At 34.3% G+C, this 138,426-nt stretch overlaps 17 protein-coding genes, 1 long non-coding RNA gene, 10 other non-coding genes and 1 pseudogene across 60 annotated transcripts in view; 9 read left to right on the top strand and 20 right to left on the bottom strand.

The window, feature by feature from the left end:
• LOC111017764 (uncharacterized) overlaps positions 1-12,198 on the top strand; it is a 15,368-nt gene extending 3,170 nt beyond the window's left edge. For 2 of the 25 annotated variants that reach the window (XR_015788339.1, XR_015788338.1), the window contains exons 3-10: positions 2,678-6,085; positions 6,582-6,661; positions 6,745-8,101; positions 8,555-8,636; positions 9,124-9,197; positions 9,281-9,364; positions 11,335-11,397; positions 11,812-12,198. This is a non-coding gene — a long non-coding RNA (uncharacterized LOC111017764). Of the gene's footprint in view, positions 1-2,677; positions 6,086-6,581; positions 6,662-6,744; positions 8,102-8,554; positions 8,637-9,118; positions 9,198-9,280; positions 9,365-9,630; positions 11,047-11,334; positions 11,398-11,811 lie in introns of all 25 variants that reach the window. The other 23 variants (XR_015788353.1, XR_015788354.1, XR_015788347.1 and 20 more) reach the window with 23 other exon arrangements.
• TRNAP-UGG (transfer RNA proline (anticodon UGG)) lies at positions 2,901-2,972 on the bottom strand. The gene has a single exon. It is a non-coding gene; the product is annotated as a tRNA-Pro (tRNA).
• Positions 3,486-3,558, bottom strand: TRNAP-AGG (transfer RNA proline (anticodon AGG)). Its single transcript has one exon. It is a non-coding gene; the product is annotated as a tRNA-Pro (tRNA).
• TRNAP-UGG (transfer RNA proline (anticodon UGG)) lies at positions 4,367-4,438 on the bottom strand. Its single transcript has one exon. It is a non-coding gene; the product is annotated as a tRNA-Pro (tRNA).
• TRNAP-UGG (transfer RNA proline (anticodon UGG)) lies at positions 6,221-6,292 on the bottom strand. Its single transcript has one exon. It is a non-coding gene; the product is annotated as a tRNA-Pro (tRNA).
• TRNAP-UGG (transfer RNA proline (anticodon UGG)) lies at positions 7,887-7,958 on the bottom strand. Its single transcript has one exon. It is a non-coding gene; the product is annotated as a tRNA-Pro (tRNA).
• TRNAP-AGG (transfer RNA proline (anticodon AGG)) lies at positions 9,511-9,582 on the bottom strand. Its single transcript has one exon. It is a non-coding gene; the product is annotated as a tRNA-Pro (tRNA).
• On the bottom strand, positions 10,371-10,442 carry TRNAP-UGG (transfer RNA proline (anticodon UGG)). The gene has a single exon. It is a non-coding gene; the product is annotated as a tRNA-Pro (tRNA).
• Positions 11,996-12,067, bottom strand: TRNAP-CGG (transfer RNA proline (anticodon CGG)). Its single transcript has one exon. It is a non-coding gene; the product is annotated as a tRNA-Pro (tRNA).
• Positions 12,199-12,224: 26 nt separating the features above from the next.
• Positions 12,225-12,296, bottom strand: TRNAP-CGG (transfer RNA proline (anticodon CGG)). Its single transcript has one exon. It is a non-coding gene; the product is annotated as a tRNA-Pro (tRNA).
• Positions 12,297-12,453: 157 nt separating this feature from the next.
• On the bottom strand, positions 12,454-12,525 carry TRNAP-CGG (transfer RNA proline (anticodon CGG)). The gene has a single exon. It is a non-coding gene; the product is annotated as a tRNA-Pro (tRNA).
• Positions 12,526-13,790: 1,265 nt separating this feature from the next.
• On the bottom strand, positions 13,791-18,372 carry TRB1 (telomere repeat binding factor 1). Of its 3 annotated transcripts, none has more exons than XM_088118779.1 (7): positions 18,011-18,372; positions 17,132-17,263; positions 16,798-17,012; positions 16,009-16,093; positions 15,247-15,330; positions 14,408-14,752; positions 13,791-14,203 (listed from the first exon to the last, which is right to left on the bottom strand). In XM_088118779.1, the coding sequence occupies exons 3-7, from the start codon at positions 16,995-16,997 to the stop codon at positions 14,186-14,188; spliced, it is 732 nt and encodes a 243-aa protein (XP_087974905.1). In that variant the 5' UTR covers positions 16,998-17,012; positions 17,132-17,263; positions 18,011-18,372; the 3' UTR covers positions 13,791-14,185. The 3 variants fall into 3 exon arrangements, with proteins under 3 accessions (XP_087974905.1, XP_087974904.1, XP_022149240.1); XM_088118778.1 differs by having other exon boundaries at positions 17,132-17,318; positions 18,011-18,366; XM_022293548.2 differs by having other exon boundaries at positions 13,791-14,200; positions 17,132-17,318; positions 18,011-18,341.
• A 1,151-nt stretch (positions 18,373-19,523) lies between these two features.
• On the bottom strand, positions 19,524-20,810 carry LOC111017767 (uncharacterized). The gene is made up of 4 exons (XM_022293637.2): positions 20,653-20,810; positions 20,375-20,575; positions 20,092-20,281; positions 19,524-19,801 (listed from the first exon to the last, which is right to left on the bottom strand). Exons 2-4 carry the CDS (start codon positions 20,424-20,426, stop codon positions 19,756-19,758), a joined length of 288 nt encoding a protein of 95 aa, XP_022149329.1. The 5' UTR covers positions 20,427-20,575; positions 20,653-20,810; the 3' UTR covers positions 19,524-19,755.
• A 7,366-nt stretch (positions 20,811-28,176) lies between these two features.
• LOC148208394 (uncharacterized) lies at positions 28,177-30,120 on the bottom strand (annotated as a pseudogene).
• Positions 30,121-34,478: 4,358 nt separating this feature from the next.
• On the top strand, positions 34,479-41,299 carry LOC111017619 (Xanthine/uracil permease family protein). Its single transcript, XM_022293432.2, has 14 exons — positions 34,479-34,815; positions 35,442-35,539; positions 35,634-35,810; positions 35,946-36,046; positions 36,137-36,212; positions 36,457-36,516; positions 36,609-36,793; positions 37,182-37,278; positions 37,404-37,490; positions 37,602-37,660; positions 38,731-38,822; positions 39,019-39,096; positions 40,567-40,727; positions 40,833-41,299. Exons 1-14 carry the CDS (start codon positions 34,704-34,706, stop codon positions 41,049-41,051), a joined length of 1,602 nt encoding a protein of 533 aa, XP_022149124.1. The 5' UTR covers positions 34,479-34,703; the 3' UTR covers positions 41,052-41,299.
• A 4,095-nt stretch (positions 41,300-45,394) lies between these two features.
• Positions 45,395-48,127, top strand: LOC111017715 (cyclin-D2-1). 2 transcript variants are annotated; one of them, XM_088117880.1, is made up of 5 exons: positions 45,395-45,915; positions 46,009-46,095; positions 46,181-46,523; positions 46,599-46,717; positions 47,377-48,127. In XM_088117880.1, the coding sequence occupies exons 1-5, from the start codon at positions 45,694-45,696 to the stop codon at positions 47,614-47,616; spliced, it is 1,011 nt and encodes a 336-aa protein (XP_087974006.1). In that variant the 5' UTR covers positions 45,395-45,693; the 3' UTR covers positions 47,617-48,127. The 2 variants fall into 2 exon arrangements, with proteins under 2 accessions (XP_087974006.1, XP_022149248.2); XM_022293556.2 differs by having other exon boundaries at positions 45,406-45,915; positions 46,196-46,523.
• Positions 48,128-64,050: 15,923 nt separating this feature from the next.
• Positions 64,051-65,922, top strand: LOC111017634 (protein SOB FIVE-LIKE 5). The gene is made up of 4 exons (XM_022293449.2): positions 64,051-65,116; positions 65,222-65,287; positions 65,442-65,515; positions 65,609-65,922. The coding sequence occupies exons 1-4, from the start codon at positions 64,721-64,723 to the stop codon at positions 65,640-65,642; spliced, it is 570 nt and encodes a 189-aa protein (XP_022149141.2). The 5' UTR covers positions 64,051-64,720; the 3' UTR covers positions 65,643-65,922.
• A 2,777-nt stretch (positions 65,923-68,699) lies between these two features.
• Positions 68,700-70,360, bottom strand: LOC111017632 (uncharacterized). 2 transcript variants are annotated; one of them, XM_088119194.1, is made up of 2 exons: positions 70,121-70,360; positions 68,700-69,178 (listed from the first exon to the last, which is right to left on the bottom strand). In XM_088119194.1, exon 1 carries the CDS (start codon positions 70,358-70,360, stop codon positions 70,166-70,168), a length of 195 nt encoding a protein of 64 aa, XP_087975320.1. In that variant the 3' UTR covers positions 68,700-69,178; positions 70,121-70,165. The 2 variants fall into 2 exon arrangements, with proteins under 2 accessions (XP_087975320.1, XP_022149140.1); XM_022293448.2 differs by lacking the exon at positions 68,700-69,178 and adding an exon at positions 69,903-70,030.
• A 1,243-nt stretch (positions 70,361-71,603) lies between these two features.
• Positions 71,604-74,231, bottom strand: LOC148208393 (thymocyte nuclear-like protein). Its single transcript, XM_088119190.1, has 2 exons — positions 74,095-74,231; positions 71,604-72,444 (listed from the first exon to the last, which is right to left on the bottom strand). The coding sequence occupies exon 2, from the start codon at positions 72,296-72,298 to the stop codon at positions 71,828-71,830; it is 471 nt and encodes a 156-aa protein (XP_087975316.1). The 5' UTR covers positions 72,299-72,444; positions 74,095-74,231; the 3' UTR covers positions 71,604-71,827.
• On the bottom strand, positions 73,856-77,268 carry LOC111017778 (phytosulfokines). 3 transcript variants are annotated; one of them, XM_088119192.1, is made up of 4 exons: positions 77,141-77,218; positions 75,284-75,345; positions 74,486-74,638; positions 73,856-74,394 (listed from the first exon to the last, which is right to left on the bottom strand). In XM_088119192.1, exons 3-4 carry the CDS (start codon positions 74,624-74,626, stop codon positions 74,269-74,271), a joined length of 267 nt encoding a protein of 88 aa, XP_087975318.1. In that variant the 5' UTR covers positions 74,627-74,638; positions 75,284-75,345; positions 77,141-77,218; the 3' UTR covers positions 73,856-74,268. The 3 variants fall into 3 exon arrangements, with proteins under 3 accessions (XP_087975318.1, XP_087975317.1, XP_022149343.1); XM_088119191.1 differs by having other exon boundaries at positions 77,137-77,215; XM_022293651.2 differs by lacking the exon at positions 75,284-75,345 and having other exon boundaries at positions 77,137-77,268.
• Positions 76,995-92,528, bottom strand: LOC111017775 (pre-mRNA-processing protein 40A). Of its 3 annotated transcripts, none has more exons than XM_022293648.2 (29): positions 92,372-92,528; positions 90,319-90,382; positions 89,654-89,722; positions 89,205-89,555; positions 88,783-88,959; positions 88,609-88,685; positions 88,209-88,278; positions 85,258-85,310; positions 85,099-85,156; positions 84,674-84,990; positions 84,277-84,349; positions 84,102-84,194; positions 83,923-83,991; positions 83,770-83,847; positions 83,534-83,620; positions 83,417-83,451; positions 83,202-83,310; positions 82,331-82,411; positions 82,135-82,227; positions 80,995-81,048; positions 80,795-80,911; positions 80,478-80,576; positions 79,878-79,925; positions 79,706-79,798; positions 79,010-79,117; positions 78,793-78,857; positions 78,198-78,300; positions 77,412-77,693; positions 76,995-77,270 (listed from the first exon to the last, which is right to left on the bottom strand). In XM_022293648.2, exons 2-29 carry the CDS (start codon positions 90,349-90,351, stop codon positions 77,133-77,135), a joined length of 3,030 nt encoding a protein of 1,009 aa, XP_022149340.2. In that variant the 5' UTR covers positions 90,352-90,382; positions 92,372-92,528; the 3' UTR covers positions 76,995-77,132. The 3 variants fall into 3 exon arrangements, with proteins under 3 accessions (XP_022149340.2, XP_022149341.2, XP_087975315.1); XM_022293649.2 differs by having other exon boundaries at positions 83,202-83,307; XM_088119189.1 differs by having other exon boundaries at positions 83,202-83,307; positions 89,205-89,552.
• Positions 92,529-94,708: 2,180 nt separating this feature from the next.
• EGY3 (ethylene-dependent gravitropism-deficient and yellow-green-like 3) lies at positions 94,709-99,360 on the top strand. Its single transcript, XM_022293650.2, has 6 exons — positions 94,709-95,569; positions 96,573-96,770; positions 97,028-97,252; positions 97,887-98,125; positions 98,606-98,760; positions 98,855-99,360. Exons 1-6 carry the CDS (start codon positions 95,021-95,023, stop codon positions 99,208-99,210), a joined length of 1,722 nt encoding a protein of 573 aa, XP_022149342.1. The 5' UTR covers positions 94,709-95,020; the 3' UTR covers positions 99,211-99,360.
• A 296-nt stretch (positions 99,361-99,656) lies between these two features.
• On the top strand, positions 99,657-101,708 carry LOC111017746 (F-box protein SKIP22). The gene has a single exon (XM_022293605.2). The coding sequence runs from the start codon at positions 99,837-99,839 to the stop codon at positions 101,367-101,369; it is 1,533 nt and encodes a 510-aa protein (XP_022149297.1). The 5' UTR covers positions 99,657-99,836; the 3' UTR covers positions 101,370-101,708.
• A 1,435-nt stretch (positions 101,709-103,143) lies between these two features.
• LOC111017762 (tubulin alpha chain) lies at positions 103,144-105,800 on the top strand. The gene is made up of 4 exons (XM_022293627.2): positions 103,144-103,358; positions 104,179-104,413; positions 104,494-104,864; positions 104,951-105,800. Exons 1-4 carry the CDS (start codon positions 103,266-103,268, stop codon positions 105,602-105,604), a joined length of 1,353 nt encoding a protein of 450 aa, XP_022149319.1. The 5' UTR covers positions 103,144-103,265; the 3' UTR covers positions 105,605-105,800.
• On the bottom strand, positions 104,962-110,972 carry LOC111017763 (tubulin alpha-6 chain). Its single transcript, XM_022293628.2, has 4 exons — positions 110,661-110,972; positions 108,527-108,750; positions 106,882-106,989; positions 104,962-106,767 (listed from the first exon to the last, which is right to left on the bottom strand). The coding sequence occupies exons 1-4, from the start codon at positions 110,872-110,874 to the stop codon at positions 106,648-106,650; spliced, it is 666 nt and encodes a 221-aa protein (XP_022149320.1). The 5' UTR covers positions 110,875-110,972; the 3' UTR covers positions 104,962-106,647.
• Positions 110,973-112,176: 1,204 nt separating this feature from the next.
• On the bottom strand, positions 112,177-116,234 carry LOC111017694 (pyruvate kinase isozyme A, chloroplastic-like). The gene is made up of 7 exons (XM_088119088.1): positions 115,457-116,234; positions 115,240-115,327; positions 114,913-115,103; positions 113,958-114,076; positions 113,550-113,793; positions 113,201-113,435; positions 112,177-112,871 (listed from the first exon to the last, which is right to left on the bottom strand). Exons 1-7 carry the CDS (start codon positions 115,985-115,987, stop codon positions 112,543-112,545), a joined length of 1,737 nt encoding a protein of 578 aa, XP_087975214.1. The 5' UTR covers positions 115,988-116,234; the 3' UTR covers positions 112,177-112,542.
• Positions 116,235-118,592: 2,358 nt separating this feature from the next.
• LOC111017725 (uncharacterized) lies at positions 118,593-122,434 on the bottom strand. Its single transcript, XM_022293568.2, has 3 exons — positions 122,098-122,434; positions 119,250-121,702; positions 118,593-118,830 (listed from the first exon to the last, which is right to left on the bottom strand). The coding sequence occupies exons 1-3, from the start codon at positions 122,282-122,284 to the stop codon at positions 118,756-118,758; spliced, it is 2,715 nt and encodes a 904-aa protein (XP_022149260.2). The 5' UTR covers positions 122,285-122,434; the 3' UTR covers positions 118,593-118,755.
• Positions 122,435-124,377: 1,943 nt separating this feature from the next.
• LOC111017747 (tRNA synthetase class II (D, K and N) family protein) lies at positions 124,378-132,077 on the top strand. Its single transcript, XM_022293606.2, has 15 exons — positions 124,378-124,870; positions 124,980-125,123; positions 125,233-125,342; positions 125,416-125,527; positions 125,690-125,761; positions 126,311-126,402; positions 126,735-126,855; positions 127,362-127,484; positions 128,437-128,632; positions 128,738-128,925; positions 129,009-129,080; positions 129,188-129,286; positions 129,624-129,704; positions 130,536-130,593; positions 131,692-132,077. Exons 1-15 carry the CDS (start codon positions 124,493-124,495, stop codon positions 131,859-131,861), a joined length of 2,016 nt encoding a protein of 671 aa, XP_022149298.1. The 5' UTR covers positions 124,378-124,492; the 3' UTR covers positions 131,862-132,077.
• A 1,663-nt stretch (positions 132,078-133,740) lies between these two features.
• LOC111017745 (agamous-like MADS-box protein AGL62) lies at positions 133,741-134,826 on the top strand. The gene is made up of 2 exons (XM_022293603.2): positions 133,741-134,219; positions 134,394-134,826. Exons 1-2 carry the CDS (start codon positions 133,836-133,838, stop codon positions 134,667-134,669), a joined length of 660 nt encoding a protein of 219 aa, XP_022149295.1. The 5' UTR covers positions 133,741-133,835; the 3' UTR covers positions 134,670-134,826.
• The last annotated feature ends 3,600 nt before the right edge of the window (positions 134,827-138,426 follow it).

The following is a 138,426-nucleotide window of genomic DNA, read 5'->3' as shown; positions in this document are numbered from 1 at the left end:
ATAAAGATGCAACACAAGAGCTTCTCATTAGATCCACTAGAGAAGGAGCAGATAGCTTTCAAGTGTCAAGTGAATGACACTGAGTTAAGGCACAAAAGATTGGGACATTTTCATCAAAAGGGGTTGCAGTATCGGCAGGAAAATGAGATGACAATAGGAGTACCAATTCTGGAGGAGCGAGATGACAATAGGAGTACCAATTCTGGAGGAGCTTAAAACAAACTGCGGAGTTTGTTTGCAGAAGTCAATCTAGAAAGAAGCTGAGAAACTGCAGCTCAGCCACACTGAATTATTTAGACCTCAACCAACTCTCTCACTGAATAGTAGCCGATGGATTGAAAATCAAAATGGTTGTAATGTCCAGGTGGTGAGGATTGATAATGGGACAGAATATACGTCGCAAAGATTCAATTCTTTCTGTGACGAAGATGGGATAGAGCATCAACTCACTGCTCCATATTCTCCACAGCAAAATGGAGTTAGTGAGAGGAAGAATAGGATATTATGGAGATGACAAGATGCTTCTTGCATGAGAAGAATTTGCCAAAGGAGTTTTGGGCTGAAACAGCAAACACAATCGTCTCTCTATTGAGTAGACAACCTACAAGGGTCTTGGAGAAGAAGACAACCTATGAAGTTTGGTTTGATACGAAACCAAAGCTGGCCAATTTGAAGGTGTTTGTAGCATTTGAGTCAGAAGGAGAATGTTAGTTAACTCAAAGCTACAAATACAAAGTTTGAATGTTAGTTTTGAATTCGTTTGGTCAAAGACCTAGTTTTTAGGAAGTTGTTGATATTCCTCTTTTGGTTGTAGTCAAGTCTAAGTTGCTATTCTTATGGGTTAGTTGAGTAGCTAATTATGTGGAGATAGTTATGTTTATTTTTAGCATCATAGTATGTATTTATATGGAGCACTAATGAATGAAATTATTAATTCCCCCACTTTCTTATTTCTCTCTCAATAAGTACATCAACAGACATGCTTCTTGAACTCGAAAATCTAAATTCTGGGATTAAAAATTAGGGCATTTTGCTTTGAATTTTGAAGAATATTGTGATATACAAACTCTATATGTGGTCTTCTAGCTTACTGGTCGGATATAGCTGCTAGTTTGTGCGTTTCACTTGTGATGATTTGATATAAATGCATGAATATACCAAATCTTGTATTTAGTTTGGTAAGTTAAATCATTCTCTTTAACTATAAAAGTAGTACCAATAACTGGGTGGTACTGAAGCTAGAAAAGGGACATTTCAAGAATGGAACTTGGGATCTCCTTGACTCAAAGCAGACTCATACCAGTAGATAAAATGCACAACCTGACTTCAAGAAATTTGATATTTTAGAATGCTTATTTAGTTTGGTAAGTTAAATCACTCTGTTTAACTATAAAAGTAGTACCAATAACTGGTTGGTACTGAAGCTAGAAAAGGGACACTTCAAGAATGGAACTTGAGATCTCCTTGACTCAAAGCAGACTCATACCAGTAGATAAAATGCGCAACCTGACTTCAAGAAATTTGTTATTTTAGAATGTTAATTAGCATTTGACAAAGGGAAGATTCTTTCCTAGTGCTGCATCTATGGGCGACGTACCCAAAAGTGTTGTTTTTCTATGATAGGCAAACTTATCAGCCGAAACCTTAATTTTACTACCTATTACTTGTTTCTTTGCAACATTTTTCTGAAGATTCGTGAGATATAAAATTATGCATGGTGGGTGAGCTAGGTAGGATTCTAGCTGGTAGATCCATCTTTCATGCTCGAATGTTATCTTACAGAAATCAATAATACTCACCCAAAGCCAGAATTATACTATTAGACCAAATGGCTAGTGTACTCGGATGAGTTGCTTTTGCTTGGGAATAAGTAGGATTATAGCTGCCTCTGATTTATTATTATCTAGTGCTTGCCCTGTGTGTGGTAGCGAATTTTGATGTTAGATGGATCCTAAAATGGTGGTTTGAGGTATAATTCAGAAATATTTTTTGTATATATTTCAAAACCTGGGATTTTTGCTGCATAAGTATTTTTGTTAGAATGTTTATGCACTACGCATGAAGACCATCAAGTACACCCATTACCTGAAAAAAAGTTCTTATTGATGTTGGTATACTTACAAGTGATCTTTCCCCCATTGATCACTTTAGGAATGTGTGCCTTTCTGATTCACCTCCCCTGAAGTAGTCTGGACTCTGGAGCACTAATACATTAAGGAAGTTAATCATAAATACATATCTGCATGACAGATGAGCTTGCATGTGGAATACGAATACTATTAGTTGTATTGAGGTTGTCTACTCACATTTTTTTTAAACCATAAAAAGTATCAATAATTGGATGCCAAGAAATTGGAGCATTTTTAAAATCGAACTTATGACTTCCCACACCCAAAGTGACAATCATTAGACTAGCTCATATTCTTTTTTGTAATCTAAGTTATATCATCTCGATGGTGGATCTGTGGTTCAATTGACTGATGTGTAGTTGGTGGATCTGCTTTTTCCTTAGTGGTTGGTCAATCTTGAGTTGTATACACATCAATGACTAAGTAAGTGTACATAGCAAAGTTGCTTTTGAATGGTTGATTAGATGAGGTAGGTTTAGCTACCTCCCTTGATTTATTATTATCTTGTGCTTGTAATTATGAAACTCATTATCAAATTTTCTTATCAGAAATATAAAGCATACATAGTAGAGGAGCTTCCAGGTGGGATTCTGGCTGGCTGCTTATTCAATCCCTCATACTCCATTATTGGGTATGTACATAAACATTCCCTGGTCCTTTGTTTAGGTTGCTTTCTTACATTCTTCTCTTAAATTTCAAATATAAAGATCCAATGAAAATCGACTGGAAATCAGAAGTTAAAATTTGGAAATGATAAAATAAAATTACATAGGGGCATTCCGAGAATCGAACTCGGGACCTCTTGCACCCAAAGCGAGAATCATACCACTAGACCAAATGCCCTGTGTGATTGTATTAGATTACTTTAATATTTTTTTTATCGCAGTTCAGATAATATTTTGATGCTGGATTCGTGGTACCATTTACTAATATGTAGCTTTTGTTCCTAACGAAAAATATGAATAGAAAGTGAATGAGCACATGCCACATGAGTCATTCTAAGAATTTAACTCAGAACCCCCTGTACCAAATGGAGAATCTACCACTAGATCTAATGCCTGATCTATAATGTGTTATATACACATTAATGACTGTGTACTTAGCAAAGTTGCTTTTTAATTGAGGAATTAAGGTAGGATAGAGACAAGTACAAGATAATTCATAAATCATCAGAAATATGCATGTACCATGATAGACGAGCACCCAGGTGGGATTCTAGCTGGGCTGCTTTTTCAAGCATTCATCCTCCATCATTTGGTATCTATAAACATAAACACCGATCTTTTTTCTCTTGAACTATAAAACATAGAGATCTTATAAATAATTTAATTAAATTTGGAAGTGATAAAAATTAGATGCGGCATTCCGAGAATTGAACTCGGGACCTCTCGCACCCTAAGTGAGAATCATACCACTAGACCAAATGCCCTGTTTGAACATATTGAGTTCAATTAATATTTTGTTTATTGTAAGTCAGATCACAGCTTCTTGATGTTGGATCCGTGGTACAATTGACTAATGTATAGTTGGTGGAGCTGCTTTTTCAATGGTGGTTGGTAAGCTTATAGGTAGAATTATAATTTGTTTATATTGTTTATTTCATCATCTTGTAACCAGTAATTATTGAGGAGTATAAATACATGAACAAATTTTCATATTTTACTCATCCCTAAAAAATGTTGAGAATACTGTGAACAGAATACAAGAAAGAAGTTCCTGGTTGAAATGGAAATTATGAATAGAAAGTAAATAGGACATGCCAGATGAGGCATCCTAAGAATTGAACTCAGAACCTCCCTGTCTCTTCGGGGACATCTGAACTCAGAACCTCCCCCACCAAATTGAGCATCTGCCACTAGATCAAATCCCCTGTTTTTACATTTATCAAATGCAAGATTTTAATTTTTAATTAAACATATTAAGATGTAGATCTCATCCTTGTGTTGTATACACATCAATGACTTGGTGTACCTAGCAAAGTAGCCTGGCTTGGTGTAATCATCTTGTGCTTGTCTCTGAAATTCAATATCAAAATCTCTCATTTGAATTACAAGTTCACGAAATATGAGTTTCCAGGTGGTAATTCATCCTCCACCATTTTGTATCCATACATATACACTCCTAGTCTTTTATTTAGGTTGTTTACTTACATTCTTCTCTAGAACAATAAAATATAATAATCTTATGAATAATTAAATAGTTAAATAGTTAAATTTGAAGATGGTAAAAGAAAAATAGGGGCATTCCGAGAATCGAACTCGGGACCTCTCGCACCCAAAGCGAGAATCATACCACTAGACCAAATGCCCTATTCCAATATTTTAAGACCACATAATATATTTATATTGTAACTATGATAATATCTTCTTGATGTTGGATCTGTGATACAATCGACTTATGTGTAGTTTTTGGTTGAAAATTATGAATAGAAAGTCAACGAGCACATGCCTCATTCTAAAAATTGAATTTAGAACCCCCATACCAAATTGAGAATTTACCTCTTGGTCAAATGTCCTACTATCGCCTTTATCAAATTTAAGGTTTCAATTTTTAATTAAGACAAATTAAGATGTATATCTGGTCTTGTGTACTATACACATCAATGACTTAGTAAAACTGCTCTTGAATAGTTGATGAAATGAGGTAGCATGGTTTATGAACTATCTTGTGCCTGTCTCTATCATCGAACTATAAAGTATGCATGACAAAATATAGATGAACTTACGGGTGAGATTCTGGCTGGCTGCTTAGTGAAGCATTCGTCCTCCATCATTTGATGTCTATTACTCCTAGTCTTTTATCTAGGTTGTTTCCTTACATTCTTCTCTTGACTTATAAAATGATCTTATGTACTAAAATTCGAAAGTTTAAATTTGAATCTGGTAAAAGAAAAAAATAAGGGCGGCATTCCAAGAATCGAACTCAAAACCTCTTGCACCCAAAGCAAAAATCATACCACTCGACCAAATGCCTTGTTTGAAAATATTGTTAAGAATTTCATATCGAAAAGAAAAGAAATCTTACAATAGTTTATAATAGACATAGACTATTTCTCTCCTTGCCAATTGGTTTTGAGATGGAACTCTCATGAACGTTGATACAAAATGCTCAAGCGAGCAACCGGTCCTAAAATTGGATCCGACCAAGATCAATGAGCCAAAAGAGCCACAATCTTGAAGGGGCATTTTAAGGATCCCACGTTAAAAAAAAAATAAAATTTTACAATGGTTTATAATAGACCTGGATTACTACTCTCATTGTCAATGAGTTTTGAGATGGATCCCATGAATATTGATATATATCAAGTTTATTGAACATGCTTTATTGTAATTCCAATAATATCTTCTTGATGTTGGATCCATGGTGCAATTGATGGCTAATGTGCAGTTGGTTGATGTGTAGCTGGCTGCTTTTTCAACGGTAGTTGGTAAGCTTATAGGTTGAATAATAGTCAGCCTATACCATTTAATGAATGAATAATTTTTCATATGTTACTTTTTTTTTTTTTGTTTCAAAATAAATTTTCATATGATACATATCCCTCAAGAATGTTGGATATATTGTGAGCAGTATACAAGAATTAAGTTTTTGGTTGATATGAAAATTACGGTTAGAAATTCAACAAGCACAATGCCACACAATTTCTTTGAGAATCTAGCACTAGATTCAATGCCCAGAAACAAGATTTCAATTTTTGATTGATATATTAAGATGTAGATCCGATCTTATGTTGTAGACACATCAATGGCTGTCCTTAGCAAAGTTACTTTTGAATAGTTGATGGAAATGAGGTGGAGAGTATCTACCTCCCTTTATTTAAGAACTCTATTGTGGTTGCCTCTCTGAATTTTTTTTGTAAATTTTTCTTACCAGAATTATGAAGTATACATGACAGATGAGCATCCAGATGGGACTCAGGCTGGCTTCTTATTCAGGAATTCATCTCCAAATAATTGGTATCTTTGCATATACACACCTCAATCATTTTCCTCTTGAACTATAAAATACAGAGAGTATGAATGATTTAGATTTAATAGATTTAATATAGTTCAGTAGCTTAAATTTGGAAATGTTACAAAAAGAAATTCATAGGGGCATTCCGAGAATCGAACTCGGGACCTCTCGCACCCAAAGCGAGAATCATACCACTAGACCAAATGCCCTGTCTGATTGTAATGAATTCATTTAATATTGTTTATCGCAGTTTAGTTAATATCTAGATGCTAGATTCATGGTACCATAAACTAATATGTAGCTTTTGTTCCTAACGAAAAATATGAATAGAAAATGAATGAGCACATGCCACATGAGTCATTCTAAGAATTTAACTCAAAACCTCCCCTACCAAATTGAAAATCTACCACTAGATCTAATGCCCTATTTTTTCCCTTAAGAAATACAAGATTTCAAAATTAAGACTTATTATGATGTAGATCTATCTTTTTTTTTTAGGTACAGATCTATCTTGTGTTATATACACATTAATGAACGTGTACCTAGCAAAGTTGCTTTTTAACGGTTGAGGAAATAAGGTAGGATACGTATCTACCTTCCTTGATTTATGAATTATCTTGTACTTGTCTCTATGAAACTCATTATCAAATATTTTTATCAGAAATATGCACGTATCATGATGGATGAGCATCCAGGTGGAATTCTAGCTGGGCTACTTATTCAAGCATTCATCCTCCATCATTTGGTATCTATAAACATAAACTCCTATCTTTTTTTTTTTTGGAGAGTCATAAACTCCTATATTTTATAGTGTCTTATTTAGGTTGTTTACTTACATTTTTTTTTTTTTGAATGAGATTTGGAAGTTAAAATTGGAAATGATAAGAATAAGATGGGGCATTCTAAGAATTGAACTCAAGACCTCTCACACCCTAAGCGAGAATCATACCACTAGACCAAATGCCCTGTTTAAATATATAAAATTCATTTAATATTTTGTTTATTATAGTTCAGATCATACAGCTTCTTGTTGGATCCGTGGTACAATTGACTAATGTATAGTTGGTGGAGCTGCTTTTTCAATGGTGGTTGGTAAGCTTATAGGTAGAATTATAATTTGTTTATATTGTTTATTTCATCATCTTGTAACCAGTAATTATTGAGGAGTATAAATACATGAACAAATTTTCATATTTTACTCATCCCTAAAAAATGTTGAGAATACTGTGAACAGAATACAAGAAAGAAGTTCCTGGTTGAAATGAAAATTATGAATAGAGAGTAAATGAGCACATGACAGATGAGGCATCCTAAGAATTGAACTCAAAACGTCCCCATCCCTTCGGTGACATCTGAACTCAGAACCTCCCCCACCAAATTGAGCATCTGCCACAAGATCAAATCCCCTGTTTTTGCATTTATCAAATGCAAGATTTTAATTTTTAATTAAATATATTAAGATCTAGATCTCATCCTTGTGTTGTATACACATCAATGACTTGTGTACTTAGCAAAGTAACCTGGCTTGGTTGGCTTGGTGTAGTCATGTTGTGCTTCTCTCTCTGAAATTCAATATCAAATTTTCTTATTTGAATTACAAGTTCACATGAAATATGAGTTTCCAGGTGGTATTCTGATTGGCTGCTTATTCAGGCAATTCATCCTCCACCATTTTGTATCCATACATATACACTCCTAGTCTTTTATTTAGGTTGTTTACTTACATTCTTCTCTTGGACAATAAAATATAATAATCTTATGAATAATTAAATAGTTAAATTTGAAGATGATAAAAGAAAAATAGGGGCATTCCGAGAATCAAACTCGGGGCCTCTCGCACCCAAAGCGAGAATCATACCACTGGACCAAATGCCCTGTTTCAACATATCAAGTTTATTTAACATGCTTTACTGTAATTCCAATAATACCTTCTTGATGTTGGTTCCATGGTGCAATTGATGACTAATGTGCAGTTGGTGGATGTGTAGCTGGTGGAGCTGCTTTTTCAACGGTAGTTGGTAAGCTTATAGGTTGAATAATAGTTGGCCTATACCATTTAATGTATGAATAATTTTTCATATGTTACTTTTTTTTTGTTGTTTCAAAATAAATTTCCATATGATACATATCCCTCAAGAATGTTGGATATATTGTGAGCAGTATACAAGAATTAAGTTTTTGGTTGATATGAAAATTACGGTTAGAAATTCAACGAGCACAAATGCCACACAATTTCTTTGAGAATCTAGCAGTTAGCACTAGATCCAATGCCCAGAATCAAGATTTCAATTTTTTGATTGATATATTAAGATGTAGATCCGATCTTATGTTGTAGACACATCAATGGCTGTCCTTAGCAAAGTTACTTTTGAATAGTTGATGGAAATGAGGTGGAGGGTAGCTACCTCCCTTTATTTAAGAACTCTATTGTGGTTGGCTTTCTGAAATTTTTTGTAAATTTTTCTTACCAGAATTATGAAGTATACATGACAGATGGGCATCCAGGTGGGACTCAGGCTGGCTGCTTATTCAGGAATTCACAACGAATATTTGGTATCTTTGCATATACACACCTCAATCATTTTCCTCTTGAACTATAAAATATAGAGAGAATATGAATGATTTAATAGATTTAATAGAATTCGGTAGCTTCAATTCTTGGAATGCCCCTATAAAATTTCCAAATTTAACTTGGGACCTCTCGCACCTGAAACGAGAATCATACCACTAGACCAAATGTCCTGACTAATTTTAGTGAATTCATTTAATATTATTTATCGCAGTTCAAATAATCTTGATTCTGGATTCGTGGTACCATCAACTAATATGTAGCTTTTGTTCCTAACCAAAAATGTGAATAGAAAGTGAATGAGCTCATGCCACATGAGGCATTCTAAGAATTTAACTCAAAACCTCCCGTACCAAATTGAAAATCTACCCCTAGATCTAATGCCTTATTTTTTCATTTATGAAATACAAGATTTCAATTTTTAATTAAGACTTATTATGATGTAGATCTCTCTCTTTTTTTTTAGTACAGATCTATCTTGTGTTATATACACATTAATGACCGTGTACTTAGCAAAGATGCTTTTTAACGGTTGAGGAAATAAGGTAGGATACGTATCTACCTCCCTTGATTTATGAATTATCTTGTACTTGTTTCTATGAAACTCATTATCAAATGTTTTTATCAGAAATATGCACGTATCATGATGGATGGGCATCCAGGTGGGATTCTAGCTGGGCTACTCATTGAAGCATTCATCCTCCATCATTTGGTATCTATAAACATAAACTCCTATCTTTCATAGTGTCTTATTTAGGTTGTTTACTTACATTTTTCTATTGAACTATAAAACATAAAGATCATATGGATAATTGAATGAGATTTGAAGTTTAAATTTTGAAATGATAAAAAATAGATGGGGCATTCCGAGAATTGAACTCGGGACCTCTTGCACCCTAAGCAAGAATCATACCACTAGACCAAATGCCCTATTTGAAAATATCAAATTCATTTCATATTTTGTTCATTGAATTTCAGATAATATAGCTTCTTGATGTTGGATCTGTGATACAATTGACTAATGGGTAGTTGGTGAAGCTGCCTTTTCAATGGCGGTTGGTAAGCTTATAGGTGGAATTATAATTAGTTTATACCGTTTATTTCATAGTCTATTAACCAGCCATTATTGAGGAGTATAAATATATGAACAAAATTTCATATTTTACTTATCCCTAAAAAATGTTGAGAATTTTGTGAACATACAAGAAAGAAGTGTCTGGTTGAAATGAAAATTATGGAGAGTCAACGAGCACATACCAGACGAGAGGCATCCTAAGAATTGAACTCAGAACCTTCCCACACCAAATTGAGCATCTGCCACTAGATCCAATCCCTTGTTTTTGCATACAAGATTTTATTTTAAATTATGACATATTAAGTCGTAGATCTCATCCTTCTGTTGTATACACATCAATGACTTGGTGTACTTAGCAAAGTAACCTGGCTTGGTGTAATTATCTTGTGCCCATCTATCTGAAACTCATCATCAAATTTTCTCATCAGAATTACAAATTCACATGAAATATGAGTTTCCAGGTGGGATTCTGGTTGGCTGTTTATTCAGGCAATTCATCCTCCACCATTTTGTATCCATACATATACACTCCTGGTCTTTTATTTAGGTTGTTTACATACATTCTTCTCTTGAAGAATATAATATAAGAATCTTATGAATAATTAAAGAGTTAAATTTGAATCTAGTAAAAGAAAAAAATAATGGGGCATTCCGAGAATCGAACTCGGGACCTCTTGCACCCAAAGCAAGAATCATACCACTAGACCAAATGCCCTGTTTGAATATTATTAGATCGTTTAATACTTTATTGTAACCATAATAATATCTTCTTGATGTTGGATCCGTGATACAACTGACTTGTGTGTAGTTTTTTGTTGAAAGTTGTGAATAGAAAGTCAATGAGCACATGGCTCATGAGGCATTCTAAGAATTGAATTTAGAACCTCCCATACCAAAAATTGAGAATTTACCTCTTGATGAAATGTGCTGTTATTGCCTCTATCAAATGCAAGGTTTCGATTTTTAATTAAGACACATTAAGATGTACATCTGATCTTGCATTACCTGTCAAATATATATATATATATATATATATATATATATATATAATCTGCATGGAAGATGTATATCTGATCTTGTGTAGTATACACGTCAATGACTTGGTAAAATTGCTTTTGAATAGTTGATGAAATGAGGTAGCATGTTTTATGAACTATCTTGTGCCTGTCTCTATCATCTGCACCTTTTTTTTTCCAGAAATATAAGTATGCATGACAAAATATGGATGAGTTTACCGGTGCGATTCTGGCAGGCTGCTTATTCAAGCATTCATCCTCCATCATTTTTTTTTTTTAAACAAATTCATCCTCCATCATTTGGTAATGGTGTCTATATACTCCTAGTCTTTTATCTAGGTTGTTTCCTTGCATTCTTCTCTTGACTTATAAAATGATCTTATGTACTAAAATTCGGAAGTTTGAATTTGAATCTGGTAAGAGACAAAAAACTAATGTGTGGTATTCCAAGAATCAAACTCGGGACCTCCTCGCACCCAAAGTGAGAATCATACCACTAGACCAAATGCCCTGTTTGAATATTTCAAGTTTATTTAACCTTTTTAATTCCAATTCTAATAATATCTTCTTGATGTTGGATCCGTGGTGCAGTTGACAACTAATGTGCAGTTGGCGGATGTGTGGCTGGTGGAGCTGCTTTTTCAACGGTAGTTGGTAAGCTTACAAGTTGAATAATAGTTGGCCTATACCATTTATTTCGTTGTCTTTGTAACAAGTAAGATATAAATGTTTACATATCCCTCAAAAATGTTGGATATATTGTGAGCAGAATACAAGAATTAAGTTTTTGGTTGATATGAAAATTACAGTTAGAAATTAAACGAGCACAAATGCCACAAATTTGAGAATCTACCACTAGATCTAATGCCCAGAAACAAGATTTCAAATTTTGATTAATATATTAAGATGTAGATCCGATCTTATGTTGTAGACACATCAATGGCTGTCCTTAGCAAAGTTACTTTTGAATGGTTGATGGAAATGGGGTGGAGAGTAGCTACGTCCCTTTATTAAATAACTCTATTGTGGTTGCCTCTCTGAAAATTTTTTGTCAAATTTTCTTACCAGAATTATGAAGTCTACATGACAGACGAGCATCCAGATTACTCAAGAATTCGTCGCCCGAATACTTGGTACCTTTGCATACATACTCCTTGATCATTTTTCTCTTCAACTGTAAAATATGAAGATAGTATGAATAATTTAATAGAATTCAGTATCTTAAATTTGGAAATGTTTTAGAAAAAAAAATGGGGCATTCCAAGAATCGAACTCGGGACCTCTCGCACCCGAAGCGAGAATCATACCACTAGACCAAATGCCCGCTTTTGATTACTCAAGAATTCGTCGCCCGAATACTTGGTACCTTTGCATACATACTCCTTGATCATTTTTCTCTTCAACTGTAAAATATGAAGATAGTATGAATAATTTAATAGAATTCAGTATCTTAAATTTGGAAATGTTTTAGAAAAAAAAATGGGGCATTCCGAGAATCGAACTCGGGACCTCTCGCACCCGAAGCGAGAATCATACCACTAGACCAAATGCCCGCTTTGGATTACTCAAGAATTCGTCGCCCGAATACTTGGTACCTTTGCACACATACTCCTTGATCATTTTTCTCTTCAACTGAAAAATATGAAGATAGTATGAATAATTTAATAGAATTCAGTATCTTAAATTTGGAAATGTTTTAGAAAAAAAAATGGGGCATTCCGAGAATCGAACTCAGGACCTCTCGCACCCGAAGCGAGAATCATACCACTAGACCAAATGCCCGCTTTTGATTGATTTTATTCTTTTTTAATTGTAATTGAAAATAGTCAAAAGAAGATCCTGCATGAGTAGTTTTTTCCATGGAAGATGCCAGCAATTCACTTCAATATATTATTATCTATGATTCTATAGCCTGTCCTTCTGCAACTCCACTGACAAATCTGTTGAGAAATTAGAGTTTCACGTGATGAATAGGTCTCTTTTTATTTTATTTTATACATTGGAAATATGAAAAATGGGTCAAACTTTGCAACTTTGTTTGGTGGGAAGCTTGCCAGCTGTTTGTTGTTAATATATTTGATGGATCTGTCTCATATATGTCATGATCTTGATTTTTCATTTTTAATCAAGTTTCTCTTCGATTGTATTAGTTGTAGTGCACGCACACTCAATCATTTCTCTCTTGAAATATAAAAATGTTAAGATAGTGTATGAATAATTGAATTAAATTCAGTGGTTTTAATTTGGAAATGTTTAAAAGTATAATAAGAAGGGGCATTCCGAGAATCGAACTTGGGACCTCTCGCACGCAAAGCAAGAATCATACCAGTAGACCAAATGCCCATTTTGTAAGAGTTAACCCGGTTATGTATTGATATGTACCGTACTTTTTCTTTTCATTTGCTTTCTTTTGATACAATACTCTTAATTTTTTCGTTTGAACTGTGCAGATTTCATTGGCGACGGCGAGGAATGCAAAAGAACAAAGTTCTTGGATATGGTACTTGCACTATTGTTAGAATCTTTAGAAAAATAAAATCGATACAAAATAAATAGAAAAGAAGAGGCATTCTGAGAACTGAACTCGGGACCTCTCGCACCCTAAGCGAGAATTATACCACTAAACCAAATGCCCATTTTGTTAAAATATTGAAACTTAACTAATAAATAACGTTTCTTTTTGTGCAAAAATAGAGGGTGTTTATAAAAAGCAACTACCAAAGTATTTTTTAAAGAAAGATAATACTTTAACCCCGAGGATGAATTTCGTCACCACCCTTTAAAAAATTGAACAACTCATTCTATTCGGGGAAAAAAAAAAGTTTATTTTTACATTTTCCTTTTTTGTTGTCAAATTTTTAAAAAATTGAACAACTCATTCTATTTTTTTTTTTTTTTTTAGGTTTGTTTTTACATGATTTTCTCTTGAAGAGTCCAAGTATTTTCCCAAAAAAATAATAATAATAAATAAGGATTGAAGCTGCTAACAGGAAAAGGGGAAATTTCTGAGATAATCCTGCAGAATTTGAAATAAAATGAAGTCCGTCTTTTCTTTGGTAAAAATTCATTTATTTACCTATCTTTTTCTTTGTTTACATTAGTACGACTCCAAAGTTTCCAGTATAGGTTCAGACCAAATGTAAATAAACAATGGCAATAATTCATTAGCATCAGAGAACAAAGCTCTAAGCCCACAGATCTCCTACGCTACAAGCAATAGACATTTTTACATGCAACTAACTAAACCCATACAATGTTTCCTCCTGCGTGAAATTAGAGTTCTTGTAGTCAGACATGATTCGCTTGCTCGAGTTGCCCAGAAGCAACTGAAAATGGTGTGGAAGAGGTTGCTTATAATGCTACTGGACAGAGAATGCAGAACAGTATCTCGATCCATGAAAGAACAGCTCCATTACTCCTCCAAAGCAGTTTCTTCTTTCCATCAAACCCGGATCATCTGCTAGTGTTTACCAAAAGAAATGCGCGTTAAGGTTAGAGTTTCTGAGACATTTGTTAACCGCGAAGTCAAACGGTCACATAAGAATGATGGATCATGAGTGAAGCTTAAATGAGAACAATGCTGGTTAAAAGAATCCCAGTCTAATTGGGAGATGATAGACATTAATGCAGCATGTTCAACAGTATGAATACAATACAGTTTTACCATCTTTGGGAGATTTCTTCCTTTCAGTGTCTTCATTGCCGCTTCTGCAAATGATTGTGCTGCTTCTGCGTCGGCTTCAGCTGCCTCGGCCTCCCTTGCTGCCTCTTCAGCTTCTGCTATTGCTGCTTCAGCTTCTGCAACCGCTCGAGCAGCAGCTGCTGCTGCCTCTTGGGAACTCATGGTTCTCATCTTGGCTAATTCTAAATCGATTTGAGCTTTTGCAAGTGTACACATTTCATCCTTGTCAGCTCTAATAGAAGCTCTTTGCTGGTCCTCCAACAATAACATAGAGTTTCTCCTCTCTGATAAAGGCACCGTTGGAGCAAGCCTATATTTCCGTTTAACCTGGACGAAAAGGAACTCGACTTAACCCTCAAAACCTTGAAGGAGGTGTGATATTTTTAGCTTAGCAAAGAGTACACTATGCAAAGAACTGAATCCTTGAAAGGTCGAACCACCATTTCCCAACCACATTATGCATGCCGTCAGGACCAAATGTAAGTGAAAATACAAAAGTTACTGCCATAAACCAAAGGCAACCAGAAAAGGGCATACCAAAAAAAACTTCCATACTAAGCAGTTTCAAATAAAAACCTCAATAACCAAAAATAAAATAACAGGCGTGATCATGAAAATGTTCAGAAGTGAAAACCAAATCTAAAGCATTGAGATCCACATATACCATCACAAAAATATAGGAGCATAATGTAGAAACTACAGCATTCAACAACGAGCAACACGTTATTATTATTATTTAAGAATCCACGATTAAAAAAAAAATTGCTCGAGTGGGTCAAAGTAACTTAAGAGTTAAACCATGAAATGTCAGATTTACTTACCTTAACCAGTTTACCACTAGCTATTAAATACTTCAATTGCGTTGACAATGACCTCTTGAAGTCTGGAGGGGCCCAATATTGATCCTATTGATGGAAGGAAAGAAAAAGAACTAAGAAATTGCAGCAATTACAACTGACGAAGATAACATGTATAAAACCTTGCTGCAGCATAACACAGTTCAATTTCGGAGAAATAAAATAAAATTAAGATTTTCACATCAAACCGGAACCCAATAGTCATTCTAGTTTTAGAAGTACCCAATTTCAAACTCTTCTTACACATAAGAAACAAAACTATTTCACTGATAAAAGGGAAAGTTACCAAGGGAAGCCCCTCAAGAAAAGCAGAGGAGTTACAACAAACTTTTCAAATTTGCATAAATGATATAAAGAGTGTAATTACAGAAAGAAGAGGGTGAAGGGATTGAAGAGAAGGAAACAAATCCTATAATATCCACTCCCACGAGTGTTTTGAAATCGAAACATTACTGGAAATCGTACCAATCTTTCTGAAAAATGTTGGATGTCACTTGAATCAATGAATAGATAAAAAGGGCTTGAAATAAAGAAAGCTTGTACCTACTTTAGCATATAAAAAAATGAAATAAAGAGAAAAATCTAAATATGTAAGACTTAAGAGAGTGGAATCATTAATTTTCACCATACAACCATTTGCCTTCATTTTCTCCTCGAACTGGTGAGAAATTGAAGGAAGAGTTTCAACACGAGTTGCATTTCTTTATTAGGCAAAAGAAAGATTACCTCTATATACGAAGCAATAGCTGTCTTATTAGAACCACCAGGTTCCCTCAAGGTAGTAATTGCCTCAATTATAAGATTGTCAAACCTACAAAATGAAAAATGGAAAACAAATTAAACCTTCTTTTGTTACCAAACACATATCACATCAATGCATGTTTCAAAAGTTAAGATAGTGAATAATTGCATTTTCTACTTGTAAATTGTTGGTTATCGTATGTTTCTTTTGCCTATATTCTAGGTTTTGGGTACTTCGAACTAATATGTTATAGGATTTTATCCCTTTGTTCTTCTTTATCTGCATTCACTTCTCTTTCACATCTATAAGAATCATATTATCTTCTTCTTTATACTTCACTTTTTTTTTCACACATATCACAGTCATATTGCATCTTTCACATCTATCACAATCATAGTTTCTTCTTTATACAGCTAAAATCTCAAAATTGGGATAGACCACGGTTGAACCAATGGTCTGAGGAACAAGTTGTAGAATCACATATGTCTAAGGTCATAGCTACCAATAAGAAATCAGGACAGGCCTTGTAAAATAAAGCACATCATAATTCCCGTCTAGCAAGAAATAGGACTGAGTTCATGGGCAATCCATCACTTAGACTGAATCATTCAACAGAATAAACCAAATAACCAATCCCACTGTTCAGAATACCAAAGTTAGGACTCTAGTATCTCATAAGTTAAGTGGGAAAACAAAAAGCACCTGCCCACAGAAACAAGAACTGAAAAAGAGAGAAGAAAGAAGAAGGAAAACCCATGAAAGATTTGACCAACCTTACATTTGATCGGTTTGGGCCAGAAAACTGCTTGATATCCGAGGAAAGAGAAACAGACTTAGCATCTGCTAATTCATCTTCACTTTGGACAGCAGTACTTTGAGCCACAATAATCTCATCCTTTTTAGTAGTATGTTGCCTCTTAAGAGCCAACCTGGTCTTCTCTCGGGAACCGCAGCCATTAGCCATGACACTCATATTTCTCCACTTGTCCTTTTTGAATATTGAAAGCATATATCAGTCTTTTCTTTCAATATAAATTTCTTGGCAAAACAATTCCCCTTGCAACACATAATAAGAAATACCAGAAAAACTAAAACATCACTATTTACCTTGAGATCAACATTTGAACGAAGATACAGAACATTGCTAAATTCAGGATCTTTCAGTATTGTGCGCCACTTTCCTGCTCCGTGCTTGACAACTCCAGCCTTCAGGGCTGCTTCTTCTTGGCTAGTCCATTTCTGCTTCGGAGCACCCATCAATAGCAGCAGATAGAATTCTCACGCCCAGGGCCAACTATTTTATTTTTTTTCACATCATAAAATATTTATCAAAAGAAAAAAAAAAGAACAGATTTGTTATCATATTCAGAACCTCCAAACAGAACAAAGGGAGAAGGTTTAAACTTTCATCTAAGATCCAACGTGAAGTTTAACTAATCACTTCCCATCAAAGTTGAATAGAACATCAACCATGTTGTGCTGGAAAAGAAAGCATCCAAAACCAAGGCAAAATCTTAAAGGACAATACAAATGAGTTAAAAAAGAGAACTACTGAGATACGAAGTCTATCTACAATTAGGCCAAATCAGAAGAAAGTAGAGTACGTCCCGTAGTTCATAAGGTCAAATCTCTTAATCGATGGCGACGCTACTATGGTAAATCGCGAAAACAAAGACAACTCCATTTGCAGTCCGGATCGCTCAACCCGGCCAGACCCAAATCTTCTGCTTCAATCCATTTGATAATTTCGAATATCAAGTTTTACCCTTCGTCTTCAATGAATATAATTCCCATATTCAACGAATCAAATTGAGTTCGAACAAAAAGTTAGGGCAAACCCTATTCTCCAAAATAAAGGGTGAGCGAAGCGGGTAACGTTAAATTGGCAGAACCCAATTATTTCAATCTCATCGTGCTTCCAACAGTTACGAAAACCATAAAATTAGAACAAAAAGGATTCAAATTCGAAGGAGAATGATGAAATACCTCGATTACAGAAGACAATAAAGGTCGGTTAGGTTTCTGCAGCCTCGAACATTCAAATTTTTGTTGAAAATTTGCAGCGAAAGTTCTCTAATTCTCTGAATCGCTCGTGGAGATTCGTATTTATAGATTTTGCTCAGCCTCAGCCTCAGCCTCCTTGTCCTTGTAGTTGTAATTTTTTCGGGAAAGCCACTTTGGCGACGCACAGATTCAGCTGCCACCCCCAGACACGGCTGCTAATTTTGTTCCACATTTATTATATTATCTTTAAAATAAATTTTGTTTAAAAAAGTTGTTCTTTTGTATTAAAAATAATGTTTTTCTTGATTGTGTTGTTTTTAGTATAACAATTTAAAAATATGGAAAATCCAACTTTGACATCCGAAAAGAATACATACTAATTACTCCTGAACTATGCTGCTCTTATTGATATTTATGTTTTCTTAAGTATATAATAAAACTTTTAATTTTTTTTCCTGTTTCTCATTTTTTTCTTTTCTAATAAATAAAAACATGTTTGGTAAAAATAAAAAAGTAAAATTTTTATATGAAATTTTAAATTTTTTAAAATTAAATATCCAAAATTTGTATGATACATTTACTTTTTAATATTTAGTATGCATTTTACAAGTTAATAATGATACAATAATGTTTTTATTATATATTGGAAAATACTATAAATGGGAATAAAAGTAAAAAAGATGTTATTTCTAAAATTTCTATACAATTTTGAAAACGTTTCTAATTTCTGCCAATCCATTATGGTTCTCTAAAAGTATTAAACAAAAAATAATCAACAATAAACAGTAAAGCTTTATTGTTCTTGATTTTTTTTTGGTGACTTTGTAGCTAAACTATAGATATTTCGAAAGTTATGGACCCTTTTTTTTAATTTAAAAAATCATTATTTTATATTTTTATTTCACTTTACTCGTTAAACTTACCCAAACATGTTGGTGGAGGGAGTAAGTAATATTCTTTCAAATACAAGATCAAAAAAATTGAAATTCAACAAAATAAGACTCTATTTGAAACCTGTTTTCAGTTCTATGATCTTGAAAATTATTATGTTACAATGTTGTATAATTTATTGAAATTTATTTATTTTTTAAACAAACACAATTAAATCTCTGGGTGGGTATTTTAATTAGTCGGATATAATTAATTAAATGGTTGACAATAGAACTAGAAGAACAAATAAGAAAAATGGAAATTGTGAAATCTGTGGATAGAACCAGAGAAAATGGGGCATACTGTGCAGCACAGTATATTACACTACCTGCTCAACTTAATCAACACATATCAATGGTATGAACTATCAATTTATATATTCTTAATTTCTACTTCAAAATGTACAAATCAGAGGAGTTGTTTTGGTTTTGGTTTTGGTTTTTGTTTTTGTTTTTGGGGCCAAAAGAAAATCAGTACGTTCAGAATCATACCTCAAGAACACAGAAACCGGAAAATCATAAGGACGGGAAAATGTGAATTTTCAAGCAAATCAAAGAGCCAGAGAGAGCGATAATGGTGTTATTTTATGTAAGAAAAAAGAGAAAATGGAGAGGAGGACGGAGGAGGAGATGAAGAACAAACACTAGACTAATATTGATAATAAACGCAAGAAATTAAACTTCACAATCAACGCCCAAATCATCAATTCAATTGTTTCTGTTTTTCTTTTCCTTTAGGGAGATTTTCTGAGACGTAGCTCTTAAATTTGAACAACAGCACATTGCGAATGATTTTCTTCAGAAGCAGGCGTCAAGCAAGCAGCAACAGCACAGCGCAGCCAAACTGCAGAGTTTTTCATGCAAACGGAAACTCAAATTCAGTTCAATAATATTCTCCAAAATTAAACTAAATAAAGTAAATAAAAATGGCTGCAATGTAATATAGAGGCAAATCGGGGGTCAATTCGGGGATTTCATCGGGCGATATTTCCAAGAACACCTCCGATGAAAACGAGGCTGCGCGCTTTACAAGACGAGCCTCCCCCGCCATTGGCTCGCTCTGAACTCGGACCAGATCGTCCCGATTCAGATCCGATTTCGATCGAGAGAGGTGAGAGAGTGTGTGTAACTTACCAGCCTTCCAAGCAACCAGGGCCGCTACTTTGCTGTTGAGGAGGAGGCTGGCCGTACTGAGGAGCGTAAGGCGGAGGATATCCCTGCTGCGGGTACGCGCCGGGAGGAGGATAGCCCTGCGGCGGGTATCCGGCCGGCGGATAGCCTTGCGGCGGATAAGCATCCTTCGGATAACCTTCCGGCGGATAACCTACAACAAAAACAACCACCAAAACCCTAAATCAGCACAGATCTACAATCACGCACAACAAAATCCACCAATCCACCAACAAGTCACCAATACCTTGAGGCGGAGGAACTCCAATCGGAGGCTGTCCCTGATTATAATAACTCATCTCGCGATTCTCGGATTCCTCTTCAAATCAACCACAGATCACCAATCCGCTTCTTCGTCGACGACAATGGCTGGAACAATTCCCAGAACAGAAACCACAACGCAGAAATCGAAAACTGAAGAACAGTCAATGGAGAAGCCAGCGGAGTTCTACGAAGAACAGAGGAGAAGTCGGATCTGAGAGATTTATACAAGCAAAAAGGAGAATAAAGGAGAGTTGAGATTACCGAGAGAGAACGTTGTGTTTGTTTGCTGCTAATCCGGGAAGGCTCATCTCCAGAATCCGTTTTCTTATATTTTAATTTAATTTAATTAATAAAAGGAGGCTGCGAGGGTCTGCGATTTTGACACGTAATGACATCAGAGATTTGGGATTGTTGGCGATGGACGGTTGAGATTTTTTCCTTAAATATTAAGGAAATTAAATTTTCAGTCAGCCGTGTGCGCAACGCGTACAAGGATGTAGGATCTGCCCAGTGGGCTTCACTGGGATGTTTTGACCAACTTATTATTCGCTCACATTTTTCCGTTTTATCGAAACATTATTATTTATTATATTCCAGGTTAAATTCAATGTATATTTTTAATTAGAAAAAAAATCCAATTTCGAATTGTATACTCATCTGTGAAATTAATAAAAAAAAAAACTCAGCATGTTTTATACTTAGAAAAAAATAAAGAAAATTCATATTAACTTAACCAATTCAAAATGACTTATTGGGGTTGAAAATATACCTATTAAAATTTTAGTAGATTTCAAATTTCGGATTCCATGGAGTATAATAATTTGAAATGCTTATTTAAAATATTGGTTTTATATTACAAACTCTGAGACTAAAATTATTGAATTTTGTAACATTTTATAGAATGTTAAAGATAACTATATTTTATAATTAACAAATCAATATTTTTTTTAATTTTTAATCCAAAAAAAAACACCATCTAAAAAACTTGATTTTTTTAATTAACAAATCAAGATCAAATGTTTGTAAAAGTAAACTTTTCAATTTCTTCCAATATTCAAACTAACAAAAAAAAATTACATTCAATTCAAACAAGATAAATAATGTAAAATTATTTATAGACTCTATTTGAAAATTGGAATTTTTGAACCAGTTTGAAACGTTGGACGAATTTAGTGGATAATTTTAGAGAATTTAAACAATTAATTGGTAGGTAAAGTTTGTATTTTTTTTTTAAGAAGAAATCTCAAGCCAATGAGTTGTTTAAACTTCAAATTTTGAACCATTCTAAACGTCATTTATCCTATTAAAATTGAGAGGTTTAATCCTAACTCTCCCATTTTGAACTAAAAAAACTTTGAAAATATTTTAAAGTCCTTTGCTTTTGTTTTTTAAAACACTCTCACCGAGACTTTTGCAACTGAATAATATATATATTTCTGATCAAAATATCGTGAGTTCAAATTTCTGCCACTTGTTGTATTAAAAAGAAAATAAGTAAACTAGCAATTAAAAATTGACAATTAGTTTCTTATCCTTAGAAAGGTCATTTCTTGACATTTGAGACATACGGTTGTGAAACTTAGAAACACCGTTACTAAGACAAATTTGTTGATGATTTTGAATTTAATAAAGGTGGTGATTAAGACATTTCAAAAGTTTGCATACTAAAGATGAATATTTGTAGTTCGCTGCCTTACCAACATAGTTTTTATTAAAAAGTTTTCATTATATCTGGAAAAGTTACTTTCCGCTCATTCTTGTTGTTTTAGATAATTGTTAAAATAAGTCTATAATAAAAAGATTAATTCCTAATAATGAATTTCTCTTAAATCTCTATAGAGAATATTTGTTTAAAACACAAAATTTTAGTCATCTAATAAAAATAATGAGTGGGTAGAATAGGTTAGGGTTTATATATATAAAATGGGCAAGGTGGGGATAGAGACAGGTAATGTATGCTCTATCTGCATCCCTATTTAGGTGACGGATTGTCCCTCATCCTCATGGCCTAAACAAGATTCTCAATCATGTGAAAGAAAAACGAACACACTAATCCAAAGTTATTTGACTAACTCACGGTTAAAATATAATATTTCTCCTAAAGAAACAAACGTACCATTTATTAAATAATAAATTTTCACAAATGATTTACTCTCAATCACATTATATCTTTCCCTTTTTTTTTTTTTGATCGAAATGGAACTTGATTGAAAATATATTAAAAATTGAAATTAAAATTGTTGTATTGAGATATATATTTAATATTTTTATGTCTGTTTAAAAAACAGAATAAATTATGTACTTGCACATGTTTCTTGACTTTCAGATAACGACCATCAACTTAAAATGGCTAAAAAAAGGAGAGAAAGTATTACTTATATATAATTTAGAGAATAATTGAGGAATATTTATAAATATTCCACTCTGTTCCTTATAAATAAATTAAAAAATATAAAAATTTCAAAGCGATTTCTCATTTAATTGGCTGGTGCATTATATATAATATTAATACGAAGATATTTCGGAAAAGGTAAAATAAATTATAATATAAAAGATTTTTCGAATAAAAAACCCGAAAAAATGTTATTCCAAATTGGGTACTTCCTTGTAGACAAATTCCTTGATAACATTCAGAAGAGGCTGCTGTTCTGGCCATTGCCAAGAAGTTTCTCCGAGACAGCCAGACAGCACGTGCCGACGCTCACGTGCGTACGCTTTTTCCTTTTGTCTTATTTATTTATTTTTATTTTTTTATATACAACAAATTTGATATTGGAAAAGTAAACCCACTCCAACCACTTAATGCTCCTCCCATCTCATCCTAGTTTTATATTTTCGAGGATAACGTCTCGGATGGAAATTTAAACCTATACCTTTTTGTCATAAATATATATTTTAATCAGTTGAGTGACGATGATCAGATTGGTCCCATTTTATCATAGTTAAATTATAAATTCTCATCCTTAATGTTTCGATATTCAATTCTCATCATTATTGAATTAACAAAAAAAAAGTAAATCATAAATTTAGTTCTCAAAACTTCAATAATGATATATATTTAGCCTTTTTTTTCTTTTTTGAGTTCAATAATTACAGGGTGGACGATTGAACCATAGACTTTTAGATGATAATAGGTATCTCTAGATCGATATTTTGTTTATTAATTAGAGGGACAATTTTTCAATATCTTTTGTAAAGGGACTATTAAAGAAAACGCCAATAATGTTGATATTAAAATGACCCACAATGGAAGATGGAGTGAAAAATTAAAAAATAAGCATCATCAAAATATATATATATATATATATATATTTATTTATTTATTTATATTTATATTTTTTAATGGAAGAGAATGAATATAAGTTTGAGCTAGGTGACAATGTGACAGCCAAGCTTCCCACTAAGCTTTGCTTACGTAAAGAATAAAGGAAATAGGAACCAAACTTTTTCCCTTTCATAGATGGATCATGATGCCCAACAAAACACAACACATATTCATAATTCCATGGAAATTAGTCCATTTTCAATTGTGTATCTATGGATTTTTTAAAATAAAAATTTAAAGAAGGTCAAGATGAAGATTTTGACAAGAGACGGTTCATCGTTGCTCGTATGGCAAACAATGAGCTATGTTGTTGATAAGATAATAGGTCTTACCTTTCCCAATAAAGTCTTAAATTCACGTGTATTTTAAAATCACATTTGTTGTTGTTGAGTCGTGTCGGAGTATTGAAGGCGACTATGTCTTCACTCGAACAAACTATGCAAGAGAAGACCTATAAAGAATGGACAAACGCTTCGAGATTTAAATCAGTCCAAGTTCGAGCTGAGTAGGTCAGCGTCAAATAGGAATTACATACTTGATATGAAAGAGTTGGTTCCTTTTTATAGGTAAATGGTGAGAGACAACACCGTTATGACCATTTCGACAGGTGGCTACGCGATTACGGGCTATCAGGCCATAGGTTGACAATAGCTAAGCTTGGAACATATCCTTTCGAATATAATCGTAGTTTTTCAAGCATAAGTTGGATGTCTAACTTTTTCGAGGCTATTCTTCAGCTTGCTTGACCTATTTGGTATCACTCTAGTCAAGCTTAATAGGTCGATCACTAAGGATGAGCTTAATAGCTCGGCTGACCTATGGATGAGCTTAATAGTTCGGTCGTTCAACTATTCAATATAGTATATTTTTATCTTGCCACATGGTAGGTCATATTTTTGCCCTCAACATCGTCCCATTATATTTTGAACAAAATTTCATTGCTACTCTAAATTCAAAAAATGTGTGAACCTGCCAACATGAATATATAACTTGACTATTTAAGGTATATATCCTTCACCAAAATGTCAAAGGTTGGAATCTCAACCTCTCGTGTTGTTAAACTAAAAATAATTATAATAATAACATTTTAAAAAATAAAGAAAGATTTGGATGCTTGATGTTGCAATCAAAATGGGCCTTTGGGTCAAAGGGGCTGGGCTTTCGGATTGGATCTCGATCTTTTATTGAGTGAATCTTAATTGGGAAAGAACAATTGGGCTTCACAATCTAGCAATAGAATGGTTTTTAATTTATTTTTTTTTAAGTGAGTTATCTCCATAACATCTTTTTCCATGACTAGATTAAGTCTTTCATTTTTCTTGATAATGTAGAATAAGAAAATTCTATTTATCGTGGCTTTTTATGAAATATTACAGAAATGAAAACGAATTTTTTTTTAATAACATTATTTTTTTCTCGAATGTATGGGTAAAAATTGAAATATAATGTATGTTGGAATATTTTCATTATGTTAAGTTGAGTGGCTTAACTGATTAAGAAGAATTAGTGCATGTTTTGTTGAAGAAAACAATGCTTGCTTTCTTTGATTTAGGTTGAGGTTGGTTATCCATACCCATCATTTCTCTTATTTTTAGCTTACATTTACATTTGACTAGTAAATGAGAGCAAACCAAACTTCGACAATTTTATTTGATCTCAAATCTTAGTTTGTCTAGGTTGACTTTCATATATCTAAACGCCTCTACCCACTGTTTGTCTATAAGAACTATTCAAGATATCTGACGTATACTTTCATATATGCAAGTATGATTTGTGGTACAAGTTTAGCTACTTAAAATTTAGTTCAACAACATAGTCTTATACTTTAAGTTGAAAGGATACTTTGGTCATTGTAAGGCTGATATGTGCAGTTTCGAAACTCACCCTTCATCATTGACCATAGTCTAATTTAGTATAACGTGAAACATAAGAAATTCTTAACTAACTCTCCACAATAAATAAACTTTGTGGAGAGAGTGAAAAGACATGTTTCGCAACTACAATATCAAAACTTTTATCATTTGTGATTGTAATTTGATCCCTGGGATTTGTACAGTGGTGGGCTATTTTATCATTTGTGATTGTAATTCATTTAAAGATGCAAAATTGATTAATTGGAAGGTTATAATTTGGATCCCATAATTTAAGGTTAATGATACTTTCCAAAATAGATTAAAAATCAAAAAAATTAAAAAGAAAACCCTAAATTAACCAAATTTGAAAACCCTCCAAAAATCCCCAAATCTCGTCTAAAACGTCCAACGATTTTTTTTCTTCCCATTTTACGCTTCCTCCGTCTGCGGTAGTCTATGGGCTGTGTAACCGTTCGTCGGCCATCGTCTTCCTTGTCCGGTTCCGGTCTGACTTCGCCGCGTTCGTCGGACGCTGTATCGGTAAGTTTCCAGCCGTCGTCTTTGCTTTGTCTGCTTCAATTTCCGTCTGCACAATTCGTCTGTGTACTTCCGTCATTGTTGAAATGCTTCAGTTATATCCCATTTGCCGTATTCGTAGGTTTCAGACCTTCATTTACCGTCGGAGAACGAAATTTTCCAGGTGACATTTCAGGCGACATTCCAATAGTAAGGTGATGCATTCTGAATCGATTTCGTATATACGCGTATATATTGTATATATGTGTATATAGCTTATATTTGTAATTATGTTATAGTTACTAGTATATAAGGCGACATTCCAATATTGTATATATGTGTATATAACTGAATCGATTTCAAATTTCTGGTTTTCTGGAACTTCTAAAATGATTTGTTGTTTTGGTAATTTCTTGAAGGTGTGTCAATGGTGCTTCTTTTCATATGATTTATAAATTTATCAAGTTGTTATTATAAAATGATTTATAATTTTTTAAATGAGGTTGATAGAATAGAGTATGCTGCTTGCAAAAAAAAGGTTTGCTGGTTTTCTGTGGTAAATGTCATTTTATGCTATGATTCAGTATATTGTCAAGGAGTAGAAATATGTGATCTTATTTGTTATAAATTGAATCGTGCAGGACAAGGAGAACATCTCTAAAAATGATATTATATCGGAGAATGGAGACATGTACATCCATGCTGTAAGTATTCGAATTAAGATCGTTGATAACTATTATGCTATTAGATGCCAATGAATATGTCGTTGGATGTATTGGTCTGTTCAATGTATAGGGATATTGTTGTATAATATATATAGAATATTCTTAAATAGTGTCAACCAAGTTGCTGATGCATAATGCTTACTCTGGTTCTATCATTGCTGCATATAAAGTTATGTTATATGTATATACAAATATTTTGATGTGCAGTTGAGAGGAACAGGTCCGTTCAAGAAAGGGGAGAACGGAAAAATGATTCCAATATTGAAAGATCAGGAAGTTGAACCATTGAGACGAACAAAACGTAGAGTGGTGATGCCTTCTAAGGTTAATAGATCACCATACACTACAAAGTTTGGTTCAGCTGAAGATCATAAATCAAAGCTATCAAGCATTGAAGATTTTGATGCTCCAACTTTCAACCTGTTATCACAACTTTGATTGACTTTATGTAATGAAGTACATGACCGAATTTTGTTGTGTTAGTTAATTATAGTGTTCATTATTAACTTTATGTACTGGAATACTATGACTTCTTAATTGAGAACTAGCTATATTGGATATATTGAAACTTTTTTTATGGTAACTACTAAATTATAAACCATTGGATCCAATACTTTTTTTAGTGTTAAATACTGTGACATATAAATGTATGGAATTACTTGACTATATCAGACTAGACACTGAACTATTGACAATTAGTAAGTTGTCTTACTTGGCTAATCTAGTAGACTGATTCGAATGGATATTAATCGCATATCTGAAATGGCTGTTTTCAAGGGGATATATTTTATAGTCTGTTTTATTAAATTAATATTATAGTTGATATATCTGTGGATATCTGTGGGTATATGGATATATATATGTGATATATGTGTATAACTTACAGTGAGATATGTGACATATGTGTGCATTGGGTATATATGTGTGGATATAACTTACAGTGTTGATATGGGGAAATATAAAACACGCAGTTGTAGACTTAATATATGAAAGGAATTTTTCAGTTGAATAAAATATAACTGAAATTAAAAACAATCATATCAAATTGTTTTATGATGAAAAAAAAAACATGAAAAAACATACGAATCAATGTTTAACTATTGCGTAAGAGAAAATCTGCACGACTTCCTATTGTGACCATATCTACCACAACGACTGCATTTAACACGTCGTTTAAATTCTAATGCTGATGGAATCCTCAACTTCTTTGGTCTACCAGCAGGACGTTTCACATTGGGAGACAGCATCTTTATAATCTTCACATGTTCAGGGATATTCCAACTTGACTGATGACCTAATGGGTGTATACTTCCACTGTACGTGGAACGTAAATAGTTGTTCGAATAGTACAAGGAGACGTAACCTTTTGTAGGTAAATGCTTCTGAGTCAGTACAGCGCAGGCATGGGAACAAGGTATTTTAACGATATCCCACTTACGACACGAACAACTTCTTTTTGAAAGTATTACCTCAACCTGTCTATGGTTATCAATTACTTGATAAATATCGTTGTTGACAGCATAAACCTAAAAGAATTTTAAAAAAATACCAAAAAGTCAGCTTTTAATTATTTAAGAGTACAAACATATATTAAAGGTACAACTGCTTAGGAAAACTTACTTGCATTGTACGACCATCTGAAATTTGTTCTCTTAACTTTTTCTCAACACTTTTTGTGAATTCAGTAATTTGAAAATCGGCATCGTTCTTACGCTCATAGAACCACCTCTGCAACATCATCCGCACAACTTCTAACATGGAAGTAATTGGTAATTCTCTTGCATCTTTCATGGCAGCATTTAGACTCTCTGAAATGTTGGTTGTCATAAAATTGTATCTGGACGAACTAGAAAAAGCACACGACCATTTAGAGAAACCTATGACCGATAATTCTTCACGTATGCCTCGTACAGTAGAATCTAAAAGACGCATGTTATCTTCAAAATCCTCAACATTGTATGCTTTGGCACATGGGAAGAATAAATTATCCGAAACCTTATCCTTGTACTTCAACTTCAAGTTTTTGAAGAGGTGGTACGCGCATATGCAATGGCAAGCAGTAGTGAAAACCTTCTCAGCTGATTTGCCTATACTCTTGTGCCTATCTGAGACAATTACAAGGTCTTGACGAACACCAATACATCGTTTTAGCTGTTCAAAAAACCAAACCCATGAAGCATCATTCTCAGAATCCACAACAGAAAATGCCAAAGGGAATATCTGATGATTCGCGTCTAAAGTGCAAGCTGATATCAAGGTGCCATCATACTTATTCTTCATTGATGTTCCATCAACTGAAATAATAGGTCACAATATTTCCAACCAGATATAGAAGACGACAAAGCCATGAAAAGATATTGGAACCTTCCATTATTGTCAACTTTAAAATCACAAACTGAACCTGTAACATTACGTATATATTAGATTATATAATATATTGCTATAATAAACTTATATAGTGTAAATAAAGGAATAAAAACATACCTGGATTCTTCAATTTAATCATATGACAAAAAGAAGGGATCAATGCATAAGAATCCTCAGGTGATCCCCTAATTTCTTTTATGGCATATTCTCTTGCATGTCATGCTTTTTGATAGTTGATACTAATACCGAGTTCTCTATGCACATGGGATATAATATCTTTAACACTAGGCAAATCAGTGCCAGACATGTTAATCCTACCCTTAATAAACTCCTTGATAACAGAAAAAGTTGCTTGCCGATGATCGTTAAGTACTATTTCAAGAGAACATGTATGTTCGTGTACAAATTTCTTTACTATCCAAATCTCGCTTCCTTTATCTCCAAACTTTGAAGCATGAAGAAACCACTGGCAGTTGTTAGTCAAGCAACAAACAATAAGTACTTCACGATTGGATTTCACAGTCCTAAATTAAAAATTATCTCTTATAGCAACAGACCTCAATGCATTCTGTAAATTACGCTTTCCACAAAACTTGTCATTCACTTTAATGTGGAAAGTAGCCGAAATATTGGCAACATCAATGAACCGATAAAATTGACCAAATGACTGTATACCATTGTCCATAGAACTTGAAGTATTAATAGGCATGTGGTCTAATATGTTAGAAAGACAATTTCTACAATCGACAACTAAACTACAGCATTGGATAGCACCATTAGAAATGATATTGTACAACCAATGCACATCTTTGTCATCTGATATTTTCATATCCTTCTTAATAAACTGAATGGTTCCAACGCATGCAAATACATCAGGATAATCAGAACTACCTACCAATCCCAAAATTTTCATTATTTCTTCCATCAAATTGGCGTATGACATGTCCTGATGTATACTTAGTTCGGAAATCTTATATTCCACGTAATTATCTCTGTCGTTCCAAAATCCACTATGAAGAATGCGCACGGGAATAAAATTGCTACCTATGTGACATTTATAAAACAATATTAATATAAATATATATTATTTTTCACTATATCAATAATAATAGTTAATTTAAAAATCGTTCATGGTGTATACACTACATCCTAGAAATATACAAATAAATACTTAATTGTTAATAATCTGAAATAATAATAACCGTCCAAACCATGAGATGTTTAGAACTTCAATTTTGTAGGACCCATTCTACAATACTATAAGATATATGTGTATATATCTTATATATAACTAAAAGATATATACACATATAAGTTATATACACAGATACCGTATATACCAATATATACGAATATAATCATGAATACTTATATGTTAATTCTAAGAACTTCAACTTTCTATACACCAACATAAAATATATCCCAATATATACCAAACTGAACGGAAGACTATTAATTACCCATGGTAAAAACAGGAGACGAGGAACACGCTACACGACGTCGGAAACGTCCAAAGACGTGGACAGAAAGTTTATTCAGCAACGAAAATTGAAGGTTTGGACGTGTCTGGGGAAGAAGAAATCAATACCTGCAAAGATGAAAAACGGGAATGAACGACAAAGGGAATGAACGGGAATAAATGTCCAAAAGAAACGAAGACGTGAAGACGAAGATGGAATACCTTTCTTTGCACATTGGAAAATGGAAAATGAAGGTCTGAAGATGGAAAATTAAGGTTTGGCAGCCATGTCTTTGCACCTTGGAAATGAAGACGTGAAGAAAGATGGCTTTGCACGGTGGCTGGAGAAAATCGGCAACAAAAGGGGGAAAGAGAATCGGCAGCCAAAATATTCATTTAACAAAATTGGAAGATGTTAATTGGTGAGAGAAAAAAAATCTTTTTTGAAAGAGAGATTTGAGGTTGAAATTTTGAATGGGACCCACAAGAATTAAATGAATAAAATTACACATTAATGATTCAAATCTTTAAAAATTTAAAAATTATAATAAAATAAAAAGCAATAAATAAGGGTAGAAACGATATTAAAATAAAATCCTAAATGCAATAATCTAAAAGTGTAAATGTTGAAACATGTAATTAAAATTTCAAAATAGCCCTCCCAAGATATTATCTCAAAAAACATTGCCCATAACAAGATAATTCTTTGTATATTTGGAAGGAAAATGTTGAAATTTGATAAATAAAGGTAAACCCACTTGCCTTAAAAATGAAATGAACCATGGTTGGTGCAACTTCCATCAACAATCTCCAACCTCTCTTGCTAAAAGTAAAAATAATACTTTTTAGTACTCCCTAATCAACAACAATTCATAGATTAAATGTAAGTTTATATTTTTGTCACATATTTTAAAATAATATAGTTTAGTCTCTTTACGATTCTAAATACAATATTATATTCAAATTCATGATTTTGACTTCTTTAGAAAAAAGAAATTTAAATCGTTTAAATTTAGTCAAATCTTATCGAGATTTTTAATACATTGAGAATTTTTTGAAATTAAAGATGAAATTATTATTACCTAAAAATGACAATTTTGTATATTTAGACTTAAATAAATTTGGATTAGACAGTAGTTTTGGATGAGAAAATTTTAATTATGGTACTAATTATTATTCCTCCCCTCCAACCACACTTGTTCAACATGTGTAATCATCCATAATTTTACATGACTATGTCTTCAAGACTCACCACCTTTGTTTGGTGTATACAAGCCTTCTGTCGATACGACTAAGTTTGGGGTACGATTTGATATCTATTTTTATGGACAACTGACATCTTCATATTTTTTAATGACTTTGTTTTGGTTTCACTTAAAAGGCCAAGCTACTTTTTCTACCCACGGTTTGACATTTCATTAAATTATATATATTTTTCATAAATGACACTTTTTTTTTTAATGTTGATGATATTGCAAATAATAAAAAAAGGAAATATGAAAAAAATTTCTTTATAACATAATACCATACCATTTCCGCATGATATAAGAATTATGATCTCATACTGAAAATCACGATCTCTCTGCTGATCATAAAATTTTAATTAAGAAATATAACAACGATCGAAATGTATTTTTAATTCTTAAAAAGGAAAAAAATATATGTGTATATATTTTTTAAATGGTAAAAAAAAAATCAATTTGGGTTGAAGTGAATGACCTGTGCCCTGCAATTCTATCTGTCACTCTGGTTTGTAAATTTGTACGGAAGGATATTCCTTGCAAAAGGAAGATTTATTTTTATTTATTATGTCTTTTCCAAAACAAATAACTTCTGAAAAGACATAAACACCCCTACCTTACCAAATCCCACCTAGCAATCATTACTGTGTTCAGATTCTCCAAATTTGGAATTTCATGCCTGATGCCATACAAATATTTCATTTTTCTCCAAAATAACATAAATTAAAAAGTTTAGTTTTTATTTTATTTCGAAAGGTTTTTTTCTTAAATGCATTCGATTATTTGAATGGTCCTTTAAAATATATATATATATATATTTATATTTATATTTATATTTATATTTTAATAGTCGTCTCGTTTTCTTATTTATCTCATTTATTTCTATCAAAATTTTAGTACAATTTACTCGTTAATTTTCTTGAAATGTAGTAAAAATTTGTAAGAGATTATTTCTCATTGCGTATAAAATTTATATTAAAATTTTACCGATGGTGATTAAAATTTTAAAAAGTACCGAAAGGAAAACATACATTTTGAAACTACAGAGATTAAAGTACAAAATACATCATCAAAATAGATATTTTGAAAATACAATGACAAACAAATATCTAAACATATAATTAATAATTAACTTATGATGCTATATTCACAGTTAGCCAAATTAAAAACCGACATGTTATCACTTTGCTTTATAATTATTTCTAATAATTAAATTGAAATCAAAGATTAAGTGAATTATTTCTCAAAAAAAAATTAAGTGAATTAAAATGTTTGATCGAGAATAATAAAATTTCTTTAATACAAAGTAATCCCCCTTCCCTTCCTCTTTTTACACTCTTCCAAACAAGCAAATAATCAATGCCAATTATAGCTAAGAAACAAGAAAATGAGACGTAAAAACTTATAAAAATTGCTTGGATGAATAGATAAGTTTTATAACATTTTCCCTCAAAAAAAAAAAAAAGTTTTTATTACATTTTAAATAAGTTATAAATTATCATTCTTAATAGTTATATTCAATGGTTGATATTTTAATATATTGTTTTTTTTTTCATTTAACAATATTTAAAAAATATATATTTTCAAGGTTGGTATGTTTGTTCAGAAAATTGACAAACTCTGCAAAGTTCGGACTCTGATGATCGACAAACGAACAAAACTTGCACAGAGAGAGAAAATGCTTAGAAGTTCAAATCAATCTAAAGTTTGATCTATATTTTGAGAGAATAGTTTCGCATACCTAAAAAATAAACTTCTATATATTTATAGGGTTTGAGTTTCTGATATCACCTTGGGGAGCGATCACACTCGTCCTGAAAATTGTGACATGTTGTCAGAAAACCAATTAAGGACATCGACATGCAGTGTCGGGATCCTTGGCTCCTCCCTTACAAGGGTTGGACATTGAAATCTACACTAGTTGACTCGATCTATATGAAGTTCTAGACGACTAATATATAAATCGACTTTGTCAACGAATATGGTGGTGTTGTTCTTTCTCTTCTGAAGAGTTTGGCCTTGAGATTGTGTCATTGCGACGATTTGATACTTTCTAATCTATAGTTTGTTGACATGTGGTGTGTGAGAAATCACCATCGACATCATAAAGCCATACAAAGAGAATATCAACCCCACTAAAAGATGGGAGACAAATGTATTAATCTTAAATAAGCCATGATTTTGATCTTAATTTTTTTTTAACTGTCATCAGTACATATATCATATATGAACGTCCAGTAAATATTATACATCAATAGAAATTATGTTTAGAATTATGTTTTTTTTTTCGCTATAAAAGTTACTAATACTTAACCCGAAAATTTTTTACATGTAATTATCGAATTTTCAAATTATTATTATTATTTTTTTGTTGTTCAAATGGAATATTCAAATTTGAATACAGTTGAAGTAGTTTTGATATAAATATTATCATCCCAATCCAAACATAATTTAATAAATATGATACTCATTCAACTAAAAAAATTAAATTAAAAAAAAAACAAAAAAAAACTAACGATGTTAAAGAAATATATATTTTTCTTATAAAATAAAGTAATTAAAAAAAAAAAGCAATGCCGCCGTCAGTTTCATGCGCAGTCTTCTTTCCTTCACATCAATGGCATCTTTTCAAGGAAGCTGAAAATCCGTACCAACAGAAACCCAACCAAAAACGAAAACGAAGAAACAAACAACCATACCCGAACCACTCCCTTTTCTTCCCCTTTTGTCCATTTTCCCCATTTCCCCCTCTGAATTTACCCTCAATACCCGTTACCCAGAAAAAGAAAAGCAGAGCATTCTGTAGTTTCAGTTTCACAGAGTGAAATGGGAGGCGGCGGCGCTGGAGGAACCCTCAAAGTGGACGAGTTTCAGCCTCATCCGATCAAGGAGCAACTTCCCGGCATCGATTTCTGCATTTCCAGCTCCCCCCCATGGCGTATTCTCCCCCTCTCTCTCTTTCTCTCTGTTTTTATTGGTTCTTCTTTTTCGTTAACTTCCCCCTCCTCTAACCCAGTTTGTTTTAGTTTCTCTCTTCCTTTCTTTTCTCCTGATCGCTCGACCAATTTCTCTCTACATTCGTTCTTTTGATGGAAAATCTGCTATTCGATCGTCTTCATCGATTTTTGTAACTCGAGCATTGTTTTATTTGGTAACTGTGCTGTTTGGCTGTGGAGGAACGTTACATCTGGGAGGGAAATGAGGGAAAAGTTTTAGCCGTTTTCTTATTTTGTTGGGTATCGAAGAACAAGTCGGAAAAGGAACAAAGAGTTTCAGGGGAGGAAAGTGGGCTAAAATTCTTCGAAATCGATTAGTGTGTTATGAAGTAGTTTCGTGGAAGCGAGACAGCGCAATCGCTTCCCGGATACTATGGGTTTCTTATTTTCTTGGATTCCAAGCAACGGGGATCTGTTTTCCCCTGTAATTCTCTCTCTGTTTTTCTTCGTTTCCCCTTTAACCCAGATTGTAATCTTGTTTACATTGTTGATTGTTCACATAAAACCATTGAAATTTAATTTAAACGAAAATGGGAGCTGATTTAAGTTTTGAACGAAATGATTGCAGCCGAAGTCATACTTCTGGGATTTCAACACTACTTGGTGATGCTTGGAACTACTGTTGCACTCTCCACTATACTCGTTCCTCTCATGGGTGGCGGAAATGTAAGAATATTTTCCAAGAAAACTTTTCAGTTTCTCCCCACCTTTTTTTTCCTTCATTTTCTCTCCAACCAAACAGTGTTTGTATATATGATAGGTGGAGAAGGCTGAAATGATAAACACTCTGTTGTTTGTTGCGGGTATCAATACTTTATTACAAACCTGGTTCGGCACCCGGTTGCCGGTGGTGATTGGTGGGTCGTATGCCTTCATCATCCCGGCCATTTCGGTGGTTTTGTCTCGGAGATTTAATTTCTATGTTGATCCTCACCAGGTCTGGCCGATATTTTGAGTATTCCCCACTTTGTTTTTAGACAAAAATCACTTGGGAGAAAGAAAAATGCCCTGAGATTGCTTTTGTTTCGTTGTTATCTTCAATTTTGTGCTTTTCTTTTCGTTCTCTCTCTAGAGGTTTAGAGAATCAATGAAGGCTCTACAAGGAGCACTGATTGTTGCGTCTTTCCTGCAAATGATAGTCGGTTTTTTGGGATTCTGGAGGATTGTTGCAAGGTATGTAAGATACTGAGTTGGTGGCACAGAAATTAATTAATATGGGATTTCTGTAAGATTTCAATTTTACATCTTATTTGTGTAATGCAGGTATTTTAGCCCTTTATCTGCAGTTCCTCTTGTAACTCTCACTGGACTCGGTCTATTCGCACTCGGTTTTCCTCAAGTAAGAGAGATTGACACTTCTCTGCCCCCATGATAACGCCCCCTTAAACATTCTGATTTTTCATTGGAAGAAAAAGGAAAGCAAAAAGTTGGATGATAAAACAAGAGAGTCCAAATCAAGATTGGATAGTTCCGGGGATCAGAATTGAATTTCGTTTGCTACGTTATTAATCTTTAGATGCTATAAATGAACAACTTTCCTTTGGAAATAAGTAGATAAATCTTATTTCTCTTGATGGTTGCAGCTAGCTAATTGTGTTGAACTTGGACTCCCAGAGTTGGTCATAGTGGTTTTATTATCCCAGGTGAGCTAGTTTAACTTCCCCTTGCTCTTGCTCATCTTTATTTAAGCTGTTCTTAAGTCAGGAAACCTGATATTATAGTCATTTTACTGCAGTACGTTCCACCCCTGTTGAAAGGCAGACGAGCCGTATTTGATCGATTTGCAGTTATTTTCTCAGTAGCTATTGTGTGGGCATATGCAGAGATATTGACTGCAGCTGGTGCATATAAAAACAAATCTCCAAGTACTCAATTCAGTTGCCGCACAGATCGTTCTGGGCTCATTAGTGCTGCCTCCTGGTATGCTTTAGTTTACCTTCTAAACTCTGAATCATTATAACTAATAATGGCTGAGACTTTTTATCTGGAGAACTCTCAATCACCAAATAGCTATCCTTTATCGAGCATCGAGACCATAGACGTGCGGAGTATAATTTCTGAACCATTTTCTTGACAATGTTGAGGGTTTTAGACTAAAGATACAGAAGTTCATGCACTAACTTCATCTCTGGTTGCTTCATGGCTTCTGAGCATTCCAAATTCACTCCTGAATAGTGGTCTTCTGAGTGTGAAAATTTCTATCAGTTCTACTTTAGAAAGATTAAATTTGTATAACACTCAAATCTTGCTAGTTTAAGAGCTTATAGAATCTTGTCATCTACATTCAACAGTACTCGTTTAACTACAGGATAAAGGTTCCTTATCCATTTCGCTGGGGGGCTCCTAGATTTGATGCTGGAGATGCTTTTTCTATGATGGCTTCTGCCTTTGTTGCTCTCGTTGAGGTGAATGAATTTCCAACACATTTCTTTGTTTCTTGCAATTTGTAAATTATAGAACACCAGCTATATTCTTAAAGAACAAGTTACCATATTAATGTTGTCTCTCTACCTTTCCGCTGTTTTGGCAGTCTACAGGAACATTCATTGCAGCTGCAAGATATGGGAGTGCCACACATATACCTCCTTCTGTACTAAGCCGTGGCGTCGGTTGGCTGGTAGTTTAGCAATCCTCCAATACTTATATTAGTTTGCCTCTTTTGTTGCACATATTTTCTGATAAATCGCCAGGAAGGGAATGAACTACTGTTTGTTCCATGTATATACAGGGGGTAGGGACTTTACTGAATGGTGCATTTGGCACTGGCGTTGGATCCACTGCATCAGTGTAAGAACAAAGCTTATTGACTTCGCTTGTAGCTATTTTGGACAAAACTTAAAAAATATTAAGCCTTCTCTATTGCACAATTTAGTCTCGAAAGCAATCCCACCGCGCTCAAAGTACTGAATACTGTGACCAACTGAAACCAAATTTTATTAGGATAAACGAAGGGATGCAACTGGACAATTCAAAAAAAGAGGAAACAACAAGAGCCTGTTCAAAGGAGAGTAACTAAAATACAATAGAACATTACAAAAGATAGTTCAAATTGTTGAGGATAAGAGATAAGAGGACGTCTATACAACTTTTGGGTCACAAACACTGAGAGAATTGTTGAAACTCTTTGTAGAACACACTTCCCCGAGGGTTCTCAGCCTCTCTAAAGCTCTTGTATTTCTCTAGAGCCAAAGATTCCATAAAATAGTAAAAATGTAGGCACTAAAGTCCCCCGAATAATTATATGATACGATGGCGATCAATGATCATCTGATATTGGTGTTGGATAACATGGAACCAGCGAAAATACTACTCTTTTCGTAAAATTGAGTTAGAATATCATAGAAATCTGACTAAGGGGCTCAAATCCAAAAGGATAATATCATGGGGATCAATTGGATGACATAGAGCAGGCAAAAAAACTATTCTTTTCGTAAAATTGAGTTCGGATATCATACAAATTTGACCAAGGGGATCCAATCCAAAAGGATACATGAGGATCAATGATCAATTGACCTTGGTGATTGAATAACATAGAACCGACAAAAATACTAAATTGAGTTAGGATATCATAGAAATCTGACTAGTGGATCCCAATTAACTCAGATATTGACCCCAACAGGAAGTCTTAAATCTAATAATCTCCACCCCTAAAGATTCTACTATTTTTCTCGATCCATATCCCTAAAAAATAGAAAAGAAACAAGCTTGATACACAAAATCTTACGTTATCCTGAAAAGGAAGAAGCAAAATAACCCGTTCCATCTTGAATGCCTAGATGTTGCTATCATATCATTGTTCTTTTTCTGTAGTAACAGTTGGATATAAATGCAAAATTGAATTCAATCCACCTCTACAGTGAAAACGCAGGTCTTTTGGGTTTGACACGAGTTGGAAGCCGGAGAGCCATTCAAATTTCTGCTGGGTTTATGCTTTTCTTCTCCGTGCTAGGTACTCTCAGTTAAAAGTTATTTAACTCAGTGAATACACGACATATAACATATTTAATGTCCACGACTATGCAATTATGCTTTGCAAGATCTTAAACTACCAGTTAAATGATTGTTCAACATGGCCTTTGGTATTACTTTTTATTTTATTTTATTTAATTAACAGCTTTTCAAGTTTATCTTATCCATGATAACAGGCAAGTTTGGTGCTGTCCTTGCTTCTATACCCTTACCTATAATGGCAGCCCTGTACTGTGTCCTCTTTGCCTATATAGGTAAGTTACTTTGTTTTGTATGCTCTGTGATCAAACTTGTCCAGAAAAACCCAAAAGGAATCAAAATGTTACCATAGTAGACTGGCCGCTAAAGATTTGAAAAGATTTGAGTGAATTTCGTCTTTAATTTTCTGTTTTTTTGGAAACTATGTTCGTTTACTCTTTTGTTTTTCACCTTTTTAAAAGTAGTTTGATTTCTTATCCAGATTTCGTAACAAACAAAACAAAACCTTGAAAACTACTTTAATTTGCATAGGATTTTTATGAAGTAGATCACAAAACATAGAAACTACGTGTCAGTAAACTCATTTTTCAAAAACAAAAATTTAACAACAAAGTGGTGATCAAAAGTACCCAAAATTAATAATGGAATTGAAATAATCTTAAACTCATACTCTAATCATGAAACCACTTATAGCCAAAACAAAAGCCACCTGCTGGAAATAATTAAAGCAGACCTATAAGACTGCTAAGATAGAATGGTGTCAATAACTTTATACTGCACACTGCTGTTAATGTTTATTGCAAATTATGTATTACAGTTGACTATAAATTCTCAGCTACTATTTAACTTCATGTTGTGATAACCACCAACTGTAGAGTGTGAGCTACCACAAAAGTGCAAATAATTACATGGGAATAAAGGCCATCCGAGCTGTATCATCTCTAGTTTAGCCTCATAACTTATTAGAGAGATCCTTAACTTAAAACCTTAACCTTCGAAACCGAAATCTGCAGTGGCTTCAAGATTCACTTTGTGTAAAGCACTACCTAACAAAACAATCAAACAGAACACAGACCAGACTATTTAAGAATATGAAACAAATCCCAATAACATGTCTGTCCTAAATGACAATTCCAAAAGAAACTTATTGACTTTTCTTTTTTGATTATGTAGCTAAGGGGACGACTTGAGCTTTTTATTCATAACTTGTCTCCACCAGGCCTTGAATTTTACACTGTTCTATCGACAAACTTAGCCATCACAACTTTATAAAGAGCTCCTTAACAAGACAACCGAACAGAGGGAAGACAAAATAATTCAGAATACCAATTTCCAATAACATGTCTGACCCAGTGACTACTCCAAAAGAAACTTGTTTACTTTTCTTTTTTGATCATCTACCAAAGGGGAGGACTTAAGCTTTTTATGCATCACTTCATGTCTCAACCAGGTCTTTAATCATCTACACTATTTTATCCACAAACTTTGCCACTTGATTTGAACATTTCTGTGAACTCCTGACATCAACTTTTGTGCTAAAACCTTTTTGGCCCAATAATCTTAAAAAACTGGAAACAGACCTTACCCCATGAATGCTATAAATGAACGTCAGTGTGGTGGGGGCTAATTTTTTCCAATTTGCTGGTGTACGGAAAGTGTTTGATTAGCATGTCAGTTCCAGTTCATCTTCTCCTACACAGAATTAAACTCTAGGCTTTTAATGTGATACTTCATTGGACAAACAGCTTCTGCCGGTCTCGGGTTCCTTCAGTTCTGCAATCTAAACAGCTTTCGGTCAAAATTCGTACTCGGATTTTCTCTGTTCTTGGGCCTCTCTGTGCCCCAGTACTTCAATGAGTATCTTCTCATTTCTGGGCATGGTCCTGTTCACACTAAAGCCACATGGGTGAGCTCAAATTTACTCCCATAAACTTGTTTAATTCTGATTAGCAGATAGACTATGCTGTCTGAATTCTAACATGAAAAGTTCCAAATGTTCTGTCATTTGCAGTTTAACAACATTGTCCAAGTGATCTTTACTTCCCCAGCAACAGTGGCAGCTATGGTTGCCTTCTTCTTGGACATCACATTGTCAAGGAATCATGGCTCGACCCGCCGAGACAGCGGTCGCCACTGGTGGGAGAAGTTCTGGTCCTTCAGTCTCGATACAAGGAGCGAAGAGTTCTACTCCCTTCCTTGGAACCTCAACAGGTTCTTCCCATCAGCCTAACTTTGAATTACTAATCATCACTGAACAGAATCAAAGGGATAGAGAAGGATAAAGTACAGGAAATGTTTGATCTTGTTTTGAGTGAAAACAAGTTATTTGGACACTTTTTATCCTTAAAGAGAGAATGTTTAAAGCATATGCATAGGAGAAAAACACTGAAATTAGCTTGCTATTTGAATATCTTGTTAAGGCTGTCCCTACACTATTATTATACCAGTAAATTAAAAGTCGTTACAGAGTTGAATCTTCATTTTTGTTTATGCTGTTCTATGGCCTGAACAGGAAATTGTGAAGTTAACTGACGGCAGTTTGGTAATATTTCATTTTTAAGAAAGAAAAGCCAAAATGTATTTCTCAATTTTTTTCTTTAATTGGGAAAACAAATGAACATATGCTTGCTAATGTTTCTACTCTTTTATTTGGGGAGTAGTTTTTAATATAAAATATTCAAAATTATCCTAAGAAAATGGTAAAATGATATTTTTATTTACGTCGTTGGAAAACATTGTGATAAGAAAATTAAAAAAAGTACTTTAAATTCTTCACCCAAAAAAGGACTTTAAAAAATAAGTTAAAATTTTTTTAATTTTCCTTTGCATTTACTTTAAATTTGGTTTTGAATTTAGGCAAATGAGAATTAAAAAAAAAAAAACAAAGTAATAGAATGAAAAATTGTGGTCAAATAATTATAATTAATATTATGTCCGAAGTCAAAGTTGAATTAATCTCATCTGACAGATCCGGACGTTTGAGCCATGCTACCATATCCTTTTTTTTTCTTTCAATTAATGTTAGGAAGAGGATGAACGGTCAAGATTGATTTGTGATATTTTTTTAATTTTATTTTTAAAAAAATATAAAAAAGTTTTACACATGAACTTCGAAAGGGGTACCGATTTTTACCTTCAGTTTAATACATAGTACAATTTTAACATTAAATTTGAACATGCCTTGCAATTTTTCCTTCTTTTATACATCTTCTTTTGAAGAATCATTAAAATAGTTATATATTTTCACACATGTTCAATTAATTATTAAACATTTGTAGTACAAATTAGTGAGACTTTAAAAAAATAAAAAACAAAATAAAACTGGTCTTTTTTTTCTGTTGAAATTTGTAAGTTTTTGGAGATTGATTAATTGGTTAATAATGATAAAAATTAAACAATTTTTTTTGACTCATCCTGAAAATAACAATTTTTTAAAAAAGTTGCTTTTCAAAAAGTACTTTAAAGTTTAAACTTAAACTTCACTCAACCTATATATAAGTTTTTTGCTTCTATTTTAACTTACTTTTTTTATTTAATTTTAAAAGTAAAAAAATAACCTCAAAACTAAAGTCAAATTGAACAACGTTGTCCGATTAGGACACTGCAATTAATATAGTAAAAAACAAACATTTAATTTGTAGTGAATTCTAAAGCGAGTTTCAAATCAAAGAGTGAAATTAAAATCTATAGGATGAGCAAATATCTCAACAAAAAAAAATGAAAATTAAATTCCATCATGCTAAATTGAGAAAAAAGAATTGATTCTCCAAAACTTTGGAAAAGTTTACAAATTTGATGCCCATTATTAGTGGCTATCTTTTTCCCCTTTGAATTGGAAATGAAAAAGGAAGTGAGAGCCATTAATTTTGCTGAAACATAAAACTACTGATTGTTAATATCACATTGGAATTTTCCTATTTTGCCTCACAACGTAATGTCTCCAAAAACATTGTGTCAGCCAAAATGCCAAAAGTCATCTAACATTGAAACTTGCCCATTGGAAAAAAATAATAATAATAAAAGGAAAAAAAAAAAGACATTTTCAATGTCTCGGTAAAAATGTGGTTGCTACACATCCAAAATTTCGGAGACACGATGTGCATTGAACAGTCGATGTTGCTGTCACCTGACTCCCTATGAAGAGAAGCATAATTAGGACTCTAGGTTGGCAACCCAACCTCGACTTGAGACCATAGATTGATCTTTTACTAACTTGAATGTTGAAGTATTTGCTTTTTTTATGCAAGTCTTTTCTAACCAAACTCGTTTTCAAGGACATACTTTTTTTTTAGTACAACATGTGGGGGTGAGGGATCAAACTCACAAACTCTTGGTTATAAATATATGTCAATTACCGCTAAGCTATGCTCGCTTTGGCTTTTAAACACATATACTTGAAATATAATAATGAATTTAGAAAATCGGTGATCTAAAGTCTTAAATGCAATAAATTCGACATGAATAACCGAAATAGTTTTTTTTTTTAAAGGAAATTCAAAGATCCTCGTAGAAATTAATCTTAAAAAATCGTCTTTCTACATATGCTTTAATTAATTAAAAAATGATGCATAATAAAGGGCCAAAGTTATTCAATTTCATTTTATTATTATTTTTTGAAATATTCAATTTCTTTTATTGGTTTGTGAGTTTGAATCATATATGTCCTCTCCCAATTGTTGAGTTTGACCCATGGAGTTAACTACTTTGTTTTATATAATTAATATGTTATTGAAAAAGTTTGCGAATTGGATTTTTAGTGGATATAATCTCGTTTTAATTATCAGTTTTTCCACACAATAAATAATAAGATATATAAAGCCAAATACTTATTATGATATAAGAAAGTAGTATGTTTGATTAATTTTAATGTGACTCAAAATAATAATAGCATTACTAATTTTTATGTGTGTTGTTACTTCATTACTATATGAAACCTTTTTTTAAAAAATGCAAATATAATAGGATTAAGTCTAATTATGCACTTTCATTTTTTTTAAAAAAAAAAGTTAGGATTATGAACGTGCTGGATACCAATTTCTTTGCCTTTTTTTTCCGTAAAAAACGTACATGTTAAAATTAGTTTATTCGTTTTAACCCTTTTTTTTCTCTCGTTTTAGATAAGTTCCTAAAATTTGAACTCTTTTTTATGATGTGAGATTCTAAATTAAATAAGGTTTTAGGAGTATCTTAATAAATAAATATGCTTTTTAATATTGGTATTATTATTATTATTATTATTTTGTAGATTGAAAATTTGGTGATAATTTAAAAAAAAATGATGATTGATTGTTGGACAAAACCCACAAAATAATTCAATATTTCAAAATAATTTCATGTTGTTATTAAGTTTTAACTTTTATTTTTCTCTGAACCCACACTCAAGAGGGGGTTCTAAAAGGAACTTCCCTAAGAAAATAAAATAAAATTAATAAAATTCTTTGAAAAGATATATATATGGTATTGTTAATTTGAATTAAGCTTCGACGGACATGTGCACACACAAGAGGTCTGCACACTGATGTAGTACTAAAACCAACAAATTTTGATGTATAAGTCATAAATAAGATGGTAGAATATATCTCGTCCTCCAAACCTCTCTTAACTTTTTCTCTCACATTAGAATACGCCTAATTACTTAAAAGCATATAAATCATGCATTGTGATCAAGGTAAGAAAGAGTGTGATTGTCTATTAGACTAATTAGTCCACCAAAAAGAAATTAAATTTTAAACTAACATAAAGAATGTGGGTTTTGGATGTTGGACTTTATGAATGATGGAAATCCCATGTCTAATCTTATTTTAATTTTATCCCCCAACAAAATTTCCTTAACTTTTATTTTATAGCCAAAATTGGATTGGATAGGAGCATTGAAAACCTATATACCTTTTTCTTTGAAAATCTCTTAACCACTCATGAACCATATCGATTCACAAAATAAAAAAAATAAAAAAATATAGGGGCTTATTTCTCGGTCCTTTCTAAACTTCTAAGCTAGTTTTATTTTCATCTTTATACTTTCAAATATTCTATTTTGATATACAAACTTGCATAAATACTCGTTTTGGTCCTTATCATTAAAAGAATGTTGTCATGCATTTAGAAGTCCTAAACAACATTTATTTTAAAATTTAATATCAATCTGGATACATGCAATTTAAAACACAAGTTCATCTAACAAGTAACAATACACAATTTCTGTTAAAAATACATTAAAAAACAGAGGTAAGGGCTAAAAATTAAACTTTGTAATATATTTAAATTAATTAGAAATAAGAAAGTGGTATTATATACAATTTTGCTATGACAAAGTTGGTGATTATGATTATAGAAAATTTCTATAAACAACATGAAAAATAACATTTTTATTCACCTTAATTTTACTCAAATTGGTTTTTATTCCGATTTTTAGTAAATAAATGAGGCCTTTAATTTTATTTTTTTACACTTTAATTAATTAAGCAGGGAAATTAAATTTTTTTTAAAATTTAAAAAGGGCACAATCCAGTGTGGTGATGTAGTATGGGGCTAGTTAGAATCCACGAATAATAAATTGACAACTCAGCTACTCTAAACTTCTTGACCCTTACCAAAAAGCTTCCCCACAAATACTCTCACTGTCTCACTCTCACTGTCTCACTCTCACACTCACTCACCACTTCACAAAATAATAAAAAATAAATAAAATAAGAGAGAGAAAAATTTGTAGAGAGAGAAACTCAGTCACTGTGAGAGAGCGGTGAGTGCAGATTATTGACTATGTTCCATCCGAACCCATAAAGCTATGGCCATCTCCCATTGCCGATACATCTTCCTCCTACTTTCCAATGCCGCCGCCGCCGTTTCCTCTCCGGTGATCTCTCCCGTCATCAATGTCTCCCTCTCCTGATCATTCCGCCGCTTCTACTTCCTCCTCCGCCGCCGATTTCTTCTGTTCCTCCGCTACCGTCTCGCCGATCTCCGATGAGTCCGCCATTTCCAGGCTTCTTCAATCGGAGTCCGACCACATGCCTCGCCGTGACTATGTTCGCCGGTGCCGGGACCGGTCGATCGACGTCACCGCTCGCCAAGACTCCATCAACTGGATCTTGAAGGTAGGTCGCTGCCGTTTTACATCGGCGGCGTCCGATTTAGCGCCTCGGCGCTCTTGGCATTGTTCTCTGTTATGAGCGTTTATGGTTTTGCAGGTGCACGAGCACTACAATTTTAAACCGATTACTGCTGTCCTCTCCGTCAATTACTTCGATCGCTTTCTCTCCTCGAATTTTCTTCCGGTAATGGCTTTCTCTCGATTTTCCCCTCGTTGATTTCGTCGATTCTCCAATCAATTAATCGGAATTCTGTTGCTGACGATTTTAGGGCTTTTTTTCGCAGCGACCGAATGGATGGCCGTTTCAGCTTCTATCGGTGGCGTGCTTGTCATTAGCGGCAAAAATGGAAGAACCTCAGGTCCCACTGCTTTTGGACCTCCAAATTTTCGAACCGAAATACGTTTTCGAGCCCAAAACGGTTCAGAGAATGGAGCTTTGGATCATGTCTAATCTCAATTGGAGATTACGCGCCGTCACGCCGTTCGATTTCCTCCACCACTTCATCTCCAACCTTCTTTCTTCTTCCGCCACCGCCACCGGCGATGGAGACGGGGAAGACTCTCATCGCCTCTTCTCTGCTTCTTCCGATCTAATTCTCAGCACCACCCGAGGTACCTTCGATTAATCCCGAATCGATACTGTTACCATAAATCGCTTTATTTTTCTTAATTTAAAATGATTTTCAGTGATCGATTTCTTGGGGCTTCCGCCATCCGCCATCGCTGCCGCCGCCGTTCTCTGCGCTGCTGGCGAGAGGTTCGATTCTCCGGCGGTTTGTAGCCATTTCCTGGCAGCGAACAGAGTCGTAAGTATTAATTCAATAACTCCGTGTGTTTAAAAAATAATTCATAATTCTATAGCGGTCAAATATATAAATATGAAGTCTTTTTTTATAATGTTATTTTTGGTTAACTATAAAACTTCATATAGGAAATTGGATTGGTTGATTATTCTATTCCATTTGAATCCACCTTTGGAATTGTGTTAAAATGCTTTAACAATTTGAACTTTATTTATATTGGCAACCAAGTTGATTATAATACTTGGTACCATGTTAATTCTAATTTAACCTTAAATGATTTTGAAAGTTTAAATTTAACTATTTTTCAGTCTATAATTTTAAAAATTTTAATTTAGATCTCACGCATTCTCCTTAAGTCACCTTTTACATACTAAAAAACTTATTAAATTTCTCTTATTTTTTATACTCAGTTTTAAGTTACAACAGAGGTACGTAACAAAATAAATTAGTAATTAAAGATGATATGTGAGATTTATCGAAATATAGGAACTAAATTGAAATTTTTAAAATTATGGAAATAAAATTGTAATTAAATGTAAACTATAAAAAATAAAAACCTCAAATTCGTAAATTCAAACCATTCATTTCTCTTGGTGCAAGAAACGTTGGGTTAAAATATTTCTGCTGTCAAAAGTTAAATAAAAACTTTTTTTTGGGAATAGGAAATGGTGAGAAGCTGTCACCAACTAATGGAGGAGTATGTGATCGACACGTGTCCGGCAGCGCTCCGAAAACAGCGGAGTGGTGAAGCCGAGCAGCCGGCGCCGCCGAGTCCAGTCGGCGTTCTCGACGCGGCTGCATGCGGTAGCTGTGACAACACCGGCTCTACGAGCCACGAAGCCGCCGCCGAGCCTCCTACGAAGCGGCTGCGGTCCTCTGCGCCGGATGTACAGGAGCAGTAGATAAGACCTACTTCGTGTCATTTTGTTAGAGGAAGAGAGAAAAAGAGCTTTTTTTATTTTCCCAAATCAGCGGTGGTTCTCTGTTTCTCTCTTTTTCTTTGGTCGCCATTCTCTTTGTCGTTGACCATTAAAATGAACGGTTGGGATTGCATGGAGGATGATCTCAAGAAAACAAGAGGGGAAATTTTTGCTGTCTTTTTTATTTGGTTATTTATTTATCCAAAAAAATTATAAAAAATACCATATTTATAAATTTTGGGTCTTTCGGGGGGTAAATGGGGAAATAATGAGGTTTAAGTAATGATGGGGAAAAAAAGTCAATAATTTATCAATTATTCGAAGCTGTGAGTGAGAGTATCATCCCCATGCATGAAGAACCACTGGATTGTATATTTATGAAGAGGCTCTTCATGAGCCATCTTCACTTTATGAAATGACTATTTTACCCTTCACTTTTTTATTGGTCCACGTGGAGGGGTGTGGATTCAATCAATGAGAATGGTCATTTTCATTTTTTTCCTCTAAAATTATTTATTTTGGTTTCATTCATAATTCCCGACTTTTACAATTACATAAAAAAAATTGTTTTTTTTAATGCCGACAAATTTTTGTAATGGTATTCAATAATAATGTGGAGGTCCTTTTTTATTTTTTATTTTTGAAGAGTAATGTGGAGATTTTTTTTTTTTTTTGAAGCTATAAGGTGGGGGATCTTTGATATTGATGAGATATTTGATGGAATTTTGATAATTAAAGGTATGGATTTAAACAAATAATTTGAGGGTACTAGAAACAGACATTTTCCCGAACTTGCCTTCGCATGAATTGAATAAAATTGTATTTATTATCAAATCTATTGAATTGACATAATCAAAAGAAATAATGATTATATTTGACAATCTATGCTATTACAACATTAAAGTTTATTACTACATTTTAGATTTATAATTTATCAAGGGTTTGAAATCTCACCATTTTAATAAACGCCAATACAAGTTTAATTTGAAGAAAAATGTGAAGGGAATTGACTCTCAATGCAAAAGCATGTTACTCAAAATATAAGAGCCTGGTCAAAATGGTCAATAATTTTACCCTTTTGATTCGAATCTAAAATTCTTACTCACCTACGTAGGACACTCTCTAACAACTATTTTAAAAAGTCTCATTTAGCAATCAAGTATAAATTGATCATTAAATTCGGTGTAAAATTGGGGAACGAAATACAATTACTATATAAATCAATAGTCTTTAACATGTGTTAGGAAATGAAATTTTACACATGCTATTGGTTCATTTTAATCGCTGTATTTTTAAAATATTTATTTTGATCCATTAATTTTATTTTTAATCATATTTTCTCAATCATAATTTTATCACAATACAAAATCAATACATTTCTTAAAATGTAAAATATAAAATGTAAATTTTTTGTTAAAATTTTAGAAGGAATGACATTTATCAATTTCTAAAAATACATGGATGAAAATGAACATTTTCAAATTACGAAAACTAAAATAAACCAAAATTTAAAATACAAGCATCATAACAAACGTTTGCACACAAGAATTAAAATGAAATGATGACGAAAATAATATTTTAAGCCAAATAAAACGATGGGATGACGTAGGAGTTGCGTGAGGAGCCACGTAAGCGGAAAGTTGGAGGATTTTGGAGGGAGCGTGGGAGACAGAGCGGATTGTCGAATCAGAAGCGTCCAGGTGTCAGCAGATACGGGGAAAAGAAAATATAAAAAGGAAAATAAAAATTTAAAAAGGGGGGGAGCGGGCGGGCTTTTGAGGCAAAGATTTGATTTGATGGGGTCGGAGGCACGACATGTCACATCAATTGGGCTTTCGTACTGGAACGACAACAAGAAAACCTAAAAAGACCCCTCTGTTTCTGTCGTTCCATCCCTTTACGCCAACACTAGTACTTGCAATTTACACCTATTTTCAATTTTCATCTCCATAATTTTGTAACTTCCGATTTAATTTCTATACCACTTCACTTTTTGTTAGTACGAACTCGCACCTTCGTAGTTAGAGATTGATTTCAATATAGTTGAATTAAGTTCACGTTGACACTACGTTGTAATTTCACAAAATTGCTGATTGTATCACAAAATATCACGAAATTAACGTATCAAATACATGATATATTATTTTAAAATGTATGTGGCAGGACGTTGATGTTGGTTTTAGAGTTTGGACCGATTGTTGGTTCGATTTTGTTTAGTTTCTTATTAATATGTTATTCTTATTGGTTCGGATTCAATTTTGGATCTAATATCGAATCGTTTACGCTTCTATTTAATATCTAACTGATTGTATTAGTTAATTACATTTAAACTTAGGATGGAATAAAAATAGATAAAGTTTTATTAGTCTCGTGGGTGGGAAAAACACAATGACCAACTTTATAATTTCATCTTATTTTAAATGTTACTCCTTTTTACCTTTTAAATAAGTTTAAAATATGTTTGTATCTTGGTCAAATATCTATTTTAGTTTTTGAGATGTTTTTAAATAAACACTTTGTTATTATCATTATTATTTTGTCAATTGCTTACTAGATTGGTGACATGATTTTAAATTTGTGTATCAGCATTTTTAGGATCAGTTGCAGATGTAGTTAATGGTAGATATAACAAAAAGAGACCCATCAAAACCAAATTAATGGAAAATAGTGGTCTTCTGAAAATGAAAAAGAAAAACACACTAATATACTGTATCAATTGTTTTTTAGTGCAAGGAGTAATTGAACTTCTAACCTCTAGAAAAGGAGCAAGATTCAAAGCTATGTTATTCATGTTGGCAAGTATATCAATTATATTAATGAGGTATATTATTGATATATTTAGTATGACTGATATACAAAATGTATATCAATTATTAATTCATATTAGTTAAATTAACGAAAATAAATTAAAATTGAAAATAAATTGTCTAAAATAAACCGTTTGAAATTACAAGAGTCAAAATAAATCAAAGTTGAAAATAATATATGAAAGTGTTTTTTTTAACGGTCTAATTCCAATTGTGATGCAAATTTCTTTGAATAGAAAAAATTAGGGAATTATGTTGGATTAAATTTGGGAGAAAGAGAGAGAATAGGAAATGCCCAGGAAACCCCCATGATAGTCTCCTTTCTGATCCCCATGGTCCAAACAATCGACGGCTGGGATTCATTTGATCAGGTCAACATGGGCCCCACTTTCCAGCCTGTATGGAAAAAAAGGGTTTCACTGCAGGGACTGTGTGAGGGACACAACAGCTTGCATTTGTTTCCTTGTGACTTGTGATGAGATTTTTAACTTCTGAGAATCATTAATGCTATGCATATTGAAAACACCATTCCAAAATTAAATATCCCTAAAAAAACGCGTAAAAAAAAAAAATATTTCGACGCGAATCCAAACATAGTTTAGTAGATAAGATATCTACTGTGTAATTTTAAAAGTTGATGATTCGATCTCATACCTTCACAATTTCAAAGTTAATTAGTCCCTAAGATGATGTGGTAACGAGGATCTTGAGCCTTGTGGTATAACCTACCATGATGTCTCGGATTGCGCTTACAATGTTGCTTAGCTCAAACAACAAGTCTAGTTATAGCGATCCAAAACGTAAGTCACAGGCATCGATTCCCAAAAAAGAAAAAGTTAATTCGACTATAGTATCGACCCGTAAAAGTTCATGATTAGATTAAAAATGTTAGAGATCTTATTTGTTAAGTTACATTTTTAACTACTAGTATGATTTTATTTAGATTTCTTATATTTTAAAAAGTTCCATTACTGATCTCATTATTATAATTGGATAAAAGTTTTATCTGATTTCTTCAAAATTAGTGATAGTAATAGATATGACTGGTTAGAATCCCATCAAACCAAGGGAGAATCAAACATATTGGATCTGATGATGATATTGTTAATCAAGTAAAAAATTCAACAACTCCCATCGAAACGAAAACAACAAAGTTTTTTTTAAGAAAGAAAGAAGGGTTTCATAGCATTTGGTTTAAAGATGAAGCGATGGTAAGCAATTGGAGAGAAGAAGAAAAACGATCAAGGAAAAGAAAAGTTAGGGTTTCACTGCTACATAGCGAGAGAAAAGATGGCTACGACTTTCACCAAGATAAAGAGGGTGACATATGAATTTTCATGCGGATGCTTTCAAAAATTTGGGATGACGGCTAAATTTTCTTTTTTATTTATTATTTCACAGCTTGTTTTCTAAAAGACTATAATAAAAAGCTATAAAAAGTGATATTTCTTGTAGTGCTAATCTCATTTTGAAATATGATTGGTCTCCACACTTCGTGTTACTATTTAATAAAAATCAATATCCTAACGTGAGTGTCCAATTTTTAGCTCACTAAAAAAATTCACATCATTAAAATTTCATCGATTGTATCTCCAAATAACATACAATATTTAATTTTTGCTATACTTATTATGCTTCAATAAAAAAAATAAAATACCGACAATAAAATTTTATAAAAGTATCGAGATCAAAATTTGAAATTAAGATTATTAAAAGGATTTAAAAAGTAAATTTTTAGCAAAAAGACAAAAGTAGAATTTTACCTTTGAAAAATGTTCTGTTATTTGTTCTTCCCTCTTGAAAAAAAAAAAGACATTTTTCTATAAACATGGTACACGCGACATCACATCACTTTAATTTTTTATTTTTTATTTTTAACCATTTTAGAAGTGGTTTGAACTTTGAACCTAGAAGAAGAAGGAAAAAAGGAAAAAAAAAAAAAAAAGTGCGTGAGGCTCATGGTTTAGCACCGCATTTTTCTCATATTGTCATCCAATCAAACTAACTTTTATATATATATATATATATATATAGCCTACACCTTAATAAATAAAAATAAAATAAAAATTCAACCAAACAAAATTCAAATCATATCATCATAATTTAGGGTACAAAGTTTGCACGATTTCTAATTTAGACGATCTATACTTGTTTGCTTATACTTTTTCTATTGAAACAATTTATTTGGACTATATATATATATATGTTCATATTGTGTTTGAGAGTGATGGTAGAATAAGTGATTTTGAAAAAAAAAATTTAAATATAATTGATTTTTCAAAATTATTATCCAAGTGATATCTTAAAAATCAATTTAAAATGATTTTAAACTTTCTTAAAATCAATTTTATAATTTATCAAACATGGTCAATAGAAAGAAAAATGATTTTGGCCAAAATCACTCTCAAGCATACCCTAAATTATTCTAAAGTGATTTTTGGTCGATCAATTTTAGGACAATAAACTTTGAGATGATTAGAAAAAAATGATCCTAGATCAATTTGATTACCATAAAAATAAAATTTATTTGTTAACCGAACAATCAAATTAAATAAATATATTGTTGGAAAACTTAATCAAAACATATTGAATACCAAAAGGGAAAAAATTAATAAAACAATAACTAAGGAAAACAAAATTTATACTAAGTTGGTGATGCCCGAGACATTAATTATTGGAAATCAATGTATTAGAAGAATATTTAAAATGTCAACTAAGCTAAAGTTTAGCTCAAAATTAATTGGTATCTGTCTTTGATTATTAGTTCATCAGTTCGAATCTCTCCAACCCCACTTAAATATTTGATCATCTTGAAACACTCGAATATCTTACGTACTCATAAATATAATCCGAACACGCTCAAGAAAGGAAAAAGGAAAAAAAAAAGAAGAAGAGAAAACTAAATTTTTTTATTTTGGCTTTATTTTTAGGCCTCGAGGAGAAAGCTTACAGTTTGAATATGCAAAACAAAGGATAAGACAAAGCAGCATTAAGAAGCACCAACCACCTACCCACCCACCATATCTCCCTTCCATCAATCATCTTTCTTTCTTTCTTTAAACTCACCAAATCTCCCACTTCCTTCCCACATGCCTCTCTCTCCCCACTAGATATTAAAGCTATGTCTCTCGATCGGTGCGAGGATTGTTCGAAAGACAATCAAAAGTTCTATATTGATTAAGGAAATGGAATCAAAGCGAACATTGTTTAGTGGCAAACCGAGAGGTTTTGAGTTCGATTCTCCACTTAAAAAAATGGAAAAGATTTTGAGTGTATAAGTTAGGGACAATATCTCTTTATAAATTGAACATTGATTATTAGATATCCAATATAAGAATTAAATTAATCCTTATAGGTTGAGTGGTGATTTATTCATCCTTAACATGGGTGATACGAAAGCAAAATCACGAGAGAATTTATACCCAATATTATATATCAATGGAAGAGGTCATAGACACACATATATGGGTGTAATATATATGAGTTTTGAATATAAATTCTTCAATTGGATATATTTATAGTATATGATAATTTATTGAACTAGTTTAATCATAAATTAGGAATTTGTAGCGGTGGCCATGGCCACTACAAAATCCACCCATCTACGAAAATTACTATATGGATTGCTAAAGTAAAACTCAAGTGTTGTAAAATCCATTAATAGTTGGATTTAATTGCAATAATTTGATGGGGAGAGTTTGAGAGGGACGAGTAATAACTCAAATTGACAAGGGTATAAATATATTAAACCCATATTAGGCATTTTTTTTCTTTTTATATATACATTATTTGATAAAGGAACAATATTTATTTCATTAAAAACTGAAAAAGTAGTAGGTTTTTCAAAAAATATATATGTAATATCAATTTGGAGATGGTTAAGTCATGATCGTAAGAAATTTGGATTTATTATAAAATTTTTAATCGTGTTAAAAACTAAAAAAGATGAGTTAATTGAAACTTAATGTAATATTTTTAGTTGGTAAGTGTTATATTCGGGTAAAATTTAGATTATAATATGAAAATGCATAGGCCAACTTAACTTTATGCAACTCTGTTGAATAAGCGAATATAGTCTAAAATAGAATAAATTTATATACTAAGTTTGTATTTTTGACTTCGATTTACCTATTTGAATTAGCATAGCAACTATATATTATTGGGTGTTTAAAAAAAGTTGGGAAAAGAAAAGAAAAGAAGGACAGCTAAATTGGAAAACACAATTATTTATTTTCAATACTAATAAACAAACTGAAAAATAGAAAAGGCCAAACTTGTCTATAAGAGGAACTTCTTTTTTTCTTCAAAAAAGAAAAAGAAAACAAACTTCTCTCTCCTTTTGTCTTTTGTAATCTTTATATATAATATGAATCCTTCTCTTTTTAATAAGATTGAAAAATTATTGAAATGTTTTTTTTTTAAGATTATCATCAGTGGAAGGAAGTTTAATGATTATTGAATACTATATTTATAAAACAACGAAACAAGCTAGAATTTATATAAGTATATTATCAAACTATGCTATTTTTAATTCGGCGAAGGTGTATATTTTCGATCAAAGTTTGAATTCTCACTCCTTATACTAATGTACTAAAAAAAAAATTCAAAGACCCGACTCATTTGACAAACAAATTTCGAAAAAAGAAAAGAAAAACATCAAGACATAAAAATGTGTCTATTAAAAACAGGTGTATTAACCAATTGAGTTATGGTCAGGTTGACATCTATTGAATGTGTTAATTGTGTTAAACAATCGATTAACTAAAACCATAGAAATTCTAAGGAACAATTTGGTTGCATTTAAAAAAATAATAATAAATTCATAGTTAGTAGTTTTTTGGTGTAAAATTTTCATTAAAAGAAATTGACTTTCAAGGTAAGTCTGCTTTTAAAAAAGTAAAATAAATCAAGCCTAAGTTATGTTGTAGAAATAATAGTAAATAATTGAATATTTTCATAAATAGCTGCAAATTACTTTTACAAGTATAAACACCCAATTATTATTGAATTCTATACGATTGAAATAATGTTCCAACAATTATTGAATTGTATTAAAAATTTGAACTATTCGAACAAAAACTTCACATCAAATACCTCGTTGTATATATTGGTGAAGTATACAAACTATTTGTTGTTAGATTAATATTTTCCATCTTAAAATCATGGGACTATTTTCCAATATTATTATTTTTTAAAATTATTTTAAAAATATATTTTATTTTAAACTTATTTCATTGCCACGTAGTGAAGTTATTTTTAGTTTAACAAATAAAAACTGCCATATTAAAAAAGTTCAAAATAAATATATTTCAAAAATAAGCTTAAAAAATATAAAAAAAAGGTCCTGAAATCATGCGGGGACTAGAATTCCAATGAAAACTTGATTTTGAATCTAATTTTTTTAAATTCAAAATATTAAATGAATTGGTTTATTGTTAATAAATGTAACTGATCTTGCTATCTTGTCAACATGCTAAGCAATTTATCTCAACCAAAAGGTCGTGAGATCAAATTTCTTATCCCACGTATTATCGGATTCAAAATCCAGTTTGACACCTCTTTATCCCGACATTCTCATGCGACCTGGTCATGGCACCATTTTGTTCTAAACTACTTGGAAGAGCGTAGACTATCCCTAAAGACCAACACGAATCCTTCCAGCACCTTGTTGGTCTAGGTAGTGATTATCACTTCCATAGTCTCAAGATTCCTCTCATTCAAATGTACCCCTCCTCTTAAGTCGGACGTTACATCTTAAGATTGGACATAGATTCTCTTAACAAGCAACAATGTAGGAAATTCAAGTGTGAAATGTAATAATCGGTACTAACTCCAACTATACCATTATTATTACAATCAATTCAAAGAGAGTTTCAAACGTTAGTAGAATAGCTAGTGTTAGGATTACATCTATTGAAACACGTTATTACATCATTTGTCTTTAACATTAGTGTGCACGAGTTTGTTTTTGAATTCTACCAAATAAAGACATTATTTTTGCCCATCTAAACATTATTTAATGTATAAAATATCAATTATTCGATTATTTTATAATGGCAAATTCTAAAATAATGGTTTGAAAAAAAGTCAATTGCCGACAGGGTCATATGAAAAAGGTACAACGTTTTAATGGCCAATTTGTCACACATTTGAGACGCCCTTGCATTAAGGGAAAGGAGTACAAATTCAAACCAATATTTTGACCTCCAACATATCCAACCAAGAATTAAATTTTCTTTTGTACAATAAATTTCTCTTTTTCAAAGAAACTTTTTCTTTTTTAGTTAAACAATACCTGGAATAAAGATTTAAATTTCCAATATATTGAAGATATAACCTTAATTGATTGAGTTATATTCATGTTTGAAAAAAACTTTTCGTTATTGTAATTTTTCAGTGAGTGGACAATGTAATATGAGTAATCAATTATAATATCTTCTCAAAATTATGAGTTGAATGACTAGATTTTGAAACTTGGAGATAGTTGACTCTTAAATTTTGGTTAAAAAAAAGAAGCTTAGAGATCATTTTTTCCCTTAATTTTTGAGAACGAGATGGAATGAAATCTTAGTTTAAACTTTAGAGACTAAAAAGTGCAATTAAGAAAATTATCAAATAGAATCTCAATCTAGAATATTTAGGCAGTTAAACCATGACTTATTGGGTAGGATAAGTTTGAATTCCTGACATGTTTTTAACTAAAAAAAAGAAAAAATTGTTACTTAAAAAAAATCATTAGTGACAACTTTGTTTTTAAGAACAATATTATTACCAAATTGAGTAATTACATAGAAAATTGAACTCTAACCTAAGTAAGGTAATTAGTACTTTATCTATCGAGTTAGGTTCGGATTGGTTTATACAATTAGAATAGAAAGTTTGAAACTGGTCTTCAATTAATACTTTCATAATCAATTGTTATACCAAAAAAAACTTTCAAATCAATGGAATTGTTGCCAAAGAAAAAAAAAACTTTTATTATGTTATTTAAAAATAAAAGAGCAAATAATTGAAACTCAAAGAAAATTGGTAATTCTCATTGTCTAATTATTGGGGAGGAATAAATGTACAGTAATAGGTTAGGTTGGCTGTTGGGCAGTCTAGTGATGAAAATTGGAAAAACTGTCCACCATATTTATTACAATTTTTCGGACACTTCATGGGCTGGGCCCATTCTCCATCTTCCCAAGGTCAGCTTTTAGAATTTGGGCCATAATCTTAATGTATGGTCCAATGTATGGCCCAACTTATGAATTGGGCCCAAACTTTGCATTTAGTTAAGCATGGGCCAGTCATTTGGACTATGGATTGTACGGTCCAATTCAAAACTGGAGCCTAATTTTAGAAAGTATATAAAAAGAGAGAAAAAAAATACTCTTTAAAAATTAATATTGATTTGTGATTTTCCAAAAAGATGTATAAATTGAATGTTAAAGAATATTATTTTATTATAATAGAATTCTGGAGTCTAATCAATTTTTTTTTAAAGTCTGTAAAGAAAAGAGGCTTAAGCCCAAGAGTTACAAGGCCTTTGCGACAGCCTACAAATACCATATTGGTTTCTTCACTTTGTACTTGGTCTTTATTTTTCAACAATTAAACACTAAGATTTGTTCAGATTAGTAATTTTAAATTTTAATTATGTAAGTAAACAGAGAGTAAAAATAATCTCGAGTGATTTTTAGCATCTCATGTCAACAATATAATATAAAGTTCAACAACGTAATCAAAATTTTATAAAATTCACGAACTAAATAATTTAACGTTAAATCTCAAGTTTGGTTTAAAAATTCTAACCTTTTTTCTACTCAAAACTATTATAAACTCACAGAAAATCCGAGAAGAGATTTAAAAAAAAAAAGAAAAAGAAAAAAATTCCATCCTGAATTCTCACACGCGCCACTAACGTGCACGTGCAGAACCTAAAGATGGCGGGTCGGGTCGGGTCTAAAGATGCGGTGATTTGGTTTGTGGCTGACGAAGAACCGTGAACCGTCGGTGCAACGACGCCCTAGTACGACCGTCCGTACAACGTACACCTACAGCGAGTTACGCTACACGACAAAAATTGACTAGGATGATTTCTTTTCGCCAATTTGCAGTGGTCCCCACAGATCGACCATTTGCTTTTGTGACAGGTGTCCACCACCCATATCCTGCTGGCATTATTTTACAACCTGGTCCCCGTCCCCCATATCCCTCGTTCAAAAATTTAACCGCCTTTCTGCCCTTTTTTTTCCCTTCAATATTACAATTTAACAAAACCTAAATTTTATATTTAAAATTTTAAATATTGTTTTGGCCATAATTTTAATCTCTATTTAAAATTATTTGTTAACACAAATTCTATAACGGGGTAAAATATGACCTACCACCTAGAACGTTGTGGATGATCATCTCATGTGATATGTCTTCTTACCTTGGAAATAAGTAGTCCTACTTGAACAATTAAACAACTCGACCAAATGCATCTATATAACTTAGAACTGCACCAATGACTTGTGTTTAGGCCTATGTCGAAGTATCTCGAGAAAACTGTTTGTAATCGACTAAATATTCTGGCAACTATGTAACAGATCAGAGTCGTGAGACCTATTATTCAATTTCTATATAGCCAATCATTTCTATACGCATGTATGCAATCTGATTCCTTGTTTCGAGAGCTTCAAGTCGGATTCTTACTAATTTAAGAATTCGAGTGTTTGTAATCTTTTTGTATGTCTCTCCTCACATAGATCGATTCATATTTTGCATGTGCTCTCTTGAAAATCAGAATTGAATATAAACACAGCGAAATCCTTTAATACAAAGCTAGGACTATATGGTAAGAAATTGATTGAGTATAGTTTCCCGTTGAATTGTAATCTAAAACTGAGTTAAAAAGAAAATCAAAAGATCATAAAATAATCCCTTTTTAAAAATATAGAGATTAAAAATAAATATTTTAAAAATATAGAAATTAAGATAGAAAAAAATTAAAAATATATCAACTAAAATAGTGTTTAAATCAAAATTATATATGAGTTTTTTTTTCTAACTATTGTTTATTGAAACAATTAAAATCTGAGTTGTGAGCTCGTTGTTAACCTTTTTTTTTAATACTCTTTTAATTCAAGTATATCGAAATTAATCAATGAAATATAGAGACAATTAAAACTTTTAAAAGCATAGAGGTATAATTAACCTAAAAGACTATAAAAAGACTTTGTTGGTGAGGCATTTCTCTAGTTATTTCGTTTTTTTTCCTACTTTTTTAGAGAAATGTTTGTTTATTAATTATTTATTATATGTTTCTTCTTTTTTATTTTAATGAATTTTATGTAAATTTAGGAGAAAAAGTTAAATTTTTTTAGTTTTATTTGGTAAGATAAATTGGAGATATGGAAGTTTGAACCTCCAATCCCATTTTTAGACGTTATTTATCGTTAAGTTAAACTCATGTAGTATTAATTTTTTTTTTACTGGTAATATACTTAAAAGAAACATAAAAATAAGATAAAAATTGCGTCGAATAAATAGGAAATTTCTATAATTTTTTTAAATCTCGAGAAACCTTATTTTGTAAACCATATACGCTGATACATGACTCTCTCCCCCTCTTTAAACTGAACTTTGCTCCAACTTTGAAAATTTTCAATTATTCTCCTTTCTTTTCATATATCACCTGATTTTTCAATTTTGGAACAACTATATTGTAATTTTTAAAAATTCAATCTATGGTATATTTGGGTATAAAAAACTCAAATTTGTAACGTAAGATTCTATCACAACTTTCTTGAAAATGAAAACCAGAGAAAATAATATTTTTTTAGTATAATAAATTGGGGTATAAGAATTTGAACCTTCAACAAGAAAATGAATACTGCTGACCTATGCTTATATTGGCGAGAAAATAAGATTTAGAAATAGCTAAGGGCCGGGTGTTCAAAAAATCTGACAATTCGACGAACCCAAACCCAACCCGTTAAAAAGTTGGGTCAACCCAACCAAACCCGAATTTATGCATATATGTGTATTTTTTTTAATTACATATATATATGTATATATATAATAGTATCTTTTATCTTTAATGTCAAGAATCCATTTAATTCTAATCCTAGTAGGTTTTCATATTATATTCTCTCATTTTATATCTTAATATATCTCATATGTATATTTAGTTTTAATCCTAACTTATCGTCGCCACCATGATAATTAAAAACAAACAAAACCCATTCCAACCTGAAGATATTGGATTGGGTTGGGTTGGTCATCTAATTCAAACCCGACGATTCTATATATGGCCAACTCGAAAGTTAGGGTTGGTCCCAAAACCCCTTATAGCCGGGTCCAACCCAACCCGTCATCACCCCTAAAAACAGCTATTGAAATATACCTTATGTTTTTCCAAAAACTACCTTTTGTTGTTGAAGATAGTACAACTACCGGCTCATCAAATGATTGACTAATGATAATTGGACATTGATTAAGAAAAGAAGAAGAATAGAAGAAAATGAAAAAGAGAATGATGATATTGCAGTCAAAAATTGATGAATTATGTGCATTAAATTTATGCCTCCAACCCAATAATATCTCAAGACAATTCAAATAAGATGAGTGACATGTCCCACAAGATTTAAATGAAAGGTTTAAATTCAACCCCTCTTGCAATTGCATGAGCTTGTATCAATAATGAGGGATCCAAGAGAGAAAATTGCACATGGCCTCTATTAAAGTTGTTTATGCCAAAGTTTTTATTTATTTAAGCCCACTTTCTAATTTATAGCAATATGGTCTAATCTATGGCTAAGGCCTCTTGAATTCTTTTATGCCAAATTGCCTTTTAAAAGGCTTTGTTTTTCACATTACTATTCTAATGAATTCATATATGGATAAGTTTGGTGAGGGTAGTTGGCCACTTTTTGACCATATCACATGCAATTTATTTCCCTCAGATATTGTTTGATTTTTTATCAAGTTAATGTTCATGTGCCTTCTTGTAAATCAATCATTTGACACACAAAAAAAAAAAAAGACCCTTGATCTAATGTAATGCAACTTTCTCTTATGGGATGATGAAAATATATGAATAGCGATGTTAAAGGCTTAAATGGTTAGTCTATATAAGTATTGTTGATTTCTTATTCGTCACAATTTTTTATGGTTAGACGACGGGATCGCATGATAATTAAATGACAATATTGTCTTTATTTTGTTTGGAGAGATTTGAGAAAAACTTTCACATTCTATATGCTTAAATCGAATATGTGCGAACACAAACACGATAGCACTATTTCACTCCAGTGACCATCATTTCAAACTAGCATTTGAAGTTGGAACAAAATGTTTATGTTAGGCTAGACATATTATTCTTGCTCTACAAAGACTTCATCTTAGCTAGCTAGGGAGACTAGTTTTCACATGTCTTGATTCTTTCGTTGTTCTTCTTTTAAAGTTTTGTCACGATCATCGCAGTTACTTCACTCGTCACCCTATGAATATGAGCCTAACTTCATCCGCTAGCTAGTATTGAGAATTGAGCGAGATACACACTCTTCACATGCACGTATTAAAGTTTTACTTGTGTTTTTCCCTTACATTTGACATGACCACTCAACTTGATGTCTATTTAGTGGTCATGAAAAAAAATTAATGGTTTAACCGTGAAATCTAAATCTCTCTTTACTCGTTCAGTGATAAAAAAAATAAATAATTTTTATTAGAAAAAAGGAAATCCAAATTTGGGTATGACAAAAAGAATAGTATGGCATATAGACAATGACGTAGGAAAAGAAAAACATTGGAATTAGGACCCATGTTTCACAAGTGAGAATTAATTAAAATAAGAGAATGGAAGAAAATAGGAAGAAGGGAAAATGAGGTTGAAAATCGTGTGCACGTGGGAGCATGTGTGTGAATATTTGGGGAATTCAGAAATGAAAAAAAAAATATGCACACGTGCCCACGTGTATGTGTGTGAGGTGAAGCGAGAGCGTATTTCTTGAAAAGGGTAGAAACGACTGTACTGTACACGTGTCTTCTCTCTCTTCTTTCATGGTTTTATATATATTTAGGGAGAGATTTGAGAATGTGACTGCATGTGAGATTCTTAGGAATGGAACACACACCTAGTCAACTTCACTTAGCCCCAACATAAAATAATTCTATGCTTGATCCTCTCTATATCCTACCATACCATATTTTGCTTTCGGGTATGTTCGGGAGTGCTTTTAGTTATGAAGTTTATGTTTTTGATGGGTTAGTAAAAACATTTACGGTCTTAAAATGTTTATGTGTCTAACTATAACTTTGAAGTATTTTTTAGATAGTTAGACAGTATTGATTTTCGAAGAAGTACTTTTAAGTTGAACATATTATCTGATGATGTAAGCTCCTACGTCAAATGCTCTGATGAATGTCTGCACACACAAAAGATCTATATCTACTAAGTACAACACACTTTGATGTATAAAGAAAATGATTAGAAAAGCAAAAAATGAGTTGCAAAATTTACTTCGCACCTCACGCCTCTTCGTAAGTTGGTTCGAGTGAATCAACTTGATTGGGTCTGGTTGGCCTCGGTCGGGTCGGGTCTTGTACGATCTAATGGTTTGACCATGGTCTGGTCCGGTCAAGTGGAGGGTTTAGAATATTTGTGAAAAATAGAGTTGCAAGATGTACTTCATGCTCTATGCCTTTCTTCAAGTTGATTCGATTGAATCGACTCAACTAGGTCTTGGCTCAACTTGGTCGAGTCAGGTCTTGTTTGCTCTGATGGTTTGATCGCGATCTGGTTTACTCGAGTGGTTCAACTTGGATGGTTCGATTCACGTTGCTTCTTGACCTCACTTCAGGTGAAATGGTAATCTCACCTACAATACATTATCTCCTTGCATTTCTTAATTATGCAAAAACACTTCCTCTCGCTAATTTCTTTATGCACACACTTCTTTTCACTAACCTCTCACTTCACACACATTTTCTCTATTTTGTGGATGTTCTTTTAAATGGATGAGACTACTCTTGTGAGCATTGATTTTTGTGACTAACCCACATGAATGTTCAGACTTGGTTGAACCATTATCCTCCACTTAACTAATTAACGTTCTCTCCCATACATCACAAATTTCAACCAAAAAAAATGTGGAAGTTAACACGAAGGAAGGTACAAATATCTTAATCACTTTTTATATCGTTCTTACATCTCATTCTCTTTCTTAATTGTATTAGATTGAATATCCTTATAACAAATATGAAGTACAAAGATTTGAACTAATACATTAGTTTCGATTGAAAGACGTCAAAGTGAATTCAACAATAAATGACATATACTTCAAATCAAATCAAGAGCACAATTATACTTTGGAGACAATATCCAACCAATTAAATTGGGTTGAAATCCGTTAATTTTAACTAAATACATTGGTAAAAGGATGATTAGTTTTGTATGGATCCGGCGTTAGATCAAAATTGGAATGAATTTAACCGGATCGAATCAATTCCCATCCCGAATTCCAATCCCAATTCCAACCCGGACCCGACGAAGAATTCGGCATTTCCCACTGCGAAATTTGGATTCCAATGAGAAAAGAAAAAAGAATTAAAAGTGGGGGAGATTTGATTTGTCTCGTACAGTAAAGAAAGCCAGCCAAATTCCAAATCCTTTCCATTTCAGTACACTAAAAACCAAAATAATCCCCTTTCCAGTTCCTCCCCCATTGAATTCTCAGACGAGTACCGCACGTTTCCAGATATCTTTTTAACCAAACCAACTTGATTAGACCAAACAGTATCACCTACTGAAGAGAAAAAAGAAGAAGAAGAAGAGAGAGAAGGGATAGGTTTCCAAATGTACTGTGGAAGGAGATATGGACGTGTACCTGGTTTTGGTTTAGGAGGGTACTAATGCCTCGCTGTCTTGCATGTGAAGAGGTTGTGGCTTTCTCTCTCTTTCTCTGTTATTTGCATCATCAACACTATAAACCCACCACACCCAACTGGCACTTCTTTTATAATTTTGATTCATTCATTCATTCATTTCACTCCCCCACCCCCACACCCATTCAACCCCAAGAGTCAGGACAAAACCCTGTTTTTTCTTTTGGGATTTCGGTTCAATTTTACTCGGCTTTGGTGAAAAACCTGAGATATATATAGATAGTGGAAAGGTTGTGGAAAGGTTCATCGCTCTGGGTTTTTTTGGTTCCATCCTGAACCCCCTGCCTCTGGTTTGTTTAATTTGGCCTGTTGCACACCACCTGTTTGATAATTTTCCTGAGAGGGAGAAGTATTTGGGGATTATGGATTTGTTGGGTTCTGAGTGTAGTAGTGGGTGTGAGTCTGGTTGGACTCTGTATTTGGAGCAGTCTTTTCTTTCACATGGCGGTTCTGATCGCATGGTTGGGGGAGAGGGTGGTTTCTGTGATGGATATTGGAAGGCTAAAGCTAGTGAAGAAGAAGAAGAGGAGGTTGAGGACCTTTCTATGGTTTCTGATGCTTCTTCTGGGCCTCCACATTTCATAGAAGACGACGCTTGCTCCCATGAAGAAGATGGCCATTTTTCTCGTGCTTCTAAGTCTGCCACATTGGGGAAGAGGAAGGGGAAGAAGCAGAAGATTAAAGAATATCAGTTCCATGAGCCTTCTTCTTCCTTCCTAGATGACACTGCTAGTTCTCCTGCTCTCAACTTCACTCCTGTAAGTTTGCGGAACAATCTCTTTTAGACCCTTTTTAGCTTTATCTACAATGATTATTCTGACCCAATTGGGAACTCACTAAAGTTGCTTCTTTCAAATCATCAGAATAATTTCACCAATCAAGCCTCAATGGACAGCTTCATGGACCTCTCTCAAACTAGTCATTTTGAGGTACTTAGTCCCTTCCTCTTTGGTTTTACTGGAACTCTCGCTTCTCTCTCTCTCTCTCTCTCTCTCTCTCTCTCTCTCTCTCTCTCTCTCTCTCTCTCTCTCTCTCTCATGACTAATGCATATTAATTGACATTGTTGGTTGCTGTTGATGCAGGAAAGATCAGCATTTACAGACCACTTTGGTTTCCTCCAATCTTCTCTATCAGGAAACAGAATGCAAAAGAACCAGTTAAGTTCTTGCCTGAATTTTAGGCACTAATGAATCACAATGAATTCCTTGGGATTTTAAAACTGATTGTTATTATTCTGCTTCTTAAACAGGTGGTTTGAAGGGAAAGGAATGGGGATGAGATGAGATGAGATGAGATAGTTGGCTTTATTTTGGAACACTTTTTTCTGAAGCTGCTAATGTAGTTTTGCTGCTCTCAAAAATGTGTGGGAGATTGTCCAATGTAGAGGGAAATGGATCTGAAGATATGGGTTTTGTTTTCCCTGCTTTCTCTTTCTTTCTTTCCTTTTTTTAACTGTCAATGCAATGGGAAACAACCTCAGTGCAAAAAGTTGGAAATGGGATTTTATTCTTTTGGAAATTCAATTTCTTGGTCAATGAACAGTGTCTCTGATTATTTGCTCAACTCCTTCAACATTGGCTACTCCCTCAACCATCCCCATCCATTTTGACCTTTGCTGTAGCTGCCAAACTTAAACAAAATTCTCATTCTTTAAAGGAAAAAAGATTAGTATATAATTGGCAGATAAGAATATACAATTATTACACGATGTTTGGTACGTAGGCTTGCTTATTAGACCACGAGTTAGTTGATTCTACGAGTTACATCGATGGCGGCAAAGGAAGGGACATAACTCAGCGGGAGAACTTTACCTTGACATAGCATAAATCAAGACATTTGAAACCCATAACTTTACAAATTATAAACCTACTAATTCACTATAGCTCATTTTCTTTCACAATCCAAGCAAAGCCAAGCTATTTTTTTTTTGAATCAGGCTGGTTTTAGAATTTTTGTGCCCAAAATTCATGGAAAATGATGTCCACAGAAAGGGCTTTGGAAATGGCCTACCTTCAAAGAAAGAGCAGAGCAGAGGAAATGGAAACCAGCAGAGCAGCAACTAGGCAGTTTTATGAACGAACTTTGTGAGAGATTTTCAATAGGAAACAACAAATCAGATTAGTTTTTCTGAACAAAACAGGACAAAAATGGAAAAGACCCACAAACTTTCATCCAAATGATGCCTAAAAGTTGAGATTTGATTAGGATTTGATTAGGTGGGATTTGATCAAGTCCGCAACAAAACTCAAAAGAAAATTTTGGTCCCAAAAAAGGACAAAAACCAGACCCTCCATAGCTTCACTAACCTTGATTATCCTAAATTCTCATTCCAACATAAAATTCAAATCAAATCCTGAAATGGGTAATGGCCATTCTGATAAATAAAAAAAAAAGAAAAAGAAAAAGAACTGTGAGAAAACTTTGAAGAATCTTCTGGTTGAAATCTTCCTGAAGAACATGCCTATTTTGTTAAACAATTGTCTCATTTTCAAGGATCCTCTCCCTGTTTCATTGATTAAATTATTTACATATAAAAAAAAAGAATTGAAACCTTTGCTTCACCCAAAACTGTCTGCCATGATTTGCTTTTATTATGTCATCCCCAAAAAATTGTACTGAATTTCCCTTCAGATTTGTTTAATTGATTCAGCAGAACAGAAAAATTGACAAAAGATATCAATAAAGAAACAGCAATTTGGGAATTTAGGATGTCAAAATTCTAATGCTGCCCACATGTCCCTTCTCAAATATTTTATTGCAGATTCATCTCTTCCTTGTAGAGAGACACACACACACACAGCAAATGAATAATATGCAAAAAAACAAAAAGTGCTTTGCCTCACAGCATTCCCTCAAAATGGATAGAAGTGCTTTTAAAGAGGTATGGGAAAACCAGGCCCTGCCTTCCCAACCACAGCCAAGACAAAAGGCTTCAATTCCCTTTGTAAACTTATTGGGAGGAGAAGATGAATTTTTCCCTTTCTCTTTTTCCATCTCCCATTGCCTCTTTTGCTTCAACTGTTCCCATTTCTTGTGACAAAATTAAACCCCTATGCATTTTCTCATGCCATGTGTCTCTTTATCTCAAACTTTGCTTCAACAGATTCACTCAACTTTGCATTTTCTAGCACCTTCGGGTGTTGGCATACTGGCAAGGGACTTGGGTGTCAACACCCAAGATCCAACTTCGAGTCCTCCTGTGCTCAAAAAAAAAAAAAAAAAACTTTGTATTTTTCTGAACTTTCAATATGTTTGAATTTTTTGTGTGGGTCTGCCTTTGCAACTTTCATAATTGAAAATTCTTTTGTCACTCTCTAATCTTTGAGACAAATTATTCTGTCTTTTGATGAAGTTGGAAGCTATCTCGAGACAAATAATTCTAATGGGTAATTAGTTGGGTTGAGTTGAAATACTTTTTGAATCCAATCCAATTAAATTTGTTTAAATCAAATGACTCTAATTAGCCAATATATCCATTGGAATCGAGTTGATTTGAGTAATTTAAATTTTTGTTTAAAATTTTATTAAAATTGTAATGAAAATGCTAATAACTTTAAGGATCCGTTGGTATCTCTATGCCGTATTTTGTTTTGTGAAATGTTTTACTCCAAGGACTTTGAAGAATTATCTTCCTTTATTAACTGGGAATGAAAAACATACTTTGAATTTTGTATTTGATAATATTTGGGTAAGGATTTTTTCTTTTACTTTTTATTTTTTTTTTAAATTTGGGATTATTGTTAAACATTTTATTGTAATACTTTTATTTTGAATTATTTTATTATTATTATTTTTTTGGGTAAAAATTTGGTGGATTTGGAGTTCAGCCCAGACCTCACCAAGTGTCTGTCTCGGCCCAATGCGCTATGGTGTGGTGGACTCTCCAAGTCTAAGGCCTACGTGTTCTTGGTCAACTTTGACTTTATATTTTTCTTTATCTCACTTTTCTTTTATATATATTTTTATTCATTTATTCACAACACTAAATGCCAAAGGGCCCAAATGCTAAGTCAAAGCTAACCAAATCAAATTCCTTTTGTTTTTATTTTAAAAATAAATAAAAGAAACCCATAAAGTTGAAAGATTTTATATGCATGGAGACCATTGACAAATTAAATATACGAAGTACCAAAGTAAGCTTTCAACTAATAAAATTAAAATTTAATTGTTCAAATGCCTTTATGGGGAAGGCCATGCTTGCGAAATTTCCCAAAGTCTTTCTTCTCCTTAAATAACCAAGGTTGCGGTTCAAACTAAAAGTTGCATTTAATTTGTTTTTCATTTTTTTAACAAATAAATAATATATATATATATATATATATATAAACACACCTCCAACATCCAAAATCAAATATAGCTCAGTAGTTAAGGCATCTGGTTTCCCCCTAGAGATTGAGAGGCACTCACACTCTCCCTAAAACTCAACCCGAAAGACATCAAAGGTTTGAACATAAAACTTAGGCATCATATCTTTGCTATTAATGGGGCTCGAACAAATTAAATCAAAGATTTGAACTAAAAGTGAACAATATCAAACGAGATATATGAGATCGATTATCCGATCTAGCATACCTCTTTCTTACTATGTCTAGATTAAGACACTTCATCCCATCTGCACATGGAGGGTCTCTTCTACCTTTCGTTAATCATTTTAACTTAGTAGATGCACATAGCCTTAGCCCACCGTTAACAACCTTAATCAGCTCGATGGAGAGGTTTCACTTTCCCTCAATTGTTATACAACATACTCTTCTTTCTTTCTTTCTTTTTTCCTTCCTTTTTCACTCCATCTCCAAAACTATCCTAGCAACCAAAAGAACTGAGAGCAGATTGAACAATTAGCCAACAACTTCATAAAACATAACACACAAAAAATGGTCAAATTATGGGCTATATTTTTAAATACACTCCTGTCCTTTATACACATGATAGATAGATATATCACAAAATTTCAACTGTAACATGAAAAAATGCTAGAGAATCATATATAATATAACCTAATAATTCAAAATACAATATAAAAAAACAAAGAAGCCTTATTATTTTGTAAAAATTGAATGGGACACGATTGACTTTTATAATATATAAGAATGCACAATCTGTTATTGACATTTGAAATGAAGAATTGATTGACGTAATTGTGTGGGCCGTCCAATGATCCCAATCCTTTGCCGTCCTATACGATCGGGCACGCAGTTTCATGCCAGTCGTTAATTGCACTTCAATTATGTGGGCCATTTTCTCTCGGAACCGTCACAGATTTGTTTTCCCCCAAACTATTCAAATTGATTTGATTCCTTTCACAGTTTTCAAATAGTTCGAACAGAGAAATTTAATCGCTCGCTTCAGAAAACTCTCCCACTTCATTAAATGAATCGATGTATTCGATCAAAGTCAAAACAACCTCTACTGTTTCTGTTCGATTCAGAATCAAAAGATTCGAATCGAAGTCTTCCATCTCGAGGAGTTGAAATTAATCGCAAACAGAGCAGTAGATCGAGATTGAGGCCGAGATTTGTAGAGGATAATGAGAGAGTTAGAAGGAAGAGAAGAAGAAACTCGGAATTCATATTCGTCAATCAATCCATAATTACAAGTTTAGTTCCAGACCTATTTATCCGAAACGGTTCCATATTAGAATAAATCCACGAGAAACTCAGAATCGGCAAGCCTACACGATCAATCCAAAACAAAACAAATCACAAAGCAGAAGTTTCCGCAATTGCAACTACGCGTAAATTACAGAGAGAGCGTTAAAAACCTGAGTGCGCTGTGCTGAAAAGAGAGAGTTGAGATCATACAGAGACTAAGAAATGGTACGCTTGCCAGGGCGATCGGCGACCTTCAAGGTCTTGTCGATCAACAGGCGAGCTTTGCGGCTACGGATCTCAACCTTGACGCTGGAGCTTTTATCCATCTTAACATATGGCTTCTTGGACTTCTTCAGTGCCTTCACCTTGGATTTTATGGATTCCACCAGATTGCCGAGCTGATTCGCCATTGAAAACGCTCAAAATCTCCGAATCGAAACAGAAAACTTGAAGAATTAGGGCTTCAAAGAGGGAAGAAGAGGATTTAATTCAGTTGAAGGATCGCTGAAATTGGATTGGTTTGGGGAATCTGTCAGTGGCAAAGAGCACTATAGAGAGAGCTTCCATATATAGCAGAAGAAGCCACGCACGCATGCAGTGTGCCATATTACTCAAAATTAATTAGCCTCGTTTTCGAGTAAATTACAGGTTTGCCCCCCACCGCCCACCGCCCAACGGGCATTGCGCCGGTTGCCGGTTGGTTGCTCGGATTCCTAATTTATAGGAAACGATGAATTTAGAACCAACGTGGATCAGCTTAATAGTTATTAAATTAAAAATCAAATTAGGTAATTTATAATTTTATAGAAAGTCAAATTATGGATACCTTGAGAGAGACAGAACTATTGTTATTAAATATATCGTTTTCTTTTTGGGAAGTTTCAAGTGAAAAAGTAATTTAATATTTGTTACATTCACGTGTGAGTAGAACCCAAATATTAGTAGATTCATCATCCAATGACCAATAAAAATAAGATAAAAATATTTTACCACTTGAGTTATGTTTGAGTCAACCTATAACTTCGTCTATAGCATGATAAATTGCATCTTATCTTTAATTTATTTTCTCACTTAGACCTTTAATCATTTGAAATTTTGAAATATACCCTTCAATTTTTTTTATCTCAAAATCACTTTATTGTAACTTTATCCAACTAAAATATATATAGTTCGCCAATATGATAGTGGTTAAGACATCTTACTCATTTCATAAAGTCGGAGGTTCAATCTCCCATCCTACTTAAATATATATAGTCCAACCAAGTGAAACCACATGTATAGTTCAAGGACAAAATAGCAATCTCATATATACATTAAGGGCAAAATTGTTAATTCATATAGGGCAAAAACAATTATTTAGCCTATACATATGTTTGGTACGTGTATATGTATAGTATTTATTGGGAAATAAATAAAGAAATAAAGGCATAAAAGTTTGATTTCTCAAAATTTTTAAAATATGGAGTCAATTTTTGAAAAACGAAGGAGCTTAACTTCAAATTTAATGTGCTTGAATGACTAAAATAAGTAATAAAATCCTAAGCCTTCGTTCACACACTTCAAAGTTCAACCACTAAAACAAAGTGCAAAAATTAATTTAATGTTTATCTAATAGCACTTTAATTTAATTTGATTACCCAAAAATCCACACAATAAACAAAATACCTGAGCTTTCATTTTCTGGATCGTCTTCTTCAATCTTCCCACAGTACAAAACATATTTGCATTTTTTTTTTCTTGCCTCTCAAACAAAATCCATCAACATGACACCCAGAAATTCATCCCAATTCTTCGTCCACCAAGTTCAATCAAAAGAGGCGAAACAAAATCCTCTTGGGCATTTTCACAAACACCTTCCCTGCATTCACATTCAAGGTCTAGCCCTCACTCCCATGGCCGCTCTGGGTTCCATCCCCTTCAAATCCACTCCCCAACTCGCAGATCTTCTCCCAGATCTCCTTCGCAATCGGCACAACTGAGAGCCGCGGTTGCCGAAAGAGCGCGAAATTCTTCGACCCTTCGATCCCCTTCTTCATCTCCTTCAGATCCACCGGTTCCCTCATCTCCCCAACCGCCTCGACGTCGACGGCGACCTCGCCGTCGTCGGTCTCCGAGTACCACTCCCGCGCGATGGCGACCACGCCGACCACGCGGCGGGCCTTGGCGCCGGAGTGGTAGAAGAAGCAGAGGTCGCCGAGTTTCATGGATTTGAGATGCTTCTGGGCTTGCTTGTTCTTGACGCCGTCCCACTTTGTTCGTCCGCCGTTTGCGGCTTGATCGGCCCATGACCAGTCCGCCGGTTCTGTCTTTAGAAGCCAGTAGTGTTTCCCTCCGGCGGCGGCGCCCATTATCTTCTCCGATTATCTGTGTACTTGTTTAGCGGTGGTTTTTGACCTTTGGATTTAGGGTTTCAGCGGAGAAAGTGACGTCGGTGATTGATTTTACGGCGGGAAAATCGTGCCTCCGTTGGCGCCTAAATTTTATGGCTCTGAATCTGATTGGGAATATAACATAATAAGATTTAGAAATATATATCTTTTTATCGAGTGAATTTCAACTTTAAATTTTTATTTCGTCCCATAAATTGAATTCTCAAATTTGAATAAATGGTGAAATTACTGCGGTAACGTAGTTTTTTTTTTTTTTTTTGATCGACTTGAGTTATCTTAACTAAGATTAAAACCTTGATTTTTTTTTTTTTTATGGTTTAAGTTCCGACATTTTATAATTGAGTTTTGATATTGTCGATTGAACTTGGTGTAGGTAACTTTCTAATTTTATTTTAAGTATTATATTTGAAAAGGAGGAAATATTATTTTGCAATTTGTTCAAGTTTTACAATTCAATTTGATTGAAAATTAAATGTTAAAATTGACTCACAATCAGTGAAAATAATATTTTGGGCCAACTTAAATACAGTTAAGTGGTTATTTTAAAGGGCATGCCTACTTTCTCCCAGAAATAGTAATTCCAAGTTCTCACATGTAACATTTAAAAAATAATGATATTTTTGCCAAAATTATAAAAATTATGATTTAAGAAACTAATTAAAAGGTTAACTCGAGGATAGTTCAATTTCGGGTCAAGACACTTAGCTATTACTAAAAAGTCGCGAGTGAATTGAGAGGTTTTGAGGCATCCTTAATATACTTTTGCTAACAATAATATGCTATACAATTTGTTTTATTTTTGTGGTTTAAATATTATTTTAGTTTATTCTATATCCTTTCAAAATATTCATTTTGATTATTATACTCCCGTTCATTTTAGTATTTATATGCTCCAAATGTGTATTTTAGTCTCTCCACTCTGCTGGCCTGAAGAGTGGGGCTGATCCGTAACATCAACTGCAGAAGAATGAGGTTCGAGTTGATGAACAGGAGAAGGCCGCAATACATCTCCATCACCATTCTCCCCCGGGGCTGATTAATTAGGTTAAAGAAAATATGAGGCGACCTCATTAAAGAGAACATTCAAGGATAATCTTCATCTCTTGGATTTCACGTCATAGCATCTATACCCGGACTGAGCATATCCAAGAAAGAAACAAGCGGTGGCCTTGGGGACAATTTTTCTCTTAACTGCGCAGGAATATGAACAAAACACGTGCTGATCAATTTTTCTTTTTATTTACAAAATTTTAACATAAATTTTATAAAGTGACCAATTTTTTCTTCTTATTTACAAAATGTTAATACAAATTTAGATGCAATTAAAACCCTAATACATAGCTATATCTCAAAAATTTTAGTGAATGAAGTATAATGTTAAAATTACAAATAAAAGAAATAATAAACTGAGTACATGAATATATATAGTATTTAAACATTCAAGTCTTAGCTAACCCACAAAATCAAACAAAGAGATAACAAAAGGAAACAACTTTTTGTAAAATAGAAAATAGGTTTTAAAGACAACTTCCAAACTACCAATTTATTTATTGCACTAAAAAGAGGTAAACAAATGAATGAAGAGTGCAACCCCTCACCCATGCCCATTTTCCAAATGCTATGCATATACATTTTACTCACCCATATGAATATTTTTAACAATTTCAAGTTTTATCCTTAGTAAAATGAAAGGATAATAAGATAAAGTATATTTATGGTTAAAATATTGAGCATAGCTCAACTGGGTAAGGCACCTATCTCCGATTAAGAGATCGTAAGTTTGAATCTCCACTCTTGCTACTAAAAAAACTTCTGATTTCTTCGACCTCCGACTATATCCAAATTCTCCAAAATGAAGAATCTCTCCCTCTGGTCACATTTTCATTTTTCCCTCAATTATATTCTCAGAATGAAAATAATAGTAATCATCATGGCTCCTGGTTATCTGTGTAGATATAATCAAGATGGGCTGCAAGAGTTTTTCTCATCAAGCAATATTCTTCTCCAATCCCTCCACAGCTCTCCTCCTCCAAAACATCATCCACAACCTTCAACTTCACCACAACAACAAAAAAGGCACAAAATTTACTACTTATTTTTTTGTTTTCCAAATCAAGCTGCGAAATTTCTGATGAATTTACATACCCCATGTCGAGTCGTGGCTGGAAAAGCGTTCGGAAAGTCGGGCACGGGCCGGGCGGCAACAGTGATCGCCAAGGAGGAGAAGAAGAAGAAGAAGAAAAGGGAGAGAAATGTGAAGAAGGTGGTCAGAAGTTTGGAAGCCATTGATGCTGTTTTCTGTTAGAGAGGAGGGACTGTGGAAATGAATTTATAGACAATAATGAAAGGGTAAATTTGGAACTTCAAGGCAAAAGGAAACAGCATGGATTTTGTTAATTAATGTAGTATTTAATTAATCATTTGTTACAATTAAAGTTTAATATAAAGTTGTCGAAACAAATAATTAGGACAGGTTTAAAAGCCACAATATATGACGCGTTTGTCAACCGCTGTTCTCGTGACCAAGCATGGCCACGCTTGGTTCTTTAAGGTGGATTTTACATAATTAGGGCTCTCTCACACAATTTTGTTTTATTACTACCTTTTTTTTTCATTAACCACAGAACTATATACTATCAACGGTTAAAAATATATTTACAAGATTAAATTTGTTATAAAATATCAAAGGAGCCCAGTAATGATTTAACCTAAGTTTTAAATATCATCGATGAAGTCTCAATTTTATGGAATGTTGCTTCGATAAAAATTTAATACCCTGAATTTAACATGGTATTAAGTCGAGATCTTGAATTTTATTCCTTGTGACGCTATTTTCTCAATTTTGTTGGCAAGTTTTGTTGGGACTCGTGCCAATATCACAACTCACCAAATGACATGTCAAGAGTATATTGAAAAGAATTTGTAACAATCCATCAATCTGACCTTTTGAGCGAGTCCAACCAACAATCTGATATTAGAGCTAAATATCCTTTAAGTTCAAATCCCTGTAATGTTATTCACATGTTGAATTAGTACGAAAAGAGAGGGTTTCAAACCCTTGATAAACAAGCCTACACAATCTAGTATCAAAGTCAACTACTATATTTAAAAGATTAAATTTATGTTAACCCATCAACTTAATTAGGTTTGGTTTTAATTCCACCAAATTTACTCCGCTTTCGATCTCTTTGGTATAAATTTTGCTTTAATATTATTATTGTTTATTTTATTTAATATTATTTTTGGGTGGGGAGGGAATCTATTATAACAAGATGCACCAAAGGAAACAATGAAAATGATGACAAATAGGCATGCTATTGCTAGGCATTCAAAAAATTGCAAAACATAGTGGGGATTCAATGATACTTGTGTGGCTAGGTCCTCCAAATATCATTTGGGTTTCCCTAATAATTACCTTTCTTCTTGGAGATATAGTGGAAAAGGTCAGCTTTTAGACCATAGCCACCAATTTCTAAAAATATATAAATAAATCTCATTTACTTTTGGAAAAAGTTATACCTTTAATGAAATTTCAACCCATCAAACTTCCCAAATCTAGTTGATTTTACGTTCCAAGCTAAATAATGTTGAGTTGATCATATAACTAAATAAATTTATCCGCTTGAGAATAGTTCAACCGATTAAAATAATATATCCTCAATCAAAAGATCAAAGGTTCGAATCCCTTCAACAATAACCTGATTTTATATCTGGTCCTAGGCTCCTAGCTATAAATACATTTTCATAGGAAAACAAAACAAAAAAGATTAGAGACTAATTCTTCAAGTACTTTTTCAGCATAACTATGATGAGTTGCACAATATAAAGAGCCACTCATTTTATCTCTCCATTGAATAAAATTCTCCTGCTAGAATTTCAATAAACTCTTGCCACCTCATTATCACATTTGTAATGCAAAAATAAAATTTTAAAAATATATACCTATCCAATAGCAACTGAAAGGAAAAAGATTTCAATTAGTTTATGTTTTCATGATAAATATGTATGAGAGAAAGAAAGCTATGGACCATTACTTTTAGTTTTTCTATGGCTAATAAAAAATTGTGGGGCAAAAAAGAGAGAGAGAGAGAAATTAGAGAGAAGGTGAAAGGAGAATATGTGGTCAACTCTCTTCTGATATTTGCCTCTTATCAATATGCAAAACTCAGCCCTTTCCTTACTCTTCACGGGCTCCTCTTTTCATTTCTCATAGTTGCAAATACAGTTGGATTTCTACACTGTATATACCACACAAGATTTTGTGGCTGATATTTCTAAAATATCAAACTTAATTCAACTGCTCCTACCTAACTTAAAATGCACAGCCACTAATTTGCCTTATTTTTTCTTCTGTCATGAAAATTTTTTGTTTGACTTCCACCTCCAGCTTTTTTACTGGACAAGTGAGATTCTAAGGAGTTTGTAGAACCTACAAGTTACATGGAGGAAGAAAATAAATCCAAGGTTGAGAGGGTAGTGGTACTGAACAATGCAAATTCTGGGGGGACATCCCGCGGATAGAGCCGAGAAGGAAGGAGGGAAGCAATTGTCCTCTTTTGTTCATCGTAATTCTAACATCCTGTTCTAGTCCCAACTTTTGAGTTCAATACAAAGTGTCTACTATCTTTAAAAAGAGAACTCAGGAATAAAAGTCTATGACCAACAGAGACAGCTTATTAACAATAAATTAATCTGTATATGCACAAAGCGAATAAATGATTTGAACATCATCAAATATTTTAATTTTAGGTTAACAAGAATCCCGCTAAACAGTCAGTATAGGAGAAAAAAACTACCTACTTGCCCCGTCGTCGCCACACTCTCCATCTTCAAGCTCCTCATGATCAAAATTCTTGTACGAACCATTTCGATGATCTCTCTTGTGTCGTCTATGTCTGCTTTCACCATCTGACTCCTGAGCAGATGCGTGCTATAAAATCGAACGCAAGGCCACGACAAGACAGGAGGGGAGCATTGAATTAAATGCCATTGGTATTTGGAGAGAAATTAGTGTAATGTAGGGGGGAGGGGAATCAATCATTTTGGATGGGGAAAAAAAAAGACAACATACCCGCCTAGATTTCTTTCGGTCTTTATGCGATTGGGATTTCTTAGACCGATCGTGATCAGCTTCATCGTCATCCGAATACTCCTCATCACTGTACCGTCTCTTCCTCTGTTTCTTACTACGTTCTTTCTCTCTCTTGTTCTCTTTTGATTCATGGATATCAGAAGCATCAGCATTTTCAGTGTCTACTCCATCCTTCTTGAAGTGCTCCTCCTTTTCCCTTTCACCTTTTCTGTGTTTCTCCTTCCTTCTCTCTCTTTCTTCTCTATCTTTTTCCTTTCTTGCCTATCAATTTGGAGAAAAGAACATAACAAAGGTTGAATTAAATGATAATCCATATAGGTTTGCAGAAACTTTAGTTTTTATGGACGATTTCAAGCTCATCAGGAAAAAATTTAAACAAGCACGACCACCAATACTGACAAACTAACCAAACAATTAACTCTAATCTTTCCCACTTTCTTTCATGTCAGTAAAAGGATCTTCAATGTGAATAAATCTAAAGATTCACGACAAGTATTTGTATGGAAGTACTTGAAATTCATTCTAGATTGAAATCTTCCTGCAAGAAGTGAAGTCATACGTGGAACTTCACACAATTGATATGTGAAGGTGATTATCAGAGACAAATTTTAGTTCGCATATGAAACCAAAAGGAAAGATGTGCTTATATTATGGAAAAACGATCATGTTTCTGCTGCTTACATTTTTAATGCCTAATAGACGACATATTAAACTCAATGGCATTGTGCAAAAATTCAAATGTATTAATAGAAAGTAGCTGAATACCTTTTCTTCCTTCCGCTTATTGTCATTTTCTTTCGCATGTTCTTTCAGTTGTGCTATGTACTCCTCAAATATTTCCTTACAGAGACTCTCGTCCTCGATGGAACTACAAAATTAAATTCGAACACACTGAAGTAAGAAACAATCTGTGAGGGCAAAAGGTACTATCCAACATATACCGGGTAAAAATAAGTACTTCATTATTTTTTTTAAATAATTCCTATTTTTAACTAAAATAGTGTGCTGTCTTGTCTGGCTTCATCAAATACCCACAAGAACCAGATTTTTGTTTCTACTCGAGAGGTTTAAGCTTTAAAACAAAGCATAAGATGTGCAATAAATTTTCTTTTTATATCCATAAGTGTTTGGACTAACATACGTGCACCTCAAGTGCACCTCAACTAATCTCACGGGACAACCGTCTGATCCTACAACATTTGGTGCCGGAAAACACATAGGAATTACTAATTCGTAAGGTAGGTGGCCATCATGGGGTTTGAATCCATTCCCTCTTGATTACCTTAGCCCATTTGGACCAATGAACCACCCATGATGGTTTATAAGATGTGCAATAAACCATATTGAAAACAATGAATACCTGTATTCTTGGCTCCCGTCAAAAAGGGGTTTGCAGTCTTCCCAAGTTGAATGTATAGATATTTCCTACAACAATGCAAAAAGTGAATATGGGTTTGAGATTTTCATCCATCTTTTTTTTTTTCTGGGGGTGGGGAGAGAGATCATGCAAAAAGATCCACTCATTTACTCGGTTAATATTACATATCAACTCACACTGAGCAAATGATGTAACAAACCTTAAGCGAACATAAAAGATTAAAAAATTCATCTCCAAGACGTTTACGCTTCTTAGCTTCCTTCTCCTCCTTCTCCCTAGCCCGTTCCATCAAATCATCAAAAACTAGCTGCACAGCATAGATCATGATTAACAAGGGAGTATATAAGAAAGAACACGTGAAAAATTAAGAAAGTACTTCTAGTCAGCAATTTTTGTCAATGATAGAACAAGGTTAATTAATACAAATAATTTATCCCGTGAAAGATTAAAAACAAGCTTATATAAGCTCTATTACTTTATATAGATACGATATGAATTCCAATACATAAAAATGTGGAAATATGGAGGATATTTTGGTTTTGACAGGCTGGCTGATTTCCGCCTAGGACCTCTTTTCCAGCATGTGGTTAATAATATCAATGAACCCAATCATTTACCTTCCAAAACTATTTTCTAGTTCAAGATTAAAGAAGATTGAACTAAAGCATATTGAACGCACTTGAAGCAATCACTTATTCAACCAAACAAACTTCAAGAAAAGCACTCAAGATTCTGACTCCAAAGTGATATCATATGAATTGCAATAATGTACATCACAGATTTCCAGGTAAAAGTTTAAAGCAACTGATAACTCAGACCACATTCTTAAAATGGCTTGATCCCTAAGGGTGCTAGACTCCATCAAGAATAAAGAAAAGTAAGCCCGGGAAAGTACCTTTAAGTTGGCATCTGATATTGGAGAATTGCTGATATCTTTCGAAATAGCAGCTTTAAAGTCGTCAAGTGTCCATGTCAATGAAATTGCAATCTGACAATCCCAAAAGATTAGACGCACAAACTACTAGCGACAGAACAGGAAAAGCATCGTTTCTGCTATAGGACAATACCTTTCTCAACTTCACAGCATCTTTTATTCTAGTTTTGTCATCACGATACTGCAAAAATACCCACCCCAAACAGAAATATTGAATCAGCCTTAATATACCAGCACTTAATATCACAGAATTTCAGCAATGCGAGCGTACGAGAGTAGAGAAGAACAGTGAGAACAAAGGCATGCTACTTAACAATAAGCAAGCAAGTTATATCAGGAGAGTATGGTAACATGGAAACGTATATGGGAATGGGAATGGGATCGCAGATAATATAACTAAGAATAGAAATTAGTGCAGGCAGATGTATTGAAAGATAAAAGATAAAGTACAAATCTCCTAAGCAATTCAAGGTAGTTAGACTATCCCCTCCTGGACACGTTCAAGACTGACCAGTAAACACCCACAATATTGCCTACCTCCCCTAATGTTCCATCCCCCAATTTATAACAAATAGTCTTTTACCGAACTACCCGACTAATTACTATATTACCTCTTACTATCTAGCTCTATCACAAGCACCTTTACCAAATCAAGAAAGCATCACAAAATTACAGCATTTTTAAAAACAAAAAATGTCTGCCAGGAAGAGATCAAGAGATGTAGTTGATTAACTTGTTTTTGTAGCTCCTCAGCAACATCTTCAAACAAATCTTTTGGAGTTGAACCAGATGTATTTGCAGCAACCGCCAAATATGCAGGTAACTCTTTAACCTAAGGAGACAAATAGGTTGGCATGTAAGTTGCATGTCTTCAGCTTACAGAATCAAGATATCACAGAACAAGAAACACAACCTAAAAACAAAAGATATTGCCTTATGAAAAACCATTAAAGAATAATGAATACCATGTCTGACCCACTAATTGAATGCTTGCGAAATAGTTTAAATCATAATTTAAAAAATAGAATAAAGGAGATGCCAAGTGTCAACCTTCATGCAGTAGTCACGCCAATGAATTTTAGGTGTAAGAATCCCTACAGCAATGTGTTCTTCCATCATCTTGCGGAACTCATCACGGTTCTTGCGTTCAGCTTTTCTCAGTTCTTCCTATTGTGCACAAAATTTCAGAAAAGAACACTATTTGAAGAAGGAAAAGTACAATACTAAACAAGAAAAGCAAACAAAAGTACCTTCTGTATTTTTCTCTGTTCCTCCTCTTCCTTCTCTAAATCACGTAGGTATTCCTGTAATATACATTCGTAAGAGTTCGGCTCACGCAACAGGTACTGTACTCTTTCGAAATGTTTTTTTTAATTAAAACGAGGTGTGGGACTGTAGTGGATGCTTTTGCCTCTCCCTTGGGATTATTCCCCTCTCGCACAATGGCCCACCATACTGAGTCATCTACCTCCATCCATGTCCATGAGGATTTTCCTTATTTTGGACAATCAAATAAGCCCACAATAGGATGAGGCTTTTTGATCCATTCTGGCCAATTAACATTAATTATTCCCTCCAAAAAAAAAAAAATCAAACCCAAATTTAAACCCTCCACTCTACACCAATGGCAGCCTCCAAAACAAGGTTTCCCCCTACATCTATTATGAAATGGCCCACCAATGTACATAACTTTGAGCTCTAAAGATCCATTCACCACTTCCACCACAAACTCCAACAGCGATGGTGGAGAAGCAAAGAGATCAAAGCCTTTGCAAGTACAAGCCCACTAAGACATTCATGATCCCTATCTTAATTTTAAAAAATTACCAAAAATAGAACCATGTCTTTCACTTTTCATCTAGCTCCCTATACAAAGTCTAAACAAGATTATATATGATCTTCTTCCTTGACAACAACATCTATCGAAGAAGTAGAAACCTGAATGAAAAACAAGATCCCTTTACCCAGTTTCCAACCACAAACCTCGCCAGAAAAGATGCATTCTGACCCAAAAAAAAAAAAAAAGAGGTAACGCCCAACTGGAATAAAACAAATCCCATCATCTTTTAGTTCAAAAGCAACATTTTCCAACCATATTTATACACCAAACAAGTATTCCCCGTACTCTCTCCCTTTAACGAGAAAAAAGTGTGTAGAGATAAGATAATAAGAGAAAATATGTGTATGGAGTTGGAGAGATGTAGTGAGAGAGAGGAGAGCTTAATAAGATTTAATGTAGGAATGTGATGGTATTTCTATGAAACAGACATTCCCTAAAGGCATTTGGACTAACTAATTGTCCTCTTAGACTCTTAGGTCATTCTATTGCAATTATTGATATTGTCGGTCGTTAGAAACAATAGTATCGTTATTAGAATGTATAAGGTTACCTGGAAAATTTCCAAGCGATCAATTTTTTCAAGGCGTGAACATCTTTCATCAACCTCCAAGCGGTCTTGTACTTTTCGCCACTGGCTACTAGCCTTGAAGTAAAACCATTGCATAACACTTCAATTGAGCTTATACAGCAAAGTAGAACAATAACTTATAAATTTTTTAGGCATTGCAACAAAGCTAAAAGAGTACCTTAATAAAGTCACAAGATTCCAAAAATTTTCTGTATTCCAGAATATTTCGATTACGCTCCTCCTGTGCTTTTGCACGCTCCTAACCAACAACAACCATCATATTAATGAAAAATAAAACTTGTTGATGTCCTCAACACAGCTTACTTTTGTCAACTCAACCAAGAAATAAGATCTATTGGAAGCACAAAAATCATGTAGAGAAAAGGGGAAGAGAATAAGGGATGGAAGTTTGCAATTACACACTTTGTATGACTTGTACATTCTTACCCACTTTACTAAAAGTTTATAGGAGATTAATCCCCAAAAGATGTTTGAGACTTTGAGTTGAGCTACGTTACTCCATTTTAACTTATAGCACGCCGTTAGAAGATTTAACACAATAGTTTTTCTAACAAAAGGATATCTTACTCAGCTAGGCAGAAGGAAAGAGGCTCCTAGCTAAAGGTAGCTTGTCTAGCCTTTAAAAAGCGGTGCAAACAGTTGAATTTTCTTACCAGTCACATACTGTAACTGTGCTGAAATAACAACCTAATTAGCGTCACATCATTTTAGGTTTCTAGCTAGGAGTGGTGAATGCCAAATACAAGAAGTAGTGACGTTGGATTAAGTGCCAAACGTATTTCAAGCATTAGCAAGTTAGTTTATCAATCCAATCACCATCTTGGAATTAACTTCGCTCAGGATCTTTACTAGAGTTACATGCATTAGCAAATTGACATATTTAATCCATTTCTATGTTTTCATCAAGTTATTTAACTGATTAAAAGAAAACTGAAAGTGATAAGAAAGAAGAGAAAAAATTAATGGACTTATCCATCAAAGCAAAAGGGGGTAGAAATAGAAAGGTAGAAAGTGGAGGCCATGCGTACCTTATTTTTTAGTTCCTCCAAGAAGCTCTCGAAAAGATCACGCCGGTCCCTATCTCTTTCAACTGCTTGGAAGCGTTCATCGTCTTCAAATATTGACTCAGCTTTGCTGCTAATTGAAGTTTTCATAAGCAAACACAAATCCCAAAGAATAAACAACCAGCAATTACTAACGAGAAAATGGAAAAGGAACATAAATTGTATTGTAGAAGACCAACCTCCATCTCATGGATGAGGAAAGCTCAGTTGACTCCTGCACAGAATCAGATATAGGTAAAAGATAAGAAAATAGGACGTGAATAGATGTCAAGCAATTTTTTAGAGAAAAAACATACTTCCAACATCTTTCTGAATTCTTCCCGTGATTTTTTCTGTTTAATCCGCCTCTCCTCCACTTCCTGTTTTTTCCTTTGACCAAGGAACTTCAACATACAACAAAGTACAGATTACTTTAAAAAATCACTACCAGCACCACGGGAGCATCTTTCAGACATTTCATGGGATTATAAGATTGAGAGATTAAGCAGACAAGACCTAGTAATAAAAAGGGACTAGATCAAGCAACCAATACCTCGTTGAACACCTGCTTCCGTTCTCCAAGTGTTTTTAGAGCACCATACCTCTTGTCATTAATTATAATTCTCATGGCCTGATATGTCAAAATACAAGTTAAGGACAGTGGCTAAAATACAAGCATAAACTTGGATATATATAGTTCAATTACCCGATCCCAAGTCCAGTCAGAACCAACATTAGCAGACTCCAAGAGGGCTTTAAATGCATTTTTAGCTTCCTACAATAACAACAACAAAACAAACAAAAACAAAAAAAAAATGTCAGAAAAATATAAGGTTTAGCCCGAAAGTGGAGAAAAAGGACAATGGGGGTTAGAAGAATCCTTACCTGCTTATTTGGATAAGCCGAAGTATCCTGATCAATAGCCCTCTCTTCCAATGTAAATTCAGCTTTCTCCTCCAATATATCTTTCTTAGTTTCCTTAATAATGATAAAGAACACAGATGAATAAGGGGAAAACAGAAGAATAAATCTAACCATAATAAAAAGAATCAAGTGCTACCTCAAGTTCTTGTGCAGGAACACCATCTGTCAAACTATCAGTATCCTGAGCAGAAGACTGGTTCAAATTATTCCTGCATAATTTTTACACAAAATTTTAAGTTGCGTAGAACGTCAAGCATTCAATAGAAAGTTCCAATCAAGTTAAGATTGCATATTTTATTGCTTCTTTTCTTTTTCTTTTTCTTTTCTTTTTTTCCCTTAAGAATTCTGGTGCTTTCTTTTAATTTAGGGTTTAGGATAACTTTTGGAGTTGGGCCTTCAATTCCATGCTCCCATTCAATTTTTGTGCACCCTACTTCAAAGAAATACATGTTCCCTACAATTTTATTTCCGAGGGACACAAACCAAATTACATACCAATAAAACAGAGCGCTCAGTTAGATAACTGCCCATACCTGGGTTCTACCGCAGTATCCTCCACAACAGCAGTACCTTCATTCTCTGAAATAGCACAACCAGTAGGAACTATATTGACGGGTGATTGAACCCCACCATTTGTTTCTGTACTTGAAATAACAACGGATGAGGCATCCTTCTCAGATTGTACATCAACAGCTGCTACTGACAATGTACTAGATGTTAGTCCTTTGGCAGTAGATGTTGTATCGGCAATAGATGACGCTTCCAGGAAAGAAGCAGATGGGAGTTCCGGAGGAATAGGTTCCTTCTCTGTTCCAAGAGTGGATGGCTTCTCTACTCTCTCTCGAGCCAACTTCACATAGTCAATGCACCAAACTTAAATGACATGGAAAACAAATATAAAACCCAAGAAAGAAGTTGAAAAGGTACAAATACGAGTCAAGTAAGATATCAAATAAACCTTCAGTTCCACAGGAATTATCCACTTAGATTCCTTGGAGACCTTGTTGTAATAATATCTGTACCACATTCACAAATCAAATAAAGTTAATGAGTCGAAAATGCATTCAAAAACCACAACGCTTGCAATTAACTAGACTTCCTGCAAAAGATTGCTTACTTCCTTCCTTCAGGACTTGTGAACTCCTTCCAGTTGGTTGATGCATCTGCCCTCTGTCACAAAAATGAGAACTTTACAAGTCAAAACTATAGTAAAATGTATTTTCTAAGAAACAGTGACCATTGTTTTGTGTGTATCCACTTTTGTGTGAGAGAGTATAGGTCAAGATATTCCCCACTTAAAAATAGTTAAAAGGGAAGAAGTACTCAAAAAATGTCTACCTTAAAAAATTGAAAGGAATCAGCAAAAGAGAGTCATTGGCAATTAGAGGGAAAAACATAACCAGCTCTCAAACATCCACTAAGTCACTACAAAGTTTCTTTAATCTCTCTCTACTCAGATCCCTCGAAATAAAAGCCATATTTCACAAGAGAACTTTATCTTTTCCTTCAAAACTCTGTCCACAACCCTATGTCCCAATATTGTATTAGTCGCAAATTGAGATGCGTATGACTCAGCCAAGTCATATTGATAACGGTTGACATTTGAACCATATTGCAAACCCCTTCACATACAAAATTCTTATTTTTTCTTCAATATTTACAAGCGTCAAAAACTGGAAAGAGTTCAAGGTATAGATTGGTGAAACCACAAGCTTGATATAACCAATTTTTTTTAGCTTTATATTGAATGAGGATCAAAATTTGTTAAACCACTAGACTTAATAACTTAAGTTGCTGAATAAGGCAAATCATTTAATATATTCTTTTAACACTTCACTAATGTGTGGGCTTGGATATTATCTTTGATTCACAAGACCCTACATGTAGACGATTACTACCCTAGTAATATCGCCATGAGACTCAAAAACTTAAAACTAAATTTTATCATTTAATTTTTTTTTTCTTTTTCTTTTTCTTTTTTTTTATAAGAGAATATTATAAAGTTGGGTAAAGGAACAAAAAAGGCTACAAGCTAGGATTGGGGTAAGGGAAACCCCAACTAAAAAAGCTATTATAATAAATCCTTCCAGTCTCTTGTCAAAAGAATAAAGACTTCCAATCAAGGTTAATCAAAAAAATATTGTGATTACAAAAGAATTTCTTGTGTAAGACACACTCCACCATGAGGTCATAAACTATATGTGATCACAAATATCTATAAAAGTCTTTCTAACTCAAGAAGTTATTTGGTTACTTTTCATCCGAATAAGCCCCAATAAAGCTCTAGCTGAACAACTCCAAGGATTTTAGCTTTGCCTTTCAACCAACATTCAGAAAGGACTTCAGGCAACCAATCTTCAATACTTTTATCCAAAAATATTCGGTAAGAAAGACCACCCTGTGGATGCAAAAAGGCAAGGGAGGAGGAGATGATCGAAAGTTTCTCCGTCTAGAGTTCACCTATTCTTTTGGAGTCTGTCTTGAGTATTTAGGCTCTATAGGCAAGGAATCAAGAAAGAATTTTACCTTCTTTGGGACTTTGCCTGCCAAAACACAGTTCAAAGGGGAATCTTCAACTTCGGACTATAAAAGTAAGCTTCAAAAAAGGTAACTTGCTATTGAATGAGTCAAATTTGTCTAGAGTCCAAATCAACCTATCTTTGTTTGAGCCAAATAGTAACCACCCCAAGCTTTTATCTTAGTCTTCCAATTCTCAGCCTCTATCTCAAAAAGGTTTCTTCTACCCTCCAAGTACAATTTCGATACTAACATTCACAAGGTTTCTTCTCAAATGCCCATCAGAAACATCAAAGTAATCGGAACAAGCCAAAAGGCCAGAAACCTTACGAAGGAAAAACCAGCTTTTATGTGACTATATCAAGAGCAAAACTTACTAATTAGAAACAAAAGACAATCCATTCTTATAAGTATCATTTATGTTCCATTTCACAGCAGTTAATCTGATCCACATGGTAGTATAACTAGACTCCAAGAGTAGAATTCTAAGGCCAACAAACAAATAATGATTTGGAAGAAAAAATGTACTCGCAACTGAAACAAAAATGGGAAAAAGTAAGAATAAGACTCTGAGATTTTTAGCATCAAATAATTCAGATGTCTTTGTGCAGATATGACAATTATCTAAAAGCATATACCACAAATATCAACAACGGTATAACAACACCATAACAATGTTGAAGAAGCATTCAGCAGAATAAATTAACAGAAGGCTAATTGAGGCTATCATACTACAGGTCAAAAAAGTAACACAAATAACAGAAATTTACTAACATTCAAGACAGATAGGGAGAGCAAGCAGCAAAGACTGACAGCTTATCCTACCTCTCAACAGAGTAGCACAGCATGTACCTGTAAGCATCTTTAAAGCTACCGAAGTTACACAACTCATTTACAGTAAGATATGAGCAGCACGAAAAAATAGCAAAAAAAGTTATATTTAAAAAATGAAAGGCGTACAACATATGATATATGCCAGTATATCTCAAGAATTCTCACAGAGAGGGACTACCTTAATAACGTATGAAAGAGGACCAGACACCACTCCTAAACTAATTAACAACCTTATTCAAATCAGTAACAGTGAAAAAGAAGACGAAGGATTTCATAAAGTTCTTTTTTTCAATAACAAACTGAGTTTTTCTAGAAGAAGATAGGTTTCCTATTGCTCGCTCAAAAGAAGTTAACCCATTTTAACTTGGAAGTTAGGAAAAAAAAATTAACAACATTATGCTAGTTATTCAGTATTTTCATTTGATATATTGCAAGGCACGTGCCAATCAAATTATTACCAGACCCAGATAGAGCATCAAAATTAGAGCAATCATTTCCAAATCATGATAGGAAAGAGGGCAAAAGGGCAAAAGAAGAAGGTAATAACTTGCAATTAACTAGTAGCATTATTGCAATTAGAATAACATGCCTGGAAAAAGGACGTTAATATTTTAGAATAAATCTTATCAAATGCACGAAAAAGGGAACCTTCAGAAAATCAAAATCTACTAGGAACATGGGACAATAAAAGATAGCGATGTATGTTGTTTAACTCACCTCTATTGGAGTCATCAATTCAAAAGGCTTCTCCCAGCTAGATATTTTCGCCTTCTTGTTGTAATAGTATCTAAACAGATCAAAAAAACAAAAGTATGATATTAGAACAATGACAAATGCAATCAGTAAATAATAAAAAAATCAGATTGCCATCAACCATCTTATGCAACAATTTCACATAGTGGCTAGCCCGCCATTAAACACAGAACACATCCTCTCTCTCATGATCCACAATCACAATATCACAAAACTTAAGTTCCTATTCAAAAAATGCTAAATCAAAATTATTGGCACTTGCATGAAGGGCCTTAACGGTGTTACCAAAGACTTAGGCATGAAGTTCAGGTAATATAAGAGTAACAAAAATAAAACATAACAATGTGTTTGTGTTGGGGAATACCTTCTACCATCAGCAGATGTATGTTCTATCCATTCTGATGAGGCTGCTCCAGCAGGCATAGGCTGAACATTGGCTGCCTAAAATTAACAAAAAGGCGAATGCAAAGTAAATTTATGAAACTAGTCTAAGACATTAGCAGGAAAAGAGATTAAAGATAATAAAAATGATACATACTGAAGGTACAGAAGAGGTAGCATAAGGTTGTTCTCTTGTGTGATTCAGAGGTGTGACTGAAACAGAACTGCCCATTCCTTCTGGTAAGGTAAGCTGTCCTCCAGAAGATACAATTGGTGCATGTGATTGGGGTAAAGGATGAATCATAGTGGTATTGTAATTTTGAGGTGGTCCATACTGCACAGAAAAAATCCCAGATGAGTTGAAGGATGTAAAACAGATACCAATGGATATATCATTAATGGGATTCAACAAAATTGTTGACAAACATCAATGTCCACAAAAACTTGGAGAAAACCTTTTAGGATGCAAAATAACTTAATTTTATATTACAACAAAATGTCCATTCTAATGTTACCAACATCTTATCAGTGCAGTATAATGAATAAATTGAAAGTTCACCAATAATTAACGAAATTTACACTGTATGATGAAGATAAAGGTGTTCCAGAGCCACCAGGACCAGGCATGCCAATAGCAGCAGGTTGAATGAGAGGCTGCGCTTGTTGCAATTCAGGTGTAAATTGCCTATTTGGCTGAGCAACTGGCAGTGGAATTGATTGTGGGGGTAATGTCCCATGACCTGGCTCACAAGGTCTTGGAGGAGGAGGCAAGTGAGCCAATGGCTGAGAAAATTGGGATTGTTGAGCTTGAGGAGGAGGGGGCATGCCAACATTCATCATTGGAACAACTTGGCCAAGAGGCTGAAAATGCTGAGAAGGCAAGGGAACAAACTGCTGCGAATGAGGTGCTGGGACTGCAGGTCGAAACTGCTGAAATACTTGAGTTACATCAATTCCTTAAGATTTTGTAGTCATAATGTACCCAAGATATAAAAGACCTAAGTTCACCTAACCATAAGTAGCTTTACCTGAGTAGACATTGGTGGAACAAAGGCTCTAGCTTGCTCCATAGGACTAACAATAGGAGGCCGGAGAGGCTTCACAGGTAGAAAATGTGCAATTAGGAATTAGAATTTGGAACAAAATGCAAATTATCCAGTTTCAGAACTGATGAATAAAAGATAACTATATTTGATTGACTTTAAAATCCTTGTACCAAATAAACGTCTGTTCTTTATGCAAACAATATTTTATTGAAGAAGGAAATACACAAAGGTGCATGGCTTACAAAAAGTCAAAGGTGCTATAAAATAAAATCTTCATTTGGCTTGAGGAATAAAAAGATCATAGTTAACAATACTTTCTAGATTGAGCTCTAAGACAAGGAAACAAAAACAACGAGGTTCCAAAAATTAAAGTTCAGAGGGCTGTATCACTATTTTAGAAAAAAAAAATTAATAAAATTACACACACGGACAATTTTCCAGTGTTTCCTAAAAGTTAATACTGAAATTTTGTTCCTGATTTTTTTTATATACCAGCTTAATACTGATGTTTACATCTTTGAAAAAATTTAAATCAATGCCTAGGAGAATTCGACATATCTAATTAATATACTTTTTACGAAAAGCAAAATGTTGGGCAAAAGTTGAGAAATAAAACAAATCAAACATAGGATTTGTAGATATTTTACCTGTAAACCTGAATATTGAGGATTATTGGCCATTCTCTGACGAAGATGCAAGCCTCCAAAAGAACTGCAAAACCAACAATCAATTATTTTTCCATGGATAAGAAACTGATTTCATTAAGAGGAATAAAATATTACAGAACTAAGCCAAACAATAACACAGGCCAGGGCAAACAAGGGAACCTCCAAAAAGAAATTATAAGAAGTTCCAACTATTAAGAATCAAAAACAGTCTAAGATCATTTTTTTAAAATGTCGGACGCAAAAACCCAAAGCAAAGTATAAAGTCCATCAAAATCGAAACATCCTCGCAAGATCCCTCTAATCCCGTAAAAACCCTCCAAAATGTATCATAGGACAGACAAGAACTTCGCCTATCACAGAAACTTTTCATTTTAACAAAAATGGGAGTGATGAATAACTTCTTCCAACGTAGCATGACAAGTCTCTTCAGAACCTAGGGTACCTAAAAACCTACAAAAATCTCCACCATATCCGTACCATACAGAAGAACATTGCCAAAAAAATAGGACCAAGATCCTTATACCTTCACTGATTAGTGGAACCTGGAAAGTAATACTTTACAAAGTACAACCTAATAACCACACACCAAGTAGCAAATCCCAAAAACAAATCTACCAAACATATTTCCAATGTAGCCGTCAAAGAAATCCAACCCAACTATAATTACAGATGGAGTATAATTTCTCAACTCATATTCTAAAGACATCCACAGGTAAAACTAAAATTTAGCCAAATCAAATACTTTCCTCCAATCTTTGCTTGCCCATTAAAAATTTTGTTGTTCTTGTTCCTTTCCCGCACCAAAGAATTGATTTCATGATACAATTTCAAAGCTTCTTTACTTTCCTCTTGAACAGATGACCAGACACTTGATGAAACACAATGCCTTTCGATGCATATTGAAAGTTCCAAGACATACCAAAGATTTGTAGAAGAGAGCACCACAGCACCTTACTGTAAGGCAATGAAAAAATAAATGATCCAAAGCTTCAAGAGCTCCCAAGCAAATTGCCTTAGAAAATCTGAAGCCACGCATCTTCCGACCAAAGTTTTATGCTGTAACAGTTAATTGACAGTAAAGAAGCCCGAAGGATGAAGAGCCTAAGTCCTCTCGTCACAATCTTCCCCAACTGAATATTATCCAGCAGCTTCAAAAGATCAATAAACTCTCTAGGAGAAACACTAACTCGTGAATTAATCTCTTTCTGATAGTTTAAGCAGGGAGGATATCTTATTTCCAGCAATCCCCACGTGTACATGTTTTCTTTTAGTACAGTGTTTCATACTCCAAAAAAAATATATACATATATTTCATAAATTGCTGCCTTAGTCAAAATGAATTATCTAGTCCGACACGAAGATTTAGTCACGGTAGCTTCTATTTACCTACACCACTAGTCTTATTCTGTCACCAATCCCGAGACATGCAGCAAACCAAATTTAGCTTACTTGATTAAGCAGAAAACACGAGTACCTGTTTCCTTACCATGAATTTTTGTATAGACAGAGTATCAAGGACTCACTCTTTGCATTATGCTCATGGCTCTCCTTACTAATCCCTACTAATCCCCGGAGCTCCGCCCATCCCAAGGCGCACAATTTGAGAGAACCAGGATTTCAGTGGCTAGGGTTCTAGCTGGGATAGAATGGGAGGTACCTCCAAACATCCAAAAGACACCCCTGAGTACTCACCAGTTACACCCACCAAGTCACCCTTGGTTCTTTCCCTTCTAAAATCACCAAAAACCACTTTCTTGCACCTGAATGAAACGGTTTCGCAACCAATTTCACAAATGTCCCCTAATGTACACCCAACAGTTCATAAAGGAAACAACCCATAGAAACAGCAATCAGGTAACCCGGAGGGGAAAAGTAAAAATCATGCCCTAACGTCAGTCCATCGTCCAATAGACAGACAATACAACAAACCCATTAAGAGACCAGGAGCAATGCTCCGCCATGATGCGAACAAGAAAAATAGAAGTGAACAATTAGTTGACGAATAGGGATTTAACAAGCAAAACAAAATTACCCAGTGATGAAAGCAGTAATGGGGAACGATGAGGCGCCGCGAAACCAAGATCTTGAGAAAGTGCGGGAGAAATGAGAGCTTGAGGCTGCCGCTAGAAAATTATGGAGCGACGGAGGAAGGTGAATGGGGTGGAGAGTGGAGTTTCCTAAAATGACAAGTTCGCTGGAGCTGCCCAGTTGCTGGGCTGCTATGGAATGGGAAGCTGTAGGCGCCCTATTGAAAACCTTTTTTACTTATTTTAGGAATGGGGGACTTCTGGTGGGCCACGAAGTTATGTCACGTTTTATTTAACAAGAAACATAATGAATCATAATCAATTTTTTTTATTTCTTTTATTTGACAGATAACTTAACCGTGATTGATATATATGTCACGTAAAGAAGTTGTAAATTTGATCCTTACTATTATATATTGTACTAAAAAAATTCATTTATTTCGAATTTTGTAATTTCATCAATCTTACTCAAATTCTTTAGACACGAACCAAGGATAAATACTTTGCAACTTTTTCATTTTTCTATTATGTATTAACGAGACTCATAATTTTTTTAATTTATTTATTTTTACTGCTAATCATTTTTCTTTAAAAAAAATTTATATAATTTTTATTAGCTCAAGAGGATTGGTATTGCTCCTTTATGATAGAATAAAGTTTACATAAGTTTTTTTTTTATTTCTACTTATCATAGTATAGGATAGGAGGGCGGATGTAGCCAAGTGGATCAAGGCAGTGGATTGTGAATCCACCATGCGCGGGTTCAATTCCCGTCGTCCATGTGGTTTTTTAGTTGATGCTTACCATAAATTTTCTCATTTCTCAGATAATTTGACATAAATGTTTTTTTGTTTTCTAGTACGAGGAAATATGGTTACTTTTTTTTTTTGGATTATATATACAAGTTTTGCATATCTCGTTCCATTTATGCATTTTGAATTTTGAATTTTTTTTTTCATTTTTTGGTACAACTTATGCATTTTTAATGCACATGAAAACAATAAATTCAATTAAAATATATATTTTTAGTGCTTTCAAATATATGTATGATAGCTTTAAAAGATGCTCATGGTAATATATTTGTAAACTAATATATCTACCAACTAAATCATTTAGTAATACATATGTTATAAATTGTATAGAATAATTATTGTAAAAATACTATATAATTTATAATATATTATATTTGACATTTTTTTATTAAAAATAAAATCATGATATGATATATAATGGTACTTCTAAACGTGATCATGCATGGGAGAGTTTCGAGTTAAAATTTTGAAAAAACCATCAAAGTTTTCAGAATTTTTACTTTAGATCGCACCACCTGAAAATAGTTGTAAAAAAAATAATTATTTCAGATATATTTATTAAATCTATTTGATTAAGTGAATATGAAAACAGATAATTTAAATTACTAAATAGTTTCACTAACGCATAAAATTAAACATTTTACCATTTTCCAAAATACTTATTATTCTCTCGTTCAATAATTTATCTTATTCTCTTCCCATTTATATGAGATTATTTCTTCAAATTATTGTTGTTTTTTAAGAATAACAATAAATCAATTAAATAACCACAAAATTTGAGGGCATTAAGCCACTCGGTTACAGGATACATCCAAATCCGTTTTATTTGTTCCTCCAATGCATAGCGTGCTAGGACATGAGCCATGCGAATTGAAGCAATCTTTCTATGCATCCTCAATTTTATTTATTTTTTTTTAGAAGGTGCATGCTCAAATTTCTTAGAAGTCGTGTTACATAGACAAATCCGACTTCTTCTGTGAATGGGTGCAAATTAAATTGAAATTTGCATTGCCTATACCATATACTTCTTATAACCATCGTCACACTTCACGACCATAAATGACCCACAAAATTTGTTGTACAAAATTTTAGCAGGTGAGAATAAAACAGTCTAACGTCTAAATATTGAAATTTGGATTTAAAAAAAATTCGACCAATTTTGAAATTTATAATATTTCAAAGATTAAACTTATTTCAAAAGTATTTCAGAAATATTGTTCGAGTAATTTCAGATGCATTTAAAAAAATTGATATCTGAAATATTTTTAGAATAAATTAAAAAAATTGTAATATTAAAAAAAATCCCTGAATAATTTCAAATTTTTGTTAAAATCCAGTCGGAAAAAACTTCCCTCCTGAATTAAGTTCGTGATTCAATGGTATATCTATGAATTATACAAAATTAAAAAATCCCAGCCTCCCCTTCGAGAGAGAAGTTTGGTCCAATCCAGTACATTCTACTCTTTCACCCGTTTATTCTGCTCATAAGAAAACATTTTAATTTCCACATATAAATATTTTTAATTTGTCCTTAAATTGTTCATCAGTTCCTACAAGAAATCCGAGTCAATCAACATCAATTTGGATCAACAGGGAAAAACGCGCGAAGAAATTCGCCATTGAAAATCCTCTAAATTTCATATCAGCCGCACAAATTTCAATCTCGTGTCCCGATCGATTTCTTCCGAATCACAGTCTTCCCCATTATTCTCCAAGGTTCTAGACCTGTCCGATTCCTCATCCTCTTCCAAATCCGAGCTCTCTTTATTTTCCTCTGTGACGCCATGGATTCTCCATCTTCAATCTCGAACTCGAAACTTCCAATTCCGAACCAGTTCTCACATGGCCGCCGCTCTATCAATCGCCTCGAATTCATGGCTCCTCAGTCGCAATGAGAAGCCCTATCCAAGCCGCACAATCGCCAAGCCTTTCGGTAAGATTCCACTCGGCCGTAAAACCGACGGCTATTTCTTCACTATTTCCAGACCGATTACAAGAAATCGACCACGACTCTCTGCCAGCGATAGTTCCGAAAACGAGACTTCGTCTTCCTCCATCGCGGTGGTTTCCGGCGAGCCGCGCGGCGGAGACGACGGCGAGAAGGCGGAATCGTCTGGCGGAGAAGACGAGGTTGAAGAGAGAGAGAAACGGCAGGAAATGGATTGGAAGACGGACGAGGAGTTCAAGAAGTTCATGGGAAATCCTTCGATCGAAGCAGCCATAAAGCTGGAGAAGAAGAGGGCGGATAGGAAGCTGAAGGAACTTGATCGTGAAGGCGGCGATAGTCCGATCGTAGGATTCTTCACTAAAATTGCTCGCGATAATTTGACAAAAGAGAAAGAAAGATTAGAGAAGGCTGAAGAGACTTTCAAGGCTCTCGATCTCAACAAGGTACTTTTCTAGTTTTATTTCTTCGTTCTTTTTCTCAATTTCTTGCTGTGTATAAACTATAAATATAGGTATTAGTAAATATTACAAAAAAAAATATATATATATACACAATTGTAGTTTCCTCTTGTTAAAGGTAAAATTATCATCATTTAATAATATGGAAGTTGATGGTAAAAAATTAGTTTTGGGCAGTTGGCCAGTGAGTTGGTAAGAAAAGTATTGTTTGCTAAAATAGTCAGGTGCATTAGAAAATTTAATTTTATTGGCAGTAGGGTTGTATAATCTATGTTTGAGTTGTTATATATATATATTAAATTTATTATTTATTTAAAAAAAAATCATATTTATAATTATTTTTATAAAAATATGTACTTACAAACATTTCAAAAAGTAAACTACCAAGTAAAAAATTTCCAAAATTTCACTATCAGTGAACAGTTTGCATCAAGAGTTGCTTTCTAAAGGTAGTCTAAACCATAATCCACACACTCGCGTCTTATCGATTATGAACTAAGAAGCACATACACGGACTCGAAACACTGATATAATACAACACGGACACGATGACACATCATTTTAAAAAAATTTAGGACACGACGCTGACAAGGTAATGATACATTTATTAAATTATACAATTCTTTCAAGTATATATCATTTTTACGCAATAATGAAATTTAAAATCAATAATGTTAATATATTTTTATGCTTCAAAAATGAGTTTTGATGTATTTTGCTCTCAAAATTTATTATTTTGTCCTATGTTACTATTTATGTCTATTTTTTATGCTTAACAGGCGATCGATTGTGCCTAACAAGTGTCAAATTCATATTCACTTCGTACCACTCGTGTGTGACACACATTTATTGAGCTAACAAATGTTGTCCAATAAGTTTCGGAGTGTTTGACATGGATACGTTACCCAAAATGAAATGCCTGTGCTCCCTAGATTATGAATGATGGAAACTAATGCTGGAAATTAACGAACTGACTTTGATTTGGCAGTTAAAGAGTTGCTTTGGGTTCAATACATTTTTTGCTACTGATGTACGTAGATTTGGAGATGGAGGTATTTTCATCGGGAACTTGAGGAGACCCATTGAAGAAGTGATTCCCCAGTTGGAGAAAAAGCTGTCGGAGGCAGCAGGAAGGGAGGTTGTCCTATGGTTCATGGAAGAGAAAACAGATGACATCACAAAACAGGTAGAATCCAACTCTACCAATATAGTTCGATAAAGCAATGTCGATATTTATGTAAATCTTATGTTCAACACAAATACGAGGGGTTGATGAACATTTCAATTATATCGTAAAAATACGCAGGAATAAAATATCACTTATATGAACATGGATACTAATAATTAGGATTTCATATATTGATTTCTATTGAGTTGAGATCTTAACATTTTTATTGTGGTCGATATTGAAATCTTTCACTTGTATGTTTGATTATGATTTAGGTCTGCATGGTGCAACCCAAGGCAGAAATAGATCTCCAATTTGAGTCTACAAAGCTGAGTACTCCATTGGGGTATTTCAGTGCAATAACTTTATGTGTTTCAACTTTTGGGACCATTGCTTTGACGAGTGGCTTCTTCCTAAAACCTGGTGCTACCTTTGATGACTATATAGCTAATGTTGTTCCCCTCTTTGGTGGCTTTATCTCTATCTTGGGAGTTTCTGAGGTATGTAAACCAACTTTATTTGTTTTTCTTCACCATTCTCGAAATGTAATTTTCGCCGTTCTCAAAAGTTTAATTCATTGCGTGAAATCTCGTCTTTCCTAAAGCTATCTCTTATAAGTTTACGTTTTAGTTAATGGTTCTGCAATTAGTAGGGATAAGTGGGAGCTAGTTAGAGAACCTAGAATTAGGAGACGGCCTCAGATCTTAGGGTTTGTTTGGGAGTGATGATAGTATGAGTGATTTCGAAAAAAGAGATTTAAGAATAATTGATTTTCCAAAATCACCACTCAAGTGATACCTTAAAATTGATTTTAAGTGATTTTATGTTTTCCTTAAATCAATTTTTTAATTTGCCAAACATGATCAATGATAATGGAAATGATTTTGGCAAAGACAAAAGTGATATTGTCATGTCAAAATTACTCCCAAACACATCCTACTGTGTATTGAGTTATTGTCTATTCTATATCTACATTGCCATTAAAGATGGGACAAAGGGAGATTACTCTTCTTGAGTTTCTAAACTGCATCTTTTTCTTACTTTTCTCCTATGAAGTTTGCCAGTGCTTCTTGTTATGTATTTGTTTTTCAAACTGAAAACTCAGATTTTGAAATGCTCGCTTGTGATTTGCAGATAGCAACGAGGGTAACAGCTGCTCGTTATGGCGTGAAGCTAAGCCCTTCTTTTCTCGTGCCTTCCAATTGGACGGGATGCTTAGGAGTGATGAATAACTATGAATCACTACTTCCAAACAAGAAAGCGCTTTTCGATATCCCAGTAGCACGAACTGCTGCTGCATATTTAACGTCATTGACGCTTGCAATCGCTGCTTTTGTGATTGATGGTGGCTTTAATGGTGGCGACAATGCATTGTAAGTGCCTTCTCTCTAGACTTTATAGCCTTTCTCTGTGAGAGTTGGTTTCCATCTTTCTAAAATGCAAACCGCATACTTAAAGATTTAAGTAACATCAGAAAACTCAAGCTTGAATTTGGTGAATGTCAAATTCAAATAACCTGGACAAACTATGGGAACAAAGAAGTATATCAGTACTTCACGAATTTGTCTTTGAACTCTGGGAGAATTGCAGAAACTTTACAATCTCACTCCGAAGTTTGAACTTGAGCCATTTTTTCGCTCTTTATCGTTCGAGGATTTAATTGTAACAATCAGATTCGGACTCGGTTGGTGTATTTTCCGCAATCCAACTAATTGAGTTATAATGACATGACTTAATTCAAGAAGTTTGAAGGTTTGATTGTAAGCACTATCGCTTAGAAGCGATTTTTGCAGTTTCTACTTCGTTTAGCAGTTGGATTCGCACTCGAAAATGACTACTTTCTTAATTTTCAGGTACATCAGACCCCAATTCTTTTACAACAACCCCTTGCTTTCTTTTATCCAGTTTGTTATTGGACCTTACACAGATGACCTTGGCAATGTACTCCCATATGCAGTGGAAGGTGTTGGAGTTCCTGTGGATCCTCTTGCTTTTGCTGGCCTTTTAGGTTCTTCCCATCTTCCCTTTATGAACACATAAACCCAACTCCTTATTTATGATTACAACTCTCTTGGACTTACTTTTCAATGTTCTTTCTACAGGCATGGTAGTGACATCTTTGAACTTGTTGCCGTGCGGGAGGCTCGAAGGAGGCCGCATTGCGCAAGCCATGTTCGGGAGAAGCACTGCAGCTCTGCTTTCGTTTGCCACGTCGCTTGTGCTCGGTATTGGAGGGTTGAGCGGGAGTGTCCTCTGTTTGGCATGGGGTTTGTTTGCAACCTTCTTTCGAGGTGGCGAAGAAGTCCCTGCAACCGACGAGATCACTCCATTGGGAGAGGATCGGTATGCTTGGGGCGTCGTCCTCGGCCTCATTTGCTTCCTCACCCTGTTCCCTAATGGTGGAGGCACGTTCTCGAGTTCGTTCTTTAGTGCACCATTTTTTAGGGGTGATATATAAAGTAGATGTAGTTTGTACTATATCATTGTATCTAGCTAACTAACAATTATAGATGAGAAAACACGGGACCAATGGTAAGGAGAATATAGGGTGTTTTTGTACGTATAAATTAGAAATGTTATATTGATGGAAGATGAAGACTTTATCTTATTCTTCTCTATTGTATTTTTTAAATGTTTGTTTTGATCCTTATACTTTAATTTCTGTTAATCTTGGACTTGTACTTTTAAACTGTTGGATTAGGTCATGTATCATTGAATATCGATAGATATTTTAATTTAAAACTATTTTTTCTAAAGTGAGTATAGATTAGTAGTAGTTATTCTACCTAACAAAACTTAAAAACTATTTTAGTATTACTTATTTATTTGTATTTATTTTTGTTTTTTAAGTGGGTTTGGGCTGAGATTTTTTTTAGTTATATTTACATATCAGTTATCAAACGCCGCGAAACTGAACGGAAATAACGCCAAAGACGGTCTCAGCGGCAGAATATAATCCCAACCAGATCAACGGTTCGCCTATTTTCTTCATCCGCAAGAACAGAATTGAAATCCACAGTCTCTTCGAACCCTAATCTTAACTGAATCGGAAGAATTTCTGAGTGGATACGCCCAAATTCAACCATGAAGTTGAGATTGAGATCCCTAGAATCCAAAGAGACCGTCAGAATTGAAGTCCCCGATCAATCTACTCTCCAGCACTTGAAAGAGACGCTCCTCCAAACACTCTCCTCTTCATTTTCCGCCGATTCTCTTCGTCTCTCTCTCAATCGGAAGGATGAACTCCGAGGATCGTCGCCGGAGGATACGCTGCACTTCATGGGTATTACTTCAGGTGACCTTCTTTTCTTCGCTTTTAATCCTTCGGGATTTTCCTCTCAGGGAGGTACGTCGATTCAATCTCCTCAAGCTCCTGTTCCTGGTGCGTCTTCATCGCGACCGCAGGTTCAAGGAAAGCAAATTCAGGGCATCGACTGCGATCTTAAAAAACCTAGATTGGAGAACTGTCATGTAGTGGAGCACCCTCCTTTATCCATGGGACCCGAGTCATTGGGTGAAGAAATGACTACAGGCAGCACGGTCGAGGAAGGGGAGAAAATTTTGGATTCGGATTGTGAAGAAATGGACGTCGAGGACGAACCAATCGGAGTCGTTGAAAAGAAATGTTCGAGGCCGATTTTTTTGAGGAGAGTGCTGAAGGAGGAGTTAGGTTATGATCGTAATGCTCACAAGCTGTTGGTCACTGCCGTCCACGCGGTCCTTTTGGAGTCTGGATTTGTGCTGATTGATCCTAATTTAGGTGCTGAGGATAATCATTTCCATATGCCGGAAGATTGGCCTTCCCCATCGTTTTCGATGTCTCTTTGGTACACTCTACCCGAACTTTTGGCCGAGGGGGGCAAGAACTCTGCCATGACTGAAATAGTTTTATTGAAGTTTCAGAGTTTGGGGCACTTTGTTAATGTTTATGGGTCTCTTAGCTGCAGTAGAGGATCAAGTGTGTATCGTGTATCTTTAGATGAAAGAAAATTTGCACCGAGTCTTGATCTGATTTGGGTGGATTCAGTGGCCAGCCACATAATGGACGAAAACGAAGGGAACCCAGAGAGACAAGTTTTTGAATTTTGGAAGGTAGTGAAGGATGCTCTTGCATTGCCACTCTTGATTGATCTGTGTGAAAAAACTGGTCTACCTCCTCCTGCAAGCTTTATGCTACTTCCAGCTGATGTGAAACTGAAGATTTTGGAGGCTCTCCCTGCTGTAGACATTGGAAGAGTTGAATGTGTGTGTACTGAATTGCGCTACTTGGCCTCCAGTAATGAGTTGTGGAAGCTGAAGTTCAATCAAGAGTTTGGTTGCGAGGACGATGTTCGAGGAATCAGGCTTTGGAAGCCAAAATATGTTTCATATCTGGAAAATGAAAAGCTGAGAAACAGGAGGACTACCCAATTGAGGGATCTTGTTGGTTTCAGGCGACAGTACCAACCCGCTTTCAGACGAGGCCCTTTTCCTTTTCCAGCTCCTCATGTAATTGGGGGAGATTATGACATTGTGCCTGGTATCAGGCTCCCTACATATGGACGTCCTGGACAAACATTAGGTCGGGTTCCACGGCGATACGCTTTCATGCCAAATTGTGATTTGAGAGGAAGATGAGTATGGAATCTGAGCTCCATCTAGGCACTTTTTGGCTCTAGTTTTTGGTGTTTTATGCAAAGGAATAAGCTGTTAGAAATCTTTGCCATAATGGAGATCATCTCAGGTTAGGCCATGGATCTTTGTCTATATAGCTAGCCTCAAAGCTCTTGTTTTTGCATAAGTGAAATGACTTAGAGACATTGCTTTTTGAAGTTTTTGTCATTCACCGTTTTGTTATTTAAAGGCTTTTAATAAGTTGGGTTCAACTGTAAAGTGGAATATTGTCATGTTTCTGTCTAAGCTGAGACGGTGATTATGTGATTGTGTTAAATTAAATATTGCCTTTGCTTTCTGAAAGTTTTGTTATTCATTTTCATTGCTTGTCATGGAAGGATTTAAGAAGTTTGTTGGGTTCAACTGTCAAGTGGAATATTCTGTAATTTTTTTCCTTATAACTGACAAGATGATGCTGTGATTATGTTAAAATAATATGGCCTTGCACAAGTTCCAAAGTGGCTAAGGTGGGAGACATTTGCTGATCAGAATATATATGTATTTGTTTGTTTTTTTGAGTTCAACAAGTAGGATGAGAATCATTGGGAGCATTCAGTTGCTTTATCTTGTGAATGATTTCCAGTTCTTGTTCATGATCTTGACATTAAAATGGGCAATTATTTTCATCAATTTATTCCTATTTTATTTTGGTGGGTGGGTGTCACTAATTTTTTTAGTATCTTTTTGTATTTTTCTTTCGTGGGGCCACACCAATTTAAAATCATTTCCATTATGAACAGGCTAAAGTGAGAAATATCCTCTAAACTTTTATGGTTGTTACACGATATATCGTTAATTCGATTATTCTTTTGTTGAAAACCTGTAAATTCAATAGATCCAACATTTAAGTAGGAGCAAATTCGGGGTTGATTATTTCAACAACAAAGAGAGGATTTCTTGCTTCTAAATGTTTGGATTCTCTGTACTAATTTAGTATTGTTTTTTCTTAAAAAAAAAAATGATTCGATTGTGCATTCTTATGAGATAAAATTTTCATTAAGTAAAATAAATACCGAAAGTACTACGTTTTTCTTTCAACGAAGAATTACAACTTTCAAGTTTCAACATTTTAATTAATTGATTAATGGAGAAGTTTATTTAATTAATTTTAACTATATATTGGACTTGCTTGCTCACAAATAAATTAGCCTTGTAGTTGTGGCCCTCCCTCTAGAAATGTTAAATACCAATAGGTTAAACATAGTTTCAATTTGGTATTTATTGTATTAATATACAAGAAATGTATGATTATATTAGAGTTTTAGGCGTATGTGAAAAATAGAAAAAAAATGAATGGTATTTCGAGTGAGCCTACATATGATTTTGTGAAATTATAAGAATCAAATGGAAACTTCCATCCCGTAGAAACTAAATTAAAAATTTTAAAAAAAGTCTTAATCCCCCGACGTCATAAAGAGCAAAATTAGAATAGCCGGACCAAATTCGTAATTTCACAAAAAGAACGAAGGGTGGACAATGCCAACCGGATCCAGCTGGAAGAACCGTTTCGAAGCCCAAGGCCCAGCCCATAACATCGGCCCATTACCCGCCAAGAACTCGAATTCAAAATTTGAAAATAGGACCAACGAGAAAAAAGCGAAACCCTAAGTTCCTAACCATGGTTAATGCTCAACCAATCCAAATCCAACTCAGGCTTAGCTGCCGTCCAATTGCCCCCAACGGTAAAAAACAACGCTCTCTTCGGCTCCCACTATAAATACGCCTCTCCAATCGCTTCCCCTCACAAAGGGTTTCAAAGGGGAAGGCGTCTTCACAAACGTCTTTCTTCCTCTTGCGAGCATTTTTCGTTTCTCCATTTCCTTCTCAGATCTCTTCTTCTTCTCCCATTTCTAACCCAAAATGAGAGAGTGCATCTCCATCCACATCGGTCAGGCCGGTATCCAGGTCGGAAATGCTTGCTGGGAGCTCTACTGCCTCGAGCACGGCATTCAGGTATTCTACGCTCGTTTCTTTGCCTTTCTTTCTCTCGATCTGTAAGGAATTGTCGTCATTTGTGCATCTAGTGATGTTTTGGCTTCCGTTCTGTTGTTTTTGTTAGATTTGTAAGAGATTTGTCGTCTGCCTTTCATTTGCTCGATCTGTATGGAATTATTGGCATTTCTGCATCTTGCGTTGTTGTGGCATAGGTTTCATTGTCTTTGTTCTGGCTCTCGTTTGCCCGATCTGTAAGGAATTATCATCATTTCTGAATCCAGCGATTTTGTCGCATAGGTTTTGTTGTTCTTGTTAGATTTAGAAGCTTTACCGCACGCATCGAGTGTTTTTATGTGGATCAGTACGACTTGTTTGATTAACTCCACGTTTTTCCCATATTGCATGATGTGTTATTGAGGTTACACGCTGTGTCTCGTTAGATCTACATCATCAATCTGTGTTGGAAAATCGTAAATTGTTGAATCTGTGTTGTATTCCATCGTTAGTCCACCTTGTCTTCGAGATATGGAATATTTGTCCTTCTGTCCATCGAGATCTGGAAATAGAGAACGTATCTAGCTGCGATCTGTTGAATCTCAGGCGTGTGTTGAATTTCTAGTTGAATACCTTTGGATCTTCGATTTGTAATGTGCGTGGTTAAAGTCGCTGTTTATTTGAAATCTCTGTTATTACATTCTCCTCGTTATCTGCATTTTGCCTTATCTCTGAATAATTGGCCTATTTATATTTGATTTAGAACCAATCGAATGCTGTTAGGAAAATGCCACCCAGGTGAAGCGAACAAAGTGATCTAAATCTTGTTTGTAAATCTGTGCAGCCCGATGGCCAAATGCCCGGTGACACCACTCTTGGTGGAGGCGACGATGCTTTCAACACCTTTTTCAGTGAAACAGGTGCAGGAAAGCATGTTCCTCGTGCAGTGTTTGTTGATCTTGAGCCTACTGTCATCGATGAGGTGAGGACTGGAACATACCGCCAGCTCTTCCACCCTGAACAGCTCATCAGTGGCAAAGAAGATGCCGCCAATAATTTCGCCCGTGGTCACTACACCGGTAATTACTTGATCTAGATTTCTCCAATGAATTAGATCCAATATTCCTTTATTCATAATGTTTTCTCTGTTTAATTTCAGTTGGGAAGGAAATTGTTGATCTTTGCTTGGACCGAATCCGTAAGCTGGCAGACAACTGCACTGGTCTTCAAGGATTTCTTGTGTTTAATGCTGTTGGTGGTGGTACTGGCTCTGGTCTTGGCTCCCTCCTTTTGGAGCGCTTGTCGGTTGACTATGGAAAGAAATCCAAGCTCGGGTTCACTGTTTACCCATCCCCACAAGTCTCAACTTCTGTTGTTGAGCCCTACAACAGTGTCCTTTCAACCCACTCTCTCTTGGAACACACCGATGTTGCTGTGCTCCTCGACAATGAAGCCATCTATGATATCTGCAGGCGCTCCCTTGACATCGAGCGACCCAACTACTCCAACCTCAACCGTCTCGTGTCCCAGGTAACCATTTAAGAGTTTTTGGATCAGATCTGATACCAATAAAACTATGAACTTCTGGGAGGCTCACATGATTTTGTATAATTCAGGTTATATCATCTTTAACCGCCAGTCTGAGGTTCGATGGTGCCCTGAACGTGGATGTGAACGAATTCCAGACCAACTTGGTCCCCTACCCCAGAATCCACTTTATGCTTTCCTCCTATGCACCAGTGATCTCAGCCGAGAAGGCCTACCACGAGCAACTCTCAGTGGCCGAAATCACCAACAGTGCCTTCGAGCCGTCGTCCATGATGGTTAAGTGCGACCCCCGACACGGCAAGTACATGGCATGCTGCCTTATGTACCGAGGTGATGTTGTGCCCAAGGACGTGAATGCTGCTGTTGCCACCATCAAGACCAAGCGCACCATCCAGTTTGTTGACTGGTGCCCCACTGGGTTCAAGTGTGGTATCAACTACCAACCACCAACTGTTGTCCCCGGAGGCGATCTGGCCCGTGTGCAGAGGGCTGTTTGCAAGATCTCGAACTCCACCAGTGTTGCTGAGGTCTTCTCTCGCATCGACCACAAGTTCGATCTCATGTATGCCAAACGTGCCTTTGTGCACTGGTATGTCGGTGAGGGTATGGAGGAAGGAGAGTTCTCCGAGGCTCGGGAGGATCTTGCTGCCCTCGAGAAGGATTACGAAGAAGTCGGTGCTGAGTCAGCCGAGGGTGAAGATGATGAAGGTGAGGATTATTAGACAATGTTTCCAGATCTCACCTTTATTAGGAGGGGGGGTACACCTTCACTTGTTTGTGTCTGTTGTTATGTGTTTTTCTTTATATGAAAATGTTATCCTGTGATACTTCTTGTTTCCAAAGGCTTTTGTGAACAATCTATGTCTAATCAACAATCAAATTGCCATTTCATTTTAAATGGCCAGTTGTATTTCTATATGTCAATTCTTTATATCTTTGTGGGGTTTGAGAAAGTTGTTTTTTCCTTTCATTGAATCATCAATATAAAATGGCTGATGCTGAAAACAACTTGATATTATTAATTTTTAAAAATTTTGATGAGGATGATGTTTGAACTGAAAAGACTTGCTTTGTTGTGTGGTGTACTGACTTCTGAAAAAAACTCAAACGCACACCTAAAAGGTAGAACGTTACTTTGAAGTCAAGAAAAATTTAAAGATGCTCAATTTTATCTTTGATTACCACTTTTACAAATTACACCTACTACTCAAATTTTTATAATTCATTTATCTTTAACCCAAATTTTTATATATAACCCAAATTTCCAAAACTTTCCTAGGTTTACAAAAACAAAACTAGAGCTTATAAAAACTGTAAATCAGAAATCACAACACCCATAGGTTTGAGTAATTAAGAGGCCATTTGGGTAATATTTTGACTTTAAATTTGAAAAACACTATTTCTATAACTATTTTTGTTTTTCGGATTCATTTTTATGAAAAGTTTTTTAATTTGAGTAGAGATTTTGGAAAATAAAATCATATCTTGTTTCCCATTTTCAAAACATAAATAAAAATATATTCAAATCCCATGATGGCCACGTTGTAGGGTCAGACAGTTGTCCCGAAAATTGTATCCACGGGAACAAGAAACAGCCCCAAACATATTTCTGTTATTTTTTTTTCTTAATCTTTTAAAAAGGAAACAAGAACAGGATCATGGGTGAAAATAGTAAATTAAACAAGTAAATTCTAGCTAATAATCATTTACATATTGTAAAAGGAAAACAAAGTAGCAGGAAAACCAACCAATGAGAATGAGGCAGTCAATTTACACGAGGAGCTGTTTGCGAAATTCTCTCGTCTTCTAACAGAGCATATGGATCAACATATGGTGGAGGAGATATTGGCGTTTCGCCATTATGAACAAAAGACGGTCCAAAAAACTGCATCAAGAGATAGATACCAATTGCAACCCTGTTAGTTTTCATCTTAAAATCAAGCACAAAGTCCAGCTTCAATGTTAAACTGAAATCGTAGCAGTAAGAGAGAAATCTTACGAAGTATAAAGCAAAAAAGAATGAAACAGTGATGACGATCAACGGCCAGAATCCTAAGAAGAATGTTCCCCCAATTGTTAGCAAAAGTTTGGCACGAGGGATCAACCCCTGAAACCAAAATACGCGATTAAACACCAGCGTACCAATGCCGATCATTCGAGTATGGAGCAGCAGAGATAATAGTCACTTGCAATTGGAAGAGTACAAAAGCAACAGCAGAAATTGATTTCAAGATGGAAAATCAATGAGACAGCCAGACTTTTCTCTCTTTCTCTTTTAAAGGTATAACCATTAATGAATCTTAACTAGTTTGAATTTATTGTGTTTGACCGAGCATAAATTTGGAAATGAAGTTTTCGGTTATATTTCCTGGTTTTAGTTAGGAAACAGAATAGGGTTCCAGAGATGTGTAGGAGACTCAAATTTTGCTTTGTACCCCAGATTTCTATTTTAAGCAAGACAATAAGAGCATATTTACCAGATTCGTCGGTGTTTCTCTACTGATTAGATGGGTGAAATTTGGGCTAGAGGTATTAGAAAGAGGAAAAGCACCTTCAATCTTCAAACCTCCAACCACTGTTCATAAACTTATTTTCAACTTCTATTGGGAAGGATCGTTCTATTATTCCTCATTCTATATATTGTCTAATCTTTCAGTCCCGAACGACTCCATTATTTATTTTCGGGAGGGCTAGCCATTCAATTGGCATTGGATTTTTAACTCTCTATTTCCCTGCTTTATAATCTCTCTCTTCAATGAAGAAACTTTTTGTAGTTTCTTTCTTTTCTTCTTTTGGGTTTGGTTCAAATTAACTTCCCTTCCAAGATAACTTTTTTGACAGAGAAGCTAGGGAGTTGGTTTCTGTGCTTTACATCGACCAGGTTTCCTTGCCCGTGAATCTTCTAGTGTGTTTACTGCAAATCCTTTTTTACGCATCTGAATCATACTTCCGTCCAGTCTCAACCACTTACCCTTTTTCTTTCACTAAACTTGGGAAGGTCTTGCTGTCGACTCTTTTCTTGGCTAAGTTCTTCTATTTTGGATTTTTGAGAAGTCCTCAGTGGTTAAACTTAGATGGTACGGTATGAAGAGCTTGATCATAATCCACTGAAGTGCATGTTTGCCGAGAAGATTTGGAATAAAATTTTGGGCCTATGGGGAATTAGACATTTCATGATCTGATGGAGGAGGTTGTTTTTCATCCTCTTTTGCAACAAAGGGAAGGTTCTTTGGCAGGCGGATTATTTCGTTTTCATTGAAGTTGGTTAGAAAGAAACCTGATGATTTTTATGGGGACGGAGACATGAGGGGATGTTTGAAGCTTGGCTCACTACAATGCTTACCTTTAGACTTTTGCTTCAAAGAGTTTTTGGTGGTCCCTTTGTTGTGGATGATCCTAAACGATTGGAACCATTTTTTGTAGATTCCTTATTTGTCTAGGCTTTCGGTTTTGGATGGCTCAGGTTTTCATAATTCTTGGCGAACAGGAATATTGATTTCATTAACTGGTCACCCTGTCTGGTTATTTTGGTCATAACTCGTCGAGCAAGGGAATAATTGAAAACAAAATAGATCAGACAAAATAGATTTAGCCATTTGAACAGCATATTCAATAAACTCCAATAAAACCATAAGGAAATTAACCTCAAGGCCTTCACTGTTCAATTGCATGGAACGCTCCCTTTGATTGGACAGGCTCTTGTTAACTTCAGTTGAAACAGCACTTCTACTGGAGAAATCTCTTCCTTCTCCCGTCATCTCACCACCAAGTCCGAAGTCATTGCTGTTACTATCCTCAAGCAAGGAAGTGGGAGTTAAACCTCTCTTCTTCAGTTCCTTCATGAATAATGATTCCGGAGGTTCTTCTCCTGCAAAAGATAATGTAAAGCACCTTAAAAAGACATAATCGGAGCTCCCAAGAGAAACACTCTCTTTAATACATTCAATTCAAATAATATAATGTGTTGAATATTCCATTACTAGTCACAAACTAAATGGAAAAACTACTAAGAATGCTTGAGTTATTCAAACTATGAAAAATGGGAAGCAGGGAATAATATGGTCATGTCATATCATGATTGGTTCACACGATGACAAATGAGAGCGACCAAAAAACTTCCTCTAACCTTGGAAAACATTAGGAGTCCTTCAAAATTGAAAGTGTTCTAGTTAGCTTCAACAGATCCTGACTCAATATTACAACTCAACATTACGGTCTTCTGGTACGGTGCACGTGTAACTTGATTTATAGGAAACAAATTATTGGGATTCTGGGAATGTACGGTTGATACAACTTGCTTGGAACATCTAATCAGGTGAACTCTAAAAGCTCTGCTATAATAAGTAAAAATTATTTCTATAATGAACCCAGAAAGGAGAGGCCAGGTGCGACATGGTAGGAAGACACAAAACAGACTTGTCAGGAACTTCATAGGAAACGAGCTTAAGCCTTCTCAGCCACTATTTTTAGGAGGGCCAGAGCAAACTGTGCACTGTCGCACCAGCTGAATAAAACTCAATGCCCGAAATGAAAACTCTTCTAGGAGGAGCAATGGCCTATTGTAAAAGCTGTTCAGACAATCTAAAGGAGCATAGCCAGCGAGCACTCCTAATACAGGTAGTTTCAGTACAGGTACGGGCATTACAACTGTTGGCTTGGCACAGAATGTCGCTTCCTAAAAGCTTCAACTATAAAAATTGGACCAATATAATCTAACTGTGCACTGCCAAGTGTTTGCTGGCTGAACAAAAAAAGTTTTTTGGTTAACAGCTTGATGTGAAAATCTTCCTCTACGACTAAAAAAAATGTTAAATATCATCAAAATTCCCAGCTTAAAATTTCAGATTCCGGGTTTAAATTTAATCTTTGCTGCTGCCTATATTGACTCAAGCTCTAAAGAATTGGAGTGCCAACTAAACAGAGCAAGATAACTCAGGAATGACGGACCATCTGAACAACAAACTACACTACGAAACTTCTGCCTCTTCTAAACTAATTCGTGACCTCTCTCTTTGAAAATAATAAGCAAGACGAATGCTACAATAACGAACATCCATTATCTTGCTCCGTAGATTGTAACACAATCATCTAGCAAAATCATGCGAGATCCGTCCAGCTACTCGTCCATTCCTGAACTATCTTTCTATGTGCATTTTCCAATCTATGTCTCACTTTGAAAATAAGCATGACAAAGTCTACGATAACGAACATCAATTCATCAGACATCAGAGTGAGGCAAATGCACTGAGAATGAGAATTAAGGAACGATGGACGAATAGTTGTATCGATCTCGAACGATTCTGCCACTGTCGACAAAATAAAGATAACTCAGAAGTGACAGACCATCTGAACAACAAAGTACAAACTACACCGTGCAACTCCTGCCTCATCTAAGCTACTTAAGTTGCCTCACTATGTCTCGCGGAAGTCAATGATAACAAACATCAATTCATCAAGACATCCGGGCGAGGCAAATGCATTGAGAGAGACAATCCAGAAATGACGGACGAATTGACGGACGGATGCTCGCACGATTGTCTATAGAACAAGATAATTGAGGAGTGAGAGTGACGAACCATCCGACGAACAACACCACATCAGGAACTATTGCCTCGTCTAAGCAAGTTAGTTTCGCTTTGAAATTAAGCAAGACAAAGTTCACGATAACGAACATCAATTCAGCAAGATCCAAGCAAGGCGAATGCACTGAGAATGAAAAAACATAGAACAAAAGAAGGCAGAGCAAGAAGCAGAAGAAGAAGAGCAGTTAAAACTTGCCATTGCTTTCCTTATCAGCATCCTGAGCAGCGCAGCGGAAACTCAACCTTCTACAAACGCAACCATATCTCAAACTCCTCCGACGGCCATGGAACCGCACAAACCTCCTCGTGGAATCCGACTGAGAGAGAAAGCGGCTTGATCGGCAGCCAAAATTCGGCTGGGAGATCGAAAGTGGAGAGACGGCCGATTTCAGAACTTGCAAGGCAGCCATAGCTAGAGGCTAGAGCTTGCTCCCTCCCTGGGAATTCTTCAATGGCAGAAATAGTTTCATTTTATTTTCTTAAAAAAAAAAGAAAACGAAACGAAATAATGAAAAGCAATCGGAGGCGGCGATTAAAGCGTGGACGCATCAGCCGTAGCGCATTTTAGTGGGATACAGGCTGTAAGGGCTAACGTGCGCGTGTGGGGGCCCACAGTGGGATTTTGCTTGCGGTTTGTAGGAGAGAGGTATATGTGGGGATAACAATGATTGCGTACGCTTGGTGTGGAGAGTTCCACAAGGGGCAATTCATTATTTATAGATGAATTTTCTTTTTCAATAAATGAATAAAACAAATTATTTTGCTTCTGAAACTTTCTTATTTATTTTATCTTCCATCTTTAAATTTTCAAATAGTTTGATTTCATCCTAAAGGTAATTTTAGTCTTTGTTGTAAATTTCTTGTTAATCATTAACAATAATCTTAAACCTCCCCCTTGTGGCTTCAAACTAAATAAAAGATAGTGTTTATATCAATTTTTATTAAAAATAATTTACTACTTTTTTTTATATACAACACGTAGGGGTATGAAATTGAACTCACAGTCTCTTTATTTGAGAGATATGACAATTACCGTTAACTATACTCGCTTTGACTATAAGTAAAATATTTACATGAACTTTGAAGGTAAAAGTTAAACTCTCAAAATGGGTTTTTTTTTCTTTTTTTTTTTTATCTCATTCTGTTTCTAACGTCTCTCTCCCCTCCCTTTCAATCATACTCTAGAATAAATTGAAAAATTTAAAGAGAATTTTATTTTAAATATCTATATACAAAAAGTTAAAAAATATTAAAAATAATAATAAGTATAAATTGTTGTCAAATACTTAAATTTTTTTAATAAAATTAGAAATAAAAAGCAAGAAGATACTAAATGAATCCTTACTTGCCACATTTTTTTAGTACAATAAATTTGAGGGACAGAAATTTAAACTTCCAACATTAAAAAATGAATTATATGTTTCCACGACGGAACCACATACTTGTGTTAGCCTATAAATTCGACCTTGTGTTTAGCTTTTTTTTTTTTTTAATAATTTCTTTCCGCTGGTTGGTCCCTCTCCTATCTTGGATTGAGGATGTTTGTGAGTTGTTTAAATTTTATACAATTTTTAATTAAAAAGAAAAAAAAAAGAGTTTGAACTGTTCTATACTATTTCTCTACCACCTGAGGGCTAAGTTCTCACTTTTGATTATGATTTAAGACAGTATAAATATGACGTACTGAATCACAATTAAAAGAAGAAAAAAGATAATATAATACTAGTAAATTCCGAAACCAATTAAAAAAAGCATCCCAACTAAAAATCTCACCTCAAGTTATGATGAAGATAGTGGTACACCTTGTTTTGTCATTTTATACCAACAAATCACAGTACCAAATTTTATGGAGTAATTCAGCTAGTACAAACAACCTATCCAAGCTTCAAACCTTCCATTTTCAAGTCTTTGAGATAGACAAATAACCACCCATATGGTACACTACACTACACTACAGACTACACACACTCATAAATCACTAAAAGCATCCTAAAGTTTCCATTATAAAGCTTTACCTGGATTGGGATTGGGATTGGTTTCTGTTTCTGTTTCTGCTTCTGTTTCTGTTTCTGCTTCTCCTACACGATGGTTTTGAGCTGGATTGACTGTGTCGCCATTGATGCAGCTCGAGCTGGAGAGATTTCTGAGACCACCAACACAGAGTCCCCCTGTTTGACCAGCCCCTTCGACTTCACAAGCTCGATGCCTCTTGAAATGTTTGCCTCGATGTCGTCTGAGAGGTCAATGCGCAGAGGAAACACTCCCCATTGTAGATTCAAGGCCATTCTCGTGCTGTCGTTATCGGTTAATGCAAATACAGGCGGGCTCGGGCGGTTGCGGGAAAGAAGAGATGCCATGTGACCTTGCTTGGTGAGCACGAAGATGGCGTCTACTGAAAGTCTGTTAGCTGCCACAGAGAACATGGAGAAGTTAAACATGATATGACGGAGAAGGGAGTTCCGACTTTATTTTCATGATCGGGAGTGGAGAGCTCCATCATCCATGTGTAACCGGATTGACAAATACATGCAGTGTCTGAGTAACACCTTACTCAATCCAAAGGTCGCATGTTCCAATCTTCAGGTAAACTTAATAAGAAAACTTTGGATGTCTCCCAAGTTCGAGTTTTAAGACGGACACGGATGCTCCCGACATAGGGAAGTAAACTCCGATTCCGGGTCATGGAAAAAGGGGGAAAAAAGAAAAAGAAAGGGAGCGGAGAAAAGTAAATTTTACCCAATTGAGCAGCAGCGTTGCAAATTTCCTCGGCAATGCGATCGTGCAATGATTCCCCAAGTTGAAGCTTGGGAAGAACATTTTTTCTGTTTTCTTCACGACTCCACAACTCCATTCGGCTGCTGGCCATCTGCAGAACCGAAAGCGCTTTCTGTCCATATGATCCTATGGCAGACTCCCCAGATAGCATCAATGCATCAGCATACTGTCTAACTGCCTCAGAAACATCTGCAACCTATGATGAACACGAAGACTGATCATTATTCTACCCTGTCAACTCAACACAATGTTCAGAGAGCACCAGTAATTTCAACTCAAAAGTTACGTTTTAAATATGTGTAACTCGTACCTCAGCACGTGTTGGAGTAGGATATTCGACCATCGACTCTAGAAGTTGTGAAGCTATGATCACTGGTTTGTTCAGTTCCCTGCAGACATTAGTTATTTGCTCTTGGACTGCTGGTATCTGCTCGAGAGGAATTTCAACCCCAAGATCCCCTCGAGCCACCATGATTCCATCAGAAGCCTCTATAATTTCTTCCAGATTTTGCAGAGCCTCCAAGCTTTCAATCTTAGCCAGTACTCTTACAGATCTGTGCATGAAAATATTTTTTCCCTTCATTACTAAATTAGATTTTAGAAGCTACGCAACATCTGTTTCGGTATCAAAATTTCACCAGTAATTCTTTGGTGCAAAGAATTCCTCAATGTTAACCTAATTCGTGGTAAAATATTGACTTTCTGACTCCATGCTTACTTTGGTGATTTTGTTGAGAGGTAGTTCTTTAGATGCTTGACAGGGTCTGCACTGTTCACAAAGGAAAGAGCAATAAAGTCGACACCTTCCGAAATGCCAAATTCAATGTCGGACCAATCCTGTAAAACGGTAAACCAAATAACATACCGTGCAAAAAGCAGTGTTAAGGCGCATAGAATTGACATCAGCCAAGAAGACATAATTTACTGAATTCGTTTATCATTTTAATGCATTAATATGAGAAATTAAACCTTGTCAAGAGAAAAACACCCGTTGTCAATAAAATTAGATTTATGCGCGAAAAAAAAGGATAAATTTTATCGTAGACAGAGATGATAGTGTACATGGAAAAAAAACTCGTAATGCTGACAAAACCCCCACAGAAAACTTGAAAATGAAATACTAACTTTCGTCCACAATATCATTCGGGGACAAAAACTGTAATGTTGACAGCACACGATAAGAAGACAACGTTTTAATAATGAATCTGACATTTTTGTCACCATATTGTATGCAGTAAAATCTAGTCCACGTTGACAACCCAATTGTTAAAAAGAAAATTTCAAAGAGTGAAACTTACATTATGTCCACAATAGTGTATAGTGGTAAAAACTTGTAATCCCACAGCAAGGGGATAACTTAAAAAAAAAAAGAACCTAACATTTTCTCCATAAGAATGCCCACAATGAACAATGCAATATCTCAGGCTTATGATCTTTGAATATATCATATTTATACATTCCAACGTTGTATTTGAACTAAAACAGAACACCGATGAATATTTATCGCAAATAAATTACTCAAAATGAGACAACATAAGCATAATTCAACGATAACTTAAATCTACTTCTTTTCTTAAGGTTAGAAGTTTAAATCCTCATATCCTGTTTTGTTGGATTAAAAGAAAAATTAATCACAAGGAACATTGATTTGAAGCAGAGAGAGACGTTTCTACCTTACTTGGCAGCGTGGGAGACTCGTGATTTCTCGCAACAAGCCTCCCATCTCTCCAAACGCTGCATTTTGCTCGAGGAAGAAATAAACCAGGGTCTGTGCACCTGCAGCTCAAATCGTTCCCAATCTTTTCAATGACTTCAAAGGTTGCCATTCCCCCATCAATTACAATTGAATCACCCACTTCGATACCTGACAGAATTCATAAAAGCACATAACAACGAGCTCATCAACCTCAAATTCATATCCCAATTAACTTGTGGGATTCAAATATTTCTACAAATCACCATTCAGAAAATGAAGAAGAAAAAGAAGATGCAAGGTTCACCTTCAGAGAAGCCTTCATAGCTTGCCTGAACAGTGAATGGACGAGAGCCCTCGAATTTCTCAGCAGTAAACAACCAGATTGAGCCATCCTGAACAATGATAAATCCAATGTTCTTAAATTACAAAGGAAAATAGTGACCCCAGTATCATATTTCTGCATTCATTTGATTACCACTTCAAATGCGGCTAAAAGAACAGGGATATAATATAACATTTACCTCTACTTTAACAGAGGAAGGAGCTCCATGATCAACCACATGAATCTGACTTCCTTCAGTATCGATCATTACCGAAATACAAAATCCTTTCTCCTCATTTAACTTCTTGATCTTCCTAATCACATCGCTGTGCCACTCCTTCGAGTTGTGGCACATATTAAGTCTCGCAATGTTCATGCCTTCCAGTGCCAATTTCTCCAAATCCTCAATCGCAGAACACGCGGGCCCAATCGTACATACGAGCTTCGTCTTCCTCATCCCCAAAAACCCTTTCTCCTTCAACTCCCTCTCCGACACTACGTCGAGCCCTAATGTCGCCTCCAATCTCTTCAATCTCTCCTCATCCTCCAAACCCACCTGCATTGCCGCCTTCACTCCATTTCCAAATTTCCCCTTCATCCTCCTCCGATTGCACCAAATGGTACGACATGGAACCGGCACACCGAACCTCGAATGCTTCACATCTAACACCGGGTTTTTGGCAACGAAGTTGCAGCGGGCACGAATCATCATAGCACTCACCTCCGCCATTGAAGAGTAATCAAAACTCTATGAAACTCAGCTCCGCTTTAGAAACTCTGCAACTATCTTCGGCCTTCTCCGAGACAGGTCTCGGATCGCCCCGAATGGTATTGTCCGCCGAGTTTGGAACAATAGTAACGAACAATGGCGGAGTTTACAAGAAGAAGAAGAAGAAGAATATTCGATGGGAAGATTGCGGGGCAGAACCCTAATTCTTGAGAATGTGGAGAGTTTTGTCGCAGTATTAGGTGTTAAGCAATATATTAATTTGAACTTACCGGTCAACTAACTTTCCCGGCGTTGGCTCCCTCGGTTTAAACGTGGTCCAGTTGGCCTGTAACTGTCACGTGGCGGGCACTGTTTCCTGCGGTGTCGTCCCACGCTCTAATTTCTTTTTTTTTTTAATTGGTCGAAAATGATAAATATGTTTGACGTTAAATAACAAATTTAGTCCAAAAACTTAAAAATTTTAAAAATATTACAATTACACGTAATTCGGTCCTATCTCAAAAATTTAGGATACATACTAATACTTTAAGTATTTTGACACCTGTCACCTCAATATATTTTTTGGATGTGAGATTTTTACTCTTCTAATACTCTTCCAAAATATCTAACTGAACAATTCCTCACTCAAATTTATCATATCTTGAAGTGATTTATGTGTACTCTTGAAAAATAATAAAAATAGCACTTTACTCGTTGAAAAAGTATATCTTGAAGTGATTTATGTGTACTCTTGAAAAATAATAAAAATAGCACTTTACTCGTTGAAAAAGTATGTTAGAAATATTGTTTTAATAGTGTAACTAAATTTCAAATTGATTGATTATCAAATAGCTTAAAATTTAAAATTTAAAGCATTTTTGTTGGAACCACTTATTTTCAAAACATTCATTTAAAAACTTCCATCAAAATTTAATTACATCTCTAAATTTGGAATTATTATTTTTGTTCGTTGATAACTTTAGCTAAACAATAGACGATGTTGTAGCATATCTATTTGATAAACGGTTAGTAATTTGAGTTCTAGTAGATCGTAGAACAAAAATCTCAACTAAGCAACCATCACAAATTAACTTAGTAGTTATTTAAGTTAACAAACAAATAAATGGAATCAGGAGGAAAGGAGATAAATTAGTTCAAATCATAATAATAATGTGCTTAAGATTTGAAATTCAACTAGTTTTCTTGATATATATATATATATATATATATATATATATATTTTACATTATAAATCAATTGCGTTTAATAAAATTTGAAGAGATACAGCCACTTTTGCGGTCAAACAATTCAACACGGTTAAACCTCCCTCTATTTCTTTCCCTCTCAAAAATTGAATTTTCTTGATAAATAGATATAGTAAAATCAAAAGTAATTGTCTGTTTATAAAAAAAATTGATACTCAAGCATAGATATCGTTATAAAACTCAAAACTTCTCAAAGTTTTGATAAGACCATATGGTCAAAACATTTAATGAATGGAAAATTGAAAATTTAATTTATAAAATAACAACGCATAAATTATGAGACCCAAAATAGTGCAAATCATTAAACTTATTTAAATTCGTGATGAGAATTAAAAAATAAGGGAAAAAATAAAAGAGAAAAAACGTGAAGTTGATTGGACAAAAATGTACGGATGGCAAAAACAAGGCCTAGCAAGATCTGCAGTCTCTGCCATCAGGCGACAACTACAAGTGCATTTTGAATCTGCCCAGTTGGTGCCAGCTGGAGATGTCTTCATTTTTTTTTTATAAATACTCTCACGACCTAGCAAGAGTTGACAATTTATTTTCAATATCTTTAAATTTGATTTTTCCCCAAAATTTAATTTGTTGTCGTTAAATTGCAAATTAGAGTTACAAGGTTTTTAATGATTTCAATTTCATTCTTATAATTTTAATAGTTTCAATTTAGTCCACATGATTCGAGTTGAATTTAGGTCTCCATAAATCCAGTCAATATAACTCAGTCAAATCTTACAAATTGTCTATATTATTGTCATGTTGTAAAATTTTTTAATTACTATTATTTCTCATTTAGGTTGGATTTTTATTGTTTAAGTAAAAAAAAATATTAGATATTTAGTATTTATTAAGGATGAATAAATCACAACTCAATCAAAAAGTTTAAATGATTTTGATAAATTTAGTTCATTTATTAGATATCTAATAAAAAATGTTATAAATTAAAATTTAATTTTTTAGTACTTAAAATTTTGGAGGGCTTGTTTTAGTATCTTCGCTTGTTTTTTCTAATCAGTTCCTTATTTTTTACAAAATAATTATTGTACTCTCTCATATTATTTTGGCATGAATGTAGTTTTTAACACGAGTGATTCATCAAATATCAACGCATAATAATTGCAATATTAAAATTGATATCTATATAAAAAAGTTCATATTACCAAGTACAACAAACCTAAAAATGAACCGATTAAAATTTAAACATTTTCGATAAATATTTTTTATTTATTAATCGAGGTGCGCATAAGTTGACACGAACACTCACTGATATAAAAAAAAGTGTTATATATATTTGTCTTTAATTAATTAAATTTATCAAAATTAATTGTCTTATAAAAGTGGGGAATTTGTTGGACTTAATATAGATGAAAAATGAGCAACTCAAATTATATGCACATTCCAAGCACATGAAAGCAACGATAATTGTGTTGCTTTCCAGTTCTACCCCGATCATCTACCTAAACTTAAACGTACGCAAAAAATATTCTAAATTCTAATTGAATAGCAGCACATTTCAGACATAAATCAACTATTATTATGTTGCTTTCTAATTCTATTAGAGCGTCTAACTGGAGTCATAATCTCTTCTTCTCCATTTCCCTGTAAATAAAAGAAAAAAAATGTTAAACTCGAGAGATAAAAAACATTACAATTTTTAAACTTTTTTTTATGTATTTTTTAATTTAAGGACTCTGTCATATTTCACAACTATGACCCTAATTTTTATTTAAACTGATTTAGAAAAACCTTTTTTTTAACAAAAAAACTCCACAAAATTATTTTATTAGACCATAATAAAAGCAGATAATATATTTAAAAACACAATTTAAATCAATAATATATGATTAAGGAAAAATACATGGAAATAACAAAACATTGGGGAGTTTTCTACGATTGTTACTTCTCTTGCAAAACAAACTTATAATTTTTTAGAATAGATTTTTTCTAAACACATAGGGAAAAAAATATTAAAAAAAGAAAAATCAAACCCAAAAGAATTTCAGTTTTGGGATACTCACATGATGCTTGATTTTCTCGTAGGTAGTGAAACTCCCATAAGATGGAGAAGGAGAAGCAGAAATGGAAATTTCATCCGAGGAAGAAGCCAGAGATTCTCTTCTTGAATTCTTCCTCTTCTTCCTCCCATGGCTATGGCTATGAGCTTCACTCGGTTCTTTCACTGCTCCGGCTGCTCCTCTCATGCTGCTGTACTGGAAACTGCTCGTTTCAGAAGAGCAGGATTCTCCAGTCATATCATCATCATGCTCATCATCTGCCGCTTCTTCTTCTTCCTCCGGACTGTGGTTCGTCTTCTCCTCCTCCTTCATCAATGATTGCTTTTGCTCTTCCACCGCCGCAATGGTTGGTTTTGAGCCTGATTTTTTTGCATAAATAAATCCTGCAGGTATAATTAGAGATAGCAGCAACGCGAACATCATGTTATGTGTAAAATCTCCTGAGATTCCCTGTAAAATCTTGATGTTGCTGCCATTTGAAGACTGAAAATCAGATTGAGGTTCAGCAAAAGGGGAAAAAACTGGAGCTGTGTTGCTTTGTTGTTGCAGTAGCGAATCGTTGTTTTCTTCCTCTGTTTCCCCTGTTTCAGCTTCTGGTCCGACTTGATCTAGGGTTTCAAAATCAGCCGATGATGCTTCATGATTCTCTTTCCTTTCGTTCTCGTGGACGTCGTCTTCGTCGATTTCATCAGAAGCAGATAGCTCAATTTGATCAAGAATTTCAAAATCAGCTGATGATCCTTCATAATTCTCTTCAATTTCGTTCTCGTGGACGTCGTCTTCGTCGATTTTATTAGAAGCAGATGGTTCAATTTGATCAAGAATTTCAAAATCAGCTGATGATACTGCATAATTCTCTTCGGTTTCTTTCTCTTGGGCATCTTCTTCATCGATGTTTTCAGAAGCTGATTTTGCAGAAATCTCGTCATTCTCTTCACCAACTTCTGGATAACTAGTTTTGCTTTCAATCTCCTGCAACAATTGTTCTTCTTCTTCTTCATTCGTAGCTTCTATCTCCTTAATGGCTTCAATCTCTTGCAATGATTCTTCTTCCTCCTCCACGCCATGATCTTCCGTCTCAGCATATTCAATTCTTCTTTCCTTCGTGGCGCCTTCTTCGATTACATTCAAAAAATTTTCTTTTTCCCACAAAGTCTGATGAGTTACGAGAGATTGCCCATCCACATCCTTGTAGAGGAACTCGGTTTGGTTAAGATAAATCAATGATGGCGCTCCTCCTCTGAAGTTGGAAACCACATGAAAAATAGAAGATATGGAATCCGCATGCCAAACCTCAAGTTTTCCAACCAACACATTGAAATTCATCTTCGCAAACTCGTAAATTTCAGATGGATGCTCCACCATTAATAAGCTTGATCTTTCTGAGATATTTGGATCACGAACCACAGCACATATCGAAAAGAAAGTGATTGAAAGGATAAAAAGCAGAGAACTTATCTTGAACATCCCACTTGACTTCTTAACTTCAATAGTTTCCTTCTGTTCAGAAACATGAATCCTTTCTTCATCTTTTTCTTCCACTTCTTCCTCTCCCTGCTCTGATTCATTGGAAGAAGATTCATCAGATTCCTTCAGCGAATTCTCAGACTCAGTTTCCTCGGCGAATTCGGACTCGGAAGCATTGACAGAGGAAAAGAACTCCTCAAGTCTGTTGCCTCGCTCAATTCTTCGGTTGGGCCTGTAATGGAGGAACTGTGGCCTTGGTGATAAATAATTAGTTTTGGGATCATAAGGAGGCATTAATGGATCTGCATCGAGAGGTGCTACCATTGGAGAAGAAACAGGACTGATTTTAAAACTAGGATCGAGATTGACACAATCCAATTCTTCTGTAAAAATATTCTTATCCGCAGACTCAAAATTGTTCTTCAAATCAGAGATTACCTCAACATCAGAAAATCTCACAGTTTTTGAACTAGAAATCGGAGCGATTTCTGGTTTTAAATCGGTTTCAACTGCCACTGTCACCACCTCTGTGTTCGTATCGTACCTGTATGTGGATTCTGCATCATCATACGAACCAGAAATGACCTCAAAACCAGCGAATCTCACGGTTTTTGATGATTTGGGAGTTGGCGCTGCAATGGAGGAATTTGAAATCGGAACGATTTCAGGATTTGTATCAGATTCAACTGCTGTTGCTGCTGCCTCTGGGTTTGGATTCACCGAGTTGAGTGAAGAGCTTTTCGTGCCGGAAAATGAAAGAGACGACCGGACTGACTCGTTGCGATCACCCAAAATCTTTTTCTTCGGGGAAACAGCAATCTTGGAGGCGGCGGAGATCGTCGGAGACATGAAGTGCTTCGACGATTTCCCGACCGACGGTGAACGAACTCGGATGGGTTTCGGGTTCTGATCTTTCCCGTTTTCTTTCTCCTCGTTATCACGAGAAGTAAATAGAATTTCTCTGCTTACAGAATTCCTTCGCGGATAATCTGAAAAATCAGTACATAATAAGAAAATCAATTGCAGATCGCAGAAACGATTTAAAGGAAAACAACGGGGAAGAAATCGGTGGAAGAATCGAAATAACCATCAAAATCATAACGAAAACGTTTAAATTTTCTCAACCACTTTCTTGGCAACCAAACAGATTTAAAGCTGTCTAGATCGTTCAAAGAACGGAAGAAACAATCGGTGGAGGAATCAAAAGATCGATCAAAATCGTAGCGAAGAAGAGAGACATTATGCCGATGAGTATAGATTTTTGACTTGGTAGCCGTTCAAACGCTACTAAAATTTTCTCAGCCATTTTCTCGGGAACCAAACAGACTTAAACCATGCGAAAATCTCAATAAAGCAATTAAATAGGAAGAGAAGAGGAACAAACCCGAGGGACTATTAGCCGGAGTGACGGGATTGAGGCTTCTCGGATTGGCGACGATCGACGGCCTCGTGAACGGGTTGCCGGAGAAGCTCCGGCGGACGGCGTTGCCGACTTCGGAATTTCGAGAATTAGGGCTCGTTCTTCCGGCTACCATCGACGGAGAAGACGACTTGTTAGAAGGCACCGCCATGGAATTGGACGGAGAAAATGAGTGAAAATTCAGATACAGTGGAAAGAAAATTCAGAGATTCGAAATATGGATCAGAAATGGAAAGTCGGCGAAATATTTAAGGAGAGAGAGAGAGAGAGAGGGCTTTTGCTACAACTTCTTGGTTAGTAACGGCTAGTTTTCCTAGGGCTTTAAAACGGAGGGTTTTGGATTTGACCGTTGGAGTTGCGCAGAAGAAGTAAAACATGCGGATGCGGAAAGGGAAGAGAGAAGTTTAGAGCCGTTGGATCAATTTCTCCAGATTAAGTAAATCCGAGCATGTAGCCGTTGTGAAAATTTCCCTTCCATCTTTATTTATACTTTTTCTTTTTCTTCTGTGAATGGATTTAAAATACATTCAAATCAATTATCCATGAGAAAATTTACTAATGTTTAAATGTGGTATAATAATTTTAAATTTATTATTATTATTATGATTTTAGTACAACATGGTGAGGAGATTCGAACTCACAACTTTTCGCATGTCCTACTAAAAAATATGCATTGACTAGTAAAATATATTTAGATTGACTAAATCTATTATTAATTTAAATTAGGTTAAAAATCATGTTTTTAAAATGTGATTTTAGTCCTCATACTTCAACACGACCTCAACTATGCTCGAGGGCAACCCAACTTACGTATCCAATATGTGTGATTAACTGTTTACCTAGAGAACACCTCAAATAGTACTAACTTGATTGTTCACCTTGTGACATAGCAGTTCTCCTAATCGACTACAACTCATCATAATGAACATTCCGCTTAACGGCGTACCTTTTGCATGATGGGTCAACGAAAAAATGGGAACATCGACTTAAACCATTAGGTGTAGGCATTAGAAGGTCATCAGTGCGCCTCTCTCTCTTACGTTCCATTTTCACACCAAAACAAACTTTTTTTTAAAGACATATATAGATTAAAGAACAATGAAAAAGAGAAAAATATGTGAGAGTAGACGAATGGTAGAAAATGAAATAAGAGAGGTAAATGCACATAGCATTTTTTAGGGTACCATAGTTTATTCCCCTCGTACATTTGCTTTCCATGAGAGAAGACAATCATAATTCATAAATATATTCAAAACATTGTCAAGAGTTGGGTCTCCGACCACAATAGGAAAAGGTCAAAGCGAGCATAGCTCATCGGTAATTGACATATATCTCTAGTTAAGAGGTTGTGAGTTTGATCCCTCACCCTTACATGTTGTACTAAAAAGAATCACGATAGAAAAAAAAATTAACAATTGAATGATTAAAGTTTAAAGTGTAAGAATAGTTGCCTTTGACATAGTTGACCATTAAGTTATTATTTATTTATTAGTTGATGTTGTATTTTGAAAGAACTTAAATTTGTCACAAGCTTCTCTTACCCAAAGTTAATTAGAGTGAGCTAGCAAGAACCTACAAATAATAAAAGAAAAACATATTGACGCTTAAGTCAATCTAAAACAAGGTAAGTAAGTTGGTTCCAAACAGAATTACATTTTAAGTACCGAAGCCAACGTCTTATTTATAGGTATAATGAGAGATTGGTCTGTTACAATCATTCCAAACTTTGATACTGTGGTGGTTACACATTTGCAAGTAGTTTCACAAAGTGGTTTTGACAATCCTTCTGACAATGGTTAAGTCACATTTAAAAGTTAAGTGTTTTTCATCGATTATAACTGTCAAAACCAAAAAGCACATATGTTAAGCATAATCATCACGATGATCTCGAAATCATCGGTTGGATGAGTAATGGAGAAGAAGGAGTATATATAAAGAGAGAGAAAGGGACAAAATTACACCTAAGTTAAATTTAATATAAAATTAATAAATATTGTATATTATATAAAAATCAATGTTACATCGTTTGTCCCACCTACGAAAATTAAACTCTAGAGACATTTTAGAACTATTTTATAAAAATTAAGGACTAAAATATCACTTTTTAAAACTGACCAAATAAAAATCTATATTAAAACTCGATGGCTAAAAAAAAGAAAAAAAAAAGTGTGTTTTACCCTGGTTTAAAAATATAAAAAGAAAAAAAAAGTGAAGAAAGAGCATAAAAATAAAGCGCCAAAGTTGGTCGTCCATCTTCATCCCCACGCCACCCACTTGACCGTGGGTTCATCCACTCGACCTTCGTCTGCGCGCCCACCAATTCCCAATTCCCAATTCCCAAAACCTTAAACCCTCAGCCATGTCCCGCTCCCTCCTCCGAGCTTTCCCTTTCTCCTCCACCCTTCGCCAGAAGCCTCCTCAATTTCTTCCCACATTCCGCCGCATTTCCCATCTCCGCCGCGCCAAATCCATTTCCACGAACCACAGAGCCGTTTCCTCTTTTTCTGCTTCCGCCACTCACCAGCCTTCCTCCGTCGCCGAAACGCTCGCTCCCTGTTCGAATTCACAGTCGCCTCTCAAGGAGTCTCTTCGTTGGATCAATCGCACTGCGCTCTGCGGTGAACTGTCGGTTGACGACGTTGGTAAGCGGGTTCGGCTGTGTGGTTGGGTTGCCTTGCACAGGGTTCATGGTGGTCTGACGTTCCTCAATCTTAGAGACCACAGTGGTATTGTTCAGGTGCTTATTTTTATGTTTTTTTTTGGTTCCTTTTCGTTTGAATTATCGGGATTGACTTGAAATTGAAGAGGACTTGTTGTTGAAAGTTATTTTTTGCCGCTCAAATTAGGTTACTACGCTCCCCAACGAGTTTCCAGACGCTCATTCGGCCGTTAACGACTTGAGGCTTGAGTATGTTGTTGCTGTAGAAGGAGTTGTACGTTCTCGGCCTGGCAATTCGATTAATGCGAAAATGAAAACTGGCTTGATAGAGGTATGTAAGGATTTCATTTTACTGTTCATGTAGCTGGACACTAGGTTGAAAAGGTTTTCTAGCTTATTGCACTATGCTTATGGTGTATTAATTTCATGATATATTCTAGGTTGCTGCAGAGCATGTTCAAATCTTAAATTCTGTTGGATCGAAGTTGCCCTTTTTAGTTACAACTGCTGAGGACACAAAGGATTCTGCTAAAGAGGAAATTCGACTGAGGTATCACATATTTTTATTTTCTATAAACCCACATTATTGAATTCTAGATTCAAAGGAGTTTGAGCATTAATAGGTACCGGTACCTTGATCTGCGGAGGAAGCAAATGAATTTTAACATAATGCTTCGGCATAAAGTGGTGAAGCTCCTTCGAAGATATTTGGAGGATGTACATGGTTTTGTGGAGGTACTTTCCTGTTTACGACTTCTAACTGATTGTTTGCCTTTTTGGAGATTTTATTGAATCGTCTGCATTAGAACTTCACATTATTTATACTAAATAAATGGTTTGATTTTGAATTTGTTCTAGCCTTACCTCAATTCTGACCTCTTGATGGTTATAAGGTAGATTGAGACGCCAATACTTTCTAGATCTACTCCCGAAGGTGCTCGGGATTATCTGGTGCCCTCTAGAGTTCAGGTAACCTTCATAGACTCAGCTTCTTATCCATGATTCTTTCTCAGGTTATTTTGTTAACTAGTTTTTTTTCCTTCTGAAAACTTGATACAATTCTCTTGAGAAATCTGAATGTGATGCCATTTTCCGTTTCTAGCTCTATTCTTGATCACTCCTTTAATTGGATATTTGGTATGTCTCGCTAATTTATATCGACAGGTAAGTGATAACATCTTATAGAACCTAACTTTTCATTACATTTAAAGATATCTTGCGCAAAAGTCTAAACTTAACTGATTGTTAAGGTGTTAAGGTAGTAGTTAAATTATGTATGCTTAGGTGCAGGTTTTTGAAGTTCTGGTGTTACTGAAATGTATGCCTCTTCGATTGATGTTTTATGTGGTGATGAAGTTTGCGTGCAACATAATTGTCTTTTCCTGCAATTAAATATAACATAATTGTGATTTCCATTTCCAACAAATAAAATTGTGTTTTATTTACATTTGTTTATTATATGGAATGCGTTTTTCAATGGCTTGCAGGTCTGATTCAGTTTAAATGTGTATTTTGAAGCCAGGAACATTTTATGCTTTGCCTCAAAGCCCACAGTTGTTTAAGCAAATGTTGATGGTGTCTGGTTTTGATAAATACTATCAAATAGCAAGGTACTAACTATTATATCATTAAGCATGATTTCCATCATGTTCATGAGTTTATTATCCTGATCATATGACTTGCTTCTGGTCTTCTCTCGAATTTATGCCTTTTCCTTGTAAATTCATTTGGTGTTTATGCATTATCTTTTCTTCACAACGTAAATGGCATATAAAGAATTGTATTGGTAGATCTAACTCGATAAATAGTTTCTTTCTTCTATGAAAATGGAGAGCTGAGTTCAGTCTGTTTTTCCTTTCTGAGTTGTGAGAATCAAGTGGTTGTTTTAAGTATGTTACAGAAATCCTACTGTACCTTCAGTTTAATGTGGCTTTCTTTGCAGGTGTTTCCGAGATGAAGACCTTAGAGCTGACAGACAACCTGAGTTTACACAACTTGATATGGAATTAGCATTTACAACATTGGAAGACATGCTTAGGCTCAATGAAGAATTGATTAGAAAGGTAATTTCCCTCCGATTATTAGAATTAACTTGATGATGGGATGTCAGAATAAGCGTGTATTCATTATTATAGGCTGTCTATAAAAATACTTTTAAAGAAGCAAAGATAATTGCCACAAACTTTTGCTCACACCATCATTATTTTGACACGTTTTTGTTGGCACCCATTTAAGGTTTATGTGCATCGTTGCATGGTTTTGTGATTTCGGTAAAACCAAGTCTTGAAGGTCATTGAATTTATGTGATTTAGATGTTGGAGGGATCCAATTTTGTCACCGATTAGTCAACTCTGTTGACAGCTCTGATTGATCCTTGAGGCATCACTGCATCAGGGTTCAGGTTATTTTTATTAAATTATTTCAATAAGAGGTAGTAACTCCAATCAAGAGGAGGATGAACCGATGGGTATTCTGAAGGTCTGATGCCTGAAAGTTTCACTTTTGTTGTAGGCATAATTTGCCTTGCTATCTTTTGGCTACTGAAGGTAAAGAAAAATTATACTTGTAGGTTTTTTGGGAAGTCAAAGGTGTTCAGCTGCCAAATCCTTTCCCGAGGCTTACCTATGCTGAAGCCATGAGTCGATATGGATCAGATAGGCCAGATACAAGATTTGATCTTCAATTACAAGATGTAAACTTCTCTCCTCGTTACGTCTGGGTCTAATTCTGACTACCGAGTTTCCAAATGAACTTGTTTTTATTATGTACGTCCTGAACTAATGAGCTATGTTATCAGAATTCAGATATGTTATCAGCTAGTGAAAAAAAGATATTTCCTTCTGGTTTTTGTTGTGCCTTAAAGCAGTTTCCTGTTGATTGAAAATATAAAAATTTAATTACTGCGTTACTTTAGTGAATACTCGGTACTTCCATATCTGTTGAATCTCTTAACTTCGGCATTTTCCTCTTGTTTTATTGTTCATACAAGTCTGGGTGGCTTTAGGATTCATGCTTAATATCCTTATTCAATTATTTTAATCGGATTGGTGTTTTCATAATATGCTTTTTGGATACCATTATTAGCATTCTGGCAGATTTGATAGGAAAAACTTTTCATTATTTTTCTGTGCTACATTGAGGCCTAAATCCATGGATTAAAAATTAAAATGAAGAAATTCCTATCAAAAGATAAAATAAAATGAAGAAATGAGGAAAGATGATCAGAAATGGGTAGGCTAATCTCCAACAATTTTGGTAGATGTAAGAAAATAAGGAAAAAAATCTATGAGGGGAGGTAGTCAACTACACAGGCAATACAATGACTAATTTCCATTATAACTAAGATATCATTATAATTTCAATACTCCCGCTCAAGTTTGTACCGATCTTTCTTTTTTCTTTATTATTATTATTATTATTATTCTTTATAAAAAAGGAGTTTTGGACTATGATCAACTGGCTCGTATGTTCAAAGATTTTGGCAACTGTTGCACGCTAATTTTATGCTCAACTGTTTTTAGTTTATTAAAGCTCCATTCTAAATTTAAATTAGGCAATGATATTGTTCATGGGAAATTAGTAACGTGTATGAGTTGAAGATTCCACTGAATTAGCTATTGATAAATTTTTCATTGGAGCTGCAGGTATCTGATATTCTTGCAGATTCTCCATTCAGGGTTTTTGCAGATGCCTTGTCTAGTGGCGGAATCATCAAAGTACTGTGTGTGCCCTCTGGTGCTAAAAGATATTCAAACACAGCTCTTAAAAAGGGTGACATTTATTCAGAGGCAATCAAATCTGGAGCAAAAGGATTACCTTTTCTGAAAGTTCTGGACGGCGGTACTCCTCTTTTTCTCTTCAAGATTTCAACAGAATTAAAATGTTGATTATTGAGATGGGGTCTGGAATGGATCTCATTCTTGGTGGAATATGAACATCTGTCAGGTGGCATTGAAGGGATTCCTGCCCTAGTATCAAGTTTGGATCCTGCAGGTAGAGAGGAATTTCTGAGAAGATGCTCTGCTGGACCTGGTGATCTAGTCTTGTTTGCCGTGGGTCATCGAGCATCGGTAAATAAAACTCTGGATAGGCTTCGACTATATGTAGCTAATGAACTGGGTTTGGTTGACCATGTAAGTTCGTGGCTCCTATATTTTGATTAGTTTTATGCAAAGTGTTTCCATTGTCACTGATTTATCTTTTTCTGGCTACTCAGTCTCGGCATTCAATTTTGTGGGTGACCGATTTCCCAATGTTTGAATGGAATGATCTAGAGCAACGACTCGAGGTTTGACTCCATATTATTTCGACCCCAATTCTGCACACCCAGTGAAAATGGAGTTTTTTAAATTCTTTTTGACTTTTAATTGTGTAGATGTACTTTTTTTCCTGCAGGCCCTGCACCACCCTTTTACAGCTCCAAACCCTGAAGACGTTGATGATCTGCCCTCTGCTCGTGCTTTAGCTTATGATATGGTCTACAACGGAGTAGAGGTAGCTTCTATGACTCCATTTTTTTAAATTAAAAAAATTGAGAAACCAAGCTTTCATTTAAAAATAAAAGGAAAGAATACAATGGCAAATTAAAAAAGGAAAAACCACCTGCATAGAGAAAAACATTGTGTTGCATATTTAAAAGGGTTTGTACTATCTCTAAAATGGTTGAGAATAAGAGATAAAAAAGGTAATCGTGAAAATTCTTGCTTTTAAGAATACATTGTGTTGCATATTTGAAGGGGTTTGTACTATCTCTACAGCTTACTCCCCCTACTCCCGAGATAAGTATTCTCTTCTTAAGCTAAAATAGTCTTCATTACTTTTGATGCTGTAGATTGGTGGAGGGAGTTTGAGAATTCATAAACGTGAAGTTCAAGAGAAGGTTTTGAAGATTGTGGGAATCTCTCCTGAACAGGTAAGTTCAAGTTACAGGGTTAATCTACTGTACTTTATGGTGGCGTCATGTTTCGGCACTGTCTACTATATCTTTTGGTGAAATGACTAGTGCTAAAATTTGAAGAGTATGATACTCTTACCACAGTTGATTTACATGATTCTCTATGATGGGTATAAAACACAAACCGATCTTGGTGAACCAAATCTAGTAAGTTCTTTTTGGTTACTAAATTGACCTAATTGACAATCATCATGACTTGCTCATTAGTCCAAAGGGACTAGGGTGAAGCGAGAGAGAATAGGTTCAAACCTCATGATGACTACCTTAGGAAGTAATTTCTATGTGTTTTCCGGCACCAAATGTTGTAGGGTCAAACGGCTGCCCTGTGAGATTAGTCGAGGTGCGCATAAGCTGGCCTGGACACTCACGAATAAAAAAAAGACCTAATTGACCACACTCGAACAAAACCCATATAATCGTTTCCGTTAGTCTTAATTATATTAATATATAAAATTATATATTAACTTAAGTGGCAGTTAAATGTTTACGTTTTTTTTTTCCGTAATTAATTAATCAATACAATTATAAACCAAGCCGGTCTGGTTCAGCCCTCCCTCAATGACCGATTTGGTACACCCCGAATAATTTATGGGATTGAACCGATTGGTTCAGCTGGCCTGGCCAAGATATTTTCTCCTGAAATGTTATTGGATTGATTTCAGTTGGTCTTTCAACTTGGCTTCTCCCTAATTTCGATGTGAAAATGAATGCGATACACTGTTTTCTGGCAATGTGATTCAAGTTTTTTCTCTGCCGACAATATGAATTTTGTTCTTTTCTGGATGGCAGGCAGAAGCAAAGTTTGGATATCTATTGGAGGCATTAGACATGGGTGCCCCGCCTCACGGTATGGACCATAAAAGCTCTCTTTCAATGGCTAAATTTAAAGTCATCATTATTGCTTACGAGTTAAATGCCCATTTATCTATTAGAGGTTGGGAAAATGCATTTTCACCACGCAAGTATTAAGAATATTGAAAAGGTTAAATATTCTAACTTTTCGGTTTAAACTTTTGGGCATGGTTGATTAAATATGAAATCAAAAGTAGGAGGTTTGGAGTTCAAATCTTTGCAATGCCATTTCCTCTCTAATTGATATAAATAGTTCACATATTAGGCTGTGTCAAATTTTAACATTTAGACCGACATGCGAGGAGTGTTAAGAATAAGAATATATTAAAAAGATTTAAGTATATTCTAACCTAGTGAATTAAGCTTTTAATTGTGGTGATTCAATAGTGTATTGGTTATTCTCTGACTAAATCTTGTTCTTTTCTGTTCATTTTTTCCCTTCGATTTCTTTGAGGGGAGTCTTGAAAACTTTCTTTAGATCTTTAGCCTTCGTCTCTGATGTGAGAGAACAAGATGAGGAAGAACTTCCCCTTCAAGTGATTAAGGAGAGTTTCTGCCTAGTGTTTATGTTAGATTTGTAAATTATTCGACTAATTATAAAGTAGTCAAAAATATGTTTTATTCCATCTCTATAGAAATGTTAATACAAGGACAGGAAAATCACCCCAACGGGTGGCCTTGGGGTAAGGGCTTGAAATGTTTAGAGATCTTTCAAGACCCCATCTGGAAAATTTAATTATTAAAACTGTCTGTTGTCCCCTGAGTTGGTCATGGGTGAAACTTCCTAGAAAATTAGTGAGGTGGGTCATGAGTATAATGTCGAGTTGATCCTCCGATATTTGGCTATCCCAGGTATAGCTGTGAAAATGGACCAACCTAAAATAGATGGTGTATTCTACCAATAAAGCTTTTAGTCATGGTCCTCAACTCCTCATAGTCATTAATAATCGAAATCCACCCGCCAAAATGATGTCAATAGTTTGATCCTCCATCCCACAATGTTTGAATTATAAAAGAGAGAATATACATTTTTCCAGAAAACAAAAATAAGATTTTTTTCTTTTTCGGTCTTAACTTTTTTTCCTTGGCGCAGGGGGCATTGCCTATGGGCTGGACAGATTGGTGATGTTATTAGCAGATGCAAATTCCATTAGGGATGTCATAGCTTTCCCAAAGACAACCACAGCACAATGTGCCCTCACAAAAGCTCCTTCAGAAGTGGATCCCCAGCAACTCAAAGATTTGTCATACCAGACCCAATAGTTTCCATTCAAGTGCTCGACGAGTTCGGTTCGGTTCAAATTTTAATTTAGAAAAATTATGGCTCGAGAAAACCTTTGAATCCTTGGAAAGAATTAAGATATGATGAACGGTAAATGTAAAATTTTTACAATTTAACAAAAATTTATCAAATCCCTTCGACAACAGATCGGAACTCTCCACGTCCCGATGTCGAATAAAGATCAGATTTTGAGATTCTGTCTATGAGGTTGACCTAACTTTTTGGTAATGGTTGGTTATGGGCGTTTTAGTTTTATGTCATGAACAGGTGTGTAAATTTGAAGTGTGTGGACAGACCGGTGTGTGTTTGGCTGCTTCTTTAATTTGTATTAATTTGGTTGGACGTTTTAGCTGTTTCTGATTTTGGTTCGAACAGATGATCTTCAGTTGCCAAACGAGGTACAAACATGTGGCCGCGATAATGGGTATATAAATTGATCCAGTTGTCTTTCTAAAAACAACATAAACAAAACAATATAAAGAAAAATGAGGAAATATTTATTAGGATTTTATAAATAATTGATCAATTGACACATTATTATCAATAATAATGGCTAGATCAAAACAGATGTTTTGTAGGTATATAGATTAAATTGACATTTTGAAAAATAAAGTAACAAAACACGTGTTAGTTCATGTGATACAATTCATTTTCTCTTTAAAAATTCTATCAATTGATTAAAACTGAGATAATTTATCCACTTTGTTCCAAAAACCTCGTGTATAGAAAATTTAAAAATCAAATAAACTCGAACTAAATCAAACAGCGAACAGCCATTCTAATTTATCTAATGATTTGGAAATAATTTCGATTAATTTATGAGGTATTTCACCAATGAGAAGAATGCACCAATTTCTTTAAAAGAAAAAATATATTAATTTCATATAAACAAAAAGTATTAGGAATTAACCTCTAAAAGTCAAACAGATTAATAATGTAAAAATGCTTAGGCAATAGTTGGCATATTTATAGCATAGTGATAGCATTTTCAGTTTTCTCGTTTTCATTTCATAATCCAATAAAGTTTCATGCATTTAGTGAAATGAGATTTTTTAACTCCCAAATCTTGATTCATAGTAACTTCCAACTTCCAACTCTTAATCCATTGTAACTTCTAATTAAGAAATTATTAACCCATATGCTATTTTCTCAACCTTTGGCTTTAATAATCGTTTTTTCTTCATTGAGATTTTATTAGTTTTTTTCGCTCAAATTCAATTAAAAATTTTAGTTTAAATAATATATATAATTATAAGTTGAATATTATATGAAAAGTTGACGTGGCACTGTGATATGTTATATGATTGCACATATACAAAATACTAAATTGATGTAATATGTTGCTAAAAAATTACTTACAACTTTATAAGCAATGTTAAACGACTATGTGGATTCGTCGAATCAAAATTTATTTTTCGATAATGTCATACTATATTTGTCCCAAAATCTAATTAATGAAATCTCAACGGAAAACACACTTCTAAAGAATTACTATATATGAATCATTAACAATGAAATCTACAATAATTAAGAGAGAAAGCAAAAAAAAAAAAAAAAAGAACACAAAAATTGCAATCATTCTTACGAATTATAAGTTTTTTCATCTATATATATAAATTCATGTTAAATTTCTCATGATTTTTCTAAGTAAAAATTTTGTAATGAATTTGCATCCATCATAACATTAAATTTTAAGTATTAATTTGCCAATTTTACAAAGAATGGAGATCATATATGATATCCCAAAACTAGCATTTTATTAATAACTCCAAAGTTGTCAAACTTTTTGACAACCAAATCATTTATTTTGCACAACACAAACGCCAACCAATTCATATATATATACACATAACACACATCATTCTCAACAAGAATATTTCATCTTTCCCACCAATTTTTTTTCTCTTCTCTACTTTTACTTTTTTCTCTCCAAAGTTCTTGAGATTTTCCAAAAGATGAGGAAGAGCAGAGGCAGGCAGAAGGTGGAGATGGTGAAGATGCCTAATGAGAGCAACCTTCAGGTAACCTTTTCGAAGCGTCGATCTGGCCTCTTCAAGAAAGCTAGTGAGTTGTGCACGCTTTGTGGTGCCGAGATTGCCATCATCGTCTTCTCGCCGGGGAAGAAGGTGTTCTCTTTCGGCCACCCTTGTGTCGAGGCTCTGATTGAACGCTTTGTGACTCGAAACCCCCCGCCGAGTTCTGGTACGCTCCAGTTGATCGAGGCTCATCGAAATGCCAATGTTCGGGAACTAAATTCGCAGCTGACACAGGTGCTGAATCAACTAGAGATGGAGCGAAAACGAGGCGAAGAGTTAAACAAGCTGCGAAAGGCAAGCCAGGTATTGAATCACTGTTAAACTAAAAAAATTGGTATTTTACATAATTCTTAATATCCTCTTAATATTAATTTAATGGATGAAATTCAATACGTTAACTATTAAATTTAAAAGTTTAAGTTGATGCGTTACATTATAATTAATCTTTTATATATATATATATATTCTTAACTTAAGGCACAATTTTGGTGGGAGCTCCCCATCGAAGAAATGGAAATGAATCAACTCGAGCAGCTCAAGACATCGTTGGAGGAGTTGAAGAAGAATGTCACACAACATGCTGATCGGATTTTGGTTCAAACCTCAAATGGCAACCCACCACCACAATACTTCCCGACTCCGTCGCCTGCAAACCCGAACCAACAAGGCGGCGTTTTCGTCGTGGATCCAAAGAACATGATCTCTCATCTTCCCTACAACTATGGCTCCTATGGATCAAGAGGTTTCTTTTGAAGAATAAGAAGAAATGAATATTTGTTAAGCAAAATAAATCAATGATTAGTTCCAATTTGCCCACAGTTTTAGTCCAAATTTCACACAGTGATGTAACACAAGAGATCTGCCATGAAAATTCTTCTCATTATAAATTAAATGTTGTGTATTTGGTTTATGGTTATTATAGTTTTGTATTTAACCTTAAATCTTATTCTAGAACTGAACAAATTTTATCAAGATCTTATTTAATTTTTGCCACATAAATTAAAAGAAAAAATTCTCAAACAGATGGTATAAGTGATTTATCATTAAAAATTTTGAATTTGATTAAAGTAATTTTTACTAAAATTACTTTTTCTAAAAATACTTCTTAGCACACATTTGGAATTCATCTCCACAATAATTTCTACATTTTCATTTGTTTTTAATAGATTTTTAAAAATGTTTATCTTTTACTTTTTATATAATTAAACTCGTCCATTTACACTCTTTAAAGTTGTTATTTAGTGTCAGTTTTATTTATAATTAATGATGCCATTTTGGTCATTCTTTTGCCTAAAGTTTGGATTAAAAGGTAAGGTTTTCAATTTAATTGGATTTTTTTTTTTGAAATACAATTTAATTGGAAATTGTTAATTAGTGTCTAGTATTTTGTAGCATACCCACACTTAAAAGATAGGATAAAATTTTGTTAGAGCAAGTAAGATATATCAATGTTTATTTTAGGAAATTCGTCGTATTCTACACTTTTTAATTAAGAAATATAATAATTCTTAGTTGTCTTTTATAAACTACATCTAACAATTTTCTTCTAAAAAAAATACTTCTAACAATACATATCAACCTCTGTTTCAATACACGTCAAATGATCGTGTTTGTATCGATTGAGACACCAATACCAAATTTCTCTCTGAAATCATTATAATTATCATCCCACAATAAAGGAAGTATATTGAACACATTTAAAATTGATAGCATCAGATTAACGTATGAGAGATTTTTCTAGTAAAACTAGGTGCAAACATATATTTTAATTTTCTTACGTTATCACACTCGATTCTAAATTTTTTCACATTATCATGCTCGATTTGAAATATTTTCTTTATCGGGTAAAGCAAATGTGCAACACTACGGCATTTTCTAAAAAAAGGGGTATAATACTATGAAAATTTATCAACTAACTGAAATAGAAGATGAGTTTTAAATGCACACAAAGAAAATTAGGAAACAAAAATGCCAACAAATTTCATACAAAGCAAACACAGCTTTGGTTACTCATTAATTATTTTTATTTTATTTTTTCTCATTCATTTTCCCAAAAGTGTTCAATTCTCCATTAATGATTATCAATGGTGTACCAATTATGGATTAATGAAAATTAAACCCCTCATCCCCAAAGTCTAGTTATAATCTTGTAACTTCCACTTTGCCAATTCACGTAATAATAATAATATAAATTATAATAAAGTTGTTTTTTTTTTAAATTAGCCTTTTATCATGAAAGAAAATTGAGAAATTATTAAAAAGAGATATTGTGTTATTCTTATAATGTTTATATATAAGTATTTTTAACTGTCTTTTTTCGTGATCATAAAAGTGACCATCACATTAAATAATTTTTGAATAAATTTAAGCAAGGATACTATAGGAAATTAGAAATCCGATGTGATTATAATCATTAAAAATTTGACCAACAAAATGTAAGTTGTCAATGTCACATAGATTGTCTACTCAAAATGGTAAGACTGCAAAATGAGATCAAATCATGACTAGCAGTTAAATTTTTGGGCAATAATAAAAAAAATATTTTGGTCAATAACATATACTTTTAATTAGTTGACTGATGTTTAGATCGACGATAATTGAAGGATTATAAATATTATATAGGATTGATATATATTTTTAAAAATAATTTATCTCATCAAATTTGGTTTCGTTATCAAAAGATAGAATTAGGGTAAGGTATATGGATACCATATTTGAGCAAGATCCAATAGATATCTTTAATTAGTTGAATGATTTTCCGATCAACGATAATCAAAGGATTATAAATATTATCTCATATTGTCACCTTTTAATTAAATCACCTTTTAATTAAATTTGGTTTCATTATTAAAAAAGGGGAATTAGGGTAAGGTATATGGAGAGTATTTAATTTATATAATTTTGCTAGGTTGGTGTGAAATAATAGAAAATATAAGCTTCCATTTTATTAATCATTTCGTTCTAAAATCTGTTTAACAATCAAACATCATAATTTCTTTATTTGTGTGTTACCAAAATATATATATATATATATATATATATATATATTTTAAATTTATTTATAGGATAATGGTAGCATTTTCAGTTTTTTTTAATGGACCAATTAATTAAATTTCATACATCACATCAGCTGAAACATAATCTTATCCATAGTAACTTCTCTAATTATTGAGTTTGTAAGAGGACTACAAACAAAATCTCGGATTGGCTACAGAAAGAAGTGATTTATGATATATAAGAGAGGACAATTATTTCCATTGGTATGAAGCATCTTGGATGTAACCAAAAGCAAAGTCGTGAGTTCTATGCCCAAAACGGACAATATCATACCATTATGGAGATACTTGAGGGTACGAGTTGATCAAATGGACTAGTCTTTTAAATTAATTGGATTTTCCATAAATCGGCTATAATAATTTGTATTAGATTGAATTTAAAATTATTCTCAATTAGATTGTGTAGCTTAAAGTCATAGAGTGAATCCAAACATATGATCTACCAAATCAGAAGTTTTAATCACTTAACTATTGTTCAAGTTGATTAGTAGTCATAGATTTACTAAAATCAAACTTGAAGTTCTGTGGTTAAAATTTTTTTAACAATATTTACCTCTCTAGTAACCCAATAATGTTTTTGATAATTAAAAGGGAGACATGTAAAAAGAGAGTAGATATATTTTTTTTCTTTTTTTAAGTATTATTCAAAATTTTTAACTTTGAATTGAGAAAGTTGACCACTAATTATGTGTGATTAATTTTTAGTATAGGTGGAGATTTGAACACATTTTAATAGGAGAAATAGCTTAATCAGGTGCACTATTCTCGAGTTGGCTTAAAATTTTGTTTTGTTTTTCTTTATTAAATTTTGTTGTTTAATCTATGTATTACAATTTACAAAACAAAAAAAAAAAGCAACAAATTAGTAGGTAGTAAGTATTCACATTACTTTATTTCATAAATGGAAAAATAAAGTATTTAGCATTTAACTGTTCATCATTTTTAAAATCAGCGGTGAGTTGTCCAAAACCGTGTCGTACAGAAAAATAGAAAAGAAAAATAAGTGGGCAGAGAAATCCTGGAGGTGTCGTTCTGATCCTTACGCAATCAACGGGAGAAACAGAACGAGAAGAACGAGCGACTCCAGAAAACGACACATCCCAGCCGATATGTCGGACAAGAGTCCAGTCAGATCTGATCCCAGTCCCACCCCCTGAAGTGGGGCCCTGCCACGTCCGATCCTGACAGCCCCTGGCCCCGCCAACCCGATCCACACACGTGTCACCAAGCAAAACGACAACATTTCTTTGGTCGGAGATGACGTGGCCGGACGGCAGCGTACGTGCGCGGCTTTTCCAGCTCATTCTTTTTATTTAAATATTAATTCGCTTTTTCAGAATTAGAATCTCTCCCTATATATTTTTCTCTTTCATCCTTACCTGCCGGGTCAAATCGCCTGATTCCATTCTCTATGTGGGATTGCTTCCTCCCTCCGCCACGTGTCCATTTATTTT

Source organism: Momordica charantia (assembly GCF_013281855.1).
Source record: "Momordica charantia cultivar OHB3-1 chromosome 10 unlocalized genomic scaffold, Mcharantia_2.0 BLBB01000010.1, whole genome shotgun sequence".
Classification (NCBI taxonomy): Eukaryota; Viridiplantae; Streptophyta; class Magnoliopsida; order Cucurbitales; family Cucurbitaceae; genus Momordica; species Momordica charantia.
The sequence above is the reverse complement of the archived record's forward strand: the minus strand, read 5'-3'. Positions and strand labels throughout refer to the sequence as shown.

Bases quoted from the DNA above. Each gene is read 5' to 3' on its own strand.
- LOC148208393 (XM_088119190.1), bottom strand. From the start codon at position 72,298: ATGGGCGCCGCCGCCGGAGGGAAACACTACTGGCTTCTAAAGACAGAA.
- LOC111017767 (XM_022293637.2), bottom strand. From the start codon at position 20,426: ATGAGTTATTATAATCAGGGACAGCCTCCGATTGGAGTTCCTCCGCCT. The intron at 20,282-20,374 runs GTATTGGTGACT...TTTTTGTTGTAG, and splicing joins TGGAGTTCCTCCGCCTCAAG to GTTATCCGCCGGAAGGTTAT. The intron at 19,802-20,091 runs GTAAGTTACACA...AAAACTCTGCAG, and splicing joins CCTGGTTGCTTGGAAGGCTG to TTTGGCTGCGCTGTGCTGTT.
- LOC111017745 (XM_022293603.2), top strand. From the start codon at position 133,836: ATGAGGAAGAGCAGAGGCAGGCAGAAGGTGGAGATGGTGAAGATGCCT. The intron at 134,220-134,393 runs GTATTGAATCAC...TCTTAACTTAAG, and splicing joins AGCTGCGAAAGGCAAGCCAG to GCACAATTTTGGTGGGAGCT.
- LOC111017775 (XM_022293648.2), bottom strand. From the start codon at position 90,351: ATGGCCAATAATCCTCAATATTCAGGTTTACAG. The intron at 83,992-84,101 runs GTAAGGATTCTT...TTGTTATTGTAG, and splicing joins CGGCTTATCCAAATAAGCAG to GAAGCTAAAAATGCATTTAA. The intron at 81,049-82,134 runs GTAACCTTATAC...TGTATATTACAG, and splicing joins ATCGCTTGGAAATTTTCCAG to GAATACCTACGTGATTTAGA.
- TRB1 (XM_088118778.1), bottom strand. From the start codon at position 17,281: ATGGGTGCTCCGAAGCAGAAATGGACTAGCCAAGAAGAAGCAGCCCTG. The intron at 16,094-16,797 runs GTTGGTCAAATC...TTCATTTTGTAG, and splicing joins CCAAACCGATCAAATGTAAG to GTTTGACAATCTTATAATTG. The intron at 15,331-16,008 runs GTAATCTTTCTT...TTCCATCAATAG, and splicing joins CTATTGCTTCGTATATAGAG to GATCAATATTGGGCCCCTCC.
- LOC111017715 (XM_088117880.1), top strand. From the start codon at position 45,694: ATGTCTCCCTCTCCTGATCATTCCGCCGCTTCTACTTCCTCCTCCGCC. The intron at 46,524-46,598 runs GTACCTTCGATT...AATGATTTTCAG, and splicing joins AATTCTCAGCACCACCCGAG to TGATCGATTTCTTGGGGCTT. The intron at 46,718-47,376 runs GTAAGTATTAAT...TTTTGGGAATAG, and splicing joins TCCTGGCAGCGAACAGAGTC to GAAATGGTGAGAAGCTGTCA.
- LOC111017725 (XM_022293568.2), bottom strand. From the start codon at position 122,284: ATGGCGGTGCCTTCTAACAAGTCGTCTTCTCCGTCGATGGTAGCCGGA. The intron at 121,703-122,097 runs GTTTGTTCCTCT...CTGATTTTTCAG, and splicing joins TCCGGCTAATAGTCCCTCGG to ATTATCCGCGAAGGAATTCT. The intron at 118,831-119,249 runs GTGAGTATCCCA...TTTTATTTACAG, and splicing joins ACGAGAAAATCAAGCATCAT to GGAAATGGAGAAGAAGAGAT.
- LOC111017694 (XM_088119088.1), bottom strand. From the start codon at position 115,987: ATGGCGGAGGTGAGTGCTATGATGATTCGTGCCCGCTGCAACTTCGTT. The intron at 115,328-115,456 runs GTAAATGTTATA...ATCATTGTTCAG, and splicing joins CTTCCTCTGTTAAAGTAGAG to GATGGCTCAATCTGGTTGTT. The intron at 115,104-115,239 runs GTGAACCTTGCA...GAATTCTGTCAG, and splicing joins CTATGAAGGCTTCTCTGAAG to GTATCGAAGTGGGTGATTCA.
- LOC111017746 (XM_022293605.2), top strand. From the start codon at position 99,837: ATGAAGTTGAGATTGAGATCCCTAGAATCCAAAGAGACCGTCAGAATT.
- LOC111017747 (XM_022293606.2), top strand. From the start codon at position 124,493: ATGTCCCGCTCCCTCCTCCGAGCTTTCCCTTTCTCCTCCACCCTTCGC. The intron at 124,871-124,979 runs GTGCTTATTTTT...CGCTCAAATTAG, and splicing joins ACCACAGTGGTATTGTTCAG to GTTACTACGCTCCCCAACGA. The intron at 125,343-125,415 runs GTATCACATATT...GAGCATTAATAG, and splicing joins AAAGAGGAAATTCGACTGAG to GTACCGGTACCTTGATCTGC.
- LOC111017778 (XM_022293651.2), bottom strand. From the start codon at position 74,626: ATGGCTTCCAAACTTCTGACCACCTTCTTCACATTTCTCTCCCTTTTC. The intron at 74,395-74,485 runs GTATGTAAATTC...GTTGTGGTGAAG, and splicing joins CAGCCACGACTCGACATGGG to TTGAAGGTTGTGGATGATGT.
- LOC111017632 (XM_088119194.1), bottom strand. From the start codon at position 70,360: ATGGCGAATCAGCTCGGCAATCTGGTGGAATCCATAAAATCCAAGGTG.
- LOC111017634 (XM_022293449.2), top strand. From the start codon at position 64,721: ATGGATTTGTTGGGTTCTGAGTGTAGTAGTGGGTGTGAGTCTGGTTGG. The intron at 65,288-65,441 runs GTACTTAGTCCC...CTGTTGATGCAG, and splicing joins CTCAAACTAGTCATTTTGAG to GAAAGATCAGCATTTACAGA. The intron at 65,516-65,608 runs GTTAAGTTCTTG...CTTCTTAAACAG, and splicing joins AACAGAATGCAAAAGAACCA to GTGGTTTGAAGGGAAAGGAA.
- LOC111017763 (XM_022293628.2), bottom strand. From the start codon at position 110,874: ATGGCTGCCTTGCAAGTTCTGAAATCGGCCGTCTCTCCACTTTCGATC. The intron at 106,990-108,526 runs GTTAATTTCCTT...TTTTGGTTTCAG, and splicing joins TGAACAGTGAAGGCCTTGAG to GGGTTGATCCCTCGTGCCAA. The intron at 106,768-106,881 runs GTAAGATTTCTC...CTCTTGATGCAG, and splicing joins TCTTTTTTGCTTTATACTTC to TTTTTTGGACCGTCTTTTGT.
- EGY3 (XM_022293650.2), top strand. From the start codon at position 95,021: ATGGCCGCCGCTCTATCAATCGCCTCGAATTCATGGCTCCTCAGTCGC. The intron at 97,253-97,886 runs GTATGTAAACCA...TGTGATTTGCAG, and splicing joins CTATCTTGGGAGTTTCTGAG to ATAGCAACGAGGGTAACAGC. The intron at 98,761-98,854 runs GTTCTTCCCATC...TTCTTTCTACAG, and splicing joins TGCTTTTGCTGGCCTTTTAG to GCATGGTAGTGACATCTTTG.
- LOC111017762 (XM_022293627.2), top strand. From the start codon at position 103,266: ATGAGAGAGTGCATCTCCATCCACATCGGTCAGGCCGGTATCCAGGTC. The intron at 103,359-104,178 runs GTATTCTACGCT...AAATCTGTGCAG, and splicing joins GCCTCGAGCACGGCATTCAG to CCCGATGGCCAAATGCCCGG. The intron at 104,865-104,950 runs GTAACCATTTAA...TGTATAATTCAG, and splicing joins TCAACCGTCTCGTGTCCCAG to GTTATATCATCTTTAACCGC.
- LOC111017619 (XM_022293432.2), top strand. From the start codon at position 34,704: ATGGGAGGCGGCGGCGCTGGAGGAACCCTCAAAGTGGACGAGTTTCAG. The intron at 36,517-36,608 runs GTGAGCTAGTTT...ATTTTACTGCAG, and splicing joins TAGTGGTTTTATTATCCCAG to TACGTTCCACCCCTGTTGAA. The intron at 37,661-38,730 runs GTAAGAACAAAG...CCACCTCTACAG, and splicing joins GTTGGATCCACTGCATCAGT to TGAAAACGCAGGTCTTTTGG.